This window comes from Pangasianodon hypophthalmus, chromosome 24, assembly GCF_027358585.1.
Source record: "Pangasianodon hypophthalmus isolate fPanHyp1 chromosome 24, fPanHyp1.pri, whole genome shotgun sequence".
NCBI classification, from domain to species: Eukaryota; Metazoa; Chordata; class Actinopteri; order Siluriformes; family Pangasiidae; genus Pangasianodon; species Pangasianodon hypophthalmus.
This window is the reverse complement of record NC_069733.1, coordinates 1,758,730-1,898,444: the sequence shown is the minus strand read 5'-3', so window position 1 is coordinate 1,898,444 and position 139,715 is coordinate 1,758,730. Positions and strand designations below refer to the sequence as shown.

At 40.4% G+C, this 139,715-nt stretch overlaps 13 protein-coding genes across 46 annotated transcripts in view; 4 read left to right on the top strand and 9 right to left on the bottom strand.

Annotated features, from left to right (window-relative positions):
* erap1b (endoplasmic reticulum aminopeptidase 1b) overlaps positions 1-7,216 on the top strand; it is an 18,070-nt gene extending 10,854 nt beyond the window's left edge. For all 9 annotated transcript variants that reach the window (XM_053228986.1, XM_053228991.1, XM_053228988.1 and 6 more), the window contains exons 11-18: positions 2,889-2,968; positions 3,546-3,729; positions 3,864-4,023; positions 4,123-4,307; positions 5,658-5,819; positions 5,917-6,057; positions 6,838-6,919; positions 6,999-7,216. In XM_053228986.1, the coding sequence (XP_053084961.1) occupies positions 2,889-2,968; positions 3,546-3,729; positions 3,864-4,023; positions 4,123-4,307; positions 5,658-5,819; positions 5,917-6,057; positions 6,838-6,919; positions 6,999-7,184 (1,180 nt within the window). In that variant the 3' untranslated portion in view covers positions 7,185-7,216. The remainder of the gene's footprint in view (positions 1-2,888; positions 2,969-3,545; positions 3,730-3,863; positions 4,024-4,122; positions 4,308-5,657; positions 5,820-5,916; positions 6,058-6,837; positions 6,920-6,998) is intronic.
* A 13,043-nt stretch (positions 7,217-20,259) lies between these two features.
* gtf2h2 (general transcription factor IIH, polypeptide 2) lies at positions 20,260-30,042 on the bottom strand. 2 transcript variants are annotated; one of them, XM_026939579.3, is made up of 16 exons: positions 29,898-30,042; positions 29,731-29,816; positions 28,925-29,002; positions 28,800-28,836; positions 28,598-28,684; positions 28,449-28,499; positions 28,302-28,356; positions 27,588-27,693; positions 24,197-24,287; positions 24,011-24,098; positions 23,653-23,760; positions 23,090-23,153; positions 22,662-22,768; positions 22,434-22,536; positions 21,945-21,984; positions 20,260-21,623 (listed from the first exon to the last, which is right to left on the bottom strand). In XM_026939579.3, exons 2-16 carry the CDS (start codon positions 29,784-29,786, stop codon positions 21,513-21,515), a joined length of 1,182 nt encoding a protein of 393 aa, XP_026795380.1. In that variant the 5' UTR covers positions 29,787-29,816; positions 29,898-30,042; the 3' UTR covers positions 20,260-21,512. The 2 variants fall into 2 exon arrangements, with proteins under 2 accessions (XP_026795380.1, XP_053085175.1); XM_053229200.1 differs by having other exon boundaries at positions 29,731-30,042.
* Positions 30,043-30,085: 43 nt separating this feature from the next.
* Positions 30,086-42,187, bottom strand: oclnb (occludin b). 2 transcript variants are annotated; one of them, XM_034299257.2, is made up of 9 exons: positions 42,116-42,187; positions 41,027-41,094; positions 40,272-40,935; positions 40,014-40,178; positions 39,158-39,273; positions 35,384-35,488; positions 33,058-33,229; positions 32,608-32,649; positions 30,086-31,269 (listed from the first exon to the last, which is right to left on the bottom strand). In XM_034299257.2, the coding sequence occupies exons 1-9, from the start codon at positions 42,170-42,172 to the stop codon at positions 31,171-31,173; spliced, it is 1,488 nt and encodes a 495-aa protein (XP_034155148.1). In that variant the 5' UTR covers positions 42,173-42,187; the 3' UTR covers positions 30,086-31,170. The 2 variants fall into 2 exon arrangements, with proteins under 2 accessions (XP_034155148.1, XP_034155149.1); XM_034299258.2 differs by lacking the exon at positions 42,116-42,187 and adding an exon at positions 41,237-41,542.
* A 3,649-nt stretch (positions 42,188-45,836) lies between these two features.
* On the bottom strand, positions 45,837-51,490 carry marveld2b (MARVEL domain containing 2b). The gene is made up of 7 exons (XM_026939598.3): positions 51,040-51,490; positions 49,501-50,706; positions 49,241-49,273; positions 48,975-49,150; positions 47,862-48,033; positions 46,894-46,944; positions 45,837-46,458 (listed from the first exon to the last, which is right to left on the bottom strand). Exons 2-7 carry the CDS (start codon positions 50,677-50,679, stop codon positions 46,330-46,332), a joined length of 1,740 nt encoding a protein of 579 aa, XP_026795399.1. The 5' UTR covers positions 50,680-50,706; positions 51,040-51,490; the 3' UTR covers positions 45,837-46,329.
* A 135-nt stretch (positions 51,491-51,625) lies between these two features.
* ak6 (adenylate kinase 6) lies at positions 51,626-55,516 on the bottom strand. Its single transcript, XM_026939932.3, has 6 exons — positions 55,406-55,516; positions 55,224-55,269; positions 54,381-54,473; positions 54,222-54,280; positions 53,952-54,097; positions 51,626-53,431 (listed from the first exon to the last, which is right to left on the bottom strand). The coding sequence occupies exons 2-6, from the start codon at positions 55,258-55,260 to the stop codon at positions 53,242-53,244; spliced, it is 525 nt and encodes a 174-aa protein (XP_026795733.1). The 5' UTR covers positions 55,261-55,269; positions 55,406-55,516; the 3' UTR covers positions 51,626-53,241.
* Positions 55,517-55,711: 195 nt separating this feature from the next.
* On the top strand, positions 55,712-62,301 carry rad17 (RAD17 checkpoint clamp loader component). The gene is made up of 17 exons (XM_053229198.1): positions 55,712-55,856; positions 56,384-56,469; positions 57,179-57,439; positions 57,520-57,603; positions 57,692-57,851; positions 57,928-58,064; positions 58,458-58,510; positions 58,593-58,718; positions 58,975-59,044; positions 59,134-59,245; positions 59,394-59,591; positions 59,673-59,758; positions 59,946-60,092; positions 60,400-60,546; positions 60,641-60,761; positions 61,017-61,074; positions 61,658-62,301. Exons 2-17 carry the CDS (start codon positions 56,428-56,430, stop codon positions 61,908-61,910), a joined length of 2,055 nt encoding a protein of 684 aa, XP_053085173.1. The 5' UTR covers positions 55,712-55,856; positions 56,384-56,427; the 3' UTR covers positions 61,911-62,301.
* A 902-nt stretch (positions 62,302-63,203) lies between these two features.
* Positions 63,204-71,126, top strand: ccdc125 (coiled-coil domain containing 125). Of its 2 annotated transcripts, XM_026939612.3 has the most exons (12): positions 63,204-63,688; positions 64,869-65,169; positions 65,706-65,764; positions 66,865-66,951; positions 67,077-67,154; positions 67,332-67,417; positions 67,560-67,642; positions 67,769-67,881; positions 68,743-68,850; positions 68,927-69,065; positions 69,769-69,881; positions 70,117-71,126. In XM_026939612.3, the coding sequence occupies exons 2-12, from the start codon at positions 64,881-64,883 to the stop codon at positions 70,393-70,395; spliced, it is 1,434 nt and encodes a 477-aa protein (XP_026795413.3). In that variant the 5' UTR covers positions 63,204-63,688; positions 64,869-64,880; the 3' UTR covers positions 70,396-71,126. The 2 variants fall into 2 exon arrangements, with proteins under 2 accessions (XP_026795413.3, XP_034155151.1); XM_034299260.2 differs by lacking the exons at positions 63,204-63,688; positions 65,706-65,764 and having other exon boundaries at positions 64,926-65,169.
* Positions 71,127-71,282: 156 nt separating this feature from the next.
* Positions 71,283-76,711, top strand: fam151b (family with sequence similarity 151 member B). Of its 4 annotated transcripts, none has more exons than XM_026939782.3 (6): positions 71,283-71,472; positions 71,712-71,846; positions 72,659-72,818; positions 74,425-74,636; positions 74,969-75,104; positions 76,132-76,711. In XM_026939782.3, the coding sequence occupies exons 1-6, from the start codon at positions 71,358-71,360 to the stop codon at positions 76,289-76,291; spliced, it is 918 nt and encodes a 305-aa protein (XP_026795583.2). In that variant the 5' UTR covers positions 71,283-71,357; the 3' UTR covers positions 76,292-76,711. The 4 variants fall into 4 exon arrangements, with proteins under 4 accessions (XP_026795583.2, XP_026795582.2, XP_034155181.2 ...); XM_026939781.3 differs by having other exon boundaries at positions 71,700-71,846; XM_034299290.2 differs by having other exon boundaries at positions 71,700-71,846; positions 74,969-75,126.
* On the bottom strand, positions 76,564-88,479 carry ankrd34bb (ankyrin repeat domain 34Bb). 7 transcript variants are annotated; one of them, XM_034299251.2, is made up of 8 exons: positions 88,232-88,479; positions 87,497-87,546; positions 87,257-87,362; positions 87,007-87,133; positions 84,650-84,765; positions 82,921-82,965; positions 80,771-80,830; positions 76,564-78,280 (listed from the first exon to the last, which is right to left on the bottom strand). In XM_034299251.2, exons 1-8 carry the CDS (start codon positions 88,321-88,323, stop codon positions 76,777-76,779), a joined length of 2,100 nt encoding a protein of 699 aa, XP_034155142.2. In that variant the 5' UTR covers positions 88,324-88,479; the 3' UTR covers positions 76,564-76,776. The 7 variants fall into 7 exon arrangements, with proteins under 7 accessions (XP_034155142.2, XP_053085172.1, XP_026795577.3 ...); XM_026939780.3 differs by having other exon boundaries at positions 78,224-78,988; positions 88,232-88,476; XM_034299253.2 differs by lacking the exon at positions 76,564-78,280 and adding an exon at positions 78,939-80,271 and having other exon boundaries at positions 88,232-88,476.
* A 1,023-nt stretch (positions 88,480-89,502) lies between these two features.
* Positions 89,503-90,776, bottom strand: LOC128317321 (uncharacterized). Its single transcript, XM_053229081.1, has 2 exons — positions 90,700-90,776; positions 89,503-90,018 (listed from the first exon to the last, which is right to left on the bottom strand). The coding sequence occupies exon 2, from the start codon at positions 90,008-90,010 to the stop codon at positions 89,603-89,605; it is 408 nt and encodes a 135-aa protein (XP_053085056.1). The 5' UTR covers positions 90,011-90,018; positions 90,700-90,776; the 3' UTR covers positions 89,503-89,602.
* A 1,513-nt stretch (positions 90,777-92,289) lies between these two features.
* On the bottom strand, positions 92,290-92,946 carry LOC113542379 (uncharacterized). The gene has a single exon (XM_034299306.2). It carries the CDS (start codon positions 92,771-92,773, stop codon positions 92,372-92,374), a length of 402 nt encoding a protein of 133 aa, XP_034155197.2. The 5' UTR covers positions 92,774-92,946; the 3' UTR covers positions 92,290-92,371.
* A 1,325-nt stretch (positions 92,947-94,271) lies between these two features.
* si:ch211-214j8.12 (uncharacterized protein LOC100000539 homolog) lies at positions 94,272-119,360 on the bottom strand. Of its 14 annotated transcripts, none has more exons than XR_008300845.1 (8): positions 116,979-117,897; positions 114,059-114,316; positions 107,420-107,695; positions 106,275-106,556; positions 106,072-106,194; positions 105,833-105,859; positions 105,648-105,733; positions 104,971-105,536 (listed from the first exon to the last, which is right to left on the bottom strand). XR_008300845.1 is itself a non-coding variant. In XM_053229112.1 (8 exons), exons 1-7 carry the CDS (start codon positions 117,088-117,090, stop codon positions 105,668-105,670), a joined length of 1,167 nt encoding a protein of 388 aa, XP_053085087.1. In that variant the 5' UTR covers positions 117,091-117,899; the 3' UTR covers positions 104,971-105,536; positions 105,648-105,667. The 14 variants fall into 14 exon arrangements, 12 of the variants coding, with proteins under 12 accessions (XP_053085082.1, XP_053085083.1, XP_053085084.1 ...); XM_053229112.1 differs by having other exon boundaries at positions 106,049-106,194; positions 116,979-117,899; XM_053229116.1 differs by adding an exon at positions 114,533-114,657 and having other exon boundaries at positions 104,971-105,733; positions 106,049-106,194; positions 116,979-117,077.
* A 9,337-nt stretch (positions 119,361-128,697) lies between these two features.
* Positions 128,698-135,778, bottom strand: LOC117595959 (uncharacterized). The gene is made up of 6 exons (XM_053229132.1): positions 135,688-135,778; positions 134,986-135,327; positions 134,863-134,904; positions 134,646-134,759; positions 134,551-134,573; positions 128,698-133,221 (listed from the first exon to the last, which is right to left on the bottom strand). Exons 1-6 carry the CDS (start codon positions 135,728-135,730, stop codon positions 133,084-133,086), a joined length of 702 nt encoding a protein of 233 aa, XP_053085107.1. The 5' UTR covers positions 135,731-135,778; the 3' UTR covers positions 128,698-133,083.
* Between the last annotated feature and the right edge of the window lie 3,937 nt (positions 135,779-139,715).

Sequence of the window (139,715 nt, the reverse complement as noted above, 5' to 3'; positions counted from 1 at the left end):
TCCTCGTTTCTCCACATCACTGGTTACCTTCAGAAGTAATTCTACTGGTGCGTGGTCTGTAATAGATATCGTCTTTATGACACAATTAGCTACCTGAGCAGTCAAAGGGGTCGATACTAAAAAAAAAAAAAAAAATCGATCCTTGAATACATTTTATGACTGTAGGAGAAAAAAGTGTAGTCCCTATTCTTTGGATTGGATTGCCTCCATATATCTGTAAGGCCCAAATCACAACTCAACATATGCAATGCTTCTCTTCCCTTTGTCAACAAATGAGTCTGACGTGAACTTTTATCAAGGAGTGGATCCATTACTTCATTAAAATCTCCAGCTAGAATTATTTGACCCTCAGAATTTCCCAACATGTGATTAAGCTCGTGAAAGAAAGATGGGTCACTCTTGTTAGGTGCATATATATTGCACAACACCATTCGTGTACCTTCTACCCTGGCCTCAAGACACAAAATCCGGCCCTCGGAATCTTTACTTTGTTTTAACAGAACAAAACTTATATTCTTATGGATAAGAATTATCACTCCATTACGTTTACTGGAGTATAAACTATGAAAAACATGACCTATCCACCCCACTTTAAATTTTTTTGCCTCTTTGCCCTTCAAATGAGATTCCTGAATAAATACAATATCCGCTTGATTGTTTTTCAAGTACGTCAACACCTTTTTTGTTTTCACTGGATTTCCACACCCATTAATGTTCCATGAGATAAATTTAACGAGTCTCCCGGACATTGTTAACTGATAGTCTGTTCTCTTAAGTCTGTGCCCACCATTAACAGCTTATCCTGTATTAATAACCTCAAACACTTAAACCCCTGCATATGAACACTTGCCGTTACCCAAAACCTTCCTGATTTTGATCTTTGAAAACTTAATATTACAATCATTCTGAACTTTGAAACATGTGAACCAGAACAAATGCAAAAAATCAAAAGTAAAATAAAAAATAAAATAAGTCCGACTACTCCCCGTCCCTCTTTTACAGGCATCCAAACTTTCTCACCGTGGAGGAAGGGGAAGGAGGGAAAAAAGAAATAGAAAATAAATAAATAAATAAAAACAGAAAACCTTCGGCCCATAGGTTTATCGCAGCCCCTGTGCACGCTGTCTTACTGGCCGTTTCTGTCTAAGCCACTCGGGAGTTTTTCATTCAGTTTCTACATACCTACACCTGAATATAAATGTTTATAATAACGGGCCCACCTTAATTTACTATACATGCTTCTCAGTGACAATGTTCATTGATAAATCTTTCAGCTGCCTCCGCATTTGTGAAGCTCTCGTTCTTCCCGTTCCACTTGAAACGCAGAGTCGCTGGAAAGGTAAGTGAATATCTTACGTCGAGTTCCCGGAGTTTCCGTTTCGCCGAGGTGAATGTCTTCCTCAGAACAGCGAGTTCTTTCGACATATCTGGAAACAAGGAGAGGCGACAATCCTCCCAGACAATTCCCCGCTTCTCTTTCACCACGTTAATCACCTTATCTCTCGCGGACTGTCTTAAGAAGCGGATCAAAACCGGTCTCGGGGGCTGGTCAGGATTCGGCATGGGAGTCAATTGCCGATGCACTCTCAATCTCGAACTATCCGCGTATGTCTATATCGAGGCCCTCATTCAGGATTTTCTGAACGCAAGTTAGCAGAGTCCCATTAGTACCAAAAGTCTCTTTAAGGCCCACCAGCCTCACGTTATTTCGTCTGCTCTGGTTTTCAAGAGCTTGTACTCGGTTCCACAGCGCATCAACTTGTTTGTTTCTTGCACTACTGTCATTCACCAGTCGCTCCGAAGAATCTTCCAGATGAGCGATGAGCTCCTCTGCTTCCTCCAATCTCTCCTGAATAGCCGTCACTGTTGCTTTCAATTCTGCCGTGGTTTGTTTAATAGTTGAAACATCGGTCGCGACGGTCGACAGTGTAGACTTCATTTTAGTAATTTACACAAACAGTTTCTCGAAACTTTCGTTCGAATTTTTAGGGCTGCGGGGCGTATCTGAGGTATCGTCCTCAGTTTCGTGTGCTGGAGCTTTCCGTGAAGACTGGCGGCTTGAAGCTTTAAAATATTTTGATGTAGCCATATCTTTCTGTGTGCTTTCTCGGAATTCTGAATGCCCCAGTTTCTTAACAAACTGCGGTGAGCGTACAATCACCTAAATTCGTAGGATTGCCAGTAATTAGTGTAAATTAACTCTTGAGCGGCAAGGAGATCTCTAACTTGCGGCCATTTTGGTTGCTGCCCCCACGTGACTCAATTATCAGCATTCTTAAAAAGTAAAGTGGATAAATGCACTGAGTCTAACAAAGTGGAGACACTAGTAGAGCAGCTCAGTCCTCCAGAACATTTCAAGCTCCTTAATATTCTTACAGGTTGAAAAAATGTGCTGAGCAGACACGTCACTGCAGCTGTGGTAATAGTTTTAAATAATGTGTCATGTAATTAGCATGATATGGACATTTAAAATATGACATCTGTTTGATTTGTAGCTGGCATCAAAGGTGAGTTAGAGAGTTTTAACATTTCAGGAGCGTTAATTAATTATCTCCTCTGAGGAGAAACTCTGCTGTCTGTAGCACCCCAGACTCTAAACAGGAGTCAAAACGTGACATGGATCACCACCATCCAGCCAGTGAGGATAAGGAGGCATCACTGCTTACCTGTAAATTAAGAAAGCTCCACCTCATACAGGTTCCTCACTGGTTCTTTGGATCGTTTTGGTAGGGTTCTTCTAGAACTTCTGCGATGGGGGAAACAATGTGCGCTTTTGGGTGTGGCTTTGGAAGAAACCCCTTCAGCTCATATGTACACATCACTAACTACAGCCTCAGGCTTGTGGTGTCTCTACTCCTGTTTACTGAGTGCTTCTGTTTTGGAAACAGATTTCTGTGGCACGTTCCTCTGACGTACGTCACCAGCAGCTCGAGCACAGTGCATCGCTTCCTGCTGAAGACTAAGACAGGTGTGTATACACACACCCAAACATAAAACTGAACAGTAACGAGGTATCATTATACTGCATTAATTATTTCACCATATTACAGTGAAGCTACTGAGGGGGATGTGGATGAGAGTATATATAAAGTTAATTGCTGTATAAGGAATAAAACACTGTGTGTCTTACTGTTATAGAAAAACAGCACATACCAATTTGTTTTATATGTAGCCGATCATCCATCAAGTCATGTTTACAGTCCAACATTTCCTATTTTCATATAGCGCTGGAGGTATGAGGTTAATAAGGGCCATGACCTAAATAATCATAAATGTACAATACAAGTAATTCTCATGATATAAGTTCAGCATCTAGACTTATTCTGCTCTTTAAATTAACTGTTTATTTACAGATGTCACTGAGCCAAACAAGGTCACTTGAGAAACATTTAGTCATTTACACATGTAGCTTTGTGCAAAGCTAAACTTCACACACCAAACATCATTTGTCTGATTGACTACATTTGGGGTAAAAGAGGGGAAATTGTGTACATTTTTTAAAAGTTTATTCCTTTAATAATAAATCTCTGAAATCCTTTTGACAGATGTGCTGTACCTGCCCGAGGAAGTGGACTGGATCAAGTTTAACGTGGACATGAGCGGATATTACATTGTCCATTACGAGGGCTCGGGCTGGGACGACCTCATCACTTTGCTCAATCACAACCACACGGCTCTGAGCAGCAATGATCGGGCCAGCCTCATCAATAATGCCTTCCAGTTGGTCAGGTTAGCGGCCTGTCTGGTTATCTGTGTTCTGATTGGTCAATTGTTCTTAGACGCAATCTACACTATATGACTGGTATATACAGGTTATATGTACCATGTTACATTGTCGAGTAAACCTTCACTCTGTTGGACAGCGTGGGTAAGCTGCCACTGGACAAAGCCCTGGACCTGTCGCTATATCTGAGTCGGGAGACTGAGATCATGCCTGTGACGCAGGGCTTCAGTGAGCTCGTGCCACTTTACAAGTTGATGGAGAAGAGGGACACACTGGAGGTGCTGGAGAACCAGATGAAGGTTAGTCATGGATCATACATAATTCTGAAGGCATCAAGATACTTACTTGTGTCTATCTTGGAGATTTTTCATCTCAAATGTACGCTGGTTCTCACACAGAGCTACATCGTGCAACTGTTCCGCAAGCTCATTGATCAGCAGGTGTGGAGTGATGATGGATCGGTGTCTCAGAGAATGCTGCGCAGTTATCTGCTCCTGTTTGCGTGTGTGAGGGATCACCCGCCCTGCGTCTCGACCGCCAGCGAGCTCTTCAACAAGTGGAAGGAGTCTGATGGCAAAATGAGGTCAGAGGTCATCTAGATATATAGGTAGATGGGTGTAAATGCATAATCAGTCTCTCTATCTTGGTTATCTCAGCTGCATGACTAGTTCTTCAAAAAAGTCGACCAGTAATTCAAAAAAGTCAAAGTCAATTAGTTGTCTTTTCCATTGTTAATGCAAAAAACTGATTGCCTATGTAACTGAGGTGGTGAGAATCACTTGGATATCTCCTTGAGAATGTGAGCATGGAGATTGAGTCCTTCAACAAAGTGACAATCACGTATGACGGGTTTCCTGGAAACTTCTTGCCAAATTCCCCCCAGGTCTGCTGTTAACCAGTAGTAGTTTTCCCAAAACTGGGATACTACTTCTGGGTGCAAACACCATTCTCCTGTACATATGTAAGACCTCGACAGCACTACCCATTTAGAGATCACAATGCTGTGATCCCTAAATGGCCGGTGATTGGGGTGTGACACATGGCCATTTGGCTGTGTTGGTTCCTAGTTTCTGAGACCTGGCCCGTCTCTTCAGGGCTCCTCTGGCCCCAGGCCCAAAGAGCAACCCTGACACCAATGGTAGGTTTCACAGGACACTTGCGTGTGTCCAGCGCCACAGACTGGCAGAGAGCCACCCTGGCATCAGTCTCTCCTCGTCTCCACCACAGGGGAGTCGGTTGTTCCAATTCAAGTAGCGAAATGGCGAATTGCCCGAGTGTGCCAAGCATGTGCCAGTGTCGTAAGTGTGTCTGCTTTTGGTGCTAGTGCACACCTAGAAAGAGAGCTAGATCGTTTTCTTGGTTTCTTACTCTGCTTCTCAGTCGACTTTAGGCATGGATATTTAGGCTGATGCACTTGGGTCAGATTTGACACTGAACCAGAGCCTAAATCTCCCAGCCTTATTGGCACTGGCATCGCTGTACCCTCAGCAAAGGGGATGCCCAAACCAGAGTCTGCTTCTCTAAGACAGTCAGTGCTGCAGCAGACACATAGTTGGTGTTCCTCTTTGGCTTCCAGGAGCCTTAGTAGCATGCCTCTTTAGCCTCTCCGAACAGGATCTGGGTACAGTGGAAGCCTTGCGGAGTGCACAAGATGAGGAAACTGAGGAATGAACCCCAAGGGAGCAAAAGATTTGCCCACTTTGGAATCTTGAATACACTGAAACAGTTCCTTAAAGGGTTTTTGGATGTTTGGTGCTTTTAGCTTTCAGTAGGAGGTTCTACATTTTTTGTGAAACGGCTCTTTCACAGAACATTTCCCCCCAGAGGGACAAGCTCAAGGGTGCTTCAGGATATTAGTTCGTTTTTTTTTAAATAATTAGTGTGGCACCTTTACTTAATTGTACATTTGAGATGATTTTTCCTTTTGTTGCAGTCTTCCTAACGATGTGAGTCTGGCAGTATTTGCGGTCGGGGCTCGCACCGAGGAAGGATGGAACTTCCTGTTTGAGAAGTACCGTGAAACAATCTACACTTCTCTGAAGAGCCGGATCAAGTCGGCCCTCTCCATCACTCCTCTCGCTCACAAACTGAAATGGTGAGATTTTACAATTAGGAGATAAAAGTGTCACAGTACGTCCTAATCTTTAGCATTATGTCCAAAACTCACATGTATTTAATAATAATCTCTTTAGGATGATGGAGCAGAGTTTGGAGGGATCGGTGATGAAGACACAGGACCTGCCGTATGTCGTGGTGGCCATCAGTAGGAACCCTAAAGGTTATAAACACACCTGGGACTTCCTGAGGGCAAACTGGGACTCGCTGGTGAAGAAGTGAGTAGAACATATTGCAGCTCTTTAAACATCGAAAGAGCTGTTTAATTTCGGAGCGTGGCTGTGAGGATTTGTGTTCATTCGGCCCCAAGAGCATTAGTGAGGTCAGGCGCTGATGTTGGTGAGGAGGTCTGGGGTGCAGTCGGTGTTCCAGTTCATCCCAAAGGTGTTCAGTGGGGTTGAGGTCAGGGCTCTGTGCAGGACACTCAAGTTCTTCTACTTCTACCTTGACAAACCATGATTTCATGGAACTCGCTTTGTGCACAGGGGCATCGTCATGCTGGAACAGGTTTGGGCCTCTTGGTTCCAGTGAAGGGACATTGTAATGCTGCAGCAGTCTGGGGAAGAATCACAAATGGATGTGATGGTCAGGTCTCCACATACTTTTGGCCGTATAATGTGCAGCATTGAGTATTTCAGAAACTACTCATCTGCTGCTCTAGCGACACAACAGCCTCTAGAGTTTACACAGAATGGTGGGAAAAACACCTTGTGTGGGGAGGATCTGCAGGCTGAAAGACCTTGTTGAGGAGATCTCGCTCTCTCTCCAACAAGGCATTTCCACCCACTGTGGGTTTTTTTTTTTTTTTTGGGTTTCCACACCGCTCTGTGTAAACTCTAGAGACTGTTGTGTGTGAAAACAGGGAAGTGGTAGCTCAGTGGTTAAGCTGTTGGACTCCTGAGCAGAAGGTTGAGGGTTCGAATCCCAGCACTGCCAGCGTATTTGTAGTGCTCATTTTATACAAGGTAAAATATGGCATAATCTTTTTAATCTTTTAGGTTCGACCTCGGGTCCCACTCCATAGCGCACATGGTGACAGGCGTGACCAGCCAGTACTCCACCAGAGAGAAGCTGGAGGAGGTATGTGTGTGAGCGTGTATCCCAGTACTGCTATGTTAGGTGCTACATGAGCTCACCTCGGGACTCTCTGCTCCATCAGATTCGCAGCTTCTTCGGTTCTCTGAGTGCCGAGACGGGCGCTGAGCTGAGGTGCATCCAGCAGGCGCTGGAGAATGTGGAGGAGAACATCCGATGGATGGACAAGAACCTGCCCCTGCTGCAGGCCTGGCTGGATAAGAACCATCTGGAGCCACAGAAGCGCTATGACTTGCACACTGACCTGTGAAGATCCAAAATCAGCCAGTGCCTCGTCACCTGCCTGATCAAGGTCCTGAAACATAAACAGAAAATAGTGAGGGGGGGCTGTGTGTGTGTGTGTGTGTGTGTGTGAGTGATTTACAGGACACACACTGTGAAGTAAAATACAGACATGTCTTTGGAGAAGGTTCACATGGAACACTTGAATCATTTTTAATTTCTAAACATTTAGTGTTTTGTTAGCCCCTATTTTTTGTTCAAAGAAACCACTGTTGGGATTCTGAGCCCTATTTTTTTGTCTTTGTTCCATTTATTTTGACACAGCTCTTATTTCCGTCATGGATTTTGTAAACTGACTACAAATTTGGGAAGCTGGTCTATAAATATAAAAATTATTTTTACTGAATGCTGGATTTAAAGGCAATAAAAAGCACCTGTTTCTGAAGAAGTGAAAAAGTACAGACTATTTCTCTCTGTCAGCAAAGAGGAAACATCCACCTTAATTTAGCATAAATACAAAATAAGAGCTTTTTGCAGCACACCAAATGTACCATTACTACTTTCACCTTTTTTGTTCAGATAAGGCACTGTAAAAGACATCCTGTTTTTGGGCAACTACTGTTCTACTGGTTTGTGTTGTACAGAACTCTGTGAAGTGTTTTTCTGGACTAGATATAAATTTTGAAATAAAACTAACCTTTTAAAATAGACTCCATCTCCATACTTCATGCTACTGAGATGTTTGATCTCTATGCTGACGTCATCCAGCCAATGAACACACACGGCTACAAAAAACAAAAACAAACAAAATAAAAAACACATTAATTACATTGTACAGGTTCCTGGACAAAACCTCTTTTGAGAAAGTGAACTTCATGTCTACAACAGGTTTAAACTCATTTTATTAATCACCAATCTGCAAAAAATGCATTTCTATAAGTGGCTGACCGTTATTCACATTATGTGCAGTGTTTTCACCCCGCCATTTTTCATTTTGGCCATGTTGGTGTTGCCGTTTGATGGAACACTTCATGACGTACTTCCTCTGGAAGACGCCCTACACTAAAGAATCCCTCTGTAGGGGTTGAAAGTAGCATTTGGGATGCATTTGAACATTTTTCAAAGCCCGAGCGCATGTTTTATTGTTGCAGCATCATGGACACTGATCTAGACATACAATAAAGAACGGATGGAGTAAACACTGAAAACTTCATGCTGCCTCGTGAAAGATCTACAAGCTGCTGCTCATTCTTTCTGATTTTTGGAGGTAAACAAACACATAAGGTGCGAGTTATAAAAACATCAATCTTACATCTGAGAGATTTGATTTTTTTTAACCGCAGCACAACTTTCAGCTGGTTTATTCATTTAGTTAAAATTTTAGATTATTACACAGAATGTTTCATACTGGAACTTGACCTACATTTAAATTCACCTGCTGCTACTGATGAGCATAAAAACAGAGTAAGGTTTTTTGGTTATTTCCTTTGAGAAGTTTTTAACAGCAGACAGACTCCCAGAGAGAGAGAGAGAGAGAGAGAGAGAGAGAGAGAGAGACTAGAATCAACAATAATAATAAAAAAAAATAATAATCAGAACACACTCGACTTTCCCATTACAATCCAAGAACCTGAACAAAAACGCAAAAGCCTGAATAACAGAAAAGCCTATGAAGATGACGGCATAAACACAGCAGCTACAAACTCCAACTGGCCATCATCAAACTCTTCAGCCTCGTCCTACAGCTACCCTGCAAGCTGGAACAGAGCTCTAATTACCCCAATACACACACACAGAGACAGATTCCACCCTGAGATCCACAGAGGGATCTGTATAAACCATAACCTCGTTTTTGTGTGGTATACTTAATAACAAACTACTAACTTCCCTAACGGAACACAGCATCCTGTCCAAAAGTCAAACTGGCTTCTTACCCCAACACTTAACAACAGACCACATTTACACAACACACACCTTCATACAGAAAGACGTACACCAAACATCCAGAGGAAAAATCGTTCCTTGCTTCGTAGACTTAAAGAAAGCTTTTGACTCTGTCCTTTTTTAAATATACACTCACTGAGCACTTTATTAGGAACACTATACTAATACTGAGTAGAGCCTCAATTTGCTCTCAAAACAGCCTCAGTCCTTCGTGGCATGGATTACACAAGCAGTTGGAAACATTTCTTTGAGATTCTGGTCCATGTTGAGATGATTGCATCACACAATTCCTGCAGATTTTTAGGTGCACTTTCAAAGCTCCCGTTCTACCATATCCCAAAGGTGTTCTACTAGATTCAGAACCATTGACTGGGAAGACCACTGAAGACCACTGATCATCTTTGTTTTCTGGCCTGACACAAGTGAAACCCGACGTGGTCTTCTGCTGTTGTAGCCCATCTGCCTCAAGGTTTGATGTGTTGCGCATTCTGAGATGCCTTTCTGCTCACCACAGTTGTACAGAGTGAGTAGGTGTACGGTTGTTCCTAATAAAGTGTTCAGTGAGTGTATAACCTCCAAAACACAACTCCAGCTGATCGAGATTGCACACCAACAAACACACCAACACACACCAACATGCACTCAAACAACACAAATAACTGGACTAATGAAATTTCCACTATCAATAAAATCAAAATTAGAGTGCTACAGATCATTAAACAGACAATACTGTTGATTAAAAAATACGCTGATTAAAAAACAAAAACACAACAACACTCATCAACACACTCTACACACTCATCAACACACTCTACACACTCAGTGCTCACAGCTTAGAGACAGAAACAGAACGGTATCAGAGACAGAAACCTTGAGAGGAGAGAATCTGTAATCAGTGCAGCACAGGACAGATAGAAACTGAACAACACTTTCTTTTATCCTGCACTAAATACACAACTATCAGACAAGATTTCCTCAACACACTAAACACACCACTACCCACACACCAAACCAGAGAAAACAAGGATATACTGTGGATATATCCAGGAGAAACACCAGAGTTCATCAAATTTTCAGCAAATTATGTAAATAACCGTCACAGTCTCAGAGAGAAAACAGAAACTAATCCCATTAATATAAAGATGTTACAGAACAATAAAATGTGTAAATATGTGTAACGCACATGAATTTATACACCTTTGTTCATTTGTTTACTTACTTATTCACTTTTAATTTATCTATCTATCTAAATATTAACTTATTGCACTATTGGTATTTTTATATATATTCCATTATCAGCATTGTTATATTGTCCTTACTCAATGTTTTAGCAAGAGCTGTTAACTACAGGACGTGCCAATAAAGCTGTTGTTGAATTTGAAAGAAAAAAATTAACTTGACAGAGCGAGAGATAGACAGTGTGAGAGACAGAGAGACACATTCAATTCAAGAAATTCTTCAATTTGTCTCTTTCTCACTCTCTGTGTAAAGAGACAGCGTGTAAAGTGTGTGTAAAGTGTGTGTAGAGTGTGTGTAGAGTGTAACGCCTGTAAAGCGCGTAGTGTAAAGTGTGTGCAGTGTGTAAAGCATGTAAAGTGTGTGCAGTATGTAAAGCGTGTAGAGTGTGTAGAGTGTATAGAGCGTGTACAGTGTGTAGAGTGTGTGCAGTGTGACAGTAAGTAAAGTGTGTAGAGTGTGTGCAGTGTGTGCAGTGTGACAGTAAGTAAAGTGTGTAGAGTGTGTGCAGTGTGACAGTAAGTAGAGTGTGTAGAGTGTGTGCAGTGTGACAGTAAGTAAAGTGTGTAGAGTGTGTGCAGTGTGACAGTAAGTAGAGTGTGTAGAGTGTGTGCAGTGTGACAGTAAGTAAAGTGTGTAGAGTGTGTAGAGTGTGTGCAGTGTGACAGTAAGTAAAGTGTGTAGAGTGTGTGCAGTGTGACAATAAGTAAAGTGTGTAGAGTGTGTGCAGTGTGACAGTAAGTAAAGTGTGTAGAGTGTGTGCAGTGTGACAGTAAGTAAAGTGTGTAGAGTGTGTGCAGTGTGACAGTAAGTAAAGTGTGTAGAGTGTGTAGAGTGTGTGCAGTGTGACAATAAGTAAAGTGTGTAGAGTGTGTGCAGTGTGACAGTAAGTAAAGTGTGTAGAGTGTGTAGAGTGTGTGCAGTGTGACAGTAAGTAAAGTGTGTAGAGTGTGTAGAGTGTGTGCAGTGTGACAATAAGTAAAGTGTGTAGAGTGTGTAGAGTGTGTGCAGTGTGACAGTAAGTAAAGTGTGTAGAGTGGGTAGAGTGTGTGCAGTGTGACAGTAAGTAAAGTGTGTAGAGTGGGTAGAGTGTGTGCAGTGTGACAGTAAGTAAAGTGTGTAGAGTGGGTAGAGTGTGTGCAGTGTGACAATAAGTAAAGTGTGTAGAGTGTGTGCAGTGTGACAGTAAGTAAAGTGTGTAGAGTGTGTAGAGTGTGTGCAGTGTGACAGTAAGTAAAGTGTGTAGAGTGTGTGCAGTGTGACAGTAAGTAAAGTGTGTAGAGTGTGTGCAGTGTGACAGTAAGTAAAGTGTGTAGAGTGTGTAGAGTGTGTGCAGTGTGACAATAAGTAAAGTGTGTAGAGTGTGTGCAGTGTGACAGTAAGTAAAGTGTGTAGAGTGTGTAGAGTGTGTGCAGTGTGACAGTAAGTAAAGTGTGTAGAGTGTGTGCAGTGTGACAATAAGTAAAGTGTGTAGAGTGTGTGCAGTGTGACAGTAAGTAAAGTGTGTAGAGTGTGTAGAGTGTGTGCAGTGTGACAGTAAGTAAAGTGTGTAGAGTGTGTAGAGTGTGTGCAGTGTGACAGTAAGTAAAGTGTGTAGAGTGTGTAGAGTGTGTGCAGTGTGACAGTAAGTAAAGTGTGTAGAGTGGGTAGAGTGTGTGCAGTGTGACAATAAGTAAAGTGTGTAGAGTGTGTGCAGTGTGACAGTAAGTAAAGTGTGTAGAGTGTGTAGAGTGTGTGCAGTGTGACAGTAAGTAGAGGGTGTAGAGTGTGTAGAGTGTGTGCAGTGTGACAGTAAGTAGAGTGTGTAGAGTGTGTGCAGTGTGACAGTAAGTAGAGTGTGTAGAGTGTGTAGAGTGTGTGCAGTGTGACAGTAAGTAGAGGGTGTAGAGTGTGTAGAGTGTGTGCAGTGTGACAGTAAGTAGAGGGTGTAGAGTGTGTAGAGTGTGTGCAGTGTGACAGTAAGTAAAGTGTGTAGAGTGTGTGCAGTGTGACAGTAAGTAAAGTGTGTAGAGTGTGTGCAGTGTGACAGTAAGTAAAGTGTGTAGAGTGTGTAGAGTGTGTGCAGTGTGACAATAAGTAAAGTGTGTAGAGTGTGTGCAGTGTGACAGTAAGTAAAGTGTGTAGAGTGTGTGCAGTGTGACAGTAAGTAAAGTGTGTAGAGTGTGTAGAGTGTGTGCAGTGTGACAGTAAGTAAAGTGTGTAGAGTGTGTGCAGTGTGACAGTAAGTAAAGTGTGTAGAGTGTGTGCAGTGTGACAGTAAGTAAAGTGTGTAGAGTGTGTAGAGTGTGTGCAGTGTGACAATAAGTAAAGTGTGTAGAGTGTGTGCAGTGTGACAGTAAGTAAAGTGTGTAGAGTGTGTAGAGTGTGTGCAGTGTGACAGTAAGTAAAGTGTGTAGAGTGTGTGCAGTGTGACAATAAGTAAAGTGTGTAGAGTGTGTGCAGTGTGACAGTAAGTAAAGTGTGTAGAGTGTGTAGAGTGTGTGCAGTGTGACAGTAAGTAAAGTGTGTAGAGTGTGTAGAGTGTGTGCAGTGTGACAGTAAGTAAAGTGTGTAGAGTGTGTAGAGTGTGTGCAGTGTGACAGTAAGTAAAGTGTGTAGAGTGGGTAGAGTGTGTGCAGTGTGACAATAAGTAAAGTGTGTAGAGTGTGTGCAGTGTGACAGTAAGTAAAGTGTGTAGAGTGTGTAGAGTGTGTGCAGTGTGACAATAAGTAAAGTGTGTAGAGTGTGTGCAGTGTGACAGTAAGTAAAGTGTGTAGAGTGTGTAGAGTGTGTGCAGTGTGACAGTAAGTAGAGGGTGTAGAGTGTGTAGAGTGTGTGCAGTGTGACAGTAAGTAGAGTGTGTAGAGTGTGTGCAGTGTGACAGTAAGTAGAGTGTGTAGAGTGTGTAGAGTGTGTGCAGTGTGACAGTAAGTAGAGGGTGTAGAGTGTGTAGAGTGTGTGCAGTGTGACAGTAAGTAGAGGGTGTAGAGTGTGTAGAGTGTGTGCAGTGTGACAGTAAGTAGAGTGTGTAGAGTGTGTGCAGTGTGACAGTAAGTAAAGTGTGTAGAGTGTGTAGAGTGTGTGCAGTGTGACAATAAGTAAAGTGTGTAGAGTGTGTGCAGTGTGACAGTAAGTAAAGTGTGTAGAGTGTGTGCAGTGTGACAGTAAGTAAAGTGTGTAGAGTGTGTAGAGTGTGTGCAGTGTGACAATAAGTAAAGTGTGTAGAGTGTGTGCAGTGTGACAGTAAGTAAAGTGTGTAGAGTGTGTAGAGTGTGTGCAGTGTGACAGTAAGTAAAGTGTGTAGAGTGTGTAGAGTGTGTGCAGTGTGACAGTAAGTAAAGTGTGTAGAGTGTGTAGAGTGTGTGCAGTGTGACAGTAAGTAAAGTGTGTAGAGTGTGTAGAGTGTGTGCAGTGTGACAGTAAGTAAAGTGTGTAGAGTGTGTGCAGTGTGACAGTAAGTAAAGTGTGTAGAGTGTGTGCAGTGTGACAGTAAGTAAAGTGTGTAGAGTGTGTGCAGTGTGACAGTAAGTAGAGGGTGTAGAGTGTGTAGAGTGTGTGCAGTGTGACAGTAAGTAGAGTGTGTAGAGTGTGTAGAGTGTGTGCAGTGTGACAGTAAGTAAAGTGTGTAGAGTGTGTAGAGTGTGTGCAGTGTGACAGTAAGTAAAGTGTGTAGAGTGTGTGCAGTGTGTGCAGTGTGACAGTAAGTAAAGTGTGTAGAGTGTGTAGAGTGTGTGCAGTGTGACAGTAAGTAGAGTGTGTAGAGTGTGTGCAGTGTGACAGTAAGTAAAGTGTGTAGAGTGTGTAGAGTGTGTGCAGTGTGACAGTAAGTAAAGTGTGTAGAGTGGGTAGAGTGTGTGCAGTGTGACAATAAGTAAAGTGTGTAGAGTGTGTGCAGTGTGACAGTAAGTAGAGTGTGTAGAGTGTGTAGAGTGTGTGCAGTGTGACAATAAGTAGAGGGTGTAGAGTGTGTAGAGTGTGTGCAGTGTGACAGTAAGTAGAGTGTGTAGAGTGTGTGCAGTGTGACAATAAGTAAAGTGTGTAGAGTGTGTAGAGTGTGTGCAGTGTGACAATAAGTAAAGTGTGTAGAGTGTGTGCAGTGTGACAGTAAGTAAAGTGTGTAGAGTGTGTAGAGTGTGTGCAGTGTGACAGTAAGTAAAGTGTGTAGAGTGTGTGCAGTGTGACAGTAAGTAAAGTGTGTAGAGTGTGTAGAGTGTGTGCAGTGTGACAATAAGTAAAGTGTGTAGAGTGTGTGCAGTGTGACAGTAAGTAAAGTGTGTAGAGTGTGTGCAGTGTGACAGTAAGTAAAGTGTGTAGAGTGTGTAGAGTGTGTGCAGTGTGACAATAAGTAAAGTGTGTAGAGTGTGTGCAGTGTGACAGTAAGTAGAGTGTGTAGAGTGTGTGCAGTGTGACAATAAGTAAAGTGTGTAGAGTGTGTAGAGTGTGTGCAGTGTGACAATAAGTAAAGTGTGTAGAGTGTGTGCAGTGTGACAGTAAGTAAAGTGTGTAGAGTGTGTAGAGTGTGTGCAGTGTGACAGTAAGTAAAGTGTGTAGAGTGTGTAGAGTGTGTGCAGTGTGACAGTAAGTAAAGTGTGTAGAGTGTGTAGAGTGTGTGCAGTGTGACAGTAAGTAAAGTGTGTAGAGTGTGTAGAGTGTGTGCAGTGTGACAGTAAGTAAAGTGTGTAGAGTGTGTAGAGTGTGTGCAGTGTGTGCAGTGTGACAGTAAGTAAAGTGTGTAGAGTGTGTGCAGTGTGACAGTAAGTAAAGTGTGTAGAGTGTGTGCAGTGTGACAGTAAGTAGAGGGTGTAGAGTGTGTAGAGTGTGTGCAGTGTGACAGTAAGTAGAGTGTGTAGAGTGTGTGCAGTGTGACAGTAAGTAGAGTGTGTAGAGTGTGTGCAGTGTGACAGTAAGTAGAGTGTGTAGAGTGTGTGCAGTGTTACAGTAAGTAAAGTGTGTAGAGTGGGTAGAGTGTGTGCAGTGTGACAATAAGTAAAGTGTGTAGAGTGTGTGCAGTGTGACAGTAAGTAGAGTGTGTAGAGTGTGTGCAGTGTGACAATAAGTAAAGTGTGTAGAGTGTGTAGAGTGTGTGCAGTGTGACAATAAGTAGAGGGTGTAGAGTGTGTAGAGTGTGTGCAGTGTGACAGTAAGTAGAGTGTGTAGAGTGTGTGCAGTGTGACAATAAGTAAAGTGTGTAGAGTGTGTAGAGTGTGTGCAGTGTGACAATAAGTAAAGTGTGTAGAGTGTGTGCAGTGTGACAGTAAGTAAAGTGTGTAGAGTGTGTAGAGTGTGTGCAGTGTGACAGTAAGTAAAGTGTGTAGAGTGTGTGCAGTGTGACAGTAAGTAAAGTGTGTAGAGTGTGTAGAGTGTGTGCAGTGTGACAATAAGTAAAGTGTGTAGAGTGTGTGCAGTGTGACAGTAAGTAAAGTGTGTAGAGTGTGTGCAGTGTGACAGTAAGTAAAGTGTGTAGAGTGTGTGCAGTGTGACAATAAGTAAAGTGTGTAGAGTGTGTGCAGTGTGACAGTAAGTAGAGTGTGTAGAGTGTGTGCAGTGTGACAATAAGTAAAGTGTGTAGAGTGTGTAGAGTGTGTGCAGTGTGACAATAAGTAAAGTGTGTAGAGTGTGTGCAGTGTGACAGTAAGTAAAGTGTGTAGAGTGTGTAGAGTGTGTGCAGTGTGACAGTAAGTAAAGTGTGTAGAGTGTGTAGAGTGTGTGCAGTGTGACAGTAAGTAAAGTGTGTAGAGTGTGTAGAGTGTGTGCAGTGTGACAGTAAGTAAAGTGTGTAGAGTGTGTGCAGTGTGACAGTAAGTAAAGTGTGTAGAGTGTGTGCAGTGTGACAGTAAGTAAAGTGTGTAGAGTGTGTGCAGTGTGACAGTAAGTAAAGTGTGTAGAGTGTGTAGAGTGTGTGCAGTGTGACAGTAAGTAGAGTGTGTAGAGTGTGTAGAGTGTGTGCAGTGTGACAGTAAGTAGAGTGTGTAGAGTGTGTGCAGTGTGACAGTAAGTAGAGTGTGTAGAGTGTGTGCAGTGTGACAATAAGTAAAGTGTGTAGAGTGTGTGCAGTGTGACAGTAAGTAAAGTGTGTAGAGTGTGTGCAGTGTGACAGTAAGTAGAGTGTGTAGAGTGTGTGCAGTGTGACAGTAAGTAAAGTGTGTAGAGTGTGTAGAGTGTGTGCAGTGTGACAGTAAGTAAAGTGTGTAGAGTGTGTAGAGTGTGTGCAGTGTGACAATAAGTAGAGTGTGTAGAGTGTGTGCAGTGTGACAGTAAGTAGAGTGTGTAGAGTGTGTAGAGTGTGTGCAGTGTGACAGTAAGTAGAGTGTGTAGAGTGTGTGCAGTGTGACAGTAAGTAGAGTGTGTAGAGTGTGTGCAGTGTGACAGTAAGTAAAGTGTGTAGAGTGTGTAGAGTGTGTGCAGTGTGACAGTAAGTAAAGTGTGTAGAGTGTGTGCAGTGTGACAGTAAGTAAAGTGTGTAGAGTGTGTAGAGTGTGTGCAGTGTGACAATAAGTAAAGTGTGTAGAGTGTGTGCAGTGTGACAGTAAGTAAAGTGTGTAGAGTGTGTAGAGTGTGTGCAGTGTGACAGTAAGTAAAGTGTGTAGAGTGTGTGCAGTGTGACAGTAAGTAAAGTGTGTAGAGTGTGTAGAGTGTGTGCAGTGTGACAGTAAGTAAAGTGTGTAGAGTGTGTGCAGTGTGACAGTAAGTAGAGTGTGTAGAGTGTGTGCAGTGTGACAGTAAGTAAAGTGTGTAGAGTGGGTAGAGTGTGTGCAGTGTGACAGTAAGTAAAGTGTGTAGAGTGTGTGCAGTGTGACAGTAAGTAAAGTGTGTAGAGTGTGTGCAGTGTGACAGTAAGTAAAGTGTGTAGAGTGTGTGCAGTGTGACAGTAAGTAAAGTGTGTAGAGTGGGTAGAGTGTGTGCAGTGTGACAGTAAGTAGAGTGTGTAGAGTGTGTGCAGTGTGACAGTAAGTAAAGTGTGTAGAGTGGGTAGAGTGTGTGCAGTGTGACAGTAAGTAGAGTGTGTAGAGTGTGTGCAGTGTGACAGTAAGTAAAGTGTGTAGAGTGGGTAGAGTGTGTGCAGTGTGACAGTAAGTAGAGTGTGTAGAGTGTGTGCAGTGTGACAGTAAGTAAAGTGTGTAGAGTGTGTAGAGTGTGTGCAGTGTGACAGTAAGTAAAGTGTGTAGAGTGTGTAGAGTGTGTGCAGTGTGACAGTAAGTAAAGTGTGTAGAGTGTGTGCAGTGTGACAGTAAGTAAAGTGTGTAGAGTGTGTGCAGTGTGACAGTAAGTAGAGTGTGTAGAGTGTGTGCAGTGTGACAGTAAGTAGAGTGTGTAGAGTGTGTAGAGTGTGTGCAGTGTGTGCAGTGTGACAGTAAGTAGAGTGTGTAGAGTGTGTGCAGTGTGACAGTAAGTAGAGTGTGTAGAGTGTGTGCAGTGTGACAGTAAGTAGAGTGTGTAGAGTGTGTGCAGTGTAACAGTAAGTAAAGTGTGTAGAGTGTGTGCAGTGTGACAGTAAGTAAAGTGTGTAGAGTGTGTGCAGTGTGACAGTAAGTAGAGTGTGTAGAGTGTGTGCAGTGTGACAGTAAGTAGAGTGTGTAGAGTGTGTAGAGTGTGTGCAGTGTGTGCAGTGTGACAGTAAGTAGAGTGTGTGCAGTGTGTGCAGTGTGACAGTAAGTAGAGTGTGTAGAGTGTGTAGAGTGTGTGCAGTGTGTGCAGTGTGACAGTAAGTAGAGTGTGTAGAGTGTGTGCAGTGTGACAGTAAGTAGAGTGTGTAGAGTGTGTGCAGTGTGACAGTAAGTAGAGTGTGTAGAGTGTGTGCAGTGTAACAGTAAGTAAAGTGTTTTTTACAGTACAGCAGAATCAGACCAGTTTAATGCTAGAAATGAAATGATAAACTGCTGTTCATAAACACACACAGAAACACACAAACAAAAAACAAACACAAACACACAGGAAATGCAGCTGCATATACACGACTCCATTAGCATTTTCTATTTAGCACCTGAACTTGACTAAAGTGTTAATGAGCTCCATCAGTCACCTGACCGTCATTACAGGTGTTAGCACAGTTAGCACAGTTAGCTCGCGTTACGTGTGCAGAGCATTAGCTCACCTGTCCGCAGCAACAGCGCTGAAATCTTCGTCCAGCTTCATCTCAGGCTTCTTCAGGTTATCTCCTTCTCCATTCCGGAAAAGCGCTAATGTTTATTGTTTGCTGTTTATTGTCTTTACTACTTTTCTTCTTACGGTGTTTTGAAAGAAGCGCGTGCTGCTGTTTGTTCTTCTTCTCCGGTTTTCTCCGACGGAAATGTGTTCTATCGCCACCTGCTGGTCTGGAGGGGGAGCAGCGGCGCTGAAGACTCACTTCCGCTCTGACTTCCGCTTTATTCCGTTCACCACAGTGTAACCTGTAAAAAGTGTGCTATCATTTTCTGTCTCCTTTTTTAATACACTCTGTAAATTCACATCTTTTATACAGATTTTGTCTAAGACTCTGATCTGACCTTTACAGAATACTGATTAAAATGACTTTACTCACTTTACTCAGCCAAAAATAAAACTCCTCTGAGATCCTGTTTACACTTTTGCTGTCAATCAAACACTGTGGGCGGGGTTTTGTGGTGTTTTGGTTTAAATCACATTGATCGCGTTGAAAATCACTCTCTCTCTCTCACACACACCCTCTCTCTCACTCTCTGTTTCTCACTGCCTCTCTCTCTCACCGTCTGTCTCTCTCTCTCACTGTCTCTCTCTCTCACAGTCTGTCTTTCTCTCTCACTGCCTCTCTCTCTCTCTCTCACTCTTTCTGTCTCTCTCTCTCACTCTTTCTCACTGTCTCTCTCTCACTGCCTCTCTCTCTCACTCTCTTTCTCACTGCCTCTCTCTCTCTCACCGTCTCTCTCTCTCTCTCACAGTCACACTCTCACTTGGGGGTAGTCGTGGCCTAATGGATAGCGAGTCGGACGTGCAACCCGAAGGTGAACCTGAAGGTCGTGGGTTCGAGTCTCAGGTCTGGCAGGGATTGTAGGTGGGGGGAGTGAATGACCAGCGCAATACCACGACTGAGGTGAGACCCTTGAGCAAGGCACCAAACCCCCAACTGCTCCCCGGGCGGTACAGCAAAAAAAGGCTCTGGGTGGGTGTGTGTGTGCACTTGGATGGGTTAAATGCAGAGCACAAATTCCGAGTATGGGTCACCATACTTGGCCACAAGTCACTTCACTTTCTCTCTCTGATTTTACAACGACAGCATGATATTGACAGTGGGATTTTTTGGAAATGTCTCTCTAGAGCTCTATTCTGACAGGATTAGTTTCACATGTGGAGATGAGGTATACTGTATATCCGAGATTTTAGTCCAAATCAGTCACGTCAGTATTTTTATTTATTTTTTTCCAGAGTGCATGTGCTGCATCTAGAAAGACAATGCGTTTTTTTTTTTTTTACCTTCTGTAAAATGAGCAGTATAAATAACCCGAGATAATATACACTATTGTACAGTACAGGAAGGAGTGACGGACACATACACATCCATGCTGTCTTACTCTCAGACACACACACACCTCTGAGCATGATTCACAACTTTAAAGTGTGACAGTAAGTACAAACAAACAAAACAAACAAAAAAAAATTTTAATTGCTGGCAAATTGCTGTGGTGTAAGAGGAATAAAACACTTCGGGACATGCTGTAATGGGAAACTAATCATCTTCAGTGTGATAACACTATTTTCAAATTGTTTTGGATTCAGAATTCATTAAGAGGTTCATTACAGCCAGGTGAATTAAAAAATCAGTGGTGGTGTTCCAGCTTATTAACACTTCTGCTATTAAAAACTCTTTTCTACCAAACGGGAGAAAAACTCACACAGATTTAATGGTTAAAAAAAAAACAAAAAGGTGGATAAAAGTTAAACCCCAGTGGCCCTCAGTCACATGACTGCAAAAAGACAAACAGCCACAAACATAAACCAAAATCCATTTAATCACATCTGCAGCACTGAAGCTACACAGGAGTGACAGTTGGGTTTCCTGTACACATACACTGTTAGAAAAAAAAAAAAAAAAAAAGTTTCCTCAGGAGTCTTTTGGATGGTTAACAGGTCTAGCTTTCTGAAACACTCTTATTTAGAACATTTTCTGAAATCTAAACGCTCTGTAGTCTTACAGACCCGAAGTCAGTTTTCCAAACAGCTTTTCTCAGCGACTTAATAGATTTGTGCTAAGGCCACGGCACATTTTTAAAACATGTTCTTCATATTGTCCAGGTTATTTGAACAAGTAACAAATTTTTAAAAAAAATTGATTACTGCATCTTTTCACAAATTATCTGCCCTGGATCCAAGAACTACGACTCAATTCCTTACTGCTGAGATCGAGACGAAAGCCAATGGGTGTATGATCGTGCTTTCACACACACACACACACACACACACACACACACACACACACACACACACACACACACACACACACACACACACACCTTTGTTTCAGGACTGTAGGTCATCTGTGATTGGTGCATTGCTCACATCTGTTTTAATTTGGGCTTTGTCAACATGTGCTTCCTGGGAGAAAAGCGCTATCCACCCTCTTCCACATACACGAGCTCACAGACACTGACAATTATCTATTTTTGCTGTGATTGACAGGAGAGAGAAAGTATGCCCCTCCCACTCAGAAAGCACGGCCAGGTTTGCCCCTATGGCGACTCAGGGACTCCCACTGCTCATGTTCATGAAGGTTCTTGGAGCTGCAGCTGGTAAACACACACTTGTGGCAGGAAAATAACTCCATACACCCTGTTTTCAATAGCTGTTTATTACCCAACACACCTAATCCAGCTGATCAGGATCTCTCGGAGTGTGTGATGTTACGAGGTAGGTGTGTGTGATGTTTTGGTTGGAACCAGTGGAGACGCCTGGCCTTGCTTCATGATGCAGTTTAGTTTACACACATTTCACACCCATTTGAGGTGCATGTAGAAATCATGTGCTGGTTGATGTAACTAATACACACCCTGCGCGCGCACACACACACACACACACACACACACACACACACACACACACACGCGCACACACAAAATGGTGAATTAGCTTCTTCACTGAAAGCTATAATCTGACACTGACTCCAAAAGGATCCAGTACAAGCAGCAGAAGGTTCTACAGTGTAGCTGAGGAACGCGGGTTCTCCGAGTGTGTTATTTAAACTCGGTCCTCAGGACGCTCCCTGTCTCTGTATACAGCACGGACAACAGTGCAGCGTGTCGTGAATAAACACGTCACACTCCACACAGAACACACTCGCGCACACCGAACACGTGAACACCTGCAGAGAGACAAGCGGGAGGGAGCCGGGGAATGGGAAGGAAGAGAGACAGAGAGAGATAGAGAGAGAGACAGAGAAGGATAGAGAGACACAAAGAGAGACGAGGGAGAGATAGAGAGAGATAAGCAAAGACAGAGAAATGCAGAGAGACAGAGAAAGAGACAGAGAAAGAGACATAAAAAGAGAGAGAAGAGAGAACCAAAGGGAGAGAGAAAGATGATTTAAGAGAAGAACAGTAACCCATAATATAAAATGTGAAAAATTACACATTTTTTAAAAATAAAATGTGTCACTAGCTGCACATAAAGATGTGAAACTCACACTTTTGTCCTTCAGCTCTCCTTGACAGGCTTGACAGAACCTGAGTGACGAGAAAAGTGTGAAGTGTGTTACTGTGCATATCATGTGTTTAAAAGAAAAAAAAAAAAACAAAAATAGACCAGAACAGGACCACAACTAAGCAGATATTATTTTGTTGGTGGATCACTGATGTGGTAACTATCACTACTAGCATGAACACATCATCATCATCATCATCATCTCTCATTCTGTCCCTCACTGATCTGTAGTTATCAGACATTTAACTTTAGAAAGCATGAATGTTCAGTGTGTGTATGAAAACAGAAATTGCTTCTATTGCTTGTTGTAACAGGAAGTCCAGCCCCAAACCTTTCCATCTACCCAGACAGTCCGTCCCTAGAGCTAGCAGTGTTATGTGGCTCGCTGAGTATTTGGCATGACTTTAATTACAACGCTGATGAACGCACCGTATAAACTGTATGTAACACACACACACACACACACACACACCTGTCTCCTGTGTGCTCCTCTAGGGGACGCTCCTGAAATGCTTCCAGGGGAAAGAGGTGGTGGAAGGAGCGAGCGAGGTGAGGGGCAGAGACCAGCGTCAAACCTGAGGATCACACACACACACACACACACACACACAGTTAACTGCACATACATATACCATCAGAGCTATGTGAGCACAGAATGTGTGAGAGGAACATTAAATCTCAGCTTCACGTCAGGACGTACCACACACTTTACACTCGACAGGCAGCTCAGTGTATTTGGCTCTGCACTGGGGACAGTAATAACCACCGAGACTGAGTCCTGGTCCTCCATCGGAGCTCTCCAAGTGCCTGAGTGCGCACACACGCACACACACACACACACACACACACACACACACACACACACACACACACACACACACACACACTATGTTCACTTGCCAAATGTTGGTTTAGGCTACTCCTCTGGCACACACACATGCATGCGTACACATACACACACACACACACCTCTGTCCTCCTAACAGGCTGTTAAACAGATTGTTATACGAATTTCTATAACGCCCAACTCTGTGTGTAGGTAGACACTTGGGAGTGTGTCTTCTACAGTCATTATTACTCAGGACGTTTCTCATTGGTTCAGAACGTGGTCATGTGATCAGTGCTTACGACATGCTGAAGGAAGGCTTGGCGTCCTGATCAGAAGCAGAAGCGATGACGTGCTGAGGGAAGCCTGGAAAGAAGAAAGAAATACATCATATTCAAAGTTCATTTTGGCTGATTAAAGTCACAGTAAAGGAGGCGTGTCCTCAGTGTGTCAGTCCCAGTAAAGGGGGCGTGTCCTCAGTGTGTCAGTCCCAGTAAAGGGGGCGTGTCCTCAGTGTGTCAGTCACAGTAAAGGGGGCGTGTCCTCAGTGTGTCAGTCACAGTAAAGGAGGCGTGTCCTCTCACTCCTCAAGCGTCATATATATTTTCATCCACCAGATTTTAGCCATTATGTGATTATTATTACAGGATTGTACACAAATTTTACTTTCAAGTCAAAATTCATAATTTTCATTTTTGCTTTATCTTTACAGTGAAACTCACATCTGATCAGAGAGTGCTCGGATCTACAAGCTCAGATCTACACACCGTCCATGATCATGACTCAGTGTGTAATGGTGTTTAATGCATTTGGAAATGAATCTCGTTCTCTGTGCTGTGTGAAAGCTGACTTTCTGTTGTGTTACCCATGCGGATGAGCGAGCACTCGGAGGTGGAGCTGGCAGGAGGAGGCTTCACGTGGAACGTCAGCAGCTCCTTAAAGTGGCTCTCGTCCAGGATCACGTTGTAGCTTCCTGGTAAAGCACACGACACGTTTAGGTTCCATCGGTCTGATCTAATCCGATCTGCCGTTAATACATCATCCGCAAATTTAACAAGCAATTAAAGCCCAACCCTGTTCTCAGAGCTCCTCCGTTAATCCTGGCTTTATTACACCACACCAAGGTGTGTTTACGTGTGTTTCACCAGCACTCAAACTGGGTCATGAGGAGGAGAAGCAGGTCATGAGAGAAGAACCACACACACACACACACACACACACACCTCCTGTTTCTCTGGTGAGAACGGTACACACCCGAACCTCAGCAGACAGTCCGATCACAGACACTCGGATTTTAAGCGACTTCAGCGTCTGTTTCCAAGAAAAGACATTTAATCAGACAGATCAGTGTTTGATTCTAGAAAATACTGTGTCTCTTTTTGGTTAAAAAAACATTCCTGCTGTTTTACCTTGATGAGGTCGTAGATGTTGGCTGGATCACAGGTGGTCAGACTGCTAAAGATGACCAGAATCTCTCGGCTGGTGTGTCCTGGCATGTGTCTACACACACACACACACACACACACACACACACACACACACACACACACACACACACACACACACAATAATATCAGCATGACATGTAGACATCCATCTTCACTCACTCTTCAGTGAGTCAGATCATTTGATTCAGCTCACAAATAAGAGTTGACTCTTTTAGCTTCAAAATGACTCACTGCCCTTTTTTTTTTTCGTAAACTGGACAAAGTTTGTGAGATTTTGACCAGTTGATTATTCTTCTTTGTCTAACAATGTTTGAAATGTTAAGTGAAATGAAAAGTCTTACTCTGATTTATAATTAACAAAATAACATTATCTTGCACTGTATTTTACAAAAATATTTTAATTATTAAATTAGCAAGGCAACATTAATGTGGATCACTGCATGAATATTCTAGTGCTGTTGAGTCTGTGATTTATAAAAAGATTCGTTTCCAGTGCGGGGTCGTCCTTGTCACACTGAATCACTTCACACAGCTCAGAGTCAAACACACAACTCAGCATTCACACCAATAAACAGCCTTCAAGTTTCCATGCAAGTGTTTTGAATAAATTACACTGCAAAAGTAATGACATTGTCTACATCTTCAAAAATATATACGAGTCAGCATTCGTCTAAAAGAGTTGATTCAAAAAGTTGATTCAAAGAGTCAACTCCTTCACAAACAAAACTGGCATGAGACACTCGTGATGTGATAAATAAACAATGTTGCATCTCTAACATGCCTGCACACTGAGGTTGATGTGAAACTGATACTGTGAGGCAGTGGCCTGTGAGGCAGTAATCTGTGAGGCAGTAATCTGTATTAGTGTAATCTGTGAGGCAGTAATCTTTATTAGTGTAATCTGTGAGGCAGTAATCTGTATTAGTGTAATCTGTGAGGCAGTAATCTGTATTAGTGTAATCTGTGAGGCAGTAATCTGTGAGGCAGTAATCTGTATTAGTGTAATCTGTGAGGCAGTAATCTGTGAGGCAGTAATCTGTATTAGTGTAATCTGTGAGGCAGTAATCTTTATTAGTGTAATCTGTGAGGCAGTAATCTGTATTAGTGTAATCTGTGAGGCAGTAATCTGTATTAGTGTAATCTGTGAGGCAGTAATCTGTGAGGCAGTAATCTGTATTAGTGTAATCTCTGAGGCAGTAATCTGTATTAGTGTAATCTGTGAGGCAGTAATCTGTGAGGCAGTAATCTGTATTAGTGTAATCAGTGAGGCAGTAATCTGTGAGGCAGTAATCTGTATTAGTGTAATCTGTGAGGCAGTAATCTGTGAGGCTGTAATCTGTGAGGCAGTAATCTGTATTAGTGTAATCTGTGAGGCAGTAATCTGTGAGGCAGTAATATGTATTAGTGTAATCTGTGAGGCAGTAATCTGTATTAGGTAATCTGTCAGGCAGTAATCTGTGAGGCAGTAATCTGTATTAGTGTAATCTGTGAGGCAGTAATCTGTATTAGTGTAATCAGTAATCTGTGAGGCAGTAATCTGTATTAGTGTAATCTGTGAGGCAGTAATCTGTGAGGCAGTAATATTTATTAGTGTAATCTGTGAGGCAGTAATCTGTGAGGCAGTAATCTGTGAGGCAGTAATCTGTAAGGCAGTAATCTGTATTAGTGTAATCTGTGAGGCAGTAATCTGTATTAGTGTAATCTGTGAGGCAGTAATCTGTGAGGCAGTAATCTGTATTAGTGTAATCAGTGAGGCAGTAATCTGTGAGGCAGTAATCTGTATTAGTGTAATCTGTGAGGCAGTAATCTGTATTAGTGTAATCTGTGAGGCAGTAATCTGTGAGGCAGTAATCTGTATTAGTGTAATCTGTGAGGCAGTAATCTTTATTAGTGTAATCTGTGAGGCAGTAATCTGTATTAGTGTAATCTGTGAGGCAGTAATCTGTATTAGTGTAATCTGTGAGGCAGTAATCTGTGAGGCAGTAATCTGTATTAGTGTAATCTCTGAGGCAGTAATCTGTATTAGTGTAATCTGTGAGGCAGTAATCTGTGAGGCAGTAATCTGTATTAGTGTAATCAGTGAGGCAGTAATCTGTGAGGCAGTAATCTGTATTAGTGTAATCTGTGAGGCAGTAATCTGTGAGGCTGTAATCTGTGAGGCAGTAATCTGTATTAGTGTAATCTGTGAGGCAGTAATCTGTGAGGCAGTAATCTGTATTAGTGTAATCTGTGAGGCAGTAATCTGTATTAGTGTAATCAGTAATCTGTGAGGCAGTAATCTGTATTAGTGTAATCTGTGAGGCAGTAATCTGTGAGGCAGTAATATTTATTAGTGTAATCTGTGAGGCAGTAATCTGTGAGGCAGTAATCTGTGAGGCAGTAATCTGTAAGGCAGTAATCTGTAAGGCAGTAATCTGTGAGGCAGTAATCTGTATTAGTGTAATCTGTGAGGCAGTAATCTGTGAGGCAGTAATCTGTATTAGTGTAATCAGTGAGGCAGTAATCTGTGAGGCAGTAATCTGTATTAGTGTAATCTGTGAGGCAGTAATCTGTATTAGTGTAATCTGTGAGGCAGTAATCTGTATTAGTGTAATCTGTGAGGCAGTAATCTGTATTAGGGTAATCTGTGAGGCAGTAATCTGTGAGGCAGTAATCTGTGAGGCAGTAATCTGTGAGGCAGTAATCTGTGAGGCAGTAATCTGTATTAGTGTAATCTGTGAGGCAGTAATCTGTATTAGTGTAATCAGTAATCTGTGAGGCAGTAATCTGTGAGGCAGTAATATGTATTAGTGTAATCTGTGAGGCAGTAATCTGTATTAGGGTAATCTGTGAGGCAGTAATCTGTGAGGCAGTAATCTGTGAGGCAGTAATCTGTGAGGCAGTAATCTGTATTAGTGTAATCTGTGAGGCAGTAATCTTTATTAGTGTAATCTGTGAGGCAGTAATCTGTATTAGTGTAATCAGTAATCTGTGACGCAGTAATCTGTATTAGTGTAATCTGTGAGGCAGTAATCTGTGAGGCAGTAATCTGTATTAGTGTAATCTGTGAGGCAGTAATCTGTATTAGTGTAATCTGTGAGGCAGTAATCTGTGAGGCAGTAATCTGTGAGGCAGTAATCTGTGAGGCAGTAATCTGTATTAGTGTAATCTGTGAGGCTGTAATCTGTGAGGCAGTAATCTGTGAGGCAGTAATCTGTATTAGTGTAATCTGTGAGGCAGTAATCTGTATTAGTGCAATCTGTGAGGCAGTAATCTGTATTAGTGTAATCTGTGAGGCAGTAATCTGTGAGGCAGTAATCTGTGAGGCAGTAATCTGTGAGGCAGTAATCTGTCATGTAAATTCTCCACCCACTTGAGCGTCTGCATGGCGATGCTGAGGGCGTTGTACAGCGACGGCTCGCCCACACACCCCGAGTCCACAGCTTTCTTCAACGCTGTTATGTGCTTCTTAGGGTTTCCTGGTTCATGAAATAAGAAGATTTATTTATTTATTTATTTATTTTAAACAAACACAGAAAATGAAATACAACTATTTTATTTGCTTATTTTATGATTACGTTTATTAATATTTATTGATAGAACTTTTAATGGTTTTTCCTGAGCTACAATTCCCTTCCTCACCCAATTTATTATTTTTATTTATTTATTTAATATATATTTATTATTCATTTATTTTATGGCTAATTTGATTTATTTTAGAATGATTTCTTATTTCTAGTACATTGTAAAGCACTTCAAACTGCATTTTTATATACAAAAACTGCTACATAAATAAAAATTATTATTATTACTAGTAACAGTAGTAGCAATAATAGAAGCAGTAGTATAATCTTCATTATTATTGTTGTAATAAAAATTATAATTACTGTTATTATTGCAATAATAATAATAATAATAATAATAATAATAATAAGGAGTGAGTGTTTTTACAGCAGGCTTGTTCCTCCAGCACGTCTCATCAGCTGCGCTTCATGTATCTTTAATTCTCTTTAATTCTCTTTATCCTGCTTTAAGATAAAGAGTGATCTGTGTGTATAAGCGATAAATCTCAGTGTCTGTTATTCACCTGCAAGGTCAGTGAGTTTCTCGGCTCTTTTGTTCTTGGTGGTGATGATTCCGATCTGCAGAAGAGGAACGGAACTCATTAACGATCACAAACTCTAACAGCATGAGCAAATATCATATCTATAGCGATAAAAAATCTACAAGTTACCTGACTGATGGGGTTCTGGTCAAAGTATTCTTCGACAAAATACTCCATGAGCTGAGGAGGGAACGAGACCATGAGTGTGTGAGTGTGTGTGTGAGTGTGTGTGTGCGCGTGTGTGTGTGTATTCTGGGTGTGAGGAAGTCAGCTCTCACCTTCAGCGTGGATGCGAGTCTGTTCGGCTTCAGGTCCTGGTCCTCCATTGTCCGAGACGAGTCGATCACCACGTACAGGTGACGCATCTGCACGCAGATCACAGCAGGTTAATTACAAAACACTGTAAACCTTTTTTTATTAAAAAGTGAGATGATGATGATGATGATGATATTAATAATATTAATAAGTAGCAGTGCTCACCATTCCCAGTCGAACCTGCCCATGACTCTCGAACACCCTACAACACAAAGTGTTGAACATCAGCACACGCAGATACATGCAGTTTAGTATAACACACATAACACACACACTTCTCTCACTCTCACCTCTTCCGTTTAGCCTCGAAGAGAATGTCCTCTACGGTGGCTTTCAGGGACCCGGACTCGTCTTCCTTCAACACCTCCCTGAGGACATGGACATTTAAAAAAAAAAAAAATTAAAAAAAAAAAAAAATCATGGATTCAGGAAGAGCTTTTTTCCAGGTCAGGGTCACAGCAGATCCCGGGAACGCTGGATGTGAGGCGGGAATCCAGCTTGGATGGGATGGGAAGGCAGTACATCCCAGTACACCATGAACACACACATTTACAGCTAGGGGCAATTTAACATATCCAATCTACCTACTGGTGTGTTTGTGGGAGGAAACCAGAGAACCCAGAGTTAAACCAAACAGACAGTAACTCAAGCTGTGAAGCTCTGCGTTAAAAACCACTGTATTAGATTTATTCCAAAGAAAAAATTCTTAAGCTCTTAAATCCAGTGTCATAGCACTTATACAGTTATATAGCTACTAATGACCAGAAGGTTATGGGTTCAGATCTCAGGACTGACTTCCACAATTTGGACTCTGTCTCACTTGCTTTAGATCACCAAAATGAATAAATGTTTGTATGATAAAGACTAGATTCTCAGTAAGCTTTATTCAAGCCTACTGGGTTTAATTTAATGTTTAATATTTCTACACACAGCGATTAATTCAGTCCCATGATAAAGCGGAACTCTATTCGACTCTAAAGTTAGTCAGGAACATGCCGGAATCTATTGCCCCGCCCACCACCTTTTTTTTTTTTTTTTTTTTTTTTTAACAAAAATATATATTTATATATAAAAGAAGTGGTTAATATTCACTCACCATGTTCGTTCATAACCTCCTTCCCAACGCTTTGCTCTCTCTGGTTCCTCGTCCATTTTTTTTTTTATTTTTTATTAAGAACTCAACTAAAAGAAAAAAAACACAGAAAATAAACCAGTGTGCAGCTTTTAGCTAGTTTTGCTAACAAACTTAAATAATTCGCTTACGAGCTCATGTGCGGGGTTTATTTTCCAAAAAACGAAACAATAACTCTAGTTTATGATATTTCATATAAACGCACACATTTATAAATATCAATAAATAGTTCCAGCAAACAAGTAGCTAGCGCCTTCATTCGAGCGCACGCGTGTGCAACACTATAATCATTCCCCTCGGAAATAAACCACGCAGAATATTCGGTTCCGGGTTTGTGTCCATCATATTCTTTATTCAGCTCATTAAACTTTTTTTTTTTTCCTTTTTTTAATACACTTCATTATAGAACAAAAATGACAAAATACAAGCTCCAACCTTCATAACGTGTGAAAAAAAAGAAAATAATACATTAGTAATAATTCGTTCAATACAGAATGCACATGCAAAAGAATTGTCTAAAGACTGAGGCAGAATACAGAACAAAAAAAAAATGCATAATACCAAACTTGTCACAAACCTGCATTAAAAAATAAATGAAGTAAAATTACACTTGCCCACAAATGCTGTAGGAAAAGTATGTATTAAATGAGAAAACAGAATAATATAATATTATATAATAATTCAATATTACAGCATATCAATAATATAATCAAAAAGAAAAGAGACATCATTTACAATCAAGAACTCAAATAAAATACAATTTAAAAAAAACATCTTCAGGGTTTTAAATGTCAGAAGATTTTATTCCTTTCCATATATACAGATATGAGATACTTCGTATTTGTAGATGATTAAATTGGTCATAATTTTAAAGTGCTTCCTGGGTTTAATGTCCTAGTTACAGGAAAGGCTGGAATTTTCTGCACATTTATTCTTCTGGTCCTTGAATGGTCACGCTGGACAGTGGGGTTCAGTGCTGCAGCTCTCGACCTGAGTGTGATCCCAAAAATTAATTCATATTTATTTAAAAACAAAGTATACAGAAGAGGCACAGTACACATGTCCTGATAAAACAGCAGGATGCTGAACTTTAAGGCAAAGGACAATCTGCATCCTGCTTTGGTTTCACATTTATCCCATTACGGGTTATCATACAGCAGAGAGCCACCAAAATAAAATTTAAAAAAAAAAAAAAAAAAGAGCAAATGTTACAACAGAAGTACAAAATATGTATGATAAAACCAGATGAGCAAAAAAAAAAAAAAAAAAAAAAAAAAAAGCTTATTGTGTTTGTAATGGCTCAAAAGCAACAATGTCAAAATAAGCTGAGAAGCCCAAACAGGGACGACACGCAAAGCATGGAAAGCTACACAAGGAAATAAAATCGCAAGGTGTCCGAGTTGCTCATGGTCTCCGGTCATAATCGTTCACCCTCCTCTTGAGCAGCGCGAGTTTGGCTTTCAGCTGTTTGCTTCTCTTCTTCTTCATTTGGTATTCTGACGACTGGAAGAGACACAATGTGAGAAATCATGAGACAACAATTAAAGACAACTATGGAACTATAATTTTTAATTAATTAAAAAATGTCCAGCTACATAAAATTCCTCACTTACAAATGTACGGATAAGCGACAAACATGACTGAATTTTAACGCTTAACCATTAACGATGACTTTATGCTGACAAATAAAACAATTCAAAGTGAAGTGATAGTGAGAATAAACACACATTTCTCTGTTCAATCATCTTGAAACTTTCTGTTTTTGTCATCAACTTTTTTTTTTTTTTTAAACAAGCCATATCTCCAGTTCTCTAATCAGACAAGAGAAACTAAATAAAAGTAGTCATCTGTGGAAAAATCTTCCCTTTCTAAGCTAATGTCTGTAGTCCTTCAGCTAGTCTCTGCTACAGAAGCTGTGAAGATTCATGTTTAAAAAACTAGACTAGACTGAACTACAGCCTGTTTTTTCATGGCAGTATTTTTCATGTACTCGGGTCGGTCCATGCTGAAATGCTTTGCCGGGCCAACATCTGGGCCGAGCTCCATCACTGGACGAGAGTTGACAAGTCTCAGGATTGATGGAACAAAATAACCTCAGAGGAAGACTTCCTGAATCAGATCTGCAGATGAGATCATGCAAAATAACATGCACTAGACTCTTCCTGAAGGAAAGGTTTCACATAGAACCCAGTAACATTGAGGGTCCCTATTAGAAAGGGTACTAAGCTTGAACCATTAATTATTCAAAGAACTCTTAAAGAACCCTTGAAGAACGAGGTGAATGGGTATGTTTGTAGTATAAGCTAAAAAATGATTGGACATTGTAATTGTAGACAACTATTGTCAGGCGTTTAACATTTAGCTGAACTGTCTTGGTACTTGTAGACGCACCTGTTAGACGTTTAATGGTGCTCCCTTTCTAACAGAATTATGTCCACAACACCTTTTCAAAGATTATAAGGATGTTATTATGTGCAAGATATGACGTTCTAAGCATGTTTTCCTGCTACTGCAGAAACATAAGACCAACACAGCACCAAATATCTACACTGCTGAATGCCCTGGCAATGTTGCAATGTGACATCATTTATAACATACAGGACCAGACTGTGACAAGGTTACCAGAACATCCTTCTGCTCAACGTTATCCAGCACACCAAAAAATGACATCTGCCCAGTCCATGGGGACGTCCCTTACCTTTTTTCAGGTAAATATTTGAACACAAAATCTGCCTGTAGTTGAGCGAATGCAAAATTGACGCTCACTCTATTAAAACACACAACAGCAACGCTATCATCTTGTATTATCTTGTATTAAAAATATGGATGAGTGTTTCTTACCCTTTTCAAGTTCTTCAGTCGTGAGTATTCCTCCATGGCATCCTGATTGACAGATTAAAAAAAATGTAATGATTGAACAAATGAAGCTGGTTGAAACATCCAGTGACCACAAAGACATTTAAAAGACGTGATAATGACATCTTCATTGATGTGAAAGGTGAAAGTTTTAAATATATCTTTTAAAATACGACTTTGCATTCAGGTGGTCAAATTTAGCATGAATTACAAAAAAACATGTACGTTTAGTGACCATGACAAGCAAAATTGTCTTTTGTCAGCCGGTTTAAGTCTCTAGTGAGACTAGAGCCAGTCGTTGTATTGGTTAATTAATATGCTTTAATTAAATAGTATTGAAATGATCTGTGTGTATTCAGTAGTGACACACTGTTACTATGCAGTCAGAACTACTGATTTATAATTTTTTGAGCTGTATTTCTAGTTTCCACTCACCAGGAATTGTGGGCTTCCCTCTTGAAGGCCGTCGAGCTCTCTGTCCACTTCAGCCAGGCCCGTGTTGATGTCGTCGAGCTCGGCCTGCAGACGCTTGTACTCCATGAGGTCGCGGTCAAACTCGCGCTTGTATTCCACTCTCTCGCTTTCTTTCACGATCGGAGGGAACTCACTGTGATAGAGAGAGAGAGAGAGAGAGAATCACACAATGATGTCAATGTAGAAGTCATTAGACTCGCTGCAGTGTCGCCGCAGAGAATCTTCAGAGTTATGAGTCAGATTTATGAGGTAATTAAAACCTCCCGGCCAATCAGATTCGAGAATCCAACAGTGCCGTGGTTTCCAAACTTTTCCCAACGAACTCTAGCTCCAAACCAGCACTGATCTATTAGTAAAGCAGCATACACAATTTATCTAATACAGTCCCTTATTTAGTGTATAAACTGTGCACACAGCAAAGTGCTGAAGTCATGGAGATGTTGATTTGATAAGGATACGCCCTGCTTCGGTTCCTGTGCTATCTATAGCACCTCTAATTTAAAGACTGTATTCAGACAACAGCATAAAAACCTTCATTATGTGATTGTTTAATGTCTAATGTGATGAGAGCCATCATACGTTTATAAATTCAACACGGATGATATATCAAGAGATCATGAAAATAAGTGTTGCTTGATTTTGGGCTGCGTAAACAATGTTTTTGGAAAGGTTTTAAAAAAAAATTTAATTAAAGGGTTAAAAATATTAATAAAAAATGATATCTAAATGTATCTACTAATTCCATTTACTCCTTTTTGTAATCAAGTGCTTGATTATGCTTTTTTTTGCTACTATCTTTGCATTGTGTTTTATTGTTGTCATTGTGCTGATTTCTCCAAGGCGTGTTCTGATTCGTCGCTTCTGAGTTTCTTACAAGGTGTCTGTGGCTAAACTAGGATTAAAATAAGTCTCTGCACTGCCTGAAGAGTATTGTTCCCATCTCACAAAAAAAAATAATAATAATAATAAACAATTAACAGCGGTGCGGGTGCCTGCATGGTCCTGACTTTAAATCCAGGTTTGGATGTGAAAACATGGAACTATCCCACACTACATCAAGAACAAGACTAACAGCTACAGCAGCACGGCCTGCTATAAACAGCATCGCATCGGGGAACTATTGTATTACACACACAAACACAGACTTCACCGAGAACTGTTTATGTTTCCTCACTCAGCAATTCCGTCTAGTTCTGGTTCTCAAACACGATTACGACATCGCTCGGCCTAAAACTGCTCGTCCTTACTGACTGATAGGGTGCCGTTTGAATCTCACGTGACAAATAAAAGCCACGTTCATTAACATGAATCACTCATTCACCTTCAAGTGCTTGATCAGGGTCACTTTAATTTAAGCTTTAATTTCTAGTTTATATTCTATATTTTTACACTAGACAATTGTAAAAGAATTCCTGTTACTGGCATCCAATTTAGTGCCACTGCGGACAGATGACAAAGACAGATGACGGTAAAGTTCTGGCATTATCGTTAAAGTTTTTATTAAAATCTTATTGTGAGCTCTGGTATGTTTTAGACTTATATCTACCGAATTGTGTCATAATGTGTGTTCTCCACGTCCGATTACGATGAAGAGCCTCTAACGATAGACCCGCGATTAAAGAAAACGACTATGTTCTGCTTACATCATCATCAATCAGCGTGATTCGGAAATGGTGCAGAAAACAGGATCTCATGAGCTTTGTTTTCTGCCCATTAGCACGTTTCGTTCACGTTTACACCATCTCTGTAGCTGTCCCGAGTGTTTGGCGTCATCCTATTGGTGGCTTTTAAATGAGTATCGTAGCAGCTCTCACACTCTGATGTTTTAATAAAAAATTTCTTTAATAAAAAACTTTGTCGTCAGCCGTCTTTGGTCACGGTGGCACCAAATCAGTCGCCGCTTAATTGCCACCAATCAGCCGCAGAAAGAAAACAGTTCTCTTATGCAGGTGATCGCTCGCGATTAATCGATTTGGTGACAAGCAATTTTTTATCTCTGACAGTCAGATCGGAATGAAAATCGCACCATGGAAACCCGACTTCAAAAGCCACCAATACTCTTGTTTACGCTTTGCGGTTTCTCTGTAACATGATAAGCTGAGCTTTTGTCTAACTTCAGGAGAGTCTGGTGAGGGAACGACTGTTTATAGCTGCTATGACGTAAGTGAGAACAAGCAGTTAAATATAAATTATAACCAGATCGTACGAATTCTCGTTCTTAGAACTGGCACATGAAGAAGTTTCAGCTTTTTTTCATTAATGTAAAGTTCATTTTATAGCTTCTTGCCTGTCGTAGTCAGTATCGTCCAGCTCATCCGCCGATTCTGCTCCTGTGTCATAGTCTCTCGTTCGGCTTTTCAACACGATCGTCGTGCTGGTCGTATCGGAGTCACTGTCAACAAAGAACACGGAAATGTTAAAAAACATACATAAAACATTCACACAAACAGACTGAGATCACAAATAGACGAGGTCAGAGAAACAAAAATGCCAAGTATTTTCAAATGACACAAAAAAAATTTTTTCTTGCAAATACACAACTAATGACTGGCAGCTAGTCACATGATTGATCAGGAATACGCCTCTGTTTCCCAGAGGAAAAAAGAAAAATAAAATCCAAAAACAACAATTTTGTGATTTTCACTCATCTGCCTGGTTTATTTACAGCTTGTTGAACCGGTTAGGAATATGAATATTCAATTTTTAAAAAAAATACTTCTTGCTGTTTGCTAGTCACATGACCGAGCACACAGGCTAGAAAGAGGAAGTCAAGATGGCATTTTTCAAATTAAACAAATAAGGGGAAAAAAACAATTTTGTTTGTAATAAATGAAAAAATATGACATATGGTCTATTAATTCTTCTAGAAGTTTTGTTGTCAAATGTTATTGGATGGCCATCTTGAGTTTTACCAATAAGGACAACGTTTTTAGCATCCTGACACTCCAATTTCCTAGAACTCAGGAATTTTAAATAGTGATTCTTTAATGCTAAATTAATCGAGACATTTGGTTTTAATTCAGAATAGAGACTAAAATGTAATGTATGAGCACTTTTAAGTTAATTTGACGTGAGGGTGACTAAAGTGTTTGTTTCTACTCGTCGTGTAACATTCTTATATTTGTATTTTTCCTTCAGAGTCTATAAGAAGATCCTGTGCGGCTGAGTAACTTTAATTAGCATCTGATTCATCTGAGTCATAATCCACTTACGATGACTATAATCACGTATCAGCTCACATTTAAGAGAACAGTGATGGATTTTTACTCACAACCTTCTTTAACATTAACCACAGCGCTGTTGAATTCTGGATGCTGATTGGTCAGAAGATGTTGATTCATTTTCTATAACAGCAGCTCTGAAGGTTGTGCAGCTGCAAATCACAGGTTTATATTTTCTGTTTATCGTTTCTATAGTAACAGCTCATTCACTTGTAGGGCGGATGCTCCACATAATCGAAGACTAATTTGATCTGAGACTAAACAGATTTTTAAATAATGTGCTGTTATTTAACAGAGAAGAATGTATAATCGTTGATATAGTGAGGTTTTCTGTAAGGAGATGTTTATTTTAGTTTAGGTTCAAGTTTATTGGTCATGTGCACAAAATGTCAGTGACAATTGTACAGTGAAATGATTGCTGTGAGGCTCGGGTAGTCTACAGCTGTGCAAAAAAATAGAAATCCGAAGATAACGGGGGAGGAGCGAGGAAAGGGGGAAAGAGATTATTTAGAAATACAGTATATATACAAAATATGCAGAATTTATTAGTAGTTAGTATGTAGTAGTAGTATATATTAGCCTAGTTAGTATGTAAGTATAGTGCGGATCCTAACTATAGTGCAGTCGTAGTACACAGGAGTGCAAAACGTAGTAAAATAAATAGTAGCTGTGTGCAGCTGTAGTACAATGTGAAGAGATTGTCCATGAGTGCCCTTGAGCTATCAGTGTGGACACCAGTGTGTGGGAGGTAGTGGAGGCTTGAGTGACAGAGAGGAAGAAGGAGTAATGTCTGGATTAGAGTTTATTCAGGATCCTGATGGCCTGCAGGTAGAAACTGTCCTTCAGCCAGCTGGTTCTGGACTGAATGCGGAGATACCTTCTGCCTGATGGCAGTCTGGTAAACAGTCCGTGTGCTGGGTGATTACTTCCTCAGACATTTTACATGGAAGATGTCCTGTAAGGCTGGGAGTTTGTTGCCAATAATGAGTTCAGCTCCAAATCAGACAGTCATGCACCCAGTCAGGATGCTCTCTATGGTCCATTTGTAGAAGTTCGTCAGGAAGTTTGGGAAGGAGACCAAACTTTCTGAGCCTCCGCAGGAAGTAGAGTCGCTGACGAGCAGATTTCACCACTGTCTCAGTGTGAAGGGAGAAGGTCAGGTCGTTGGTGAGGTGCACACCGAGGAAACTGATACTCCTAAGTCTTTCTACAGCAGCCCCACTGATATATAATCATCTCATCTCCATCCATGGATGGTATCAGCAGACCTGAAAATGATATTGGAGCTGTGCTTGGCGACACAGTCATGAGTGAACAGGGAGTACAGGAGGAGGCAGAGATTGCATCCCTGTGGAGCTCCTGGGTTCAGAGATGCGGTCACTGTCACCACTTAGGGTCTGCTCGTCAGAAAGTCCAAAATCCAATTGCACAGATGAGTGCTCGATTGAGTCCTTGTTCAATCCTAAATTAAGTCAATCCCTTGTTCAATCCCAAGTTATCTAACATTTACGGAAGGAGTCTCCAGTGTCAGCGCTTTGTAAGAGACAGTAGGTTTTCCACCGCAGTAAAGTCTTCAGAACAGATGTGTTTACACTTTACGGTTTCTCGCTAACATGATGACCTGCGCTTTTTGTCTCATTAACTTTAAGAGAGACAAAAATAATTAAATAGCTTAAACCTTTAATTAAGATTTGAAACACCAGTTTCTATTGGGTCACCGAGCTCGCTTCCTGTGGAGCAGGATATACAAGTTTTAAGAATGAACAAAAGCTCTGAACGCTCTCAATATTCCACTGCTTCCCTCAGGCCCATTGTTAACAGATCCAAATCCTCCGAGGCATGCAGACAGTTACTTTTTGGTGGATTACCTTTTTAAGGATAAATGAATCACGTTTGTGTATCTATTCAAAATTCTGGTCAGTGTCATGTTTTAGAGCAGCTTAAAAACATGTAACGATTAAAAGTGCAAAGTTTGATGACTGAAACATTGTGAAATGATTAAATATATAATTATACATAGTTGGGACCCCTGGATCCGTGTGTTTGTACATTAGTTCATTAGCTTTTCGTTTTGTATTTTTACTGGGCTCCTGAGTGGCCCGGAGTCCAGCGAAATTGTCTGTGCTCTCAGGGTGGGAGGGGCATATTCTCTCTCCCCTGTCAATCACAGTGACACAAGCCAATCGTGAGCATCTGTGAGGTCGTTCTTTTTTAAAATAACTAGAGAGGGACAGTAAAAGAGGACAACATGGTGGTGCTGCAATTTAAGAATATTTTAATTACCCAAAATGTATTTCTGCACATCTCAATTCCATTTTTATCATATTTTTATTTCTCAGAATAGAATAAGGATCCAGAGTATGCATCTTAACCTGAGAATAGTCTGTAGAATAGTACTTGTATTTCCAGGTTGACGTTGACATTTACTGCAGTGGCATTTTTTCAGATTTGGATTCATGAGTGTTGATTTCTGGACTAGAAACAATTAAAAACGAGTCAATGTTTTAATTTTTAAAAATGATTTTATGGATTTTTTTTTTTTTTTTTCATTTCGAAATGAAAAAAAGAATGAATGCAATGTCCCCAGACCCCCCTCAATGCTTCTTTCCCTGGTTAGGTAAGATCTCGCTCCAAAAGTGGTAATTAGTAAATGCTATTTTTATGTTTAAATATTGTTCAAGAATATTGCACCCAAGCTAGCTAGTGGGTGGGAACTGGCAAGAACTTGGGGAGAAAATGGAGGAAACTCGTATCTTTTTTACGCTTTTTCAGCTCGCTCCTCCACCAATCCTCTACCTAAACTCGGGGCTATGTTCAGTCTAATGGGCGTGCACACTCACCCGGGCAGATAGAGCGGTTTCCCCGTGTCCATGGTCTGGTCAAGATAATTCCGCGAACTGATATGATCGTTGTGGCCGTTCACGTAGGCCTCTGGCTCCCCGGACACGTCAGTCACCTGAGAACAGAGATTAAACAGATTACAACCCTCCCACACCCCTGGCTCCGAGTGCCCAGTGACCCGGGTTTAGTCTGTTTACTAAACAGGGTCCGGTTAGCAGAAAGAACGGAGGATATTTCATTTTAGGGAATAGCCTTCAGATACTATCAAAACATCCTTCAAGCAAGCTGATTATTTTCAACATCAGCACAACAACTAAATATGTAACACCCGTTCCTGTTCTTAAGATATCATGTCATGTGCTGCTTTGAAGCACTGTTGATTTTTTTCTTTGTTTTCATCAGCTCTCTCTCTCTCTCTCTTTCTGGACGGTAAACAATATGAAGGAACACTAAGCTCTAGTAGAACCAGTTCCTCCGGTTACTATCTGCAGATACCAGGACACAAAAAGAGGACGAAACTGCCACAGCTTTCACTAACATGAAAATTCTCTCAGGCCAAGTCCTGCCTCTGTCTAATGTAAATATGAGAAGAATTTAAAAGAAGAAGGAAGTCAGAGGACCACCTTCTCTCGGTGCAATGGGTTTACTGTTTAACAAGGTTACGTCATTTTAACTTTACTTTCTTCAGACAATAGCTGCTTTCACAGATTGTAAGTTAAGATACAGTAAGCAAGTCATTAGTTTTCTTGGACACACCCAGAAATGTACCCATGATGCCTTTTCTTTAATCTGATTTGGTACAGCTATTAAGTGCGAAAGATCAAATGCGCGGCAAACCCATTGCGTTCCACTCACCCATTTTTCGACGCCATGAGAAAAGCCGTCGTTCAAAGAACGGGGTTCTTCCCAGAGCACGCGGTGTCTCCCATAGCGGTTCATCTGGGAACGGGTTCTGATGGCAAACACCATCAGAATGATGAGCCCTATGCCCACCAGGAATCCCAAAACGATAGCAATGGCCTGGAAGAAGCAAGAAAGTAGACACAAAGTGAATAATATGCCTTTAATCATGACTTATAGTATGCGTTTTTCCCCCGAAAGTCAACTGCTCACCTCCTGAGGTTCCACCACACAATAGCGGTACATGTACTGGTTGATAAAGAGGCCTGATGTCTGTGGTTGGTTCTGGTACTGGGCACACAGCTGCCAGATCATGTTGTACATCATGGATCCACTGCCCTGTGCCATGGGGTTGACGGCCACCAGGTACACCACGCTGGCGATGAGCATGAGCAAGGCCAGGATCGCACAGATGATGATAGTCGCCAGGTAGAACCTGGAAGACTTGGTTGTGTTCTGCCTTGAAACCACAAGGATAAAGATGACGAGCACGGTGAAGAAGGTGATGGCAGAGATGGCGATGATGAAGCCCTTGCCCGTCGTAGGGTCCATGTAGTAGCCGCCGTAGCCCCCATTGTAGCCCCCTCCGTAGCCATACGACCCGCTTCCGATGCCGCCTCCATACATGTTCGACCCGTAGTTGTACCCTGTTCCGTAGGAGCCTCCCATGCCCATACCGAGGCTCCCGAGTCCCATGCCATCCATGTCGTAGTCCCACGCCAGCGTGGACGCCACGCACGCAAACACCGCCACGCACATGATGATGATAATGATGCTGAGGATCTTCATCACGCCGGGCGGAGACGTCCAGCGGTAGAAGTGGAGCAGTTGTTCGTCGGGGTAGTGTGAGAACGTGTGGTGTGACATTCGATGAGGACTAAAGAATTAGAAAACGAATCACTTATATGAATCAAGTCTCCTACCTATATGATTCCTGAATCACAAATCTATTTATATATTCAACTTACGTCCGCTTACTGCTGCTGCTGTGTTTATGTGAAGGCATGATGGTGTCTTCTGGTGGATGTTTGTAACTCTGTTACAAAAAAAACAACTTTTTTTTTATTTCAGGCAACAAACAAAACAACACCCAAGTTTACCTTTAACACTATTTGAACCTGAGGCTACAATTAAGACCGGAAGTGATGTATTTAGCAAGGACACTGCCCTTGACAGACCTTTACGTTCCCAACCGCAGAGTTTTGCATAGATGTTGATGGTGATTTCAGTCTTGCGACATGGTGTAGAGAATGCGGATGCTGCTTTAATGGTGTTTAAGGGAATAAGATCACGAAAGAAACGACTAATTCATGTGCTCAGGTGCTCAGAAACAGACTTTGGGGAAGAGAAGATGAGAAAAATAAGGAGACGAAGAGCAATCGCGTGCCTTAATATAGGTATAGTAGAAATAAAGACGCACGAGACGCATCTATTTATTCATCACGCGCCTCATGTACAATTTACATTTACATTACATCTTATCTACAATTTAGAGAAAAAATGTGTAATTACTTTAGATTAATCAGAAAGTCAAGCCAGAGCAACACAAAGCGATTACTCACCTGCTCACCTGCGCTCCAGACGCTGTGTGTATGTGTGTGTGTATATACATATATATATGTGTGTGTGTGTGTGTGTGTGTGTCTCTCTCTCTCTCTCTCTCTCTCTCGTGCCTGCTGTGAGACAGGTGAGCAGTGTGCAACAGGTACACAGCTCAGGCCACGCCCTTTAGTATCAGCCGCATCTCTCCTCAAAGCCCCGAGGGCACAAATGTACTACTGCGCATGCGCATTTCGTTAGTAACCCCCCCCCCCCCCCCCAACACCCAGTCCCCCAATTTTTTTTTACACATGAATACACTTAACCTAATTTTATAAACTTACAAAAAACACACATATGATGCCTATTTTTCCACACATTTTAAGTTATTTTCTCATGTATTGGTCTAATTTTCAGGTCCGTATCTGTAAACATGTCAGGATTAACACTGAAATGATTTATTTTTTCTTTTCTGAAAGTGTAATACATTCTAGTGTGAATAATTACTAATTTAAAACCTTTTTATGCAGAGGATCCTGAGCTCGAGTTTCTGTCTGTGTGGGTTTCCTCTGCATTCTCTGGTTTCCTCCCACAGTCAAAAAACATGCCCACTGCTATGCTAAATTGCCCCTAGATGTGCGCGCGTGTGTGTGTGTGTGTGTGTGTGTGTGTACACTGCGACAGCCTGGCGTCTCAATTCCGCACAGTATTCCTGTCTCACCCCCAGTATTCCCAGGATTGGATCTGCTTTCTCCTCAACCCTGACCAGGACAAAGTGCTTAGAAAAAATGGATAAATGTAATTTATAAATATAATAAATGTAATTTAATTAGGAAGTGTGCAGTGAAATGGTCACCTAAGGTGGAATTTTCCAGGCACCGGACGTCATGGTCAAAATGGCAGTGAACACTAAGCATTACTTCCTTGGTGTCATTTTTTATCCTTTTTTTTCTACATCATGATCTGTTGTTTTCTATCATGTAAATGTGTTGTGACAATACTTTTAATTTCCATGTATAAGATTATTTGGGTCATTTGTGCTTAATGATAGAAGACACAAGCCCTTTTTTACGGCCTGTCCGGTGTTTTTTCAGGTATCTGATGTTCCAGGTGGTAGATATTGTCAGATAGGCCTCTTGCTTACGGTGTAACTAATGCAGTAACTAATGCACTTTCTCTTATTTTCATGACCATTTGCCACACACCCATACCCACACCCACACCCACACACACACACACACACACACACACATTTCCCCTGTACTCTTCCTTGTCTTTGAGTAGGCAGACCTTTTGTACACTTAGTGTGGTCATATACCTTTAAAGCTCTAATAGGTAAGGTAATTAGTAAGTCTAATGATATTCAGTACATGCACTACGTCCACATTTCCAGGTGAAAGATACATATTTAAGGTACCGCTCCAGCTACAAGGAACGAAACAGTTTAGTAATCTTTAGTTTAGTGCAGGTCTGTGTTTTAATTTGATCAGGACACAATGTGGTTATATCATCAGACCACAGATATATCATCAGACAAGACCACAGTTTCATTTCTGATCAACACTGAGAGTACAAACTCAAAATCATTCTAAAACTGCTAAATTAGGTATCAGGAGCACTGTATGCTGGGAGCTACTCTCTCTCCTTGAAACTTGCTAGAGGTAGTAAGGTGAAACTGGCGTCTACAAACCCGTCAGACCAGTCAACACTCACATCTCGAATTCCTTCATCACAACTATGGCATTCCCCATACATCACAACACATCATGCACTGAAAGCATGAGTGTGCTGCTGAAAAAAATGAAGGCATGTTGTTTTAAGGGAAATTATAAGGCAAGTGATAAGGGAAAATGATAGCTGCATATGAAATGAACCCTTTCATGCAGAGTGGCCACTCTGTTTTTAGGAAAATATGAAAAATAAAACTCCTCCAAATCACTTGAGACCATTTAACATTTTAACATTTAATATTTTTCTGATTTCTGTTGCCTTTCTAGATTATTTGTCATTCTCAGTGTCTCTGCTATATCCTTACACACCATTCTACACAAAATCCCAAATTAAATGCATATATAACCAACTATAGGCTTTTAAAATGATAGATTTATTTACTTATTTATTTTAATCTTGGAAATCAGCTGTATCATGCAGTAATCCCACAGATATTGTCAGAACATTGCTATATTTTATCATTCTGATCACCAAAGTTAAATCTTTTAGACCTGAATGTTAACAAATGATTTTTTTCCCCCACATATAATGTTTTTTTTATCTCTTTTTATTGATAACTTCGGCACATTGCCTTCCTAAACATCCAAATTTATATGACATGCAATTTTGAGTTGAAATAGTCTGGATTTTTAAAAAATAATTTATGCATGAAAGAGTTCATTTTTAAAAACTGCTGAACAAATGGATTAAGTGTGTAACGCTACACAATGTACAAAATAATACACTGTAAAAGAAATTAAATCCATTACTTCTATCAGGTGATTGGAGGATCAGGGTGCCATTTGTGTCCCTCTTATATCACATTCACTAATATATACATAAATTAAAGGTAAAAGACATTTTTCTTTCAAAGCATGTGCAGATTTGAGATAAATCACTTAAAACCTTGAAAGATAATCATGGAAATATTTTATTGTATTTGTATTATTAATAATTGTTTTTTTTTTCACTAATCCATTTAACACCTCATGCTTGAAACTTCCTTTCCCACGAGTCATCTGTTACATCTTATGAAAAAATATTCACCCCTATTAAAACTTCTGTTAACATGCTTTTCTTCTTCCCATGAAGAAAAGAAAAGGATTTCTTCAAGAAATTTGCATGATGCAGCTTCCAAAGCAGGAAGCTGCATCTTGCAAATTTCCTGTGTGTTGCCCGAGATTAATAGTTAAATGTGTGTTTTTCTTAGAGTTAAAGTTGAACCACTAAAAGAATAATAATAATAAGTTTCATTTTAAGCACTACAAGGGAACATTTTCACATCATCTCCATAGAAACTTGGCTTAATGCATTAAAGAAAAATCTCAGTTTATTGATCATAACTATTGAAAATTTGTTTCCAGGTAAAACTGTGTTTTATATTTAGTTATTGGGATTATTCTTTTAATAGTAGACAGTAGTTATGATGATTAAAGTGTGAGAGAAATGAGTTTGATCTAGGCTGCTGTTAAACATTAAACCGTGTTGAGTTGTTTCTTATAGTGCTGAAAATGACCTCTATTTTGTCCTTTAGACAGTGGATATTGTTCACGACAAGGTAAGTGTGTGAGACATTTGGTGGCACTTGGTCATGGTTTTGGTACATTAAGCTTTTTTTTATAATGTCCTCCAGGAGAGATTACAGCAATGGCTCTCATTCTTGCCGTTTAGGTTTGTTAGGAATTGAGATCGTTGAATCATCTGATGCTAAAATGTTACCGTACAAAATGCTGTGATGTTTGAAAATGTCCTGAGGAGAAAGTAGTTTCTTTTGAAATGTAGGAAGTCAAAGTCCAAAGTATGAGGTGAAATAAAAACTCATGTATAGACAACAACAACAACAATAATAATAATAATAATAATAATAATAATAATAATAATAATAATACGTAAGACTTAGGTACGATAACAAAGTAACATACAATTAAAAAAAAAAAAAGACAACACATCAACGCGAATTCTCTTTTTTACTCTCCTGATATAAAAGTGTACAAAACATTTTTTTTTTTGCTAAACCTCTAATCACCTCAGTGCGAACACGTTACATTATGGTAAAAAAAAAAAAAATCACAGATGGTGCAGCCAGCTTGGGAAAAAAAAAAAAAATTCCTGTGCATTTTGGCTCATCTAAAATAATCTACATACAGTCTATTTCATAAAGCAATAACATGCAGCAGTGCATACGCAGTTATTCTGTAGAAACATTGGCTATGACTTTAAAACTGAGTTTAAAACATCTTCACACATTGCACAGATCTTCTGTTAAACACAAACAATTACAAGAGTTCACATTTTAATAACCGGTATCTAACAAAAAACACAATCTCACACAAATTTCCTAAACGTTCTAACAAGGCACAGTGAATTTGATGAATTTTATATAAATGCAGATGAGAGAAAAGTTGACACTAAGCCACGCCCATCACAGTAACCATACACTTTTAAGAAAAAAATTTTGAGGATTTTTATTTTTTTCTCAAAGTGTAAGGTTAGTGTATAAGTTGTTTTTTTTTTTTTTTCCCTGGCAGGTGGGGATCACGTGAAATGATATAAAAACATGGAAAAAAATATCAAATGTGAAAATAACATTAACAATAACAAATATCACATCTTTTTTACGTGTGAAAGTTTAAAAATCCTTCCTGTAAGTGGAGCTAGTTGAAGTTATAATTTTGCTTATGTGAACGAGCAGGAACGCTGTTGCTGTGGACACATTTAAATATCCTTTTCCACTCCGGGAGGCTGCCTACGAAGTCAGAACAAGGACAGTCTTTTTGGCACATGTCTAGTTACATATAATAAAAATGATTTATAATTGAACCACTTTTTCCTTCAAACAAAAAACTTTTTCATCCGTCTCTTCATAAAGCAATATGGCATTATAGATAACTTCATAAACAGCACTAGTGTTTATTTTACAGAGAAGTGAAGCATCAGATATCAGACTTAAACCTCGTATCACACACATTAACGCTGTCAGCACTTTGGGTTAGTGATGAGGTCAGACAGCAGAGTGATGATGTCACGCGTTTGAACTGTAGCCGTCGTTCCAGTCCATCACTTTGTCATATTCTTGGATCTTCTGCTTGATGTGTGAGAGTTTGCTCTTCAGGTACTCGCATCGCTCCTTCTTCTCTAGGAACGTGGGGTCCTGTAAGTGCGCACACACACACACACACACACACACGTACGTAAAATGAGTAATACATATCTAGAGACATCATTACAAAAATTGTTTTGTGGAACAAGTAGTCAAATTCCGGGTTTCTATGCACCGTGTGAGTTCCTGATACTTGGCGCCAGTTTTCCAAAATAGATAGAATGGAAAATTTAATCCTGACTGTAATCCGAGCCAAATTCAGACTGAATACAAGTGGTAATAATCAGACAGGGTTCAGAGTGTAAAGCATAACAAAACCCAGTAGCTAAAGTAGTGAGATCTCCATAGCCTAAAGCTTATGTTTCTTCTAATAATTCAAAATATTACTCTACCTATAACAGTCACACGGGCATCTGAACACACCCCACTCTGAATATTCTCTCAAACAGTAACTGTAAAAATTAGGAAGGCTGAAGCCTCACTTACGTTCTTTTTCCTCTGGTACTCCTGCATGATTTGGGCGATCCGCTCTTGTTCCTGTAGGATTTAAAGAAAGGTCACTAAATTAAGCACACGCAGACATTAAGCACGACCTGACTAGCGCTCAAGCTAAAAAATCTCTCATGCAGATCAAGGAAGTGCTTGTTGTTTATGAAAAACAGTGGCCCATATTTATAAGGGCACTCGATGACCTGAGATCAGTTTGTTTGCCTTTGAGGTCATGAATGAATGTGATGTTCACAGCCTGTGGCTGATCTCAGATCAGATCAGGGGTCTCTTTCTCTGCCTTGATAACCACAAACCAGGCAGAGAGCTGCTACAGGAAAATAAAATTACTCTTACCACACTGAAGTTGACTGTTTCTATAACTGCAACCTGCCAACGATTACAATTTTTCTATTTATTAAAGAAAATCACAGCTTGTCACGTTACAGAGAAAACGCAAAAAAAAGCATAAACTCCTCTGTCCTGAAGATTTTGGAAAACATACAGCTTTACCTCCGAATCTGACATTGGAGACTCCTTACATAAATGTTGAATAAAGTCGCCATACAGAAAACATCACCATATTAACAGTTACACCATTTTTTAAAAATCTGTTTATAAGCAGCATCTGCTGTACAAGTCCCTGTAACCATAGAAACAAGTGCACTGATATAAACCTGTGATTTGCAGCTGTACTACTTGCAGAGCTGCTGTTATAGAAAATTAATCAACACCTTCTGACCAATCAGAATCCAGAATTCAACAGAATCCAACATAGACTTTTTGAAATTTGGTTGAGGTTAATAATCTATGACCATAACAGGAATAGGGTATCGTAGACTTGAGCCTAAACTAATAACCAACAATTTTAAACCATGTTTCGATCCATGCTGCCACTAATCAATCCAAGCACTAATCAAAGTCTTAGGATCTAAGGGTTTTTTTTTCAGTTAATTCAAAGACATTACCATTTGACTGGACGGCTGAGACGGCAGGCTCTTGATCAGATTGTCCATCTCTTCAAACTTCTTGGCCAGCACCTGAACCTCAGCGTGGAGCTCCTTATACTCTGCGTATTGATCGTTAAACACAGCCCTGTACTGGTCCCTCTCCTCATCGGTGCGGATGGTGGGGTACTTCCTGCAGGAAAAGTCACATCAACATGCATGGTGAAACGATCTCCAATTCTACACACTCACTTGGAGGAGATCTGAGACAAGATCATAAAAGTGCAACATGTAATAATTAGGAATGAATCCATATCCATGCTAGTACTAGGTATCAGGTTCAACACATTCATCAGTACTTGTAAAAAGGGCTCCAATTTGACCAACTTTTGATGATGCTATATGACATAAGCCTAGTTAATGAACAGATGGCCTAAGATGCTACAGTAGCTACCAATGCTGCAGCAAACACTGGCTAGGTGTGAATAAATGTCTACAGACAAGGCTAGGTGAGTGAAAATAACAGCCCTTACCCAGTAAGTTGTTCTTGACAATCAACTGGTACTGATCATTGACAACAATGCAATGAAAAAAAAATGTACCTTACTTACAGCTATACAGAAGAACTTTTCTGAAGTGGAACAAAACCCACTCTTCTCCACTGCAAGCCAAGTAGTATAGCTAGCTAATACACTTCATTTCAATTCAACTCGCTAACATTCTAAAGACTGAGACTAGTAGCCTATGTGCATGAATACACACTTTTTAAACTGGCCACTATTTAAACCATGGAAACATAAACAGAGCTATATGTTCCGTGATGTCACGTAATTTCGGTATCAGTATCGGTATCAACAAGTATGAAAACCGCATCCTTAGTAATAAGTACTGTCATTTCTTTCAGAGGGAATCTTCATCTATCCATCCATCATCAGTCCATCCTCAATACATCAACTCATGCATTCATCAACAACAAATACCTCCATCCATCATCAAAACCTCCATCTATTTACCCACTCATAACCAACATTCATCAATATATTCATCATTAATACATCCATCCATATATCTATCCATTCATCTTTCTACAAGTCATTTGTCCATATGGTATTTAGGTTTTGCGAATGAACTCACGCCACATAATCTGCAATGACCACCGGTTTAGGGATGTGTCCCGCCGGTATGTGCCCCCTCAGGTACTCCGGCTCCATCATAGCCGGTGGAACAGTTGCAGTATCATCCACACTGTCAGGAGAAGCCATTTTTTGAGGTTTATAAATCGGTCCTGATACACTGGATCCGGGTCCAATCTGGGGATAAGGTTGATTAGTGCCATTAAGACCAGCCGTTTTAATTATAAATGTGAATCCAAACAACTTCTAGGTCATGAAAGTATTTACCATGGTCAGCGGTGACGATGCGACAGTCTTCATCTAAACAGAAGAAGATAAACAAATCATGAAATATCAGATGACTTCTTAAATTCATCCATCACCTGAATAATGCTTGAGAAGCTCATTTGACACAACTGGGTAAATTTCCCTGGGTTTTATTTGGGATACACCAATATTCGATTAAAGTATTAGAATTATACACAGCGAGCCCGGAAGGTTCCTAAATATACTCTATTTACGTTAAGGTATTTCCCCACACGGCTTACCTCTTGTGCCAGGGCCTCTCGTCGTAGTCTTGCCTTTTCGTGCCTCCACAGTTTGAGACACACTCCAGCCCCCACCAGGTACAGCAGCATGGTGAGGAAAAGGAAGATGATGGCGGCCGTCTGTCCAGCTTCAGTGCGACAAAAGGCAGCACTGGGGCCGCTGTTGAAAAACGGGGAGTAGCAGAGGCCACCGCGTACCGTATCATTCACGTATACTATAGCTGCTGACAAATAAAGCACCCCTAGCACTACGTTTATTATACACTCCGTCACTGGCCACCAGCTGGAGTCCAGCAAGATGGTGCGGTAGTACATGGTCATCCCCAGGACGAGCAGGATAACTGTGACAATCCAGGCCAATCCGGCCACCACCAGGATGAAAGGTGTCTTGGGTCCCCTGTAGTTGTAACCGTAGTTGCCGTACATCCCCCCCATGGCTCCTGCATAACTGCCTCCAATGCCGGTCTGCTGACTGTAGCCAAACATGTTATACCACTCGTTATCCTTGTGCACGTAGGCACAGACACACGCAAAGACAGCAGCACCCAAGAGGAGTTCGGCGCAGCCAAGGATGCGCAACAAGCCCGCCCATGACTTCATATAGGCGTAGCGCATGTGGTACTCCTCCACTTTCTCGCTGTACGTCATGGCCGTGCGAGCTGACTGGCCTGATACCGATTCGATCGGCTCACCAAGCAGTGCTGCCTGCTCCTTACGTGAGGTGTAGCTGCCTCCGGAGCCTCCGTACGGGTCATTGAAGGAGCTGGGGGCGTTGGGTGAAGGTGGCCGAGAATGCGGAGGAGAGCATGGCACCCCCTCGGTAGTGCTGTTCACGATTTCAGATGGAGGTGGCGGAAATGACTGGGTTTTGCTGCTCCGGAAACTGCCTCCACGGAAGAAGTTCTTCACAGAGTCAGGGATGAAACGGCGCACCGGTTTGATGTCCATGGCTTCGTCCGGTTGGTCCTCGGCATCGTTCGGGTAGGAGTCTGGACCCACTGGCGGGTCGAACGGAAGAGGGGGAGGTGGTAAGGGATCGGCGCTGATGGCCGGCACCACACCACCAAGGGGGTATGGGAAGTCCTGTTCCCGAGGTAGGGACCCAAATGGCACCTGGTCATAGTGCGGGACGTCTCGGATATGATCAAAACGCGCCGCTGACCTGTACGCTGATGACATGAGTTCTGCTTTTTTAGTCTTGGATCCCTGAACAAAGGAAAAGGACAAAGTACATGATTTAAGAGTGCAGACAGAACCCCTGATTTGAGTGGCTTCTGTAGTACAGAAGTGTTTTTCTGCTTAGGTATTATCGACTAAAAAGGAAATAATAGCTTAAGTCACGACATTTCTGTGTCTTGTAGCGAATGTGAAACTACCGGGAAAGCAACAGTGTGACAAAATCCGTCAGAGAAAAGATTACAGACGATAATATATATCTCTGGATGTCAACCATCTCCTCACTGCTTACATTTAAACCGAGAACGCTGTGTTTATTAACAACAACAACAACAACAACTACAACAAAAACAAAGCACTTACCTTTACGGCTAAACACACCTGCTTGCTACTACCTGCTCTTCAGGTGAACGGTCGCGTCACGTGACCCGTCCTTCCGAAACTGGTGATGTCATTGGCTGTGTTCAAAACCGCAAAATTACCACAGGCTACAGACGCCGCCATTTCGCGGATGAGCAGTAAACAGTTTAGGATTTGGGACACGTCATGTCGCTGTACTTACTCTACGTCCATAACTTCACTAAACAACCTACTGTAACTGTTAATTAAAACTATAAACTAGTTATTAGGGAAGTAAGTGATTTGGGACGCGGCCACTTCTGTCACACTGGATTATTCCAGATGTTTTATTATGATCGAGCTAATAAAAAATGTACTTTGTATCCAAGGAATCCTTTAACTGTAAAATCAAACATGATAGAAATGTGTACAGTAGTATTGTGTCTATTTATTAGAGATATTCAGTTTTGGCATTATTTATAGGAGAATATATTTTTTAATTGAGGTTTTGATTAAACCTGGTTTTTAATCCACTCAGTTAAAACATCATGGACCCTCTGGCTGTGTCACAATCCTTCAGGTTATTCAGTAAAACTCAGACACTATCGAATACATCAATCTAGTTTAATTCTCGTGTCAAAACTGCACATCATTTCCAGAAACATTCGATTTGGAAAACATTTTGAAATGAACCCGTGTGTTGATCATGTGAGGGTTGAGAGATGGTTGTGGTGAAGGGGCTTGTGTACGTCAGGACTATGTTTCTGGAAGCGTAATGCTCCTGGTAGAGCCAGTCTTAGATGATGAATCTAAACCCGGATTAGGGATACAGGGAGCCATCCCTGGAGTCAGGGTCCACAAGTGCACATCTGGTGACCAGGCCACCCACGTATCTCCAGTTGAGCTCAGCCAAAATGCCAACATGGAGCCATTCTGTTGGTTCACCTCTTCTGCCAGTAAGACAGCAGGCATGCGATGGAGAGACGGACAAGACTCTTGGAACAGAAACTGGCTTAGAAAGCCCTTGCGTTCTGTTCGCTGCTTAGCAATGGATGTTCCCTTCATGTGTCATGTTGACTCTGATAAGCCGAGACAGAAAACAATTTCTGAACATAGTAAAGTTACACAAAACCACCTCTCATGCCTGGAGGTGTGTGTTACCAGCAGGTGTGTGTAATCAGGCATGAGTTCAAATAAAATATGGAGGTAATGTAACAGAGTGAATTCATTCAGTGAGTCTGTAAAAATAAAGTGTGGCTATAGCAGATGCATGAAAAATTAAATTTGTCCTTTATCGTGTTCAGTAGAGAAAATGAACCCATCACATATAGTTTCATGTCATGTTTTTTAGTATGGCTCCATTTTAATTAAATAATTTTAAATGGGTTCTTTATCTGAAGGGTTAAAGAATGCATTCACAAAGCAGCTATAAAACATAACTAATTCATGACTGATGAATTTTAAAAAAAAAAGTATGAATGTCACACCATTTCAATTCAAAATGCAAAGGAAGAATCATACAGTTGAGTGCATAAGTTTGTACACCCAGAAATTGGTACCGAGACATTTTACTGTGTTAGTTTTCACAAAACTTCATTTTCACAAGTAACAAAAATGGTCAAATGAAAAGAAAAATAAAAAGCAAGATATTAATAAAAAAGAAAGAAAAACTCTAAATGACATCTGAATGTCATATAAACATTCTCTAACCCTAAAAGCACACTCTTTTATATCCTCAGAACGGCGTTCCGATACTGTTAATTGTAACATCGCAGGATACACACTTCATAATTTCTTCCTGGAATTGATTTATTTTGTAGATATATCTGTAAACTAGTGGTACTGTATTTCTGGTTATATGGATCACACACACTCTAGAACCCTGTTAGGTTCTTCAGCATGTCTTTCAAGGAGGGAAGCCTTGAAGTTTCTACGGAGAACCGTACAACAGTGTTTTTCTAAGACTAGAACCCTTAGCTATACTTTGGAAAGCCATTTTTCTCCCTAAGAGTGAACTGTGTCTCACTACAGAATGCTTCGTTTCAATTCATCTCAGCACACCTCAGTGTTGTTCCTCCTCTTGCATGATGTCTTTAGCCGTTTTGGGTGAATTGGAGCTCTGAGAAACTTTTGGATAATTCTGTATTAGTGCGTGAAGGTGTGCGTGTGTCCCATCAGTGTGTATGTGTGTATATATATAGGTGTGTGGTGAGGAGTGTTTATGTGTCAGTTATTGTCCTTCATCCACTGCTCGATCCACTGTGATATCTGCTCCAGGTTCCTCTCCAGGTCATCGGGGTCGTTGCTGGGCAGCTGGTGCACGATCTCCTCTTTGTACGCCTCCATGGCCTCCTCGTAGATGGTCTGGAAGATCTCACACTGAACGTTGTCCTGAAGCTTCTTGCCTGTGTAGCCCCTACACAACAGAGATGGCAGAATAACAACACTTTATTCATGTGTGATAGACATATCACTATGAAAAATCTGAAATATTAAAAAGAAGTATGCAAAATGATCCAAATTCTGATAAAGCTGCATTCCTAACTGCTTTGAGACTCTCCCTTCCTTAAGGACAGCTTAGACCACAGTGCTGTTGTATTCTCAATTCTGATTGGTCAAAAGGTGTTGATTCATTTTCTATAACAGCAGCTCTGACTGTAGTGCAGGTTTATATTATAATACGTTATCGTGTCTATAGTAACAGCTCATTCACAGGGACTTGTACAGCAAACGCTCCATGTAAACAGATCAAAAACCTGTGTACTTGTTGATATGAAGACTTTTCTGTAAGGAGATGTTTATTTAACATTTATGGAAGGAGTCTCCAGTGTTAGCGCTTTGTAACAGTCAGAGGTAAAGCTATAACTACATTTCCTGACATTATTAAGTCTTCACTGATGCTCAGAGCCTGTAAAGCACTGTTCTGTGTTTCTGACCTGCTCTCGAGTCGGTTATAGAGGTTGGTGTTATCCGTGCGAAGGACAAACACGATGTGAAACCAGCGCTCTGGGAAGAAGTCACAGCCGTGGTAGTCTACAATCATGCCTCCTTCCATCATCTTGTCCTCCAGTTCATCCACAACCTGGTGGAAAAAAGACCAGAGTTAAAGGCTGCACAAGTAACCCGAAGCTCTGTGTTTCACTAATAATGACTGCTTCTTACTTCTTCTCCACTGGACGTGTGTGTGTGTGTGTGTGCGAGCTCACCCTGTCTTCATCCAGAATGGGGCACTGGTACTCATCATCGAAGCCGTCAAACAGCTGACCTGAGATCATAAAACACAAAATAATCATCACCATGCATGTTCTTCTTCCTCTTCACCTCAATCGTTTATATTCGGCTGTTCACGTCAAGCTGCACCTCACCTTCCTTTGCCAGATCTCCAATGTTGATGTACGTCAGTCCGGTCCTCTGAGCCAGTTCCTTCCCAAGTGTCGTCTTCCCTACGCCTGGGGTCCCTGAATACATGCATTAATTTCCAGCAATATATCAATTCTAGGTCTGTAGGGATATAAAGCTCTAAATCTAAAATAGCTGTGACACTGTAATGCTGTGTATGAGGCATGTGACCTAATTTATGTAAGAAATAAAGCACTCTGTTTTGTGTAGTTTAGCAAAATAATCAACAGGGTGGTGTGATGAAGCAGAGTCACTTTACCATGCAGAAGCTGAATTCTTTCCTATAAAAGCACCTGTGATGTCATATCCTGATGTTTTATTCCACTTATACTACAGCAAACTGCTGACGATTACTATTTATTTATTTATTTATTAAAGAACAACAAGTCACATCTTAAATCTTATTAACTGGCCATTTTCAGACTCTAATGAAGGCTTTATTAAAGATTCTCTAGAAGAGTTAATTATTTATCCTACTCAGTAAAACTCATAGACAGTGCTAGGGTCAACTGTAAGGAGTGAATGCTGTGTCACAAGCGTCTAACTAAAGTGATCAGAGTCTAGGCCTGTTCCAACTGTATTGATTTCCAATAAAATAAAAAAATTAAAAAAGACATTTCTTTATTCACTTAAAACTATTCCATCCTTAGATTTCCTACTTTTAGATGATTAAAAAGATCAGTTGAGTCTGTGACTAATAGTGAAGCAAATCTACATGATGTAATGCAGCTCTATGATCCATACACGACATTAAATTTATAAATACGTATACAGAAATGAAAGCACAGGTAGTAGATCTGCCACCTCACCTGTGAGGAGGATGTTTGGTCTCTTCATGATCCTCATCGCAGGATTCTACTTTACCAAAGGATTTTAAGGTTCTGTTAAATTCCACACTAAACAGAGCTTTAAAAAAAGTTCTAACAAAGTGCAATCATGAGAACTTGTGTATCAATAATATATTTCAAGTGTTAAAGATGTCACATCATACCCTGCTCCTGGATCAAAACAGAAACGTGCGCCTCAACGTGCAAGAGCAGTTGGCTCGACGACGTCATCAATCCGCGACAAGAAGTGCGCAAGAAGTGTTACTTTTTATTTTCTTTGTTATAGTTAATTGTTTATTTTCTTTGTTATTATTACATGTTGGCGAACAAAAACATGCGGATAAAATATAAATAATGGAAGACTGTCTGATTTAAAAGGTGAACGTTATATTTAAAAACAGAACTTTTTTTGTGCTAGCCAATCGCAGCGCAGGAGGCTGGGCTATGTTAGCCAATCGCAGCGCAGGAGGCGGGACTTGCAGTGAAAAAAGTACCTGCGGAGAGGCGGACCGTTGGAACTTTAAAGGGATACAGAGCTCTTAGCTATATTTCAGCTAATGACCTACATGAGCGTAAAAGCATTAGGGCTTTTATATAGCGTCAGAAATGACTGAGGTAAGTTCGTGTTTAGCGTGAATGTAGCGTTTGTCAGATAACACGATGACGTTGCATTAGCTAACTTTGCTAACCAGCATGCTAATTTAGCCAAGCTAACGGTTAACAGCAGAGTTTACGCAGCTGGCTGGCTAAAGTCAAAATGTTCTCTAACCCTGAAAAAAATGCCACAAAATCAATCGCAGAACACGTTATAAGTTAAAATACGTGTTCAAAATACTTATATTTGTACACATGTAGCTAGCGTTTGTTAATTTACCTAGTAATTAAAGCGAACACTGTGGCTGTGTCCCAAATTTCCCTTTACTCCCTATATAAGTGCACTACAGAGTGAACACAACACTGACTTGTACACTCGCTCTAGTCCACTAGATGTTTATCAGGGCGCTATTTAGTATTCAGCCCACTGACATTCAGTGTGTGATGTTTATACAGAATCCCTATACAGAGTTGTCTTAGAACTCCAGAAAGTTCGTTATGAGGAAATGAAATGTTTTTATTTTTTATACTTTTATATTTTTTTGCAGTGTCAGACTGATTAATCCGGCTGTGTGAATGGGAAGAGCTGATAATGTCAAAACTTTCTCTAGGAGGAAAGACGTCCTCTGGTAAAGTGAGTTGTGCTGATGAATTTCTTCTCATTAATCCATCATCATACACATGTCATGTTTTTAAAATGGCCCTGAAATCAAAATTGGTGTTTCTTAGATTTTTGTACCTGTCCGTTAATGTTGTAGATATAAAAAGTAGTTTTGGAGATGGTTTAATTTTTTTTAATAGTCCATCACTTTTGGGAAAACGAAAAAACTTTTTTGATGACACATCCTGTACTAGTGTTCTGGTCATCCAATGAAATGCTCATTAGAACTTATATGTCCCGCCCCCGGGGGCGTGTTTGAGTAACTCATTAGCAGTAAACGCCGCTCGTTGGTGATTTTATTTTTTCGACTACCTTCACACTATTTCCTTTTCCTATCATCATGATGGAGAATTTTATCAAGTAGACTGACGACCCTGTGGGTCTCCTTCACGATCTGCACTGCTGACTCTCAGCCTCGGCTCAAACGTACGGCAGAACTCCAGAAACTCCTGACGTCTCGTGTTTAGCTAGTTCACTTAGCTGCTGTCAAGTTTGTTTAGATTGGGCAGGGGGTGTGGTTATGGCGTATCTTGAATGCTGTTGGCTGTTGTGTAAATCACTCAATCCCTTTAATGTGGCAAACATCAGTCTGACTTCCTTTTTAAAAAAAAGATAAAAAAATATTTCATGACAACTTGATCAGACCTCCTGATTTGATATTGTTGCATTGGCTTTACTTTAGTTAAGCAGCTGGGTACAACCATCCTTTGTTGATTTTTTCGGCGGCTCGGGGTTGAACACCCTCCCCTCGACAAAGGGACTTTCCGGAGAAAGCAAGTCCAAAGCACGATCCTCGAGTGCGGATGTCGGCGGAAAGAAGCCGAAGAAGAGAAAGGGAGAGCCTCAGATTTCTAAACTCGAGCCTGCTGTCTTCTCGAGCAGACGAGGATCAGAGGAGAACCAGGATGAACCCTGGGTGGATGTTCATGCGCCTCAGACACAAGTAAGGAGAACATACGAGCACAAATACGCGTCACATCTACATCTACACGTGTCACTGAGGCTTCTCTCTCTCTGACTCAGGCCGAGCTGGCAGTCCACAAGAAGAAAGTTGAGGAAGTCGAGAGTTGGCTGAGGGTTCATTTGGACTTAAAGAGCACTAATAAGGTGTGCATCGTTTCTTATTCTTTATACATCTCGAATGCTTAGTATCTGAAAAATAGAACACCCGCGATGACTCTGTGGATCTCCACAGGGCGGCGCTGTTCTGTTACTGACCGGCCCGTCCGGCTGCGGAAAGACAGCCACCGTTCGCGTCCTGGCTAAACATGCGTGCTGTCACATCCAGGAGTGGACGAACCCGACCACCGCGGAGTACAGGACGGACGACTCCTTCAGGGAGAGCTTCGATCCAGGTGTGGGAAAGTTTCTCAGAGCATCGCAGCTTTTACCTGCTTTCACGATTATCACGTGTTATTTGTTCGGTTTCAGCCTCCAGGTTTAACAGTTTCCACAGCAGCTCACAGACGGCAGCTTTCCAGGAGTTTCTGCTCCGAGCAAACAAATACAACCGGCTGCAGATGAGCGGAGACGACGGGGCTCAGGAAAGGAAGATCATCCTCGTAGAGGTACGATGGAACAATACACAACATGCTAACAAGCAAGGCAGTATCTAATAAACATAATAAACACTTGCGTTTCGTTAAGCGACAGTTGAGTGCAAAAGTTTACATCCCCTTAAGACCAGCTATAATAAACATAATTACGTAATAAAATGATCAAATATTTTTGTTTAGAATTTTATTCCTCTTTTATTATCTTTTGGATCCTGCCAGAGAATCAGGGCTTAAATTCTTTTAGTTTTTATCAGACTATTTTCCTGTTATCTTTTTTTGTTAAATAGTAAAATAGAGGTACTACATTCGCATTCATGAATATAACTGTAACAATAAGTGACGTAACTGATGTCATTTTGGTTTGAACACACTTACCACTTCTCTCGTCAATTTGGGTCCCTGTAGGATTTTCCAAATCAGTTCTACAGACAGCCAGGATGCTTGCATGACATCCTCAGGTGAGACACAAAGAGGTAATTTTATTACAGGATTGCAATCTAAGAAGGAACCAGGAAATGAGGCTGTGTGTGTTTCCTGCAGGCGTTTCGTGCGGACAGGGAGGTTCCCGCTGGTCTTTATCGTGTCTGACAGCCTGAGCGGAGACACCAGTTCCAGACTCCTCTTTCCTAAAGACATACAGGAGGAGCTGAGCATCCACAACGTCAGGTTTGTATTTCAGTACGTTAAACTCTCTGGGTGGAGCTGAATGAAGAACGAAGACAAACATCAGCCTGTTGTTTGTCTATCTATCTATCGATCGATCGATCTATCTATCTATCTATCTATCTATCTATCTATCTATCTATCTATCTATCTCCCTTACTCACACATTGTACATTTAAACAGGTCATCTCTGGGTCCTCACTATTTTTCTCTCGTGTTTATTCATGCATCTCTTTAACCCTTCTGCTCTTTCCTTCAGTTTTAACCCCGTAGCCCCTACCAGCATGATGAAGGTGCTGAGTAGGATTGCGACTGTCGAAGCGAGCAAGGTAACAGTTGATAAACACTTCGTTGACTCATTTCAACACCTTCTGGCCCACTTTCGTGTCTGCTTTTACTCACGAGGTTTCGTTTTCAGAGTGCTGGGAGGATCTCCGTGCCTGATAAGGCAGCACTGGAGCAGCTGTGCTCCGGAAGTTCAGGTGACATTCGGAGTGCCATCAACAGCCTGCAGTTCTCCTCTTTCACTGGTGGGTTCTCATGCAGCTTCTAGTCTGAGAAGTTTGTTTTTTGTTTAGTTAACGCTATAGGGTGTGATGTTGGTCCTTGGTAGAATTCATCTTGAGTTTTGATTTATAAGACTCTGAGAATCTTCTTTGTTCCAACTTTCATCTCCAGACTTCTCTCTGGAAAAAAGCCTCTGGGCTTCTAAGAAGGGAAAATCATCCACATCTGCAGCAAAACCCTCAGCGAGACCCAAAGGCAGGGGTCGGTCCACTAAATCCACCGAGGTGCTGGAGGAGAGTCCTGCTATTGGAGGAAAAGACGCATCCCTCTTCCTCTTCAGAGCGCTCGGAAAAATCCTCTACTGCAAGCGTCAGTCTGGATTACAGTTTAAACTCTTTCATTTGTATCGAGTCATAAAGTACATTAGAGTGACGCTGGTTATAATTTCAGGAGAAAGCTATGAAGCTGGTGATATTCCTAAGCTACCAGCGCATCTTTCAGAGCATCAGAGGGATAAACTGCTGGTTGACCCCGAGGTAAACACACACACACACACACACACACACACACAAGTGATACTAACACAAGTCTGCTCTCACAAATGGAGATGATGGTGTGATTCTTATAAGAATTGTTTAGGCTACTGTATAAATAATGTATAAATAATAAAACTCACACTCTCTCTCTCTCTCTCTCTCTCTCTCTCTCTCTTTCTCTCATCAGCTTGTTATTGAGCGTTCTCACATGTCAGGCGAGTTCTTTAACCTCTACCTGCACCAGAACTACATGGACTTTTTCTCAGACGTGGAGGACGTGGCGCGGGCCAGCAAGTACCTCTCAGACGCTGACTTCCTGACAGCTGAATGGACTGTGAGTTCATATCAGAAAATTCACCAGTGACACGCAGTTAGTAGCTAAATGTAAAGATTTTCAAAGTGGGCCATATCTGGAGCTAACGCTACACTGCAGCTGGATGCTGTCCTTAACACCTGTTTCAGTACTGTTTTTATCATGCACTTGTCCATGTTCACACTCCTTTGGCTAAATCTCCCCCATCTGATGAGTCGCTACATTAGTTTGACTGTGTTTAAAATGGCACTATCCATTAGGCAAAATCTTTTGTGGACACGGTTCTCAGAAATATCTGTTAGACTGCTTGATTCTGCTACCTGTACAGTCCAGGTCCACCATGTTGGAGTATGGATCTTCAGTAGCCACTAGAGGGCTCATCCACTCTAACAGCGCCCGCGCTCAGGCTGCTCACCAGTCGTCAGTCGGCTTTAAGCCACTTCACAAGCCCCACTGGCTGCATATTAACAAGACGGTAATGAGAAAATACACAAGGCTTGTTGTCTGTTCAGTAATGAATGTCATGCAACTCATTATTCTGACTGTGTTGTTTTGCCTTCTGGTTAAAGTACCGAGAGAATTATCTGACGGCTCAGTCGCTCTTCATCAGCTTCTGTCTGACACCTGTAAGCCTTGTGACTGAGCTAGTGCCTTACCTGGCCAAGCTCAGCAACCCTATGAGGAATCAAGGTAACACACACACACACTTGTATTATAACCAAGATGCCACTGTGATAATCACACTTGGTACACCACGTGTTTATAACATGCTAGTCTCCATGCCTATTATCATAAAACAGCCTAAAAACAAGTTTCGTTATTGTTTCTGAGAGAAAAAAGCACATTCATATACAATTACTGACAGTTTAGGAAGTACAGGAAGACTAGGAAAGACAGGAAGTACACTGTGTGTGTGTGTGTGTGTGTGTTTGTTTTCCCTTTTAGCTCAGATAACCTTCATCCAAGATATCGGCCATCTGTCGCTCAGGAGATTTCCTGGCAGGTAAGTGAGCAGAATGACTGCGAATACTTCTCTATAAGCAGCGTGTAGTTTAAGTATGCTTTCAAAAAATATTCAAGCTGCAATCACTGGAATGGGGATAGCTTTCAGGATCCTCAGATGGGAGTATTAATAATTTGTTTATTAATACTGTGATTACAATAGTTGTAACCATAATCTATTGTTGTTCATTTTAGAGTAGATGGAGATAGGGACAGGGTTGGGTCAGAAATGGGGCCTGTGGGGATGAATTGGAGATGAGGATGAGGTGTACAGCCATGGGAGATAAAGATAGGATCAGTCCTGGAAAGATGGGGTGGAGAAGGGGGGTGGCGCCTGGGGGAATGGATTGGAGAGAGGGATGGAGTTGAGGCTTGCAAAGATGACATGGAGATTGAAATAAGCGGTTGGCTTTGATGGTGTCTGCGAGGATAGGGCTGATGGGGATGAGGCCAGCGTAGATGGAGTGGAGATGGAAACAGGGATGGGGCCTGCAGGGATATTGTTAGGTATTCTGGGGATTAGCACAGAATTCCATGTAGCTCTCTGGAATTTAACAGACTAATCCATGTCTGAATTCTTTCAGATTAAAACTTGAAGCACTTGGTGATAAAGACCCTGGCCTGCTGGACCTGGACAGTGATCATGAAGAGACAGGAACCCAGAGCACTGAGCCTGGCACTCAGACCACTCTGCCAGGAGATACCACTGCTGTGCCCACCCTCCCAAACAGCCAGGAGCCAGGGGGAGACCTCCCCGCTAGCCAGCCTCAGCCAACCACTGCCGAGGCCTTGCTGGACGAGGAGGACCTTCTAATTGAGGAGTATGACAGTGACTGACAAATCACACGCTCCTGTTTCCTATATATCCTATGCCATTGTTGCCTTGAGGAGACCCGGTTCTTACGTTAATGTTTCTGCATCACTGTGTTTTTGCATATGGTTTTATAATGTGAATAATGAGCAGGTTTAATATTTATTCGGTTCAACACAAACAGTAGACTGTCTTTGTGTCGTGTGTGTGTACATGTTGGTGTTATGGTGTTCCTATCGGACTCGGTCATAGGGACCTACAGAATGTGAGTGTTTATATATGATCTTTAAAAAAAAAAAAAAAAAGTGTTTGGACATTTCTATAATGCTCTTTGGTGTCCAGAATAATATAATTCTGACATGTTGGTCCTTTAATACGTGCCACACTTGAGTAGGCAATAAAATTTATGTTTTGCAACTTCTGTGTCTGTCTTTGGGGTGTAAACTGAAGCGCTGCACAAAATTCTGAGGTATGAAACGGGGTGATTTGAGTGATTGGATTTAAGTTTTTTTTTTTTTTTAACTTTGGTGCATTTACATTTTAAATTTAATATGGATAATCCCTATAGAAATGTAATTCCTATAAACATGAATGTATGAAATGATCAGGTCACATCTGACAGGAATTTCGTCAGACCATGCCACGTGTGCAGGGTCCGAATGCTGGTGTGCTGCTGTATAAACACTGGATTTATCACTGAAAGTATAAAACTCACTCATAATTCACACAACAACATGAACAGGGGATGTCACTTTGCTGATTTTGTTACAATTTGCCCTTGTGCAAGATCATTTTCTACTACAATAGATTCCTGTTGCATAGTGGTAGGAATTATGGCTCTTTTCAGTGAGTCAGATCATTTGGCTCAGCTCACCAATGAGTCGACTCTTCTAGCTCCCAAACAGCTCATTGCCATTTATTTCTAACTCGGACAACAAAGCTGGTTTTACAGTGTGTGATTTCAGCAGTCTTTTAATATTATTCTCGTACGTCATGCTGTATGAGAACGTGGGATAATGTTCTCCACATCAGATTATAGGATGAAGATCCTCTAACGATAGACCTGTGTTTAAAGAACATTACTATGTTCCGTTTACGTCATCAATCATCTTGAACAGGAATTAAGATTTTTTTCTGTCCATTTGTATATTTCAGCTACACTTTTGTCATCACCAATACAGTATTTTGTAGCTGTCCTGTGAGTTTTGCATTATCCTCTGCCGTCTTCTTATTGGCGGCTTTTAGATGAACATCACAGCTTTTCTACAATGTGTGATTTTTGTTTGAGACAGAAACCAGATTACATTAACAGATGGAAAAACAACCTGGTTCAAATACAGTATGTGAGTCGGCTCTCAAAGTTCACATAAAAGATCCGAATCAAAGAGCCGACTCTATCAAGAACGACACATCACTACAGTTTTTGTAGTGATAGTTTTTTTTTGTGATGGTGATAGTGTCTGGAGTTGTTTGAATCTTCAGGAACATGGATATCTTACACAAAAGCACCAGAATAGTGTTATTACACTTTACTCGGTGTAGGTCGTGTATCCTCTGAGGAGAAAATGTTGTAATCCCCCTTTAAAACACATGCAGGAAGGAAAAACCCTGCAGCTCCATTAGATCCGCTTTAGAAGTCGGGCTGGAAGTGTGTGACACACCCGTGTGTGCTGTGTGATCGCCGTGCTGTGGATATGTACAGCCTGTAACCTTCCCAGAATAACAACTTAATCCTTCTGATAGATGCTTTATTTCCGCCATCGTTCCTTTTGCTCTGCTGCTCAGACAGGTGCTCAGGTTACAGGTGAGTTCTGCGCTTTCTTCCCATGTTTCCGAAACCTAATGCGAATTTTCAAGCCGAATTTAAATACTTAACCCTAGACATCTACAGATGTTTTGCTTTGGCATCGACCTCTGTGCGCTTTTCTAAGCAGATGGCGCTTTAAAGCAGCAGATCAGTCGCCATTCTCCTCCACACACTTCACCTGCATACACCTAACAGCAAACTCCAACACCTCAGAAATAGTCTGGAGCTCCACAGAGTTTCGACATAAAATTCATTATTTTTACATTAATATTTGTGCTTCCAAATTAAAACAAATAGATGGGGGAAAAAACCAACCTCAAGTTCAGTGTACAGTTCTTCAGTTTGTCCCTCTGGAGGAACCTTTAAGGGTTCTATATGTAGATTCTTTTCAAAAAAAGATTACATGGAGAACCCTTTTAGAAAGCTTGAACTATTAACCAGCTGAAGAACCCATTAAGGAATCGTTTTTCTAAGAATTTAGGGCATTTGGGTTAATAATAAAACATCACGTCCTGAAGATCTTGTGAATCATTAATATAAGGAATAAAACACTCAGTGTTGTGCTATTTTAGATAAATAATCAGCGACAGTGTGGTGTGATGAAGCGGAGTCACAGTTACCACAACGAAGCTCATTATTTTCCTTTAACAGCACATTCCTCTTAAACCACGGCTATTTTCCAACAATTACAGTATTTTACATTTATTAAGGAATGACATACTTTTTTTATCCATTTATAGTTACATTTAAAAACAAACTACTCTGCAAAGTTAATTCCTGTCCTGACTTACGTTATAGCAGTCGTTTCTCTACCGGCCTCTCTTTGTTCTCTCTTTTGAAGTTAATAAAACAACAACAACAATAAAAAAACACAGCTTGTCATGTTACTGAGAAACCATAAAGCGTAAACTCCTCTGTCCTGAAGACTTTCCCCTGCCAGTTACAGCTTATTACAAAGCGCTGACACTGGAGACTCCTTCCATAAGTGTCAAATACGTCTCCTTACAGAAAACTTAAACATATCAGCAATTATTCGCTTTTCTTTGCTCCGTAAAAGCATGTTGTTAATACTTTATTCTTAGTCATTTTTGGACTTTAGGCATGTGGGAAAATGTAAAGCAAAAGTGTGGGATTTTAGAAAAAACACTGAAATTGTTCTTTACGGCACTGACTCCAGGTCAAGCTGGAAATGATGCACGCAGGCCGAGAACAAGAGAGTACCACGGATCAGCCCTCAGAAGACGACATGGCGGAGGGAGATCTCGGGGACGGCACCCGGTCCGTAGGAGGGACCCGTCGGTCACGGAACAGGAGCAAAGGGGACTATTTGGATCTGCTGCCGCAGGCGAAACCCTCCAAATGGGGCAGTGAGGATGGGGGTGGATCTTTCTCCTGGACATCATGCAGTGCAATGTACACCGCTTTTAGAAAGGAGCTGGAGGCAGAGAGGATCTCTCAGTGGAGGATCAGAGACTCAGGTCAGTCTAGATAACCTGGAAACAGCTAGAATGCCATCTTTATTAGACTGTATCTGTGAAATATGGATCAGCGCTTAGAGCACAAGTGATTTGACGTGTTTATATTTGCTGTATGTTTGTCCTACAATGCAGTTGACATATAACTGACCGATCGCAAACAAAGGTTTCTTGCTCCATTCTTTGGAGTTGTCCTCAATCTGTTGACTTAAGTGTCTCTAAAACGGGTCTCTCATGGTGAGCTAAAATGTAAATGTAAACGTTTGCTCATGATGGTGTCCTCAGGCAATTATCCCATTACTTAATCATAAACTAAAATGAGAGACAGACGGACTGAGAGACTGTGTCCTGTTCTGAGCTACTGGAACTTGTTGACTTTGGTGTGTTTGTGCCACGACAAAAGGCCCTTTGTGAGCACGTGGTGTTTTACAGCTTTGACAAAGCACCGGAACCTTCAGCAAAACAAACCTGGAACTAAAACTTTTCCATAGTTATAATGAACATATTGTAATTATTAGTTAATTATTATTTTCTGGCAGAGAGCAGCGCCGGTGAGTCCAGTGAGGCATTGCAGAGGAGACTGCAGGAAGTAACAGAGGTACAACGACACTATCACACTGCGAGTGTTTACATCGAGTGTTTACAGCTCTTTACATTTTATTCATTCAGGAGTCCAAAGTGAAGCAGAATCTAATCCAAGCCCTGAGCAGAGTGATGAGTGGCTCACTTCTGGGAACCTTCTAATTAGTAGAAGAGAACATTAATGGCTGAGCTATCACAAATTGCTCTGGTTATTTTTTGCAGCAGTTTTCAGCTGAATCATTGCTGAAGTATATTGAAATGTTGACTTTAATATGGTAAGATGAGAACAGAGGTCTTATGAACTGCTTTAGGAGTCCCTTTAATTTTGGAATATGTATACACTGAGAGTGCATTTGTTAGTGCACAGTGTTTTTTTTTTTTCCCACAGCTCAGGGTCATCTTTTTAGCTTTTATTTAGTTGGAACACATGCACTTTATATTATCTTCAACTCCGTTATTAGCAGGTGTATTTATGGACATGGACAAACAACCTGCTGAGTATTGAGTGTGTGTTCAGGTGGGAGTGAAGATAAGCGATGGAGGAAATCATTCGGACAGCACTGATTTTTACTCTGTCCCAAATGCCAGGATTGGGAAATGTCCCAAATGGCAGGGGCCAGGGGATCCTGTTTATTACCTAAAATGCCCTGCATGCACTCTTGTTTCACGACATCCAAATAATGGTAATAACATACAGAGTAACATTAGCTGTACTCACAGCTAGATGTGGTAACTCGAAACAAGGAAATACAAGGAAACCAGGATACAAATGCACAAAGGTTTGAACAAGAGATTGAAAGTGCAATACAGAGCTAAGAATATTAATGTATACGAAGTATCTTGACTGGTGAAAAGCATGAACCACACGAGAAGCAAGAAACAAGACCTGAGAAACTAGAAACATGAACATTCATTGACCAGGGACATAAACAAAAACTCAGTAACAGTTTTGTTGTCAACGGTTCTGGTCTTCAGCATAGTGTAACAAGACACAAACTGATGGATGGATGGATGGATGGATGGATGGATAGATAGATAGATAGATAGATAGATACTCTTCTTACAAGCATTAGAGTTTGTACAACACATCATATAGTGTGTTGTTCTGCTCTGTAGGAAGTGGCGCTGCTGAGGACAGAACTGGAAGTGACGCATCGACATCTTGAAGGCAAACATGAAGCTCTGAGAATCCTGCAAGGCCAAGTAATAAGCACACAGACGCTCCATTCTTCAATATATAGTGTATTATGACTATAATATATGCTTTTTTTTTTTATTTAAATGTCCACTTGGGGCAGGTTATTGAGCTGTAATTTTTTGCCCAAAAGGCCATATTAGATAAAGCCACCAGTCACACCAAGATCTTGCTGCAGAAGAGTGAAGAGCGGACCAAAGCTCTGGAAAAGGTGACTTACACATTTATTACTGATTTTTTAATAGATCTGGACTTTGTTAACTTTTGGTTATAGTGGGACAGTTTCGTTTTTGCTGTTGTGCAGGTAGAGCGTGCAGAATGCCTCTGGTGTGAATTATTAGTGTAACTAATATCTGATCACAATGTTCTCTGAACTCTCCACGTGCAGGAAGTGAACGCTTTGCAGTGGGAGATCACCTTTAACCAGGTGCAGTTTAAGAACATAGAGCACGCGTGGGAGCTGAAATACGACAGGTAAGATTTTACACAGCATGAGAATAAATTTTAAAACATTATTAAGAGTTGATGGCTTTGTGGTTCAAAATCTATTTTGCTTTCATAACACTGGGACCAAGGTACATTGAAAAATGAAAAATAAAATACAAGTGTGGAATAGAGTGTGTGCAGAGAACCAGGCCTTGAGCAAAGCTCTTGATGAGAGACTGGAACAGTTCCAGGAGCTGCGCAGAGAGAACACGTGTAAGTGTAGAGAAACTCTGAAGCTGATGTTGCTGCAAATGATCTGAATATAATCAAGTTTGTTGCTGTGTGTGTGTGTGTGCGTGTGTGTGTGTGTGTGTGTGTGTGTGTGTGTGTGTGTCGTAGCATTGAGTCAGCAGTGTCTGGAGCTCCTGGGCTTACTGAGCGCTCGGGAGAGAAGAGACTTCCAGAAGACCCAGCCACCATGCAGTCAAAGCAGAGAGGGATCTGCACTGGAGGTACCATGGATGGAGGGATGAGTGGAAAGATAGAGAGGAACCTTGATGGATGGATGGATGGATGGATAGAAGGATTTCAAGATGGAGAGTTGGTTGGATAGAAACCTGGTGGATGAAAGATGGATGGATGAATAGCTAGAATTATGGATGTTGGATAGGCTGGTGAAAACCTAGAAGGATCATAATGGCCAGATTTCAATATGGAGAGATGTTGAAGTATGTTTAAACTGGTAGATAGATTCAATATGACAAATTTGTTGAATAGACAGAAAGAGAGTGAGTGATAATTAGATGATGATGAAAAATAATTAGGGATAGAAGCTGGATTTCAAAGTTATAGGTTGGTGGATAGACAAAGTAGCTGGATGACTAGCCATAGATGGATAGTTAGAAGTATAAATGATGGATAGGCATAAATAGATAGATTTCAAGAATATATGATGAATTAGTGGAAAGATGGATAGATAAGTGAATAGATGTATACAGATAGCAACGATGGGTAGTTAAAAGAATGACTGAATTCTAAGTAGGGTGGATGGAAGGATGGCTGGATGGGTTTATAGACAGATGTAGATATAGACAGTTTAAGGAACGGGTACAAAAAAGATGTGATGAATGCATGGATAGATAGATTGTATAAGATGGATGCAGGTGGATAGTTAGATGGTTGTTTATCCACCATCCATAATTCTAGCTATCCATCTATGCCCATCCATCTTCCTGCTGATTTGTCTATCCATTGATTTATCCAGATTTCTTATCCTTGCACTCATCCCTCTATCCAGAGGACAGATGGATATTTAGACAGCTAGACAGAGGGAAAGTAATAAAAGTGTTAAAGGCGTATGGTGTGTTTCCCAGCTGGCTGTGTATGGGGCATGTAAGTGCAGCTCCAACGCAGGAGAGCCGTGTTCCTGTGCGAAGAGCGCAGCTGCAAGCCGCAAACAAGTCCTTCAGCTTAAACAAGAGGTGTGTATAAGTGAGTCCATTTTTTTTTTCATGTCTTTCTGCACATACTAAAGTGTGTGTGTGTCTGTGTGTGTAGCTGGAGCTGCAGAGGAGGAGGAAGGACGAAGCGTACGTGATGGTGGATGCGTTCCGGATCGCATTCGAGCAGCAGCTGAGGAGAGGGAGCGAGAAAGTGCTGCAGCTGGCAGAAAGCGACACACACACAGCAGACAGAGGTGCAGTAACTAAAACACACACACATATTGCTGTACTGAAGAATGGTATTAAAGAAAACCATGTTCACCACTATGTTTTTAAAAATTCATATTCTGATTGGTCAGAAGGCGTTGATTACTTTTCTATAACAGCCACTCTGACAATAGTGCTGACAGCTGGAAGTCACAAAAGCTTTGGTGTAGTTTTCTGTAAGGAGATGTTTATGTAACATTTATGGAAGGAGTCTCCAGTGTCAGCGCTTTGTAACAGTCAGAGGTAAAGCTGTAACTTTAAGTTTTCAGACATCTTCAGGAAAGAGGAGTTTACACGTTGTGGTTTTCTTGGTCGAGAGGAAAAAAGAGAGGCTGGTGAAGGAACAAATGTTTATAGCTGCTATAACATAAACAGTAACAGGAACTAAGGTGTTTCCTGGATATTCCACAACAGTGAATGTAACTATAAATGGATAAAAGGTGTAATGTCCCATTTTTAAATAAATAGGACATTTGTAATCATTGGCATAAAACACTTCAGGATGTGCTTTTATAGGAAAACAAAACTTTCAGGTGGTAACTCTACCTCCACTTCATCACACCACACTGTCATTGATTTACTATAACTGCAAAACACTGAGTGTTTTACTCCTTACTTAATATTAACTATATACACATTTCCAGTGTTCTTCAGATATCGCAGTCATACTAATGTGTCATCACATCACAGGGAAGCAGGGCTCTGCTGGTGTGACTCAGACGCTGAAGAGATTTCTGCCGTCTCTCAGAGAAGGAAAAGTCCCGAGCAACCCGAAAGAAACCCTGCAGCTGCTGCTCGATCTGGTGTGTATTCCATTCATAACATGCCACCAAGCTGTCCAACTATAACACACTCTATATTTGATCTTCTTCTACATTATTATCTGGGATATTTACAGACACAACGCTTGCTGAGTATTAAGTATGTGTTCAGGTGGGAGTGGAGATAAGAGATGGAGGAAAATCATTTAGCATTGAGAGAAACCCAAACACAAACTAGGAGATTAAATGCAAGAGCAATGTTTATCATCTGTTTCAGTTGAGCGATAAAGAGGAGGCCTTGGCCCATCAGAGGAAGGTCAGCTACATGTTAGCACGGAGCTATGAGGACCTGGAGAAACGTCTTCAGGCACAGCTCAAGGAGCTGGACATCTCACACAATGGGGCTGAATTTAAACAGGAAGCGGACAGATCCAAATGCATAGTGGACTCTAAAGCTGATCATCCGTCACGTTCACGTGAAAATACACCGGTGGTCATGGACGACCATGAAGAGAAGACGAGAATGGTGGGTTCACAAAATGAGGGCGAGGGGTAAACAGGAGGAGTAACGAGATCTTGAGACCTTAAGAAAAGAGTGTAATGAACATTCTGAATGTTGAAATGTTATAAGACAATCACAGGACTGATATTTGAGTTATTATGTAATAAATGCCTACTACTGTTTACAAGGCGTTGTAGATGATTTAGATATGGTTTGTTTTGCACATTTGTTCATCTTTATTTCAAATCTGCTTAAGTTGAAATGATTTTTTTGTGTCAAATAAGCCTGCTGACAGGGGGTGGAAAAGTACTGAGAAATTATACTTGAAAGTAAATCTTACTAAACTAAAAGTATCCAACCAAAAATATACTTTTAAATGTAATCATGTATTAACAAGTAATATGGAAATGTTTTTAACAGATGATTGGATGGTTTTAAACTAAAATGTAAATCAAATACAAATAAAATGTATCTGTTCTGATGTATAGTGTATAGTCAATTACTAGATGAGAAGTGAAGAGATCTTTGAGATTTTATATGAGAACTTTGTAGGTCTAAATAATGTAAAGAGTAAATATATGTTTGTCCCCCTTGGAATATAGATAGGTAAGAGTATTCAATTTAATTAAAAAATACTCAGGGAAATTATAAATAACCCAAAACTAATGCTTAATTATATTAGCAATGTACAATTACTCAAGTATAATTCCACTCCTGTCTGCTGAACCATGAAGCACAGAATTGAAATCTGCCTTTTTAATCATTTTATGTACTTTGATACACAAAATAAAATTTTTTTAAATATGTTTTTTTTTTTTTTTTTTTAAAGTTTAAAAGAGAACGCCAGTGGTGGGAATCATTCAAAAGAAATAAAGAAAGAACCCAAAGCGTTTACAATTATTGTACTTAATTTCCCAGTATGCAACAAACCGGAAGTGTGCGCGCTTAATTCTGTCCGTGTGGAAATGTGGAGCAAATGTTTTGCTCGTGTTTAGTCCTGTGTTTTGCTAAAGCCTATGGGATTAAAGAAACTCGGTTTGCGGCGTTATTGTGTCTTAGCCCTGGTTGTAGTTGCAGTTGTGACATGGATCAGCTGTTTTATGAACTCTGAAGCGCCATCCAGTGCCACAAGTTAGTTTATTTATCTAACTAAAACTTGTTTTCCGGGATCTCAGAAACTGCTTTGTTGTGAAATTTACTTTTGCAGTACAAAGCGTCTGTATTTAATTGTTGATGTAATGAGGACAGAGTCAGTACACATAGCCTCTTTACTAAACAGGGGTTGTTTTTGTTAGACCGGTACTGAGTGCACTGTTTTCCTTGTCGCATACTGAGTTTTGCTGTAAACAAACCAACAGCAACTTTTTCAGCAGCTGCGGGATCAATGCCTGACCAAACTCTGGACTACTTCCTCAAGAAAGGCACTTTAAAGGACCACAATGCAGCAGATATCCAGTGGTATCATGCAGCCAACAGCAAGGACAAGATCACTGAAGCACTCCAAGGTCAGAGTGTAAATCATACACATCAAAACAACTTATTTATTAAAATGTTCTCACTCAGGGCTGTAGATCTGATCTGAATATCAGAGTACATAATAATAGGTTAGAACTTATTTCTTGTAGAAAGAAATATAATTTCTTCGATCTTGGGTCACAGCACCACAAACTAATTACATATTCTCAAAACCGTTAAACCAACTACGTTTTCAGAAAATATTATAATTTCAAGTGCAGGACAGTCACTAGTGTGGATAAGTAGAATCTAGATTTGTTGCTCAAAGGGGTCTAAAACGTCACCAAATCTAGTTACAAAGACTGCTCAAAAAGTTACAGCTGTGATCTGAGCTGGAGAGCTGTATTGAGGGCAGGAAAGTTGCTAATATCTGCTCAAAAAGCCACGAGATTTGCCGCTAGGCTCTTTTCTTAAATAATGTCTCTAAAGGGTTCTTAGAAGTCTCCAAAATCTGGTGACAAAGTCTCTACTCTGGGAACACTGAGATAAAACAATAGTTATAATGGTCTCACTCAGGGCTGTGGCTTTATATTATATTCTTTTTGAATAGATGACTAATCCAGTCATCAATATCACTGAATAGATCCCATTCTTGATTTAAAAAAAGGCATAATTTGCTCATAAATTACCGATCCTTCGAACTTCATATATTTATTCTTAACTAGCTTTGATTTGGCAACATGGGGAGTGTAAATCAAGGGAATTTGAACAAACCAACTGCTGCGGAAAAACTGAAGGAAAGTGAAATGACATTGTTGGATTAGGACCTGAATTGTGCTCTTTCTTATCATTTGTATGTTAGATAGCACACAGATGATTGAAGCCGATGTACTTCTACGGGGTCGTGACCCAAAGGAACCCATAATGGCACATCCACCAGATAATGACAGTGACATCACACTGCGAGACTGGCTGAAAATGGTGGCGAACTCAGACAAAGGCATCAAACTGGACTTTAAAAGGTTGGATAATACTGCTGTAAATACAGTTGGTTGCAACCTTTTATGTCTCCTGTTGGTATTTTAATGTGAAAAGGAAATTTTATCTTTATTTTAGACTAGTGATGGGAATTAGGGCTCCTTTCATTGAGTCAGATAATTTGGCTCAGCTCACCAATGAGTCAACTCTTTTGGCTCCCAAACAGCTCATTGCCATTTATTTCTAACCCGGACAACAAAGTTTGTGATTTTTTTTGACCTCTGACTACAGCTGGTTTTACTCTGTGTGATTTCAGCAGTCTTTTAAGATTATTCTCATACGTCATGCTGTATGAGAATGTAGGATAATGTTCAGACTATAGGATGAAGATCCTCTAACGATAGACCTGTGTTTGATGACGTTCTGTTAAAGTCATCAATCAGCATGAACAGGAAATAAGATTTTTTTCTCTCCATTTGTTTGTTTAAGTTACAGTTTGCCATCACCAATACAGTATCGGTAGCTGTCCTGTGCGTTATCCTATGCCGTCCTCCTATTGGCAGCTTTTAGATGAACATCCTAGCTTTTCTTTTACATTGTGCGATTTGTGTGCGACAGAAAAATCAGTACACTACATTACATTAACAGATGGAAAAACAACCTGGTTGAGTTGGCTCTCAAAGTTCACATAAAAGATCTGACTCAAAGAAAGTGAAGTGACCTGTGGCCAAGTATGGTGACTCGTACTCAGAATTTGTGCTCTGCATTTAACCCATCCAAGTGCACACACACAGTAGTGAACACACACCCGGAGCAGTGGGCAGCCTTTTTTGCTGCAGCACCCGGGGAGCAGTTGGGGGTTCGGTGCCTTGCTCAAAGGTCTCACCTCAGTCGTGGTATTGAGGGTGGAAGAGAGCGCTGGTCATTTACTCTCCCCACCTACAATCCCTGCCGGACCTGAGACTCGAACCCATGACCTTCGGCCATGACTGCCCCCAAGAACCAACTCGTTCAAGAATGACACATCACTGTTTTAGTTTCCCTCAAAAATACAATTCTAAGGTGTATCCTGCATCACTTTTTTTTGTTGCCAGACCTCAGTCTGATCTGAAAAATTACAGGTTCATAATTTACTTGCTCAAAGGTGCCTGAAGAAATTTCTGAAATTGTAGCTTGCGACGGACACTGATGGAAAACGCTGTCAAAATCTCAATTTAGACATATTCAATCTGTTACTTTCTCAGACTGGTATCTAAACCACAGCAGCTTAATAAAAATAAAATCTAAACCATTGTCAATCAGTGTTAGAATTGTGGATTTAAATGCTAGTTACATGGCAGTGCTTTGATACAAAAGCCACTCATACTGCTGAATACAGACGAGCTGAAACACTTTCAGTGAGAATTTACTTGGTTTATAATTAATCATGCAAGATTTATTTTTTCCAGTACTTTTAAAAACAAAATGAACACTGTTTTTATTATTTCTCCTATTTATTATATGAAACTTTTCTTCACTGTGTAAATAAGTAAATTCTGGTGTGGTTCACAAGTATAGATCGGTCTTGATTCAACACTGTGAGTCCAACTGGTGCTGGACTCAGACCCTTCAGAGCTTGATTATCCATCCCAGTTTCTTTGTTCTCTGTAGCCTAGAAGCAGTGGTGGAGTCGATGGCACTTCTGGACAAGGTTCGAGATCAGCTGAAGGGGCCTGTGTGGATCAATGCAGACATCCTGCCAGGGCCTGGAGGCACAGCCACACCTTTAGATGCCCAGGCCTTTTTACAAGCAGTGGCTATGAAGGGAGACGTGCTTTCTTTGGGCTGGACCACTGGATGGTCTCCGAATACAGACAACCCAGGTAAAACATGCCTTTTTTTCTGGGTGGCAGTTCTTCTTGCATAGACATCAATATGCATTGACTTGGTGCATATCATATATAAAATCTACAATTATGATGTAAAAATATTGTGTTTGAAGATCTATTGGATGAAATCTTCCTTTTAATATTAGTTGGAAAGTGACCCATTTAACTTAGTGTGGTGTTCCCATATCCTGTTTTCTGATTAATACCATAATTAGAGGAGGAATCTTGGGGTGGCCAAAGGAGTTCTTGATTGACTTCATTTTTAATACCACTTTATGTTGCACTTGACCATGATCCTGTTTTTTATATCCTATATGGGGTCTAAGGTTACAGTTGGGAGATGGTTCAGCAGATGGAGGCAGTGTGCAAGAACCTGACGCAGCCTGTGACAGTCCCAGTGCGAGCAGCTCTTTTGCCCCAGTCCTTCGTTCAATTCCAGTGGCTCTTGCAGCAGTCGAACAGGTGGAACTTTTCATTTCAACATGTCAGTCTCTGCAGCACATCAGTATTCAGCATACCAAAGACAATTAAGGCTGTTTTGCACCCTGTTTGCTTCTTAAGTGCTTGCTAGCACTGAACTATTGATTGCCTGCTTGATTGGATTCGTGTTGTGTAACAAAAACAGTTCATCAGAATGCCCTTGCCACACGATTGGTGTAATTTGGTGCCTGCCCCCCAGGTATACTTGTTTGTCACCAGAATAGAAGCACTCAACTGAGCTGAAAGGTGCATTGAAAGACTGGGGAGGGGGATCTCTTAGAGAGGGAGGCTTGTTCTTATCTCCCTTTTCTAGGTCTAGTGCACTTCAGAGGGCTGGTTTCTCTCCTTGAGTTGTGCTCTAACAGTGACTGCGCAACCTAATGCCATCCTTCACTGCAGCAGCACATGAACTATTTGTCAGCTCAATTGTCAGCTTACTTTATTAGCAAGTGGACACACTGATGTGTTTATCAAAGTCTTGTCAGGGGGATTTTCTTGTTAGCAAGTCTGGCACCTCTGAATGTCTGTACATAAATTTTGCCAACTTTTGAACGGTAAGGAAAATGCGGACTCATTTCCTCTCAACACTTTTACACGTCTTGTAGAAACCAGACTCTGAAACACCAAAGGATGACCCCTAAGATGAATGTGCCCTCAAAATAATGAGAGAAGAATAAAATCTGGACTTCAATCTTTTGGCAAATTTATAATGAAACCTTCTGGGTGCTCAGAATTTGATTAATTTGGTACCAAATCAAGAACACCTTGACTGTTGGGGCATTGTGTGGTTGTTTTAGTCTGCAACTGACTAAGGAGGCAAACGCGCTATGGTTTGAAATTAAATAAAAGACGTGGTTGCCTTAGTTACAGTACTTATCCATATCCAGTATTCTAACAATGATGTTTCGATGCCTCTGACCCCAGTATGCACTCCACTGGGTTTGAGGTACTAATTTATGCTTCATCTTGCTAAAACATTTTCCACTTGTTGTCCAACTCTCTCTTTCAGATACACTCTGACCATATGGACAGGCCAGAGTGATGTGCTGAATGTGGAGGATCTGTTACCCTACAGGCAAAACTTCAGCAAGTCCAGAATCTACTACGATCTCTTAGAGAATCAGATTTCAAAGTTTAAAAGCTTACCTGGGTACACCATATCACAATAAGAACAGAGCTAGGAGTTACTCTCCATTAAATTGGGTACAGGAAGTGAGGAATATGTGTTGGAGACAAAATCATGCCTCTGTGCTATGATGATGTGTCTACAAAAAGTGGCTATAGTATAGACACTATTACATAGACCATGTATTGTCAATAGATTAATGCAAGTCACAGGATGTTGATTTTTAACTTTGAATGCAACATACAATGATGCACCATACAGTGACCTACAAGACATACTTGAGCTGTAAAGTGTAGTAAACAGTAACTCAGTATATACATTTTATTAGCTGTTTTTATTTTCAGTGTCAGAGAGTTTCTTTAATTTTTGGCTGCTCTTTTCCTCCTTTATGATGTTTAACAGTGAACACAGAACAAATACTTTGTCCAGTATCTGATTAATCAGAATAAATATTCACACACTATTTCCTTCATGTGAGCATTGACTTGATATCTGATACAACACTGTGCAAAGGTACATTAGTGCACTTTATTGTCCAAAAATCTCCCCAAAGTTGGCCAGGCGCTTAATCTGCTCCGTTTGCATGGAGTGTCTTCTCAGAAGAGTCTTTTTGGTCTTCTGGTCTCGGGGAAGGCTAGGAGCACAGGGCACAAAATGCCTTTGACCAGGAGCGACAGGTATGGTTACAGTTCCAGCTGCAGTGGCAGGACCAGGTTTGGTTCCCCGATCAACGCAAGTGCTGGTGATGTTAACTTTGATATCTGGAATGGGCGCGTGTGGGTTTAGTGGTGGCAGGTAGCCTGGCCGAGTCTGTGCGATATGATCCAGCAGAAGAGCCCCAGATCCTCTGCGCTCCATCATCGCTGGGCTTCTCCTTTGGACTATGCTTTCCAGAGACTCCCTTGAGCCAGACAGGGTGGAAGATCGGCTGTAAACTAGCTTACGCTTTTCTGTTCCCCCTCCTCCCACTGTGCCGGCTTTGCCAAGCTCATCTGAGTGCTGACTCCCAAACTGAGGTAGTTGGGAGTCTGAGCTGTAGTGGTCCATCCCAATGTTGCGGCGGCGCACGACATCCTGGAGGCTGGACACAGCCAGGTTGGGAAGGCAGTCTGGGTCTTTATCCATAGGAATGGTCTCGCCGCCTGAGGCTTCTTTAAGGAGGTTCTGGTGTGAAGCTGAATGTGGCAGAGAAACACCATCATAGGACATTTTCCTGCTTAGCCACTTCACCTCTTTCTTTTGTTCTTTCTCTGCTTCTGTTGCTTTGTCCAAGGCTCTGAGCAGACCAGTGGCATCCATGCTTTGATGACGAGCAACTGGTGGTGCTCTGTGAGACAAACGACGATGGCTGTTAAAGCCAAAAGAGAGCTCTTCTTCTGGGGTGATATCGAGGAGCTCCTCTGTGAAGGATGAGGCCTTGCTTTGCTGCAGTAACAGGGATGGTGGGATCTTTAGCCATGGCTCTGAGTGTAGCCTTTGAAGGTGAAGAAGTTTGGCTACGCCGGCTGCTCGCAATGGACTTGGGTCCCTTGTAGGTGACCCTGCCCTTGAATTAGCAGTGGTTGCAGAGGCAGAACCCATTGCTTGGTTTTCTGCCAGGTGTAAAAGGGCATTTTGTGACTGACTTGAATGTGAGGAGACATGAGAAGGAGAGAGTTTAATTTCAGAAGGTGACATGCAGACGGTAGTAACACAATGCAACCGATCCTCCAAATCTGGCGGTGGAGGGACATTCAGATACTGTTTGGTCATTTGTCTGCCAGAGGGGAGTTTATCTGTGGTAATAATAATGACCTCCTTGCCTTTGGCCTTACAGGCATCTAGTAACACTCGCAGCGCTTCCTTGTCGCCAGCATTAACAGCATACACTAGTGCAGAGGAACCAGAGTGGTCCTCTAAACTCAAGTCAGCTCCACTGGACAGCAGCTGAGACAAGACCTCCTGCCCAGCTCGCTCCACACAGGCATGCATGAGAGCAGTCTTACCAGATTTGTCCTGGATATTTGGGTCGGCACCATTCTCCAGCAGATACCTGTGGAAACGTCGGAATTACAATTTGATTACGGCAAGTCCTAAATGCCAAAGAATTAATTTTCAATATCTAGTCTTTGAGTAAGCTACCCGACTCATTGGACAGTTATTAAACCCTGCTGTAAAGTACATCTAACCTGGTATTAAGCTGACAACTGAATGCTGGGACAACTGGGATATCACCAAACCATGCTGTAGGTAGGATAGTAGTTAGGTAGCTTCCTCAGTTGTTACGAGACTCAAACACGCTATTTATTTGGCCTTTCAATATAGGCCTTCAATCAGCAATGATGCAACCCTAATATATGTATATATTAGTATGGCCCCAGTAATGTTGAACTCTGGGTCTGATGGTGGTCAGTTCGGTGGTCTTTGCAAATGACAAATCATGTCATACAGTCAGAGACTTGAGCAGTGTATACCTGACTATCTTGTGTTTGGGCACACTCTGAGCATCAGTATGATGAGTCTTGCAGGCAATCATCAGTGGTGTCTCTCCACGCTCATTGCTCTCATTAATATAAGCCCCACCTTCCAGGAGCAGACGTGTCAGCCGCAAACGGCAAAGATAAACAGCCTTTAGAAGGGAGTTGCCGTCGGTCCACACCTCTGTGGAATCCTCCATCACTTCTTGCTGTTTCAGACAGGCAGATGGCTCTATCATTTAAGGACTCATGGACAAGTTGGAGGGTGCCTGAGCTTTGGAGAGCTGCCAGTGAAAGACAGTTCAGATAGTCAGGCATGTACTAATATTTATGACGTATGATAGTATGTACATGACTATTATGCTATTAAACCATGTAAAATAGATTACAGTTTTCATTTATTGTTAGATACGTCATTGTTCTGTATTGTCATTTTCCTTAAATCAGCATGCTAGCTGTTTCTCCATAGCTTGCTCCTCCTAAATGAGTACTAATTACAAACATGTTTCAATAACTGTGGTGCCACATCAAAATAGTATGTCATAATAAAGACGCAAGCTCTCTCAGTTATCTAACCCCTTTGCAAGTCTGTAAATTACGCCACTGACCCAAGGTTGCCATTTTTTTCTCCTCAATGTGAGAACTGAAATCAGGATGTGAAAAAGTTCTGCCTTGAAAAACACAGAAGGAATGAAAAATCGGTGGGCAGAATGCAAGTAAGGCCCTGATCTATCCTGCACCATTTTAGATTGTGCCAGGCATGATCAGACTGCATTTGCTACGAGCAAAAGGGGGGAAGAAACCATGCTGAGTTGTACAAAAGATTAAACTTCTCCTTTGGTTCACTGATGGAGTCTATTGTGTTTATGACTTTGTCCTCAAATCTAAAAGTGCTAAATCTAAAACTCCAAAGTCTGTCACATTTCATTTTGCATAAAATGAGAAATGCATTTTTGCTGACGAGGCAGAACGTACAAGCTTTTAAAAGTAAGCTCAACAGGATTCTCAGCACACAGTATGTACAGACAGATAAGTAGTTTTTTCTTTTTAAAAAGAGGCACAGACACTAAACTGCTTTGAGGTAAATGGCTAGACATTTTGCTGAAGCTTGATATTTAGGAGCATGAGATATTTAATTAGTTAACTGGATTTTATAACCAAATCAGCAATTTCAGCTGAGCGAAATTTCAGCTGTACTTATACTATATGATGGTTTACTCAGTGTTTTCATTTGTGTGAATAGCCTTGATACATCTATCTAAGTCTTGTACATTTAATCACAGATTATTTTGGACCTTATATGGAAACTAATTACACCATGACCAAATTTATCAGCATGGTGTATATGAAATAAAAATATGCAGGCAGTAAATGGCATGTGCAACCCTCTTGATTGGAGTACACACACTCCACTGGTAGGACACCTAAGCTCTGGCTCCTAATGCTGTGCACCCCTGGGATGGCATTTATAGCCCCGGCGTGCTTTGTGCGCTCTTCTCTGGGCCTTCAATCGGTCTCCCGAACAGAGAGAATCCTTAATGACTCCTCTCTCTCTGTCTGCCAGGCGCTGAAGAGCGCGGAACAAACAAGCATCACTAGGCAGATCAGGGCTTGAGATTGAAACACAAGTGGAACACCAAACAGGCCACTTGACGCACATGTGCAGAGTGGTGATTCATGCTAGATATCGCAATAGGCTACATAGAGCAGCCTGTAATTCTTTTGTGGCTATTAGTCAGGGCTTTATAAATTACAATGTGCAAAGGTCAGTTCTATGTATATAAAGCTACTTTAATGCTTTTAAATCTGACCAGAACTGGATTGGATTTGATATCTGGAATGGGTGCATATTCCACTTCAAATGAAACTATAAGACAGTATATTTTTACTTTCTCTATTTGTATCTGCAAACACCTTCATATTTTGCACTAATACACTAGTTTAACAGCAGCTAAACTTAGTCATTACAGATTCAATATCTAATTAGCTAAATAGTGCAAGTTTCCCTGCACATAGGAGAAATAAACTGTGATATATAAGATATCCATACTCTTCACTGAGCTTACCTCTCGTTTCCTGCAGATCTTCTCAGTCCTCGAACAGGTTTGGTTGAAGGGGGTCTCTCACTATAGCGAAAAGGCCGAGTGTTATCCAATACACCAGATAAAAAGAACTGAAGAGTCAACAAGTGGTGGACAAATGAGCCCGAGAGTGTATGAATGTGTGCGCGAGAGAAAGGGAGCGTGAACGAGGGAGCAAGAGAGAGAACAGGTGTGTGAGCTCTCAGGTCTGTATGCAGGCAGTACCTTACAGTAGAGCGTGTGCATGAGAGAGAGAGACAGGAACAACGCAGTGACGGTGGCTTTCGCATATCGAGCGTCAACGCAGGATCGTGTTATTATTCTGACGTGAATGAAGTGGCTGAGCTTGGAGGTATTCCGCCCCCACAACCAACACAGTTCCACTGTCACTGCATCCCTGCATCCCTGACCTAAAGGCCACAGCAGTGTGCTGGCATCACCATGACGCTGTTTTTTTCTTTCCTCCCATGATGTGGTGATGCTAGCACGGTGGCATTGACTGTGCTGACGACTAAAAGCAGTTGGTGTACTTTGTCCAGAACAGAAGCAAACAATTAAAGATGGGGTGAAAAAAGGGAGAAAAATATCAATAGTATTGTTTGCATCACTATTAAGAATTTCACATTGACAAAAATCTTCTCTTTACTGAGAATCCAGTACAACATCCACTATCATTCTACTGTCTCAGTTCATCTCCACAGTGAACACACAAAAATGACGGCACAGAAAGTTTCCCTTCGATTATAGTTAATTAATGTTAACTATATACTTGTTTCACATTAGTTAAAGTCTAACATACATTGATTTTATTTCACATTAATGAAGGGGCAGGGCTTCCAGTGGTGTTTTTATGTCTGTTTTGTTCATTTCAAAACTCAAAGAATGTAAAACATTACGAGGCATGAATAATTTTGTAAGCACCAAAGAATTAAAAATAAAAGGGAGACCAAATCCCTTAAGTTAAAAAAAATAAAAAACAACAACAAAAAAAAACTCATATAAAATTAAACACATTCTGATTAATTTTCATTCTGATTAACACACTAATCTTGGCTATTTGTCTGAGGAAAATATCAGGATGTTTAGTCATTTCCTGCTTTGTTTTATTTATTTAATTTTTCATTGACTCCATATGAAAGTATGAATGTAGTTGATGAGCAACATACCAGAAAAAAAAAATCCCCATCTAAATTTCACTGCACTTCATTTATGTCTCTGTGGGTCCGTGTCCCTTTTAGAGCTTTATATTCATAGCTGATAAACAAAACAAGAGAATGTGCTGGTACAATATAATGCACACTATATTTAACACCATCTCACACTGGGTATATATTTCTGCAACTGATGTTACTGCTGGTAGCAAAAGAAGGAACCTGGCTTATCTAATGATTCCGTCTGAAATTAAGTCTAAGTGTCTTGTAAGGAGCGAGGAAGGGGAGACGGAGGGTGGTGGCTTCGGGGGGTAACTGGGCTGCCGATCAGACTAATTTCCAGCTTAGTGTTAGCCTCCTGCTGGGACCTGAAACCAATCAGCCTCAAAGGTTAGAGAGGATTGCAGCCTTTGGTTTTTGTTAAACAGGGCTGTTTAAAGGGCTGGGGCATTAATGCAGGGAGAAAATGTGTGTGTATTTGTGTGTGTGATCCATAAAGGTTTTTATTCAACCTAAGCATATGAGAACTTTTGTCAATAATTAGCTCTCGAGACGAAAGACAGAATGCATATTTATGAGAGGAGCGAGGACGGGCCATGTGGGTTGAGCTAAACAACAGCCATTTCTCTCTCACACACACACACACACACACACACACACACACACACACACACACACACAAAATGGAGATGAGCTCTGAGTGCAGGGACACAACAAGGCAAGGATGAAATGCAGAGATGAAGGGGCTTTAACTGGTTCAAACTAGTACCTATTAACAGCTGGAACAACATTTAAATCTTTTGATTTTAGGTTTCAGAGAATTACCAAGATGTGATTTGGGATTTGACGTTACTTGGCTACAGAAATAGTGCCTATGAGCAAATGCTGTCATGTCACACACAGATCTCAGTAATAAGCAGGTGTGTAAGGTCTTTCAGCACCACTCATCACTGTTCCACACTCTCATACACTTCAAATACATACTGCAGCCCGTTTTCCTCCTGCAACCCTGCCGGCACTCCGGGGAACCTGCGTGAAGAAGCGGCAAGAGAAACAAGAAACACGTGAAACTCTGGGTTCTTACGGGTAGAAGAAAAAGCAATCATGACCAATGAAAAGCTTCTTGTATTCTGCCTCACTTCTAAGACACTTTGGATAAAAGTGGCTGCCATGAAGTTCAGGGCTTAGAGATAGTTTACACAGGATTATATCACCGTGCTGTTCCGACTGGTCAGAAGGAGAAGTTGTTGATTAATTTTCTATAACAGCAGCTCTGACAGTAGTGCAGCTGCAAATCACAGCTTAATGCTAATGTTCTTGTTTCTATAGTAACAGCTCATTCAAAGGGACTTGTATGGTGGATGCAGCATGCGCATTATAAACGCGTGCGGAAACGTTGCTTTGGTGAAGTTTTCTGTGAGGAGATGTTTATTTAGCTTTTATGGAAGGAGTCTCCAGTGTCAGCACTTTGTAACAGTCAGAGGTAAAGCTGTAACTGACAGTTACACAGGAAAGCGAACTTTAACGTAACAGTAACGTAACAAGCTGCGTTCTTGTCGTGTTAACTTCAAGAGAAAGGGGGGAAAAAAGGAGCTGGTGAGGGAACAACCGTTTATGGCAGTGGTTTAATGGGGTTTTTGTGAATAGAGGGCAATCTTGAAGAAATGAAGTGGGTGATTTAATGAATGATTGTAGACCTGTGTGCTCTATTTTTACCCTGTGTATGTTATAGTGAGGTGTAAAGCCAAGCTGAGGGACACAGGGCCTTGGAGCAAAGCGATCTCACCTGACAGTGTTCTTCTGAGCTTGTATGAGTGTGCAGGAGTGTGAAAGACTTTTGCATTTTGTTTGAGTTAACTGCTGTGCTGAGAAGCTGAATGAGGAAGAACCCCAAAAATAAAAATACAGTAATAACAATTCCACAAGATCCTAGTGGGGAAAGTGAATTCTTTAGAGAAACTGATGATCTGCAGCTGGCTGATGTGATTCAGTTTGAGCTAAGTATCTACAAATCTAGCAGTGCAACTAAACTGCTTATACGAACACCTGCGCGCACGTGCACACACACACACACACACACACACAGGGTGCACATCTGTTCAATGAGATAATAATAATCATAATGGCATGTCATCCTCCCAGTGTTCCTCTGAGTGCCACTCCAAACGGGCGTCTGAGTGGAAGAACTTGACGTTAATGCCTCAGGCCACTTTCATGTTACGTAAGAGCCTTTTAGGGCTTTTCTAGAGCCTCTGTCGACTGTTTCGGACTAACTTTGGTGTGCTGAACACAAACGACACGCGTGTGTGCGAGCCAACAAATCCATTTGCACCATTGTAATGGAAAAACAGTGTTGTGGAGCACATCAAGCCAGTGTGGCCATCACGCTATGGAAGGTCCCAGAGAACCAGATCAAGCTTTAGGTTTTGGAGAGGAGAAGCACAAATTGAGACCTTTTGTGCGATTTCAAATAAAACCTGAAAATAATAGATTCCAAAGACATGACGTTCTCCTCTTTGGTTATTAAGCACTATTAAACTAGCTTTTGGGACGTCTCCTGCTGTCCCGATGATGTACAGAGTGACAATTCTGACATATTTTTAATCCTTTGGCTCTGATATGTTGCATCACAGCGAATCAGAAAGATGCAACTTCCTCTGACAGATAAAAATAAATAAATGATACTAGAAAAATTGACTAATGTTTCACTCACTCAGGAAGGAGCCTGAACTTGTCTAGATCGATGTTAGGAATGAACGTGTCGCAATCAAACTGCTTCAGGATCCTCGTTACAAACAGACGCCGGCGTTCCGAGCTCTCCATTGCCTCCTGCCAGAAACGAGACATTTCACAAATATGAGAAACTCTCAAGAAGTGTTCACAAATATCAACAGGCCCCTTATTCTCCCTCTGAATACAATGTACATAAACTTATTGTTATTAATGCTGTTGTTGGAAATAGCGCTGGGCAATATGACAGTATAATGTCAATACTGTGATAAAGTGTGTCACAATAAACAATCGTAAATGTCATTTCATAACATTTAGTTTTTTAGTTATGTAAAACGTAGTTGTTTTTTTAAAATAACAATTACAATTTCTGATTGTAAGCAGCTGATTTTTATTTTATTTACAATTTTAAAGATACAGTACAACGTTGTATTTTCTCTCCTTTACACTGTGAAATAATCATATGTTTAAAGAAACAGATCACATCTAAGATGTACCTTTATTGATCCCCTGTACAGGAAATTCAAGAAATCTGGTAGTTTCTTAGAATCTATGTTTAACATACAGTGAATTAAGTACATTATGTATCATAGAAATGTCTGAGTATTGTGAGATGATATTTTAGTCATCTTCCCCCCCCACTCACTGTGAATATCATTCATAACTAAACAAAGGATGTTGATGTTCCTCAGGAGCAGCAGTGAATACCGTCAGCTCAAAAACATTCTACAAGAAGCGTCTCGGAGATAAAGAGAGGCCGAGGGAGGAGAAAGAGAAACGTGAAACAGTACCATGGAGAAAGAAGGAGGCTTTTGTAAAAAGCGTCCTTGAGCATCACTGTTGCCATGCCAACCAAATGGAGACTGCAAGAAACATGTGGCACGGTGTGTGTGTGTGTGTGTGTTTTTACAGTTAGAAACTTAAGTGCCATACAATATACTGAAAACCACCGACACTGGAGACGGAAACTTTTTATTTTCCCCCTTAGCTCATCTCAAGTGTCTTTATGAAATAAAATTAGTTAGAATTACTTTCAGTCTGCGGTTAATCTTAAGCGCTGTTCACACACCCGACATAAAATATCTTATAGGCTATTAAAAGAGAGTTTAGAAAGTAGAATTACTTAAAACGTAATTAAGTAGTGTTCAAAATAAGCACAACTAACCATTTAAAGATTGTGGTTTGGGACACAGCCACACAGGAGTGATGTTTATACGACCTACACAGTGACTAGGATGTTATTTGGGACGCGTCCACAGTGAGCAGATGGTTTGTGATGGTGTTTGTTATATCTTCTGTAATAAATAAAGGGTGTGGTTTGGGACATGTCCACAGTAATCACATATCGGGGAGGTGTTTTCAGTGATGTTAATGTGATCTATATAGTGAAGAGGGTGTGGTTTTGGACACAAACATGGGAGACTGATGATAAAGAGACGTTTGTGATGGTGTACATCCACTGTAATGAAAAGTGTGTGTGGTGTGAGACACGTCCACAGTGGACTAATGAGTTGTTTGTGACTGCGACTACACCTACTGTAGCGATTAGGGTGTGTTAAATGGGACGTGTCTCCATCAGTTTTCATCAGTGCTCATGTTTGTGATCTATTTAGTGACCAGGAAGTGGTCTGAGACCTCTGCAGTGATCAGATGTTTATAACAGTTTACACATCAGTAGTGAGAAGTGTGTTCAGTTTGGGACACATCCAAGGTGAACTGACGATGGAGAGAGTTTTGTGATGTTTATTTGACCTACACAGTGCCTAGGATGTGGTTTGTGACACGTCCACAGTGGACTAATGGAGAGATGTCTGTGGTGTTCATGTGACCCACTCAGTGACCAGGGTGTGGTTTGGGACACGTCCACTGTGGTCAGATGTTTGTGATAATTATCTGCTGTAGTCAATAGGGTGTGTAATTTGAGAAACATCTACAGTGGACCTCTGCATCTTTCATGGTAAACAGGGTGTGTGGTTTAAGACACGTCCACAGAATACTGATATCATTTTTGTGATGATGTACATCTTCTGTAGTGCAAAGTGCGTGTGGTTTAAGACACATCTACAGTGGAATGATGAATGTGATGCTTACATGGCCTATATAGTGCACTGTACAGTGGACTGATGATGGAGAGATGCTTTTATCAATGCTCATGTGGCCTACATAGTGACCAGGGTGTGGTTTGGGACACGTCCACAATGGAATTGGTGAGGCGTTGGTCTTCTGTAATCTTCTGTAGGGAATCGGTGTGTGGTTTGGGACACGCCCACTGATGATATATGTGAGAAAAAATGAATAGCTGACGGTATGTGTGTTGTGTGGTGTGTGTGTGTGTGAGACCTTGTACAGCGAGCTCCCACCGATGATCCACACTTGATCAGCTTGAGCCTTGAGCTCTGGATTCTCCAGCATTTGAAGCGCTGAGCTAAAGTCAGATGCTAGGTAGTGTGCTCCTTCAGGAGGCGTCCTACATCAAATAAAAACACTGTTAACCAAAAGTCATTGATTTCGGATCAACAGGGAATGATCTCACACAAACTGCAGTTAGCTGCATTTAGTGCTGAACCGAGTGCATTCGAAACGTTCTTACTTGAGTTCTCGGCTCAGGACTATGTTGATTCTGTTCTTGAGAGGCCGGTTCTGTGCCGGTATCGAGAACCAGGTCTTCCTGCCCATGATGACTACGTTCTTTTTACCTGCCACACCATGAACACACACACACACACACACACACACTCTCTGTTTACAGCCAGTGTGTACAGTAATACAGAACAAATGTACATTTGGTAAACTTAAAGATGTGAAGAAGGCGGTTGAGGGTTTGGTTTACCTTCTACAGCAGGAGTCATGGTCATCTTCTGAAAGTGCTTGAACTCATTACTGCAAACACAAAGCAAAAAACTATACAGTTAAATGTTAAGCGGATTAAAAAAAAAACTATACGCTCAGAAAAAGAAAATCATGAGTTCAGTTCCAACACTTTTGCCATTAAAAAAAAGACAAAACAATGCTAAAGCTTAAAAGAAAGATTCTGGATGTTACTCCAAAATGATCATCAAACACACACACACACACACACACACACACACAGCAAGCAAAAACATTAAACACAAGCAGGAATCCTGAGGTAATCCAGTCACAGCACAGTCTCGCGCCGTTGCTAATCTTTAGGCTAATCCTGAAGCTATAAACAACATCATAAAACTTAGCTCTTATAAAACGAAACCGTTTAAAAAACAATTTCAAAAAGGACGTAAACTATAACACAACTTCTGATTTAAAAGTTACAATTAATGTCGAAAAACTGAGAAGTCAGAATAAACATTATTGTTATTATTATTACTGTTTTATATTACACAGAATACACAATGTTAGCTATAGCTAGATAAAGAGAACTGAACCGTTTGCTCCTGCACCTATCTCAGTAACCTGTGGGCCGTATCCCAAATCACGCGCTGCTTCCTACCTAAGCGCACTACGTAGGGAGTGCAACCGCGGCGTTCTATTGCCTATGTAGTTCACTGTGTTTCTAAAACGGAGCCGTTTGGGATGCGGCCAGCTTTACCTCAGTCTTATCGGGTGCCAGGGCAGATTTCCGTTTCTCCCGATGCCCATATCCGGACAAACCGCTACGATACAGTTCAGCACACGACTCATGACTAACGGCTTTTGTTTGTTTGTTTGCTTGTTTGTTTGTTTGTTTGCCAAGGCTACCGGTTCAACAGTTAAACAAACACCTCAGAGTGAACTAAGTAGGTCACGCGGACATGATTTCCCGCCAGAGTTTACACCAAACGGAAATGACGTTGTTATGAACGACCAATAAACTACAACAGGATATAAATAAAGCTCACAGCGCCACCTACAGACAGACTCCTATAATAACACGCGTTAAACATTATGTTCAGTTATTTCACTTTTAAGTACTGTTTCTTTCTAGTATAAAACATAATCATATTCATATTACAAACATTATCTTTAGGCCAGTTTGACAAATAAAGAGTTAAATGACTGGAAAATTGTTGCTATGGTAAAATGGGGGTCGTGTGTTTACAGTAATTTCATTTTAAAAAATCCCTTCTGTATTTTCAAACTTTACAAGTAGGTTTTTTTTTGATAGCTGATATTCCCAACAGTTTTATTTCATTTCCACTCACTTTTTTTTAACCTTGATATTGTTCATATAAAGCTAAAAATGCTTCAGAGACACGTTTGCTGTATTGGCCTTGAGACCAAATCCAAACACAGAGTCGAACAGTTGCAGCTGAAGGATCTGACAGAGCTTCTCCATCAGTGCTGAGACTTGAACCCACAACCTTCTGTGATTTTATGCACTCATCAGGATGTGCTGGTGGAATATGAGCCTGATTTGGGCAAACACAGCCCTTATGATAACATTATCAACTTTAATTCAACACTAACGTGTGTGTGTGTGTGTTTCCGGGTGAGTGATGGATTTTCAAACAAGAAAATTTCCAGTGGTGAGTAATTTAGACTGTCAAGTAATCTTAAGCACATTTTTGCCCATAAAATAATGTGAGTCTGAGTTCACATTGCTGGTATTTATTCTTATTCTTATTCTTATTCTTATTCTTATTCTTATTATTACACAGTGAAGCTGTAAACCTTTTCCCAGACCTACAGGAGTGTGCTTCAGAGTTTTAAATGAATGGAAACTTTACCCTGAGTTTATTTCTCAGCAATGAATCATGCCAGACTGCTCTCTGCTTGACTCAACCCCATTTTAAAGAAGATCAATAGGTGACATTTGTCTCATGTATTTCAGGAAAAGTGTATCATTTGGCAGAAGCATAAAACAAACAGAAGAGAAAAAGAGAAGGTTCTAATACTTTGTTTTATTTACGTGAACATGTTAAACTTCAATTAAAGATACAGTGAGGAACTGCAGAAAACATCAGATCGATGATTCAGGTCTTCAGTTGAACTCGTACGAATAGATCAGGTAGCCTCCTTTGCTCAAAGTGCACTGATAGCTGTAACTGCCACGCTTCACCTGGGTATAACACACTCCCAAAAGGTCATCCTTCTGAATATCCTCGTCCCAAACCTGCAGCTTCAGCTCATTGTTGATTTGAGCCGTATTAGAGGTCAGGGTAGAGCTCCATATGGGGTTAGAGCTACTCTTAATCACAGAGGTTCGGGTCACAAATATGTTTCTGACATACATCTTCACATAGGGGTCAGGAGCATTTCCCAAAGCGTCACCTTTCAGCCCTTTGCCATGCATGCGGTACACCCGCAGGGCAGCATCGCTAGGAAGTGCCAGACACACTAATATGAACACGGTGAGGTACACCAGCCGGGGACTGGAGGAGAACGTCATGGTTTTATCTGTGTGACAAAAAATTAAGCAAAAAAAAAAAAAAAATGGATTCAGTGATTGGGGCACCATTAGTGTCCCACTGAAATTACATTTACAGATATGTATGTAAAAGTAAAAGACATTTTAAATGCACATGTAAATGTATATATTTCTATTAAAATAACTTGAAACATTAATTAAAAAGCACTTAAAAACAGCATTTTGCCCACTAACCACACTTTACCTTGACATATAATCCTTAAAGTTTTTTTTTTTTTTTTTGGATTAATGTGGGAATCCATGCTAGGTTATGAAAATGCACATTTTAGTTCATTTACTCAACACTTTTCTTTACACATACACCTCTATAAAATAATCAGCATAAAGTTGCATCATATGAATTTCTTGAAGAACAAAAGTACATTCTCTCATTATTATTATTTTTATTTTCTTTATGATGTGATATGAATTGATAAAGTCAAAAAATTGAAAGTAAATTATTTATGTAAAAATGGATTTGTTAATCTTATGCTACATTGTTACTTTCAACATTAGCCTTAGTCATTTAAGAGCAAATAAAAAAAAAAAAACATAAAAACATGCTGGTTGCCTGGGATGGGTTAACACATTTTTTTGATAACTAAATAACTATGTATAAGTAAATAACTACAATCCCTTGCTTTGTGTAAGAGCTGTTTAACAGTTCTCACCTGCTTTTGTGAAATATTGTGTACAGCAGCCAAAATGTTCAAACTCTCTCTCTCTCTCTCTCTCTCTCTCTCTCTTTCTCCCCCCAACTTCAACGTCAATTTAAAGGCAATATAATCAGGACATTATCCTTGACATTATCAGCTGCGGATGTTTTTTTTAATGTTTGAGATCTATTTTTAAGGCCTTGACACGTAGCATCAATTTCAGAGCACGTATTTTACCACCTGAGCTTCAGCACGTCAGCATTAAACAGCGATAAGAACTTTAGCACCTGGTGCAGTGAGAAGAAACATATGGGATGGAAATGGCTGACGTTTCACCTATAAACTATTGGGTGCCTTATAGAATTAATCGAAAAGGGAATCATTCATGAGCTGGTCATTTTCTTTCATATGTCATTTAGTTTAAATTCTCACAAGAGACTTTACTGACACTCGAATGACACTACATGTATGAAAAAGGATCCTGCATCCTGGTAGAAGAAAATGGATGACATTGCAGTGCTGAAGGAAGAACAGCCAACAATTTTGAACATTGAGAGAAATTTCAGCAGTCAGTCGACTCCTTTAATGCAAACGTTTCCATGATTCTAGAGTTGTAACTACGTTGTGGAGCAAATCATTATTACAGCAGATGAATGCTGCTGAAACATTTGAATGTTAAAGCCGACCCTGCTTAGCATGTGTTGAATAAATTCTATTATATGACAGCAACACTGAATTCTGGATTCTGATTAGTCAGAAGGTGTTGATTGATTTCCTATAACAGCAGGTCTGACAGTAGTGCAGCTGCACATTACAGGTTTATATTAATGCACTCCTTCTAATATGTTATCGTTTCTATAGTAACAGTTCATTGATGAATTTGTACAGCAGACGCTCCACATAAACAGATTAAAAAACTCAAGTGTCAGTGCTTTGTAACAGTCAGAGGTAAAGCTGTAAGTAAGTTACCTAGACAGAGAAAGCTGTGGTTTCTTGGTAAAAGCTGTGTTTTTTGTCTTATTAACTTCAAGAGAGAAAAGGGGAGAAATAATATGGGCTGGTGAGGAAATTACATTATAGCTCCTATAATGTAAATGATAACAGAAACTAACTTGTCTTGTGATGTCATTCACATGTCATTCTTTAATAAATAAAAAATGTATTTGTTCTCATTTGTATTTGATCTTTTTGCAAGCTACAACTAGTACATGTAAAGCAAAATAAATGGAGTACATTCACTATATTGCCAAAGTTTTGTGGGCATCTGTGTATTAATACTGAGTTAGCTGTTGGTATTGGTGTAAATTAGATTAAATTAATCTTAATTTCACAGGTTCAGATATCTTCAAAAAGCCTTTAAATGTCACACTGCCTTTTAATATCAATAAAACAATTACTTGATGATCCTAGTGGTTCTCTCAGAGGGAACAGACACCAAATGTTTCAAGTTTTCAATCTGAAAAAGTTGTTCTGGATCACATGTGTTAACTGTTGCCAAACATTAAACACATTTGAAAAGTCATTTCACACTTTTCAATCTGAGAGTGAGTTTTATGTAGTTGGTAGCAAAGGGATTGGTGAAGAAACCTCAATGACACAAATGAGTTTTTGTTAATAGCCTGCAATTTTATTGAACACAGTTACATCCATGTGGTCACATGATGAACACAGAATACAGATATCTTTGTTAGACATTATATCTGTAGTAAAACGTGCCTTTCTTCAAGGAGGTACACGTAAGTTCTTTACCAGTTCCACTCGTAGTTGACACTCTATGGGTACAAACACCCAAATAGTCGTCATATTTAATGTCTTTGTCCCACACCTCCATCTTCAGAGTTGCCCCAGTCTTGCAGCTTAAAGAAAACCCTTTGTTCCACGTGGGGTTGTGTGTGCCGGTAATGACCTCAGTTTTGCCGCCGATGAGCCCATCACACCACACCGTCACATATGGGTCGGGACGATTGCCTAACGCATCGCCGGGCAGGCCGACAGCTCGAAGACCCCACAGACGGAGAGCGTTGGTCAGCATCACATGAGATGACAAGACCAGGATGAGAAGGGACATAAGACGAGGAGAGGATGCCATGGTGATGTTTTTGCCTATGAAAAATAATAGCACAAAACAAGAACAGTTGGTATCCGCTGCATATTGTGTACCAGTATTAGAACGTGTTACTCTACTCAGAGTAAAGTGTGTTCTATAAAAATAAAAAAATTAAACTTAAAAGCTAGATATAGGGCTTCGTAGTTCTGTCTGAATGGAAGTATTACCCTGTTTGCAAAAAAACTCAACTGCTGTCTGCTTGGCTCAGCCTCATTTAAAGAGGATCAAATCTATACAGTAACCTTGAGCTTATCAACAGGTGATGTTGTCTCACATATTTCTGCCAAAAGTAGAAATTCATCTGCAGAAACACAAATAAAGTAGGTGGATTGTTGGCAGATTCCCAACTCCCTGGAGGTCATACTTTAGAACATCAGTGTCCCCCTCTTACAACTTCAGCTGGTCCCAGTGAAGTGCTCTATCTGGAGGTTAGAAACATTTTAATTGTGTAAATTCAGTATCAGACAAACATCTTCATGCAGGAAGGAAGCATTTCCCAAAGCATTGCCTACCATCTCTTTAGAGCCAGCAGCAGAGGATCCAGGTTGACCACAGTGAGGTACGCCAGGCGCTGACCTCAACCCAACTGAACACCTTTGGGATGAATTGGAACACTAACTGCACTCCAAGCCTCCTAGCCTGACCTCACTAATGCTCTTGTGGATGCATGGGCAGACATTCCCACTGCAACTTCCCAAAATCTAGTGGAAAGCCTTCCCAGAAGTGTGGGACTAAATCTGGAATGGAATGTTCAGCAAGCACATATGGATGTGATGGTCAGGTGTCCACATACATTTGGCCACAGAGTGTATAACAGTCTGAATTTCTGAAAAGGAAACTATCCACAATCATGTAACCTTTCATTTTATTTCAGCTCCAAGTGTTCAGCTGGATAAGCACCAACTTGTGAACCTTTCTGAAACTGGACATTGTTGCTGTGAATGTTTTCTCCACTCCACTGAGAGAAGCCTTCAAAGCAAATGTCTCCAGTTATGCTTTAACTCACTGTGTCAAAACACCATAAAAGAATACCATACCCCTGGTGAAGCATGGTGGTGGCAGCATCGTGCTTTAGGGCTGCTTTTCTTCAGCCAAAACTGGGGCTTTTATCAAGGTGGAGGGAATCATGAATAGCTGCAAATACCAGTCGATTTTAGTGCAAAACCTTCAGGTGTCTGCTAGTAAGCTGGAGATGAAAAGGAATTTCACCTTTCAGCATGACAATGACCCAATGCATACATCCAAATAAACAAAGGAACGGCCTAACCAAAAGAAGATCATGGCCTAGCCAGAGCCCAGAACTGAATCCAAGCTGTGGGGTGACCTGAAGCGGGCTACGCAATAAATCAAAAGGTGCTTCAACAAAGTATTAGTTTAGGGGTGTGCACACTTACACAACTAGGTTATTGTAAGTTTTTTTATTTTTCGCTTTATTTGTATACATTGCCATTTCATATTAAAGGCAGGCAAAGATCTGACATGATTTATCTTAGTTTTATTCTTTTACTTCACAAAAGCCAGCCATTTTAACAGGGGTGTGGAGACTTTTTATATCCACTGTATAGTTAGTGCTAATGATGCACAATGCTCCCGTCCCCCAACTCATACTCGGTACATATTTATCAAACTAAACGTATGGCAGATAATTACAGAAGTGTGATATCTGGTGATAGGAGAGGCAATAAGTTTATTTTCTTGGATTCTTGCCTCTTAAACACTAAAAATGCCAGGTTCATTCATGTGAATGTGGCCTCATTGAATAAAGTACAAAAATTAGGCCTCTGCTTTCTCAGTTTGATGCTCCCCTAGGCTACTTTCACACTTTTTCTAGCTAGCTCTACCTAGTAGTGGAAAACTAACTAATCTAACTCGTGTTCTATGTTAGATTTATTCATATCTGTAATGCAGACGAAATAAAGATTGGTATAACTCTGGTGACGGTTTTTACCTTCGCTGTAGCTTTGGAGGCTGAAAATCAAGAGATTTTCAATTGCTTTTCTGACTTGATTGTACACAGCCATAATTAAAGTGGGACCTCATGTAATGTACTGGTGAAGATCCCCAAAACAATGCAACAAGTCAAAAGAAAGTAAAAATGAAAACATTGGAATACTATCAATAAAATATAATCATAAATCTCCTCATATTCAATCACTAACAAGATAAAATTTTAACCAACACTCTGTCATCCAAGTTTTTCTCACTTGACGCTCAACATGCAACTTGTTTAGCGAGGAGGTGAAAAAGTGCTTGTCACTTGGTGCTTTTCTGAAAAACTTTGGAAAAAAGCGTGAAAGCAGTAAAAACAGAGGGAAAAAAAAAACACAAGAGACTCATCTTAAAATGAAAATCTTATCAATTCATGTTATATTAAAGTTAAAAGTGCACAGATATCCAGCATGGCTGACTGTAAACAGTTACACACACTGCATTTATACATCTGAGAAGAGATAAGAGATAGTGTTTTACTGCATGAATTAAATTTGTAGTGCCTGGTGTCTTTAAAAAGACAGACAACTCAATTCATTTTCAACAACAAACATTTAAACTCTCAAGGCCAAAGAACGGATCCTGAATTTATTGTTAAAACCTGATCGTTTGTTTACTTCCTCTCTGCCTCATGTCCATGTGATGTGGAGTTTACGGCATCTCCTCCTGACTCGGCTCTGTAATTTAGTGATGTTGCTCCGAGTCAGAGACCAGCAGCCGCTCACATCCAGAGAGGTCAGGTGACGGCAGGAGTCTACGAGTCGCGTCGTCGTCTCCATGGTGACATTGGAGCGCTGCAGACTGACGTGTCTGAGACGTTGCAGCGGTTCGGCGTGACGATCCAGGACCAGTCTGAACACTGGATCCAGGCGACATGGAGCAGCGACTAGAGACAGTGTGTGGAGCTGCACAGAGCCTCTCAGCAAGGACCACAGCACCCTCTTCAGGGACGTCCAGCACAGCACAGGCTTCAGCTGTCTCTCGTCCAAAGAGAAACTGGAAACAGTGTGAACAAAACAGTCAGTTAATATAATATAAAGATGTATATAGGATCCGAATACAGAGGGAAAAAAAAAAGAGAAAATACTGCCTGTAGTGATACAAATTTAATCTGTAACCCAGCTGACATTAATGTTAAAGTGCGGAGGTGTGGAAGACACGGTAAATCCCAGTCTTCTACGTCTTCGTCATCATCATCCTCTTCCTGGTTGGAACGTGGAGGGTCAACATGGAGGGTGAGGGCGGTGAGTTTAGGGCAAGCACGCAGGAGTGAAATGAGAGGCAGGTTCCCGTCAGCTTGGACCCCCTCCAGCGTAAGGGATAAGAGACCGGGACCGGAAACCTGCAGAGAAGGTACCAGCTCTGAGAGTGGGCCGGAGAACTGCAGGGAGAGGAAGTTCAGCTGACCTGACCACCGAGCCAAGCCCCGAGTCAAACGTATGCTCTGGGAGGAACCTTTATCATCATCATCGTCATGGCAGTTTAGAGATACAGAGAGAAGATCAGGGCACAAGTTGCTGACAGCATCCAGACCGTCAAGGTTCAGTCCCTGTACCTCTCGGAGACGTAATTTAAAACTTCCCCTTGGTGTGTCCATTCTTCTGCCTTCATCTAAACTCAAGGATCTGTCCATTTTCTCCTTCAAAGTGAGTCTATCCTCCTCATCCTCTCTCTGCTCTTTTTCCTGAACTCTTGCATCCCATAATTCCCCAAGAGAAGGCACGATCTCACGGGTGGTAAACCCATCAGTCACAGCAAAATCCCGATTCTGGATGATCACACAAGCGTGCCCGAGACTCTCTATCGCCAGCCGCAGCAGACCGGACAAGCCGAGCAGGAGGAAGGCAGCTGAAGTCGGTCCATCATCTTCGTGCTCTCCTAAACCAATGTCCAAAGCCAGAAGGCTGGTGAGACGTTTAGGTCCTTGCAGAGCCAGGGGCAGCAGGGCGCCCGGGGGCAGGTGGAGGCACCGGGAAACATCCAGGTGCTGAAGCAGGGAGCACCGCCGGGCCACAGTAGCAATCACGGCTCGGTCACACAGAGTTCCAGCCAGAGAGAGCGAGTGAAGGCAGGGCAGGTCACCGAGGAGGGAACACAGAGCGGCGGAGGAGACGTTCTGCGCTCCACTTAGATCTAAAGACTTCAGAGACTGAGGACAGGACAGAGAAACACCACAAGATAAACTGATTCTGCAGATATGTAACTTTCTAGATTCATTAAAATTATAATTTTTTTTTTTTTTGTTCTGTTGCTATAAAGATGGAGTCAGGAACCTTTTTTAAAGCACTCAGACAATGTTACACACACACACACACACACGCGCGCATTATGACAACATTATACATCATTCTGTATTCCGCAAACATGACAGTCAGGAATTTGGTTGCTAGAGTGTGTATGTGTGTGTTTGTGTGTGTGTGTGTGTTACCTGACAGCGCACAGTGATCAGGCTGCACAGGTTGGCGGTGACAAGGTTACAGGAGTGTGACAGTGAGAGTGTGTGTAGTTGTGGCAGCAGGAGGAGATGCAGAGCTGCACGAGAGAGCAGCTTCCTCTGAGACAGAACACACAGCAGCTCCTCGATCAGATCTCCTGCTGTAAACAACAACAACAACAACAACAACAACTACAACAACAACAACAGAGTTGCACACTTGCAGGAGACCGTCAGTGTTCTACAGCCTGAGTTCACTAAAAAACTGTAACACACACACACACACACACACACACACAGGTACGTACGCAGTAGGCTGAAGGGCCCCATGACGTATCGGAAAAAGTAGTGATCCATGTAGTTGTGAGCGTAGTCCTGCGTCCACACGTCCTTCATGTTCTCCGCCAGGCTGAAGACACACAGACGCCTCAGTGACGAAGGCTCATCCTCCTCTTCCTCATCACACTTATGATGACTCTTCCTCTTCATCCTCTCTCTCTCACTCTCTCCCTCCCTCTCTGGTCTGACCTCGGCCTGACGGAACAGAGGCATGGCTCACGTCTCACTCTGAGGACTCTGAAACAGCAAGGGGAAGTTACTAACACACTGAAGTATACAGGGTAAGGGCACTAATTCACTGAAGTGTACAGGGTAAGGGCACTAACACACTGAAGTGTACAGGGTAAGGGCACTAATTCACTGAAGTGTACAGGGTAAGGGCACTAATTCACTGAAGTGTACAGGGTAAGGGCACTAAATGCTGAAGTGTACAGGGTAAGGGCACTAAACACTGAAGTGTACACTAAAACAGTAAAACCAGTAAAAAAAACAAAAAACCCATTAAAACAGTAAAGTGCGGAGAGCGAGGGCGCTGTAAGTGTAAAGTGCGGAGAGCGAGGGCGCTGTAAGTGTAAAGTGCGGAGAGCGAGGGCGCTGTAAGTGTAAAGTGCGGAGAGCGAGGGCGCTGTAAGTGTAAAGTGTGGAGAGCGAGGGCGCTGTAAGTGTAAAGTGAGGAGAGTGAGGGCGCTGTAAGTGTAAAGTGAGGAGAGTGAGGGCGCTGTAAGTGTAAAGTGCGGAGAGTGAGGGCGCTGTAAGTGTAAAGTGCGGAGAGTGAGGGCGCTGTAAGTGTAAAGTGCGGAGAGTGAGGGCGCTGTAAGTGTAAAGTGCGGAGAGTGAGGGCGCTGTAAGTGTAAAGTGCGGAGAGTGAGGGCGCTGTAAGTGTAAAGTGCGGAGAGTGAGGGCGCTGTAAGTGTAAAGTGCGGAGAGTGTGGGCGCTGTAAGTGTAAAGTGCGGAGAGTGAGGGCGCTGTAAGTGTAAAGTGCGGAGAGTGAGGGCGCTGTAAGTGTAAAGTGCGGAGAGTGAGGGCGCTGTAAGTGTAAAGTGCGGAGAGTGAGGGCGCTGTAAGTGTAAAGTGCGGAGAGTGAGGGTGCTGTAAGTGTAAAGTGCGGAGAGTGAGGGCGCTGTAAGTGTAAAGTGCGGAGAGTGAGGGTGCTGTAAGTGTAAAGTGAGGAGAGTGAGGGTGCTGTAAGTGTAAAGTGTGGAGAGTGAGGGTGCTATAAGTGTAAACTGTTATTTCAATAGCCACAGCAGTGGAGTAAAATGAGGATCTCACCCGGTGTATGTTCAGTCTTCAGCAGCGTTATACAGAAGCGATGAGATTTATAATGACTCCTCCATGGTGAAATGAGACACAGCCCACTGTACATGTAAACATTAGCGCCTTTTCTACTAAAGCCAGTAAAACGTTAATAAACCGCTTTCAGACGAGTCTTACTTCTGAAATGTAACTTCCGGAACAGACTTCACGCCCTCTCAACTCTCACACAATACAGGAAGGACTTTGACAACCCATCCTGTCTGAATAAACGCCCCGTTTTCTTGTCCTACCCGTTTTCCGTAAATCCCGCCTCCTGCACAGTGATTGGCTAATCCTTAACTCTTATCGTCCAATCATCTCATTTTTTAATCAGTGTCCAATCACCGTGCGAGGAGATTTTATATATATATATATATATATATATATATATATATATATATATATATATATATATATATATATATAAAATATAAAATATAAAATATAATATAAAATTGCAATATAGGAAGCACTTTCTTTCATCATGGCCTCATATTATTACATATATAATCATAAATAAAAGAATATCTATAACAATGCACAAGGACATACAATACAGGACTACACAGGTCTACTTTTTATTTTATATGGATGTATCATAATTATGACGCTGTTACTAATGAATTCGTTAAATAATTTACTACTTTCTAAGTAAAACACAGCCAACAGACTTTAAATATTGTTTATGCCCTAGATGTCAGAACAGCTGAGTCACTGGCTGTCTTCAAACAACAACTAAACACCTAGCTCTTCAGGAAGTACTTCAGTTAGCACTTGGCATTAAAAAAAACAACAAAAAAATCTATGACTTGTATGTTTCTTCACACTACATCAACCTCTCGACTAGGCTTTCAGACAGGGTTCAGAGTGGAGAGAGAAACCACTTCTGCTCTGGATAAGGGCATCTACCACATGCCATCAGTGTAAATGTAAATGTAATGCCTTCACTAGATAAAAGTGTACCTGGTTGGGTTGATAAACACTGATATAGGGGTGGATTAAGTGATTTGTGGGCCCTTGGCAAACTATAGGAATGGGGCCCTCATTTCAGTGTTTTAACATCAATATTTAAAATTTTCAGTATATGTTAATTAGCATTAATAATGAAAAATATATATTATTTGTATTTTTAGGGGGCCCTTGGCTTCTGGGGGCCCAAAGCGGTTGCCTGCCTTTGCCTAGTGTTAAGTCTGTCCCAATATATCAGGAGGCATCAGAATACCTATATCATAAATAATTATCCTTTTCATTTTCCATGTTAAGGTAAACTTTGTCACAAAATTAAAATGAACTGTTTTGATGAGGAAATGGAATGGAGCTGTTCTGCTGTTGAGCTATGTTGTGTTGCTGCACTAGAATAACACAAAATATACTATAGTTCCTAATTTATATACTAAATAAAGGGAATTGTTGATTTATTAGAATTTTTGTTTCACAATTTCTAAAAGAGATGTTATGTGAGATTCAGACAGTGTTGTGTAGATTACTACAAATTACACACCCAAACTGCTGACCAAGTGTTATAGATTGTACTGATTGAATCAAAGAGTAAAAAAAAAACACACACACACACTTCTTTGTTATGCACTTTTTAAAATGAAATTAAAAAGTGCCCATAGTGTAATATTTATTTTCAGATTTATCAGGAAATTTACCAAAAAATATATTATATAAAAAAGTAGAAAGCATATTATTTGGTTAAAAAAAAAAAAAAAAAACGAAAAGTAGGTGATTTATTACAAGGTGATCAATGTCCAGTTGAGTGCACAAAATCAGATCAAATTGACTTTACACACAGATTTTCAGGTGACTGACCTGGTAAGAAAAGAACAAAAAAACCCAAAAAAAAAACCCATGTCCTCTAAACGCTATTATCGTTTCTGTAACGAATCCGGCCTCTGTGGTTCCCCCTGATCGTCACCAGAGGTCACCATCACCCGAGTATTGACTTTCCCCTCGAAACTACATTTCCCATCACCCCGCACCTAGCACTGATTACGAGCTCACCTGCAGCCTATTACCGGGACTACTTAAGCCTCCGCCTCTCGCTCACTCTTTGCGAAGTCTTGTTTTGCCCCGGCTGAGCGTTTGTATCTTCTTTGTTGGATATTATGAAATGCTTGTTTTGTCTTTTTTTTACTGTTTGTCTACATTTGTACCAGCACCCCCTCTCCCCCCCTCACTGCCATGTCAGTGTAATTACATACCTACAAACCTACAATACCTGATTAAAGGAACGGAACGATAGTTTATACCTATTTTTTTCAACCAATTTTACTGTCTCAGTCACTGCCCTTACACTTCCATTCTTTTCTCAGTAGAAGTGAAGATAGAAATTGACAGGTAATCACACATTCGCTGCTGATATAGTAAGAGAGATTTTTTCAACTTATATAATAAAAAGCTTGTACTTTTAGACCCAGTAATAAATCACCTACTATTGCAAAACTCAGGAAGTGCTGATAAACACTGAAAATCTGTATTACACTTTCTTCGTGGATAAGTATGAAATACGTCTGTAGTCACACCTCAGACTCCGCCTCCTGGATGTAACATTGGAACTGGACCACCTTCGCAGGAAATCATGCATCACTCCGGAGAGTCTGAAAGACAGATTACAGTCAGACAGTTATTAAAGAAACTGTTCTGTAACTGATCTTCTTCAGAAAAAAAAACCCAAAGTTCTACTAAATATAAATTCTGTGAGTTGAGAGCACTGGCAATACTGGGTTTCTTAATTAAACTGTAAAAATATTAAATGTAATATGAATATGAAATTATGTACATTTATTATATCTTTAAATGACTTCATTTACTTGATCTTCAGGCTTTTTTTTCTTCTTCCAGACGACAATTCCAGCAACAACGGCAATGAGAGCAATGAGAGCAACGACTACAGCAACGATGACACCAACTGGTGCTCCACCTGATCCTCCACCTGTTAAATCAGCACAGAGCCTTTATTATCTGCTGCAGCAATAAATCAGCTTTCACTGTAAATCTGTAGTTTTAGAGGAAAGTGTTTCTCCGACCTCTCACAGGCAGCACTAACTCCTTCTCCAAGCTGCTGTGCTGAATCACGCAGGTGTAGGTGTGTTTCTGCAGCTCCTCAGCTGGGACTGTCAGAATGCTTCTCTTCTGGAAGCTTCCATCCTGGTTGGGTAACGTCTCTCTGAGCTCCACGTCCTCCTGCACGTCCTCTCCGTCCTTCTGCCAGGTGATATTCAGTGCTTTGGGGAAGAAACCTGTAGCATGACACACCACCTCCGGAGGAGTCGAGTGTTTCTGGAACACTGACGCCTCGGGACGAACTGCAGAGACACAAAGTGACATAAATATTAAAACAGTGTCAGATTTATTCATTTATAATGTAAATGATACATAGCTTTATAGTTTCTTCATTATATGCTCATAGCTTTATAGTTTCTTTCTTTATTTTCTTTATATTTATGCTTCTCATTTCATAACCTTCTCTTCTCTCTTTTACTTTCTTATCTTACCTTACAATGTTTACCTTATTAATATTATTTTTATTTCTTGTATTTTACTGTTATTACTAAGCACCAGTACACCAAGATTAATTCCTTGTACATGTAAACCCACGGTACTTGGCAATAAAGGTGATTCTGATTCTGACACTAGTGTGTGTACGTGTGTGTTTGTGTGTGTTTGTGTTGCAGGGACAGAGTGTGTCACTACTGTGTACACTATCGCAGTGTGTGTACGTGTGTAGGAAAGTGATTCTAGTGTGCACACTGAGTGTGTGTAGTAGAGAAGGAGTGTGTTATTAGTGTGTACACTATGAGAGTGTCTGTGTGTTGAAGTGAAAGTGTGTTATTATTGTGTTCACTATCAAATTGTGTGTTGTACTGAAGGAGTGTGTTGTTAGTGTATGCACTATCAGAGCCTGTGTGTGTGTGAAATAGTGTTATTAGTGTGTACATTATCAAAGTGTGTGTCAGTAAAGGAGTGTGTTGGAGTGTGTACACAATCGGAGTGTGTGTGTTGTAATGAAGGAGAGTGTTATCCGTGTGTGCAATGTGTGTGTGTGTGGGTGGGTGTGTGTTTAACAGCTGCAGTTACAGTAACAGAGCAGATCACACACTTTACCTTTCCTCTCCAGAGTCTCTCTGGCGTAAGACACGTACTTCTTTAACCAATCGATACAGTCATTCTGCAGGAAGTCCTTCCAGTATTTAGCCTTTTCTCCTCTAGGATCCCAGTTGTTTATAAAGATCACAGCTTGACGTTTAGCTGCAGTCCAGGTTGCATTTTTCAGATTCAGACTGATGAAATCTTCTCCATCATAACCGTACTGATCGTATCCTCTAGTAGTGTTCTCACCATTACGCTCACAGCCGTACATCCTCTGTAGTGTATGAACTCCTGCAGTAACACACACACACACACACATTACACAAAGTGTATTCAGTTGAGTTCAGATGAGATTCTTTTCCTTTTACACTCTCAACTCAAACTGTTACACTGTTTTTCTACTCGTCCTTTTGCCCTCGGTCATTTTTCCATTTGGTCGTTTCTAGTAGAACAATGATATTGAAGACTATTTGCAAAAGAACATTTCATAACACCTGTGTTGTGAGCTTCTACACTGCATGGATTCACAGCTCTGTGTGTAAAGTCCAAACACATTCTGATCACTTAAGCTGCAGGAATTTTAAGACTAAAGGGGTACAGAGAAGCTATTTAGTGTGATAGTATGCAGTCTGGAATAAAGCCCGAGGGACTCTGAGGATATAATTATCTGCTGCTGTTTCCTCGATATTACAAAACCACTGCGTACTACTGAGAATACAAAACTTTATTTTGTGCATCTGTATTATTCTGTGCTTGTTTATGGATTCACAATAAATCATGAGGTGATGTCAGAAATGAAACTGTATTTACGTGTTACTTCAGCAGGTTTATTACACAGAGCTGTTTCACCAGCCATCAACACAACTGAACAGCCACACCTCTGTTTCACAGAGATCGTCTTTAACAGGTCATTTAAAGCAAAGATGTCGTCTCAGTAGGAGTTCAGCAGGTGAGTAACCACACTCCAGTGGTGTGCTGTGAGAAACAGGAAGTGTTTGTAAAAATCACCTCCACTGTCCTCCCTCAACAGCCACTTTACAATTCTTACTGAGTTTTCCCATTGTGTGTGTAAAATTCCTGTTATTTTTGGAGAAACTCATTAAACTGGCATTGCTGAATTGCAGGTCATCAGTAAACACTTCTGTTGTTACTCCACGTCTGGAAAAGATGGACCTCATGCATGTTTATTTGATGAAGAACATATAATTATGACGGACTTTTGATCACTGTAATTGTTATTTTGTTATCGTGGCTCTATTATGACTCTCTGCTGTAGCTGAATTTAACACACACACATCTGGGTATAGTGAGTTATAGTCAGAGATAATCCAGAAATTTCTGTTAGAGGTCACTTAAAATCAGTTTATCTGCTATTACACTTTTCTACCACTAGGCTCCTGCATGCACATGGTCAGGAGTGTGTGTGGAAATATACGCACATCACACATGAGCAAAACTTGATGAATCCCATTTAATGCCTAGAAACATGTGTACGCACAATTTATGCACAAAACTATATGAGCACACGGTTGATCACTCTGGTGTGGCAGTTTATAAGGACTGACTGTCACACATGCTTGTTTCTGCAGCAAAATCCAGCAGCCTTCATTCTGGTTTTTGTCTGAAAAGTGCTCTGTTACATTAATATGCTGCTTTCTTTACTGACATAAATGCATTTCTCTGTAAGATTTATTTTAGCTGGAAAAGTAATGATTAGAAATCTAAAATGTTTTGTACTGACTCAATGTTTTTGTACTAACTCAATAAGAAGTCATAAAATAAACAACTATAACAAAAATTTGTACTAAAATACAGGGTGCACTTTTGTAAAGTGCTGATCATCAGTGTGGACCTTCTGTATCCACTCTGTCTTTGGGATCAGCTTCTTGATGTTGCTGTCGTAGGACACAAACTGCTCTCCATCCACCAGACCTACAGCAGTGACATATCTTCGTGTTGGGAAGGCAGTGTAGAGGTACTGCATAGTGTGTGTGTGACTGTAAAAGTTGTTTTAGTAACTTAACAGGTGCTTAATATTAGTACATCATTAAAAAAAATGAAATGCTCTGAACAAAAACTATGCAAAAAGTATAGTGACAACAGTTGTCATCTCAAGGTGTGTGTGCTTCACAAAGTAGCAGAAGCACCTCTTTTCTACTGGATCCCAAACACACACTCCTTCCTGTACACAGTCATATTTCCACACATTATATGCCAAGTGGCAGAAACAAATAATGAATAATTCAGTCAGTGCTTTATGTAACAGAGCTCCGTGGAAATCTCACCGTCATCATCAGCGGCCGCAAGATGGCGCTGGTGCAGCAGGAAGTTTTAAATGCGGGGGATAGAATTGTGCATTAATCAGGTATTTCATCATCCAAACTTCATATCAAACAAAAGCTGTATGTCCTTCCACAATTGGTTTAATATGTAGACCTTTCTTTCTTTCTTTGCCATCTCTGCCACCGAAGCTGGTGCCCCTTGTGCTGGCATTTCTTGCGATGATGCCGTTACTGGGAATCTTTACTCATCTGTGTTCCTCATCTCCGTCTCCTCATCTCCGTCTCCTCCACTCCCTCTCCTCCTCTCTCCTAGAAAAACACACAGAAAGAAACAGGATCAGCTCTGAGCTGAGGTTTAATGTTAGCACAGGCTTTTCTGCTGGATTTTCGCTCCACACACAGATTTTTATTCCATATTACACTGTAAACATCATCATGTCTTAGTTCAGCAGGAAGACACACAGTCCCACTTTAAGAGTTGTTGGAGGAAGAATCTCCTTCAGAGGCTGTAAAACATTCAAATCCATCACAAAGTGAACTAAACACTGCAACTAAATAATGCACTGGATTTAAACATCATTTATGGATCATAAAGGGTCACTTCCAGGGTTTGGGTGGAACAGGATTGAAGCCTGAAACACAGATGATGGACAGACAGTTATTATAAAATCTGTGTACTGTGTTTGCTTTCACAAGACATTTAGTCAATATCAGCATATTGTCGTGTCTAATTTATCAATTAAACTTAAAAATTAGCAAAATATTCATCAAATCCCCTTTCAAGAATTAGAAAGTGTAAATCTGTTCTCTGAAAACTTCACATCTGCCTCCTTCCTCCTCTCACCAGAGTTCTTCTTCTTCCAGACCACAATTCCAGCAACAACGGCAACGAGAGCAACGAGAGCTGCGACTACAGCAACGATGACACCAATCGGTGCTCCATCTGATCCTCCATCTGATCCTCCACCTGTTAAATCAGCACAGAGTCTTTATTGCTGCAGCAGATAATAAATCAGCTTTCACTGTAAATCTGTAGTTTTACGGAACTTTTTGGTACTTCTAAGACTAACTCCTTCTCCAAGCTGCTGTGCTGAATCACGCAGGTGTAGGTGTGTTTCTGCAGCTCCTCAGCTGGAACTGTCAGAATGCTTCTCTTCTGGAAGCTTCCATCATGGTTGGGTAACGTCTCTCTGAGCTCCACGTTCTCATGCACCTCCTCTCCGTCCTTCTGCCAGGTGATATTCAGTGCTTTGGGGAAGAAACCTGTAGCATGACACACCACCTCCGGAGGAGTCGAGTGTTTCTGGAACACTGACGCCTCGGGACGAACTGCAGAGACACAAAGTGACATAAATATTAAAACACTCTGTCAGATTTATTCATTTATAATGTAAATGACACATAGCTTTATAGTTTCTTCATTATATGCTCATAGCTTTATAGTTTCTTTCTTTATTTTCTTTATATTTATGCTTCTCATTTCATAACCTTCTCTTCTCTCTTTTACTTTCTTATCTTACCTTACAATGTTTACCATATTAATATTATTTTTATTTCTTGTATTTTACTGTTATTACTAAGCACCAGTACACCAAGATTAATTCCTTGTACATGTAAACCCACGGTACTTGGCAATAAAGGTGATTCTGATTCTGACACTAGTGTGTGTACGTGTGTGTTTGTGTGTGTTTGTGTTGCAGGGACAGAGTGTGTCACTACTGTGTACACTATCGCAGTGTGTGTACGTGTGTAGGAAAGTGATTCTAGTGTGCACACTGAGTGTGTGTAGTAGAGAAGGAGTGTGTTATTAGTGTGTACACTATGAGAGTGTCTGTGTGTTGAAGTGAAAGTGTGTTATTATTGTGTTCACTATCAAATTGTGTGTTGTACTGAAGGAGTGTGTTGTTAGTGTGTGCACGTTTGTGTGTGGTTACTGTGTGTGTGTTGTACTGAAGGAGTGTGTAATTAGTGTATGCACTATCAGAGCCTGTGTGTGTGTGTGAAATAGTGTTATTAGTGTGTACATTATCAAAGTGTGTGTCAGTAAAGGAGTGTGTTGGAGTGTGTACACAATCGGAGTGTGTGTGTTGTAATGAAGGAGAGTGTTATCCGTGTGTGCAATGTGTGTGTGTGTGGGTGGGTGTGTGTTTAACAGCTGCAGTTACAGTAACAGAGCAGATCACACACTTTACCTTTCCTCTCCAGAGTCTCTCTGGCGTAAGACACGTACTTCTTTAACCAATCAATACAGTCATTCTGCAGGAAGTCCTTCCAGTATTTAGCCTTTTCTCCTCTAGGATCCCAGTTGTTTGTAAAGATCACAGCTTGACGTTTAGCTGCAGTCCAGGTTGCATTTTTCAGATTCAGACTGATAAAATCTTCTCCATCATAACCGTACTGATCGTATCCTCTAGTAGTGTTCTCACCATTACGCTCACAGCCGTACATCCTCTGTAGTGTATGAACTCCTGCAGTAACACACACACACACACACACACACACATTACACAAAGTGTATTCAGTTGAGTTCAGATGAGTTTCTTTTCCTTTTACACTCTCAACTCAAACTGTTACACTGTTTTTCTACTCGTCCTTTTGCCCTCGGTCATTTTTCCATTTTGTCGTTTCTAGTAGAACAATGATATTGAAGACTATTTGCAAAAGAACATTTCATAACACCTGTGTTGTGAGCTTCTACACTGCATGGATTCACAGCTCTGTGTGTAAAGTCCAAACACATTCTGATCACTTAAGCTGGAGGAATTTTAAGACTAAAGGGGTACAGAGAAGCTATTTAGTGTGATAGTATGCAGTCTGGAATAAAGCCCGAGGGACTCTGAGGATATAATTATCTGCTGCTGTTTCCTCGATATTACAAAACCACTGCGTACTACTGAGAATACAAAACTTTATTTTGTGCATCTGTATTATTCTGTGCTTGTTTATTTATCACAATAAATCATGAGGTGATGCCAGAAAGGAAACTGTATTTACGTGTTACTTCAGCAGGTTTATTACACAGAGCTGTTTCACCAGCCATCAACACAACTGAACAGCCACACCTCTGTTTCACAGAGATCGTCTTTAACAGGTCATTTAAAGCAAAGACGTCGTCTCAGTAGGAGTTCAGCAGGTGAGTAACCACACTCCAGTGGTGTGCTGTGAGAAACAGGAAGTGTTTATTAAAATCACCTCCACTGTCCTCCCTCAACAGCCACTTTACAATTTTTACTGAGTTTTCCCATTGTGTGTGTAAAATTCCTGTTATTTTTGGAGAAACTCATTAAACTGGCATTACTGAATTGCAGGTCATCAGTAAACACTTCTGTTGTTACTCCACGTCTGGAAAAGATGGACCTCATGCATGTTTATTGATGAAGAACATATGATTATGGTCTATGATGTAGTTTTTACTCTTTTTTTTGGATGGAATTCAGATCACTGTAATTGTTATTTTGTTATCGTGGCTCTATTATGACTCTCTGCTGTAGCTGAATTTAACACACACACATCTGGGTTTAGTGAGTTACAGTCAGAGATAATCCAGAAATTTCTGTTAGAGGTCAATAAGTCAGCCCCTACTTTACGATAAGGTCTCTATGGAACTGGATGTGGAATCAGTGGACTACTGGACTGGTATTTCAGATATACACTCACCATCCACTTTATTAGGAACACCTGTACACATTCATGCAGTTATCTAATCAGCAAATCATGTGGCAGCAGCACAATGACTAATATTTTGCAGATACAGGTCAAGAGTTTCAGTTAATGTTCACATCAAGCACCAGAATGGGGAAAAATGTGACCTCTGTGACTTTAACCGTGGCGTGGTTGTTTATACCAGATGGACTGGTTTGAGTATTTCAGAAACTGCTGATCTCCTCGGATTTTCACACACAACAGTCTCTAGAGTTTATGCAGAATGGTGCAAAAAACAAAAACTATCCTGTGTGCAGGAGACCACATCAGGTTCCACTGCTGTCAGCCAAGAACAAGAATGTAAGTCTACAATGGGCACCGACTCACTCAAACTGGAAGACTGGAAAAGACCAGGTAATTTTCCCCCTAATCTTCAACTGTCCAGTTTTGATGGGTCTGTGCCCATGATAGCCTCAGATTCCTGTTCTTGGCTGACAGCAGTGGAACCCAATGTGGTCTTCTGCTATTGTAGTATTGTCAACATTGGGATTTGAAAATAAGGGAAATCCAACAACCACACCCCCGTCCCCCCCACACACACCAAGATTTTTTTTTTTTTTTTTTTTAATTGACAATTGGATTTTAACAGTGAAAGAACAAACAACCTGTTGTGAGGGATTTAGAGTATTAACAAGTTAAACATAAAAAACTAAATGATAATACATAAACAGAAAAATACTAATAATAAAAAATAAAATATGTTTACTTTTCGTTTTGACTCAATTGGGGGGTTCACACACACCAAGATACCTGCAAAAAGTTTTCGCCTTTTTTGCAGGTACTCCAACGTCATCTCTCTCACGTTCCTCCATGCTGTTCTTCTTCTTCGACTGCTATTCTTCTTCTACTTGTTTTATTGGCAGGTGCCATTTGAGTGAGTTTTTTTTATTTTTTTTTATTCAATGCTTTGAGCAACACAGAAAGGCATTCATAACTAGGAGATTTACATATCACGACTGAGAATATACACAACTTTCCTTCACACTCTGTACACCATATCACAAAATAAATGTAAAATAAAATAAAATACAAAATATTAGGGAGAAAAAAAAAAAAATACAAACACAGAAAATGTAGGGGAATAAGAGGCTCTCACATTATGACGCCAAAATCCTCTAATAAAGTATACAAATACCTTGCTTTGGAACTTTCATCCTTCTTAACGTCTCCAAATATATTATAAATTCCTCTTTAAAAAACACTAATTGTGGGGTTAGGGTTAGTTTTGAAAAATTTATATTTATGAATGTAAAATTTCAGTAAAAGCAACAAATTATTTGTTACATAAGATGACTTTTTATCTTTAAATGACAAACCAAACTTAACAATTTCCCATGAGAGGATCAGTCTTACAGGTATCCTTTGTTGTATCCAGCTGAATGTTTCCAGAATGTTTGTACCAAGTTACACTGAAAAAACAAGTGTTCAACTGTTTCTATCTCCAATTTGCATAAGTGGCATATATTTGTGTCCCCAGTATATCTCAAGATTTCTTTTGCAGGGTAAATGTGATTAATAAATTTAAAATGCACCTCTTTACATTTAGGGTTGACAGGAAATGTAAGAAAATTAGTTCTAATTTCTGACACTCTTTCCTTATCATAATGACAAAATATATAAGATCTCTTTACAGGTCCTGGAAAACAACTTTGTGACAGACAATTCCTCAAAAATCTGTTAGAACATTTTTTATTAGCAAAGTTAATATTTTCTATCATAAGATCAGGTATTTTGGGATTTATCGTTGAATATTTTACCTTAACTAATTTAATCATCTGTAACGGTATACTCTTAATGATTTTATCATACATTTTACAGGAGCAACTTACATTGTATTTACCACAAATAGCATCATAACTCAATATACACCCTAAGTTGTCCATAATATGTGCTAGTGACCAGTGCCTTTCTTCCACCAATCATCAATAAACATAAATTTTCTATTCACCAAAATACACCTGTTATTCCAGATGGACATGTTATGTGGGCTAAAATTGTGTTTAAAGATCAGTTTCCAATAATAATAGTACTTGTTGATGAAAAGCAGAAAGTTTTATAGCTAGTTTGGAAATTTCAAAATCACACTGCAACAAAAAACTAATACCACCACATTTTTTGAATACTGTTGTAGGAATTTCAAACCAAAATCAAGACTCATTATTTATGAAAGACTGCAACCATTTAAGTTTGATGACCCCATTCATAATATCAAAGTCAATTGTTTTAAGACCACCTTCTTCATAATCTTTAATCATATCGATCTTACGTATATAATGACTTCTCATTTTCCATATGAAATCAAAATTTAACTTATTTATCGCCTTTATCCTTTTAGCAGGCACTGCTAAAGAAAAACATGGATAGATGAATCTAGAAAGACTTTGTACTTTCGATAATAAAATTCTACCAAATATCATTATGTCTCTCTGTAACCAATTGTTCATTATTAATCTACATTTCACTAGATTTTTATCAACATTTAAACTTTCTAAATGATCTATTTTCTTACACTTTACAATATGTATTTAGAAGTGTTATGGGGCGCAAGTTATCCAATAATCTCTTATCTTTACCTGGTTTTGGTATCAGAATTATAAGGCCTTGTTTCATAGTTGGTTATAATTCGTTATTCCTTATACAATCATGTAAAGCTTCCAACAAAATATATTTTAGGTCATCCCAAAAAAATTCATAAAAATCTATGGTTAATAACTTGAAAGAGTATCAGATCCTAGCCAATAATCGATTCTCGATTTTGAAGTGGCATTTGGTTTGAACCATGAAAAGTGTCTGGAAGTGGGGTTTACTTTTCTCCATATATCACTCAATGAATTTGATAAACAGAAGTCTTGAGTAATATAGTTCATATGAGAACTACTAAATTTAGAAGGATGTCTATCCATATATTCGTCTGGTGTCATGTTAAAATCACCACCAATTAAAACATATTCTGTAGGATATCTAGCTTTGAGGTCATTTATGATATTTGTTACTGTCTCCAGAAGATCCTTATTCTGGGTGCGGACATTATATCCGTACACATTAACCATAATGAAAAATATTTCATCTAATTGTAAGACTACTGCGAGCCAATGGCCATATACATCAGCCTTGTGAGTAATCCTTTTACCGCGACACCTGCAGACCGACTTGTCCCATGACTGAATAACATGTCATCCCCCCACTGCTTTTTCCAAAAGGCCGCATCTGCCGACTCTGAATGAGTTTCTTGTAAAAACAAACAGTGTGATTTTTGACTTTTGCAAAATAAAAAAAACCGCCTTTCTTTTAACAGAGTCATTTAAACCCCTACAATTCAAGGACGAAAACGAGATGTTAGATTTTAACGTGAACATGAACGATTAAACAGATAATAGAACTATAAATTGAAATTAACCAAAATAAGAGTGCAGTCTGACAGCAGCACAGACAAAAATGTAAAGTTTGTGGGCTAGAAAACAAAGTCCCGTTTCCTTTTCAGTCCACCTCACCTCATATCAACGAGAAACAGTTAATACCCTCTCAAGAAATACGTTTACCCTCGATGTACCCAAATGGGCCTCTAAAGCCAGCTGCTTTGCCTTCCTTTCTGGCTTGTTCGATTCTTGGCCATAACTCACGTCTTAAAAGGCTATCTTCTTTCGTCACATCCTCCGCAAAGCGGATGCCAGCTTCCTTGCATACCGAAGACGTCTTGGTTCTTTTCCATATTTCATCGCGGACCATCCTGCGGGCGAAGAGAATGATAACCTCTCTGGGACGGCTGGCCTCCTTCCTTCCCACCCGATGCACGACATCCACAGCCTCGGACATGTTAGCAGCAAACTCCGTTGTTATATTGCCAAGAAGTTGAATCACATCCTCTCTTATACGCTAACTGGAGTTCTCCTTGAGACCTTTTATGCGAAGACACCACCTTCTTTTATACCGTTCCTCTTCCAACACACAAACTTTCAGATCAATACTGACTTCAGTGAGTGTTTCAATTTGCTTCTCCATCATTTTGATTTTGTCTTTGCATTCTGTTAACTCCTGTGCATTTATTTGGACGGATTTGGCGAAGCTAGCACTATGTTGCTTCATTTGCATGCTTATTTCCTCATGCTGAACATCTACCTTGGTTCCAAGTGCTTTGATCGCATCCAGTATAACCGAATTGGACACTTCATTTTCCTCATTCTCTACCGGATTTTTGTTTTTTTTTCCTTTCTGGGGTTTACACGGTGTGGGTGGGTCAGAGTCAGCACCTCATTCCCTTTTGCTTGAACTTACGGTTATGTCCATTGCGTGACAATGTTCCTCCACATCAATCATGCCCTCAACAGCTTGGGGTATTGTTTAACTTAGGGAATTAGGTGAAGATGGAATATAACCTGTCAAACTGAACCAACTCGGGATTTGAATGTGAGAGCACGTAACAAATGTGACTTCTCAGTGCGCCATCTTGCCGGAAGACCGCCGTTTGAGTGAGTTCTATAGATATTACAGCTAATGTTCTGTATACTGCCACCTGCTTTACCGGAGGCGAATGTAGCAAACATACCAATTACACCCAGTGGAATTTTTTTTTTATAGAAAGATTAAAAATACGGGAGAAATACGGCAAAATATTTAAACGGGATGATAGCGGGATAGAATGGTTAAATACGGGAGAATCCCGGGGTTGACAAGTATGACTCTGGTACAGTGTGTGCAGTTTATAAGGAATTGAGCTGTAAGTTTTTTTTCTGAGCATGTTACAGAATCTACCACTTGTCTTCTGGAGACTCTGACTGTCACACATGCTTCTGTTTTTGCAGCAAAATCCAGCAGCCTTCATTCTGGTTTTCGTCTGAAAAGTGCTCTGTTACATTAATATGCTGCTTTCTTTACTGACATAAATGCATTTCTCTGTGAGATTTATTTTAGCTAGAAAAGTAATGATTAGAAATATAAAATGTTTCTGTACTGACTCAATGTTTTTGTACTAACTCAATAAGAAGTCATAAAATAAACATCTATAACAAAATTTGTACTAAAATATAGGGTGCACTTTTGCAAAGTGCTGTATTAGGCTGTATTTTTTTTCTGTGGTGTATTTAATAAATGTGTGTGCGTGTGTGTACAGACTGTGTGTATGTGTGCTTCACCTTCAGTTTGATTAAAGCTCTGCATTACTGTAGCCAGATTGTTTTGGAAAAACTCCTGCTGATCCTGTGCACGGTCAGTCTCTCTCTCCCAGTAACGTGGATCATCAGCTTCGACCTTCTTTATCCACTCTGTCTTTGGGATCAGCTTCTTGATGTTGCTGTCGTAGGACACAAACTGCTCTCCATCCACCAGACCTACAGCAGTGACATTTCTTCCTGTTGTGAGGGCAGTGTAGAGGTACTGCAGAGTGTGTATGCCTGTAAAAGTTGAAATTGTTTTAGCAACTTAACAGGTGTTTAATATTAGTACATTATTAAAAAAATTTTAGTGCTCTGAACAAAAACTATGCAAAAAATATAGTGAAAACAGTCGTCATCTCAAGGTGTGTGTGCGAGAGCGTGTGAGCGAAATTATATGGCCGAGTGCATTGTGCTTTTTGCTAACTGAGTTGTTCATCCTCCATATGTTCTTACTTTTCCTCTCACTGTGGAAGTGAATGCAGGCGCTGCTCCATTTCTGCATTGCTCACAAACACCGAAAAGCAAGTCTGATTGGATTTACTCGACACCTGGGCCACATTTCTACCAATCCAGTAGCGCTGCGGGACATTGGGCCAGACTTTTTTTTAATTCAATTTTTACAAAACATACAACATTATATAACAAAGAGACAACATACACACATTGAGGAACGTAATATAACATGTACGAGGGATGACAAGGCGGCATACAAGGAGAAAAAAAAAGCAACAGGACCATTTCTTCTTTGATATTGAATAAGTTAGTGAATGAAGTAAAAATAAGTAGTGAGGTCTAGAATGAGGTTTAATAGGGACAGCTAAAAAAAAAAAAAAATAGATGAGGCATTGATTCGTCTTCAGAGCCAGAGAAAGAACATTACAGTTGGATTTCCATAAATTAAGATAAGAATAAACTGCAAGGGTAAAAATTATGAAGGATTTTAGTATGAATCTCTTTAACCTTAGAGATGGATGGAGAGAGAGTATGGCATGGATAGAGAAATGGATAGAAAGAGTGGGTGGCATTGATGGAGAGATGATGGAGAGAAAGTGTGGCATGGATAGAGAGATGGAGAGAGAGTGTGTGGCACTGATGAAGAGATGGATGGAGAGAGAGTGCAGCATTGATGGAGAGATGGATGGAGAGAGAGTGTGTGGCATTGATGGAGAGATGGATGGAGAGAGAGTGCAGCATTGATGGAGAGATGGATGGAGAGAGAGTGCAGCATTGATGGAGAGATGGATGGAGAGAGATTGCAGCATTGATGGAGAGATGGATAGAGACAGTGCAGCATTGATGGGAGAGATGGATGGAGAGAGAGTGCAGCATTGATGGAGAGATGGATGGAGAGAGAGTGCAGCATTGATGGAGAGATGGATAGAGACAGTGCGGCATTGATGGAGAGATGGATAGAGAGAGAGTGCAGCATTGATGGAGAGATGGATAGAGACAGTGCGGCATTGATGGGAGAGATGGATGGAGAGAGAGTGCAGCATTGATGGAGAGATGGATAGAGACAGTGTGGCATTGATGGGAGAGATGGATGGAGAGAGAGTGCAGCACTGATGGAGAGATGGATAGAGACAGTGCGGCATTGATGGGAGAGATGGATGGAGAGAGAGTGCAGCATTGATGGAGAGATGGATAGAGACAGTGCGGCATTGATGGGAGAGATGGATGGAGAGAGAGTGCAGCACTGATGGAGAGATGGATAGAGACAGTGCGGCACTGATGGGAGAGATGGATAGAGAGAGAGTGCAGCATTGATGGAGAGATGGATGGAGAGAGAGTGTGTGGCATTGATGGAGAGATGGATGGAGAGAGAGTGCAGCATTGATGGGAGAGATGGATGGAGAGAGAGTGTGTGGCATTGATGGAGAGATGGATGGAGAGAGAGTGCAGCATTGATAGAGAGATGGATGGAGAGAGAGTGTGTGGCATGGATAGACTCTCTCTCCATCCATCTCTCTATCCATGCCACACACTCTCTCTCCATCCATCTCTCTATCAATGCTGCACTCTCTCTCCATCCATCTCTCTTTTTTAGTCTTTAGTGTTACAGGTACAGTGACAGATTGACCGAGTGAGAGAGAAGAGGAGCTTCAGGACGTGTGCACACAGCTGGGAGAGAGTTTGGACATTTGGAGTTTGAAATCCTGAACATTGCGTTAATGTAAGTGTGTGGGAGTTTGGTCAATAAAATACTGACATGATTGCCATTAAACCCTGTGAGCAATTAAACAGCATGAATAGAATTAGTTTTTAATTTCAGGTCTATAAAATCTGCAGTAATTAAAACTGAAATAAGTAGGTATAATATTACATTTTAATATTACATTTAAAAAGTACTTTGCAGTAAGTAAAGGGGTAAAATGTATTGCTAAGAATCTATTAGGTAGGATTTAGAGCATGCGCATTGCAGAGATCACGCCCTAAAACAGTGTAAACACTAACACACACAATGACTGCAACCGCTGCCTCTTTATTTGGGGAGTAAATTATATTTTTTGTATAGAAAAATGTTGTTTTTGGGGGGTAAATTCTTTTTTTTTCCTTTCTTTTTTATAGAATGTTACTTTTTGTAAAAACAAAAATAAAGTGTGTAAAAATTTATCGGGTAGATGGAGCTGTGAAATCGAAAGCTAAACGCCTTCTCCTTCAGTGTCACTCCGCCATTTTGTATCTGTTTAACTACAGTCATAAAATGTAAAAATAAACGTTACCTCGAACACAATCTTGCACTAATCAACTAAAATGTGTAACACGTTTAACATCAAACTTCCGTATTTCAGTAAATGTGAGCTGCGTCATTTATACTTATAGTCAACACACACACACACACATTTACACCACACAGCTTTCTAATGAACTGAGAGCTTCTACACATTTCTAAACTCACCTGCTGAAGAAAGATGAACAGAAAATGTGAGGAAAAGCAGAGCTTTTAATATAGTGCTGCTGGCCTCCATCTTACTCTTCTTCTTGGTTTTTAACCAGAGTAATAGGTGCATTACCACCACCTTCTGCTCCGGAGTGTGGAACAGACAGAGATTTAGATTCTATTTATCAGCCCCGTCTCCCTAATAAAACCAAAGAAAGCTTTACTATTAATTTCACTTGACCATTTTATTAAAACCTTAAAATTTAGTTGTTGAATTCCATTTTTCTTTATTTCTTCTATCATATTGTTCCTTTCTTGTTCATACTTAATACATTCAAGAATCACATGAGGTATTGTTTCTTCAACATGACATTGTTCACATAATCCGTTTGGATGTTTCCCTATAATTTTAAGTGTGCTATTTAAATTTGAATGACCTAACATTATTCTATTATAAATAACCTCTTCTTTCCTTGATTTACCTATACATTTTATCTTCTGACTTACTTTATTGATTAAGCTGTTAAAAAATCTTCCCTTTTTCCATTATTCCAAATTAAAACCTTAATCTCTGACTTACTTAACGGAACTTGAATCTCTATGATTCTCTCTGTAGTGCTTGTTTCGCTAATTTATCCACCTCTTCATTTCCCTTTATTCCTATGTGTGCAGGAACCCATATAAAACTGACTGAAATATTATTTTGAACAATTCTTGAGTGTATTTGTAATATACTAAAGAGAGTATCTTGGTGGCTAGATTTAAAGGATCTCAAACTCTTTAAGACTGATACTGAGTCAGAACAAATTAAAACATTCCCAGGTTTATGTTCCTCTACCCACTGCAATGCCAAAAGAATTGCTACCATTTCTGCAGTATAGACTGCCAAATGATTTGAAGTTCGCTTTATTCCCTTGATTCCACTGCCTGGAACTAAAAAAGCAGCCCCAGTTGTCTGATGCTCTGGATCTTTTGATCCATCTGTATATATTTGTATATACTGGGTATATTGGTTTCTAACATATACTGAAAATGCAGATGACAGGTCTATTTCTCTTTCTGCTTTTTTGACTTCCAACATATACAAATCTATTTGAGGTGTCACATAAACCCATGGTTCATATTCCGGAATTAAAACTGTTGGGCTTATCTTGATACTATTTACCTGCATTTCTTCTACATATATTTTACTCCTCCACCCAAAACTTATTCTACACCTTTTTTTTTGTTCCCAGCACTTCTGTAAGACCATTTTCGTAGGATGTTCTTCTTTATGCCCCTGGAGGTTAGCCCAGTAGTTGATCATTAACTGTTTCCTTCTAATTTCTAGTGGCATCTCTCCTAACAAGACTTGTAAAGCTGGAATGGGTGTCGTCTTTACTGCTCCACAACACAGTCTCATAGCTTGAGCTTGTATTTTATTGAGTTTTTCCAACAAGTTTTTTGATGCTGATTCATATACCACACTACCATAATCAAATACAGACCGGATCAGTGCTACATAAATAGTTTTTAATGAAGAAAACCTTGCCCCCCATTCCACCCCACTTAGACATCTCATGACATTTAACAACTTCTGACATTTCTCAACCATTTTGTTTATATGTTCAGCCCATGTAAGTTTCATATCAAAATAAACACCTAAAAATTTAAAACTCTTCACCCTCTCCAACGATCTCTCATACATCTTCAAACTCACTTCTGGGACAACCCTCTTCCTAGAAAAAATTATGGTCTTAGTTTTCTCCACTGAGAATTTAAATCCCCAATCATATGCCCATTCTTCTACCTTCCTAATTGCTTCTTGCATCTTCCTATTACCATATAAAATATTCCTTCCCCTTTTCCATAGTGCCCCGTCATCTGCAAAAAGAGATCTTCCTATACCTTGATTTACTTGATTAAAAACATTGTTGATCATTATAGAAAAAATTAATGGACTTATTACACTCCCTTGTGGAGTTCCATTTTCTGTCTGGTATATATTTGACACTTCATTCCCTATTCTTACCTGGATACTTCTGTTCGCTAAAAAGCCTTTCATCCAATTATATATTCTCCCACCTATATTCATCATTTTTAGTTTAATCAAAAGTCCCTCTCTCCACATCATATCATACGCCTTCTCGACATCGAAAAATACTGCTATTACTGATTCTTTATTTATCTGTGCTTTTCTAATTTCATTTTCCAAACATACAATAGGATCCATTGTTCCTCTTCCTTTTCTAAAACCACTTTGGTATTTAGATATTATTCCTTTCTTTTCCAGTAAATATGTCAACCTTTCTGTAATCATCCTTTCCATAATTTTACAAACATTCGATGTGAGGGCTATTGGTCTGTAATTAGAGGGTTTTGAAGGGTCTTTTCCCGGCTTTCTTATAGGAATTATTACAGCTTCTTTTGGTAGTCTTCCTTCCTCCCACACTCTATTATATAATTCTAAAATTTTTCCCACAGCCCCATCTTTAAGATGTCTCAGCATTATATACCCGATCTGATCCTTTCCTGGAGACGAACGTGTTTTATTTGAGTTACAAATTGCTCTTTTCAATTCATTTAAGGTTAATGGGAAGTTAATTGGCTGATCTTCCATTCCCCCACTCCTTTCCAACTTTCCTAGATTTTTCCTCTTTGTTATTTCTCTCCTCCTCCTTCCTTCCTCACTTAAGTTCCCTGACCCATGTATCTGTACAAATGTTTTTACCAACATTTCTGCTTTGTCCTTATCCGTTACAGCTATTTCTCCTTCTGACTCTAATACTGGATATTCGCACTCTTTCTTACTACCTTCCATTCTCTTTATCATACTCCACACATCACCTACTGGAGTTGTTCTTCCAATTTCATTACAAAATCCTTGCCAGCTTTCTCTTTTAGCTTGCCTAATAGTTCTCCTCACCACTGCTTGAGCTTTCTTGTATGATATTAAATGGTTAAAATTATGTGTTCTCTTGAGAAGTTTAAAAGCTTTATTTCTATCTCTCACAACTTTACTACACTTGTCTGTCCACCATGGAACGGCTCTCCTTGTCATTTTTCCTTTACTTTTTGGGATTGATTCGGACGCTGCTTCAAGTATTATGGCACAGACTTTTTCATTAAGGATGTCAATTTCTTGAGTTGACTCAATTGCTACCATTCTTTCCTCACAAATTTCTTCAAATTTAGCCCAGTTTGCTTTTTCAAATATCCACCTTCCTTTTCCTTGTGTTATCGTTCTATCTATCTCTACATCCAACGTTGTAACTATTGGGTAGTGATCACTCCCAATGCTAGATTCCCCCCATACTTCCCAATTACACTTACTAGCCAAATTGTTAGAAACTAGCGTCAAATCCAAAACAGACTCCATTCCCGTATGAACATCTATCCTTGTTCCCCTCCCATCATTTAAACAAACCAGCCCCCTTTCCTCTATTAATTCCTCTACCACTTGTCCATTTGCATTTATGTATCTCCCTCCCCATAGTGTATTATGTGCATTTAAGTCCCCACACCATATTATTCTATGACTATCTTGACCCTGTACTTCTTTTAACTTATCTAACTCCAATTCTTTTTACATGGGTTATAATAATTTATGATAACTATTTCCTGTCCTCTACCCCAAATCCCCACAACAATATATTCTTGATCTCTTCCTTTTCCCAGTATTCTATATGATATTTCTCTTTTAATAAATGTAGCACACCCTCCACCATTCCCTTCTTCCCTATCGTGACGTACTATAGTATACCCTTGTAGAACAAAATCTAAACAACATTTCATCCAAGTTTCTTGAACACATATTATGTCCGGTTTTACATTCAATTCTTCAATAAAATGCTTGAATTCCTGACCATTTGAGATCAGAGATCTTGCATTCCACTGAAGTATTGTTATCATATTTATGTATTATCCGCATGCTTCTTGACTTGATCTTATCTGAAGTTCATCCCTAACCTCTTCCCAAGTTAGGCCTGTCAATCCAAGATGATGTATTGCTGCTATAACTACTAACTGAGTCTTTTGAGTTTTAGATTCAATCCCAGCTGCACTATTAATAACTCCGGCAATGAATGTCACCAATTTTTTCTTTTCAACCATCATAAAAATTTCATTGTTTCCTTCAACTGGAACCCCTGACTGATCTCTTTGATCTTTAGTTTGTCCTCTAATCTGTTTTGCTGCCTCAGTATATGTTAGCTTCTTCTCTACTTTCCTTTTCTGAATCTCCATTTCCATTTTTAATACTTCACATCCTCTGTAGGCTGCACTGTGTGCCTCTCCACAATTACAACATTTGGGTTGTACTCCCTCCTCACATTTGCCATATTCATGGTTTCCTCCACAACGAGCACATCTACACTGTTCCTTGCATCTTGTAGCCACATGTCCAAACCTTTGGCAATTAAAACATCTCACTGGTCCTGGTATATACTCTCTTACGATGTAGCTCATCACCCCCAACATTACTCTTTTTGGAATTTCATCCCCTTGAAATTCTATTACTACGGTTTCAGTATCTCTCCTGTTTCCATTTATACCTGATTTTATCCTTTGAGCATTCACTATCTTCCCTCCCTTTAAATTACATTTAAACTCTTCCATGCTTATGTTAAGAGGAACACCAAAAATGATCCCTTTTCGGCCCCTACTTTTACTTTTTTCTCCAATTCTGTTTGTGCTGACAACTTTTATCCCTCCTAACTCTTTCAACTTGAGAGCTTTATTTGCTTGTTCTTCTTTATTACATCCAACTAGCAAATTTCCATCAGAAAGCACTTTAGCGAAGTCTATATTTCCTATATCTCTATTTATGAACTTTGTCAGTTTTAATGGATTAATTTTGCTTACTCCAAGCTGATCTCCAAACCTTACTATACACTTTATACTCTCCCTACTCTTTTCATCAGACTCCTCTATCTCACTCCTTTTCTTCCGTTTTTCTCCTCGCTTGCTCCTTACTTCTTTCCAGCCGTTTCCTAAAGATTTATCGTTCTCCTCTTCACTTCCTACATCCATACTTCCTTCACTATTCCCCCACTCAAACCTCTCTGTTCCATTCACAGAGCAGTTGTGCCTCGCCGCCGTTCCTTTCCGACTTCTTGCTGATGCTTCCGCCATCTCCCCCGAGCACCCTGGTGCAGAGCCTCAGCACACACCGAACCTTTCTAAGCCCTCAGGCTTTCACTTTTAACACCGAGGATTTTAAGCTTCTGGTGTTGTTGATCTGAAGACAAGATCACGTGACTTCTGACTATTAATACCACATAATGGTATTAATCTTATGCTAGTGCTCGGTGCTCGGTGCTCTTATGCTCGGTGCTAGTCTCCAGTTACTGCTCATCGCTGGTGGAGTTTGTGACTGTTAGATTCAGACCTTTTTATTTACCATGGGAATTCACTACCGTCCTCATAATCGGTGTATACATTCCCCCCAGTGCTAATGCTAAGGAGGCGCTCTGTGAACTGTATGGGGCTATTAGCGAGCTGCAGAACTCAAACCCTGACGAACTGTTTATTGTTGCCGGAGATTTCAACCATGCAAATCTCAAGTCAGTGCTCCCTAAATTCCATCAGCATGTGGACTTTGCAACGAGAGGGAAGAACGTGCTCGACCTTGTTTACACAAACATCCCCAGCGCGTACTGTGCAGAGCCCGCCCCCACCTCGGCTACTCAGACCACATCTCTGTTATGCTAATGCCAGCATACAGACCGCTAGTCAGACGCTCCAAACCGGTTCTGAAGCAGGTGAAAACCTGGCCAGCAGGAGCCATCTCTGCTGTTCAGGACTGTTTTGAACACACTGACTGGCACATGTTCAGGGAAGCGGCAACTGACGGTGACTTCACCGACTTGGAGGAATACGCGACATCAGTGACCTGCTATATCAGCAAGTGCATTGATGACGTCACTGTCTCCAAGACCATCACCTCACTCTCCAACCAGAAGCCGTGGATGACTGCAGAGTCAACTGCTACTGAGGACCCGGGACTCGGCTTTCAGAGCAGGCGACAAGGTGGCCCTACGAACAGCGAGGGCCAGATGCGCTGAACGACTTCTACGCTCGGTTCGAGGCACAGAACGACATGACGGCGAGGAAGACCACCCCTCCTCCCAATGACCAGGTGCTGTGTCTAACCACGGCCGACGTGAGGAAGACTCTACACAGAGTCAACCCACGAAAGGCTGCTGGACCAGACAATATTCCTGGCAGGGTGCTCAGGGGATATGCAGACCAGTTGGCAGATGTTTTCACGGACATCTTCAACACCTCCCTGTGCAGCACCGTTGTTCCGACGTGCTTCAAGGCCACCACCATCGTCCCCGTGCCAAAGAAGTCTTCAGTGTCCTGCCTCAATGACTACCGTCCCGTTGCACTTACACCCATCATCATGAAGTGCTTCGAGAGGCTCGTCATGAGGCACATCAAGACCCTGCTGCCTCCCTCACTGGACCCCCTGCAATTCGCTCACCGCCCCAACCGCTCAACAGATGACGCCATCACCACCGCCCTCCATCTGGCCCTCACCCACCTGGACAATAAAGACACTTATGTTAGAATGCTGTTCATAGACTTCAGTTCAGCATTCAACACAATCATTCCTCAGCACTTGATCGGAAAGCTGAACCTGCTGGGCCTGAACACCTCCCTCTGCAACTGGATCCTGGACTTCCTGACTGGGAGACCTCAGTCAGTCCGGATCGGGAACAGCATCTCCAACACCACCACACTGAGCACTGGAGCCCCACAGGGCTGTGTGCTCAGTCCATTGCTGTTCACTCTGCTGACTCACGACTGTGTAGCAATGCACAGCTCGAATCACATCATCAAGTTCGCCGATGACACGACCGTGGTGGGTCTCATCAACAAGAACGACGAGTCAGCATACAGAGAGGAGGTGCAGCGGCTAATGGACTGGTGCAAAGCCAACAACCTGTCTCTGAATGTGGACAAAACTAAAGAGATGGTTGTTGACTTCAGAAGAGCACAGAATGACCACTCCCCGCTGAACATCGACGGCTCCTCCGGGGAGATCGTCAAGAGCACCAAGTTTCTTGGTGTTCACCTGGTGGAGAACCTCACCTGGTCGCTCAACACCAGCTCCATAACAAAGAAAGCCCAGCAGCGCCTGTACTTTCTGCGAAGGCTGAGGAAAGAACATCTTCCACCCTCCATCCTCACCACGTTCTACAGAGGGACTATCGAGAGCATCCTGAGCAGCTGCATCACTGCCTGGTTTGGGAATTGCACCGTTTCGGATCGCAAGACCCTGCAGCGGATAGTGAGGACAGCTGAGAAGATCATCGGGGTCTCTCTTCCCCCCCATCACAGACATTTACACCTCTCGCTGCATCCGCAAAGCCACCAGCATTGTGGATGACCCCACATACCCCTCTCACACACTCTTCACCCTCCTGCCGTCTGGAAAACGGTACCGAAGCATTCGGGGCCTCACAACCAGACTGTGCAACAGTTTCTTCCCTCATGCCATCAGACTCCTAAATACCTAGAACTGGACTGAAGGAACACACACACACACACGCACACACACATACATATACACACACACACACACACACACACACACATATATACACACACAACTGATCTGGTCCAAAGGAACTCACGCATACATACATACATATATATACACACAACAGAACATCCTCTATGCACATGCACTGCACATGTTTTGCACATGTTTTATTATAGCTGCTACTACTATGTTTACACTGTTTACACTACCTCAGCTGTAATATTTGCACTACTGTCACTTTATCACTTTCAACAGGACTGTGTACTGGTCGGCGTCGTAGTTATGTACTGTCTGTTCTGTCTTGTGCTGTCTGCATATGTTTGCACTTGTGCACTTCACGTTTAATTTATGTAATTTATGTAGTCCCCGTAGTTCTGTGTTGTTCTGTGTTGTCTTATGTAGCACCTTGGTCCTGGAGAAACGTTGTTTCGTTTCACTGTGTACTTGTATATGGCTGAAATGACAATAAACTCCACTTGACTTGACTTGACTTGACTTGACTTGACTTGAGAACACAATGTCTGGTATGCCTTGCCTGGCAAAATGGGCTTTCAGCTTGTTAATCACTGTGGAAGACTTTGTGTCTGGCAAGTAATCAATCTCCCAGAAATTTGAAAAATAATCCACGGTGATCAGATAGTTACGACTGTTGAATACAAACAAATCTGTGCCCACCTTAGACCATGGTCGGTCAGGCAGTTCATGTGGGCAGAGTGATTCTCTCTGTTGTTTTATCTCCAGCGATCTACACTGGTCGCACTTCTCAATGAATCTTTTTATCTGGGCATTCATACCTGGCCAGTAGAGGCAGTCCCTTGCTCTTCTCAAGCATCCTTCTACGCCAAGGTGTGCAGAGTGAACTCGGTGTATCATGTCACTTCTGAGTGCATCTGGTATCACAACTCTTTCGCCTTTGAACACAATACCATCCTGCACGGTTAATTCATCCTGGAATGAGTAGTAGTGAACTATCTCGCTTGGTACATTTCTTTTGTTTGTTGGCCATCCTTCTCTGATTGTTTTTATCAGTGTCTGCAGTGTGTCATCTTTTGCTGTCTCTTCACTGATTACCTTTAGTCTCTCCTCAGATATTGGGAGGTACTGAATCATGTTGACACTCTCTATCTCTTTCTCTACCGATCCTTTCTGTGCAGTGTCCTCCAAGTACGCTCGACTCAGTGCATCTGCCAATAGCATCTCCTTTCCCGGAACATACGTAATGTCAAAGTCATATTTTTGGAGTCTCATAAGCATTCTTTGGAGTCTTTTGGGTGCATGCAGCAATGGTTTCCTTACAATATTCTCAAGAGGCTTATGGTCCAACTGTACGATCACTTTACGTCCATAAGTGTACTGATAAAATTTCTCCATACCATACACTATGGCTAGGCACTCTTTTTCAATTTGGGCATAACCTCGTTCAGTCAGTGATAATGCCCGACTACCAAAAGCTGTAGGTTCTCCACCCTGCAACAATGCTGCACCAAGCCCCGTCTCAGATGCGTCGCACTGCAGAACGACCTGTTCCTTGAGGCTGTAGTAGCGTAGTACCGGTGCCTTGGTTATGGTTTCTTTTATGTTCTGGAAAGCCTGTTCATGCACCTCAGACCAGTCCCATAAGCTGTCTTTGTGTGTCAGCTGTCTGAGCAGTTCACAGTGATCTGAGAGATGTCTGCAAAACTTAGACGAATAATTCACCATGCCTAGACGTCTCTGTACTCCCTTCACGTCAGTCAGTCTTGGCATCTCATTTATGGCCCGTACTTTCTCTGGATCTACTTTTAATTCTTCAGATGTTAGTAGATGTCCAATGTATGGCACTTCACTTTGTCTGAGTCTGAATTTGTCTGCGTTCAACTTAATGTTTCTATGTCTGCATCTGTCCAAAAACAATCTCAGTTTTCGATCATGATCCTTATTTGCCATTTCCACTGTTTCTCCTTCCCCTGTTATCAACATGTCGTCTGCAATTATGTGTATGCCCTGCAGTCCTTCCAATGCCTGGTTCAGCAGTCTCTGGAAGACCTCGGGTGCCGGGCTTATTCCCATAGGCATTCTCAACCACCTGTATCTCCCGTAAGGCGTTGCAAATGTGGCGAGATAACTTGACGGGTCATCCAGGTGCACATGTCAGAAACCATTCTTTACATCACAGACTGTAAATACTCTTGCTTTTGACAACTCTGGCAAGATGTCTTCGATTGTGGGGAGAGGGAAGTGACTCCTTTTTAAGGCTTTGTTCAGTGGTCTGGGATCTATGCAGATTCTTAACTTGCCACTGGGTTTCTTTACAACAACAAGACTGCTTATCAAGTCGGTGCTTTGTTCTACGGGCACGATTATACCTCGTTCTTGGAGATTGTTCAGCTCCTCCTTCAGCGGTCCCATCATCGCAACCGGTACTCTCCGCTTAGGCAGTTTCACTGGCTCCACCTCATGATCAATCTCCATCTTGTAGCGACCTGGCAGACAACCATCACCTGTGAAAACATCTGTAAATTCACTTCTTATTTGTTCCATTGTCCATCGTCCATCTGTTTCGTCTCTGTCTGTTTTAGTCACGACATTATCCACCACTAGGATATTCTCAGACTGCACACTAACCAGCTTCATGTCCTGGACTGCTCTGCTTCCTAGTAATGGTACTGCAGAGTGTACATCGATGACCATAAACTCCAGTCTGTACAGCTTTTTGTTATCTGGATTTCTCAGTTTCATCTGGCATTTGCCTATTGGTTTCAGTGTACTTTTGTTATACATCACAAGTACCTGGTCTGTTTCGTCTATTTGAATGTTTGGATTCACAAGATTTATGGGGATGATGTTACACGTTGCCCCACAATCCAACTGGAATTTGACCAAATTGTTTCCGAGCAGCAGTTTTACTGTTCTCTCTGGACAACTCAGTGGCTCTGCAAATCTGGACACACTTCTGTAGTGTCAAATTATCCTCTCTCAGCAATCTCTCTCTCAGGCTTGGACTATTCGTGCCGCACACAATCCTGTCACGTATTAGAGAGTTTTTTATGTCACCAAAATTACACGTGCTAGCAAGCATTTTCAGTTCAGTAACATATTTGTCAAATCCTTCATCAATCTCTTGATTTCTCACAAAGAAACGATATCTTTCAACAGTTCCATTTGGTTTAGGATTGCAGTGTTGATCAAAAGCGTCTAATAATTGCTGTACAGTCCTGTCCGCTGCTGATGAGCCTAATAAAGTTCCACACAACTCCCTACCGGTTTCTCCTACAAGATAGTAGAACAGTTTCACCTTCGTTCCTTCCGATGCCTCAGTCAGTGTAAGATCAAGATAGAGCTGAAATTCCTCCTTCCATGCCTTCCATGTCTTTGCCAAATTATTCGAATCCAGCATCAATGTTGGCGGAGGTTTCAATCCGAGTGCGCCGTCCATCTTATCCAGTGAGGCTTGTGCCGGTATAACAAGGCTCGCGTCTTTGCTAGCACGTTAGCTTTCCGTGGCGAACTGCGCGTTAATCACGCTGGTGCAGCAGGAAGTTTTAAATGCGGGGGATAGAATTGTGCATTAATCAGGTATTTACAAGTTATTAAGGTAAAACCAACAGCCAGCAACCGCACAGAATTATCATGCAGTTCCTGTCCTGATCTCACAGAGACATCATATGGAGAGATGGCAAAGGCCCCTCCCCCCATTTCTTTCATACAATCTTCACAAACAGATGGATACGAGAAGTAGACCATGCTTTACAACCGCATTATGTTACTTTGGGCAATAGGAAAAGAGTGATAATTTTATTATTAGGGGTGCACTGTGGCCTAGCGGTTAGCATGTTTGTCTTACATCTGTACGGTTGGGGGTTTGAATCCCACCTCCACCCTGTGTGCACAGAACCTGCATCCTCACCATGTGCCTCGGGTGCTTCCTCTAGATACTCTGGTTTCCTCCCCCAGTCCAAAGACATGCATTGTTTCCAAATTGTCCATAGTGGGTCCAGGGTCTCCCCTGCCCTGTGGCCCCTGGGGTAGGCTCCAGGGTCCCCACAGCCCCGTGCAGGATAATCAGTATTGAAAGTGGGTGGAATGAATGTGTTAAAAACAAGCTTCTTGGTGTTAATATTTCCTTTCGTGTACTTTCAGTATGTTTCTTAAAACTTCTTTGTCTGGACAAGAAAAGTATAATAGCATATATTTTATACTTGGGAACATTTTAATGACACAAAAATCACTACTTATTTATTTTCTGGCATTATAATAGGCAATATACATACACATACATCACTCTTCTAAAACCCCAGTCATATAACTATCGTGATAACCTATATCTAACATAACCTTCAGCTAAAGAAAGCTTAGGTTACCATTTTCACAATTCAATTCAGTTTTTCCTTCCCTGCATAAACACTCAGCTCAGTAAAAAATCAATAGTAATTTCACATCACACCAACTTGTAGTTAATTATCTTCCCATAAGATATTTATCTATTACATAGTATACATAGGGTTAATATTGGTAAACTGGGAGAAAGGTTAAAGTGGGACACTTGAATCCTCTACTGTAACGTGTCTATACTTTATGGATTTTAATTCCTTACTGAGTTCATCCTTGGGAAGTAAAGGGTCACAGGGAATTATTGGTAAAGTGGGACAGCCAATCAAGTCATTTAAAGAGGGTTTTTAGGTGTATGATCTTTTTACATATGAAATGTGAAATGATTGAGACTAGATTTGCATTTCCTTAAATACACATTGTTTAAAAAGCACTGAAAGTTAGCTTAAAAGAAAGTTTATGAAAGATAAAATTAGTAAAGACTGTAAAGAATTAGAAAGTGGGGCCATGAAATTCCCAGCATGGTGGGGTTCTTGGCACGAGGCTCTATTTTTGTGTTAGGGGCAAATCGTGTGGGGGCAGGGGTGTATTTGGGTTTGTAGCCATTAAAGGTCATAGGATTTTTTTATTTTTGTGTTTGGGGCAAATAAAATTCAAGAAGTTTGACCTCTAAATATAGCTTCAAGCAGCAATCTGCAGGGTCCAAGCACCCACAGTGGCCAGTTCTTGCCAAGATACATAGACTAACATACTTATCAAGTTTTGTGATAATAGCTCAATGTTAGTTGTGCAAAATGCCTGCTGAAAGCTGATTGGCTGAATTCAGACATGTTTTTAAAGTAATTAAATAATGCTGAAAAATCCAGTTACAAATTAGAGGAACGATGCAGCACACCAAATTTCAGCCCAAACAGACTTTTGGCTCCTGAGAAACAGCTATTTGAACCTAACACACATTTAAATTGAATCTAAATCACAAAATTGATTTACGGTTCCTGATCAGATGTATGGTTCCTGATGATTTACAGTTTCTGAGAAACAGTTAACTGACTTTAGCTCTGCCCCTCTGTATGACCACCCCTGAAATCTGCGTATGACCTCAGAATCTTGTTCTGTATAAACCTTTCAATTTTGTTACAGCTTTGAGTTACAGCTACACTATATTACCAAAAGTATTCGGTCACCCATCCAAATGATCAGAATCAGGTGTCCTAATCACTTGGCCTGGCCACAGGTGTATAAAATCAAGCACTTAGGCATGCAGACTGTTTTTACAAACATTTGTGAAAGAATGGGCCGCTCTCAGGAGCTCAGTGAATTCCAGCGTGGAACTGTCATAGGATGCCACCTGTGCAACAAATACAGTCGTGAAATTTCCTCGCTCCTAAATATTCCACAGTCAACTGTCAGCTTTATCATAACAAAATGGAAGAGTTTGGGAACAACAGCAACTCAGCCACAAAGTGGTAGGCCACGTAAACTGACGGAGAGGGGTCAGCGGATGCTGAAGCGCATAGTGCAAAGAGGTCGTCGACTTTCTTCACAGTCAATTGCTACAGAGCTCCAAACTTCATGTGACCTTCAGATTAGCCCAAGTACAGTATGCAGAGAGCTTCATGGAATGGGTTTCCATGGCCGAGCAGCTGCATCCAAGCCACACATCACCAAGTGCAATGCAAAGCGTCGAATGCAGTGGTGTAAAGCACGCCGCCGCTGGACTCTAGAGCAGTGGAGATGCGTTCTCTGGAGTGATGAATCACGCTTTTCCATCTGGCAATCTGATGGACGAGTCTGGGTTTGGAGGTTGCCAGGAGAACGGTACATTTCGGACTGCATTGTGCCAAGTGTGAAATTTGGTGGAGGAGGAATTATGGTGTGGGGTTGTTTTTCAGGAGTTGGGCTTGGCCCCTTAGTTCCAGTGAAAGGAACTTTGAATGCTTCAGGATACCAAAACATTTTGGACAATTCCATGCTCCCAACCTTGTGGGAACAGTTTGGAGCGGGCCCCTTCCTCTTCCAACATGACTGTGCACCAGTGCACAAAGCAAGGTCCATAAAGACATGGATGACAGAGTCTGGTGTGGATGAACTTGACTGGCCTGCACCCGATAGAGTCCTGACCTGAACCCGATAGAACACCTTTGGGATGAATTAGAGCGGAGACTGAGAGCCAAGCCTTCTCGACCAACATCAGTGTGTGACCTCACCAATGCGCTTTTGGAAGAATGGTCAAAAATTCCTATAAACACACTCCTCAACCTTGTGGACAGCCTTCCCAGAAGAGTTGAAGCTGTAATAACTGCAAAAGGTGGACCGACATCATATTGAACCCTATGGGTTAGGAATGGGATGGCACTTAAGTTCATATGTGAGTCAAGGCAGGTGACCGAATACTTTTGGTAATATAGTGTATTTGAGTAAATGAGGCTCCACCTCATTAAGGTTGCTTGATATGTTGCAGCCATATTGTTTAAAAATATCAATATGTTTTTGATAATTATTGATGTTCACATTATCCAGAGTAGTTTGACACCAAATTTGTAAAGATAGGTAAAGATCCAATGACTAGTTCTCACAGTTCATGTGATATGGACCAAAACATAAAACCCAGTGCTCTAGCACTACCATTGGGCCGATCGGGCCTATCTCACTTGCCTGGGTACTGGGAGGAAGTGTTACCTGTTGACCAAGTTTCTTGGCTCTATGACTTACAGTTGGGTATATATGTTATGTTCTAATGCAGAAGACGAAAGAACAAAAGAAAGAAAGAAAGAAAGAAAGAAAGAAAAATCCTAACAATTACAATAGGGTTCAAGCACCATTGGTGCTTGGACCCGTAAGGATCCAACGAAGAATGAGGAATAATTCAATGCTTTTCAAGCTCTGTAATAATGATTAATTAGCACACACTACTAATGGATATATTCTCCTTATTGTAATAATGCATAACACTTTAAATGTATTTCAGAATCAAATGGTAAAATGAAGAAAGAGAGGGGGGAAGATGAGAAAAAGACAGATAATGAAAGAGCAGTGAGTTAGAGAAGTTTAGATCAGTGAAGTGAGGAGAAGAGGAGTAGAGCTGTAGGAGGCAGCAGGAGGAGAGACGAATAACATCTTAGGATGATGGCGAAGACATGGAATATCCAAAAAGCAGCCTACAGAGGAGGGCCAAGGGCCGTAATACATATATATTCACACCTGTGTTACAAAAAAAAAAGATTTTCATGAATGTTACAAGCAAAACAGATGATAAAAAACATGTACATCTGTCCTGGTTAAAGAGAGAGTAAAGTGTCCCACTTGAACAGTAACACAGGAAAACGCAGAGAATCTGATAAACAAAGATTGTAAGAAGGGCCGTTTTACCTGTTTTAAGTATTTCTTGATGTTCGCTTTTGAATAGTGTTAGGGAGATTTTAAGCTTTTTTATAAAGATATCTTGTTAGATGATATGACACTGGGATGATGGTAAAAATTGACAGAAAAAGTCACCTTTTCAAAAGTGTCCCACTTGAACAATATTCACCATAATAACTTACACATTAACGACTCAGTTTCACTGAAAAAGAACCAAATCCAGAAATGAAATAAACCATTTCAGACTCCTGAGATTCCACTTGGAAAAGCTGGAATAGCAAATATTTCTATTTCACTGACAAGATGACTAGATGAACTTCACTTTATGGGACATAAAGTGCGTTCCAGACTTTGGGCTGTAATTGACTGCAAAGGATTTGCAACCAAGTATTAAAAAGTGAAAGTTTGATTTATGATTATTATTCTGTCCCATTACTTTTGGTCCCTTAACAAGTGGGAGGCACATATGCAAACTGTTGTAATTCCTACACCGTTCACCTGATTTGGATGTAAATACCCTCAAATTAAAACTGACAGTCTGCAGTTAAAGCACATCTTGTTCATTTCATTTGAAATCCATTGTGGTGGTGTATAGAGCCAAAAATGTTAGAATTGTGTCGATGTCCCAAAATTTATGGACCTGACTGTATTTACCCTTGAATATTTTATGACACTGGATATAAACTGAGAGACCTGATACAAGGTTTAGAGTAAAAATTAAATGTGCAGAATCCTGAAGCTATTATATCATTTTATATTATTTTATATTATTTTATATTATATTATATTATATTATATTATATTATATTATATTATATTATATTATATTTTGTAAATGTGATGTTACAAATGATATATTTCTTCCAAACATGGACCATCAGAAACATCTGCTTCATATTAAGTAAACAGTAATGATATTTGACATTACGTACACACATTACTCTGTTCGACTGAAGAATATACCACATGTTGATCCACCTTTTCATCATGTCTCATGATTCTATTGGTTTTATTCTTAGAGAAGTGAAGTGCAGCGTAATGCACCGAGTCCGAGTCAGCAACCTGCAGAACAACAAAGATACACAGAGATGATAAAATATAAATATAAATAAAAAAATAAATCAAGTACACCTAACAGATTTTCTCCAGATGTTCTTATTGAGCTGAAGTGAAGTTTCACAGAGATCATAAAGCCCTCATAGTGGAGAATCTTCAGAGCCTCTTTTTCTGAGAACCTTGAGGACTTCCTCCTCGACCATATGAAAGCATGTGTAGTTTCATTGTTCCTATATTTATTTATTATATTTATTACTTTTATTACTATTATATTAATTATTATAACTATTAGCTATAATTCAAGTGTTTTGTCATTTGAATTAAAAAATTTAATCCAAACCTGAATAACTTAAAAACAAGTAATCTATAAATAATATCAACATGATACCAACCTAATATTCTGTCAGTGAAATTATTAATGAGGAAAATCTCTATGACTAATAAACAGAGAAAATGTACTTGTATTTAAATAATGAGCCTAATATTTTAATAGCTGGATTATACAGTATTCATTAATTAAAAAATATATATTTATGTGAAAAATGTTTCAGAACCCCTGCTTTTTATTGATTTATTTTTTAAAATTGATCTAAAAACTGTTTTAAATAATGAAAATATTTACTATATATATTATATATTATACTATATATTTTTGCGGACTGTACGTTTTGCTTAATTGTTTTGAGTTGCATGCTCAAATATTTTGGATATATAATTTCTTTAGAAATGATTAGAATTAAGATCATCTTGTGCTTTTTGTTTTAATACACATCTGGAACACACCAACAAATATTCATCAGGCTTTCATGGATTAAAAAAAAAGTTGGCACCCTCTGTGGTTTTTGAATGAAAAGGGAAAGGGTACCTCTATATTATAATATATATCTACAAAAAATGATCAGAATGTTAAAAACATAACGTGGCTCTAAGAAGAGAAGAGAAAAATATCTGGAAAAAACTTTTTGTCATGAGCCTCTCAACTTCCAGTCTTTACTTGAAGAAGGCAGCGTCTGGTTAAAGCAGAAACGATGAGAACAAGAGGAAACTAGTGGCTCATGTATAGATGCCAAATATTACACCTGAGAAGTTCCAAGAGCTGCTTAGAAGATATGAGCATTATTATTATATTTCATTATTAATATCTTAGAATTTATCTAATTCACTAAATGTTCAATTTATTTGTCATTTGTATTCAAATAAAAGTTTTTTTACTGAGAAGTTAAAAAAAATTCTTCATCACAAAAAACCCCAAATGCATCGATTTCTGTTACAAAGTAAATCAGAGTTAATTATTCTGGAGGTCGGTGTGTGTGTTTAAATTAGTCTCAAATTTACCTCATTAGCTTCTGCTTCAGCACCTAAAGCAACACAAAGCAAAGATTATTATTATTATTATTATTATTATTATTATTACAGGAGTAATATTTTACCTCTCTGAGCTTTTCTGTGCTTCAGTATGATGAAGATCAGGACACTGAGAAGAATCACAATCACGGCACCAAACACCACAGTCAGCATGAAGAACACAGCAGAAGAGTTTGAACCTCGGAGAAAAATATTAAAGAAAACATTTTGATCCCTAAACCTGCATCATATTTTAATTTAAAAATGTACAGAAGCCTTCATGAGAACAAAAAAATAATAAACCTGTTGTTTTTTCCAAGTTTTCAGAAAATGTTTTATTTACACCTGAAAAAGGAAACATTAATTTTACAACCTTAGTCATCTCAATCAACTTTTACTGCAGTTATTCACGTTGTATAAATTTACCTTTCACTTGTAAAGACGTCGAGTTGCTAAAGATCATTTTATCACTGAAGCTGCAGTAATAGAGTCCTGTATCAGAGACATTTACTGCAGTGATTGTGAGAGACGTGTTCTTGCCATGAACAGACATCACTATTCTCTCACTTTCAGTAAAGAAGTAACACGATTGTAATGGAGCTGATGTCCTAAACTTTTTGCACCCAAGAAGAAGTGGAACTGAATCACACGTGTGTTTAAACCAGTAGATGGAATCTGTAGCAGTCAGGTTATGTTGGCACCAAATAGTGACATTATCTCCAGCTTCTGCCTCCAAAGTTAAAGAGCACAGAGTCTCAGAGAGCAAACCTGCAACCCATAAAACACACACCTCATTTATAACATCCCAGATTTTATAGTTATTTATATATATTTTTTAAAGTTATAAATAACTTCAATGCATACAGCTAAGACATGATTTTTTTTTTATTTAAAAATGCATATGATCCTCTGTGTTTCATTTTTAACTTGGGAAAAAAATTCTCTAAAAATCTCATAGCTGGACAGAATTTTTTTTAATTTATTTTTATTTTTATTTTATTTTTTTGAATTTGCAGCTTTCTGAATAATTATATTTTTCAGTTACACAACCACGTAATTAAAAATGTATATATATTACAAATACAATAAGAATTTAGTAAAGCAGTAAATGAGATTATTAACACTTACCCATGGCACAGAGAAACACATGCAGAGTTAAAAACTGAACCATTGTGTATCAGCCGAGAGACAAAGAGGAAACAATCTGTTGAGCAAATCATATGCTGCTTTATCTGTGTGTAGGGGGTGTGGATCTTTTCACACACACACACACACACCTCACATTTCAGTAGAAGGTCAGCTGACTTAATGATGTTCATTCCAATGAACTGCCATTCCAATGAACCTTAGTTTATTTTTTATATGATAGCATCTGTAAGAACCTCATATTCTATATTCCAGTTATTATTTTAATTTTATATGTAGTAGGAATTATTTCAGATTGCTAAATACTCAGCGAGAGCATGATGGTACAGCAGGAAGTGTTGCTGCCTCACAGCTCCAGGGTCCGGGGTTTGATCCAGGATAAAGTGCTTAATGAAGATGAATGAATGAATGAATGAATGATTAATTTTATAGTAACCAACACAGCTTTTCACTTCTGGCTTTATCAAAGACTTTTATTCAGAAAATTCCTTTTGCAGCCCTGTGCTCTCACTCTAATGTATTATGGGGGAAAAGCCTTTTGCTCAGTGTTTATTGCAGCACCTTACAGTGACCTCTTTTTATTTACTTTTACAAACTAATATAACTAATATAGCCATTTTAACATGCCTGATCTGGATAATCAGAGGGGTCAAAAGCAAGACTTTTTTTTTTTTTAGTTTTTTGTCTGTTTATATGATAATCAGTAGTGTGAACTGCTCTATAAATATTGACAACATTCAGACTTCATTTTAACAAAATAATTTTTTTTTTTTCGCAAACGCAATAGTTGAAAAAAAGTGTATGAAAGCGGCTGGTGGTCAGAAGCAGATGAGCCACAGGTGAAACTGTCAGTTTTCACAGTTCAAGTGTTATGCATTCAAATGTACCAAGTGTCAGGTCTGTGGTTGGAAAACATTCAAAAGATAAAAATGGACAGTTGCTGCATATGTTTGAGCTAAGACCTGTGGTTTAAGAGATGGCTTCACATGCAAGAAACTTGAAATGACTAAAGTTGAAAGAAAAATGTAGCTGGCAAAAATATATGTACAATGGGTTTGGAAAGTAAGTATTCAGATCTCATTCACTTTTTAAATTACTTGCTATAGATTTATAACTTGTTACAAATTAAATTAAAAGCTGTTTTTTTGTCCATTAGTAGCTACAAAATATGCCATAATGACAAAGTTTTAAAAAAAATGCAATTTCTTTTGCAGATTTATTAAAATTCTAAATCTAAAATCTTTTTTAGCTAATTATTCAGACCCTTCATTCAGTACTTTGTAGAAGCACCTTTAGAAGCAGTTACAGCTTCTGCACACATGGATTTTTGTGTCATCTTTCCCATTCCTCCTGGCAGATCATCTTGAGCTCATTCAGTTCACTGTTAACTGACATCTTCAGCTCTTTCTACACAAGTTCTCCAGGGTTCAAAGCTGGGTTTTGGCTCAACCACTCAAGGACATTCAGAGACTTGCCCTAAAGCCAGCACAAGCACAAAATAGAACACATGTCTCTATTTGTACAAAATCCCTGCAGATTCATTAAATTCTAAATTTAGCAGCCTGAAATTGTAAGGCATTTGTTTGTGATAGTAAGATGCATTTGCAACATTTATCAAGTTCATGGATAGTTGTGCATGCATTGTTCAATAATTTTGACACAAATTTCTTGCCTCATCAGGGGCTAATGGGGGGGGGGGGGGGGGGGGGGGGGGGCGTATAATGTTTGCAAAGAACAATTTTTATGCAATAGATCTACTTTATTAATAAACACAAAGTAACACAAAATAATTCTATGTAACTATCATATTCATATACGTTCATATTAATAAATATTCATATTTACTGCATTACGAGATGAGAAGGTAAACATTAAATACAAGGACAGTGGTGCAGTACTGAGATGAAATATACTGAAAATATTTAGGGATTGAGGAGGCATTACATATCTCTTAATTTGTTTACTTTCTCATCTCGTAATACAGTAAATATGAATATATATTAATATGAACATATATGAATAATAATTGGAATGCAGAATACAAGGTACTTACAGATGCTATCATATAAAAATAAACTAGGGTAACAAGGTAACAAGGTAAACCAGGCAGTTTATTGGAATGAACATCATTAAGTCAGCTGACCTTCTACTGAAATGTGAGGTGTGTGTGTGTGTGTGAAAAGATCCACACCCGCTACACACAGATAAAGCAGCATATGATTTGCTCAACAGATCGTTTCCTCTTTGTCTCTTGGCTGCTACACAATGGTTCAGTTTTTAACTCTGCATGTGTTTCTCTGTGCCATGGGTAAGTGTTAATAATCTCATTTATCGCTTTACTAAATTCTTATTGTAGTTGTAATATATATACATTTTTAATTACAAAGCTGCAAATAAAAAAAAAACTATTCTGTCCAGCTATGAGATTTTTAGAGAATTTTTTTTCCCAAATTCAAAATGAAACACAGAGGATCACATGCATTTTTAAATTAAAAAAACTCATGTCTTAGCTGTATGCATTGAAGTTATTTATAACTTTAAAAAATATATATAAATAACTATAAAATCTGGGATGTTATAAATGAGGTGTGTGTTTTATGGGTTGCAGGTTTGCTCTCAGAGACTCTGTGCTCTTTAACTTTGGAGGCAGAAGCTGGAGATAATGTCACTATTTGGTGCCAACATTACCTGACTGATCCAGGTTACATCTACTGGTTTAAACACACGAGTGATTCAGTTCCACTTCTTCTTGGGTGCAAAAAGTTTAGGACATCAGCTCCATCACAACTGTGTTACTTCTTTACTGAAAGTGAGAGAATAGTGATGTCTGTTCATGGCAAGAACACGTCTCTCACAATCACTGCAGTAAATGTCTCTGATACAGGACTCTATTACTGCAGCTTCAGTGATAAAATGATCTTTAGCAACTCGACTTCTTTACAAGTGAAAGGTAAATTTATACAAAGTGAATAACTGCAGTAAAAGTTGATTGAGATGACTGAGGTTGTAAAATTTCTTTTTTTCAGGTGTAAATAAAACATTTTCTGAGAAATTGGACAGAGCAACGGGTTTGTTGTTTTTGTTCTCCCAAAGGCTTCTGTACATTTTTAAATTAAAATATGATGCAGGTTTTCAACAAACCATTTTCTTTAATATTTTTCTCCAAGGTTGTGTCTCTTCTGCTGTGTTCTTCATGCTGAATGTGGTGTTTGGTGCCTTGACTGTGATTCTTCTTCTCAGTGGCCCAATCTTCCTCATCATACTGAAGCACAGATAAACTCAGAGAGGTAAAATATTACTCTTGTAATTATAATAATAATAATAATAATAATAATAATAATAATCTTTGCTTTGTGTTGCTTTAGGTGCTGAAGCTGAAGCCTGATTTACTTTGTAATAGAAATCAATACATTCAGGTTTTTTTTTTTTTTTTTTTTGTGTGATGAAGAATTTTTTTAACTTCTCAGTAAAAAACTTTTATTTGAATACAAACGACAAATAAATTACATCAACTGGACGTTTAGTGTATTGGGTAAATTTTAAGATCTTCTAAGCAGCTCTTGGAACTTCTCAGGTGTAATATTTGGCATCTATACATGAGCCACTAGTTTCCTCTTGTTAACCAGACGCTGCCTTCTTCAAGTAAAGACTGGAAGTTGAGAGGCTCATGACAAAAAGTTTTTTCCAGATATTTTTCTGTTCTCTTCTTAGAGCCACGTTATGTTTTTAACATTCTGATCATTTTTTGTAGATATGTATTTTAAAATAGAGGTACCCTTTCCCTTTTCATTCAAAAACCACAGAGGGTGCCAACTTTTTTTAATCCATGAAAGCCTGATGAATATTTATTGGTGTGTTCCAGATGTGTATTAAAACAAAAAGCACAAGATGATCTTAATTCTAGTCATTTCTAAAGAAATTATATATCCCAATGTTAAGCATGCAAAGAAAATCATTAAGCAAAAAGTAAAATCAGCAAAAAATAATTCAATTTTTAAAAATCAATTTTC

Bases quoted from the DNA above. Each gene is read 5' to 3' on its own strand.
- gtf2h2 (XM_053229200.1), bottom strand. From the start codon at position 29,786: ATGGACGAGGAACCAGAGAGAGCAAAGCGTTGGGAAGGAGGTTATGAA. The intron at 29,003-29,730 runs GTGAGTGAATAT...CCATGTCCTCAG, and splicing joins GGAGGTTATGAACGAACATG to GGAGGTGTTGAAGGAAGACG. The intron at 23,761-24,010 runs GTGTGTGTGTGT...GTGCTTTACCAG, and splicing joins TCTCACCAGAGAAACAGGAG to GAAGCTACAACGTGATCCTG.
- oclnb (XM_034299257.2), bottom strand. From the start codon at position 42,172: ATGCAGAGGAAACCCACACAGACAGAAACTCGAGCTCAGGATCCTCTG. The intron at 32,650-33,057 runs GTGAGTGGAAAC...TCTGTCAATCAG, and splicing joins AGGGAAGCCCACAATTCCTG to GATGCCATGGAGGAATACTC. The intron at 31,270-32,607 runs GTAAGAAACACT...TGTCTCTTCCAG, and splicing joins GACTGAAGAACTTGAAAAGG to TCGTCAGAATACCAAATGAA.
- marveld2b (XM_026939598.3), bottom strand. From the start codon at position 50,679: ATGTCATCAGCGTACAGGTCAGCGGCGCGTTTTGATCATATCCGAGAC. The intron at 49,274-49,500 runs GTAAGCCGTGTG...TCTTCTGTTTAG, and splicing joins GAGAGGCCCTGGCACAAGAG to ATGAAGACTGTCGCATCGTC. The intron at 48,034-48,974 runs GTGAGTTCATTC...CTTTTCCTGCAG, and splicing joins GTCATTGCAGATTATGTGGC to GAAGTACCCCACCATCCGCA.
- ak6 (XM_026939932.3), bottom strand. From the start codon at position 55,260: ATGAGGATCATGAAGAGACCAAACATCCTCCTCACAG. The intron at 54,281-54,380 runs GTGAGGTGCAGC...TTATGATCTCAG, and splicing joins TGGAGATCTGGCAAAGGAAG to GTCAGCTGTTTGACGGCTTC. The intron at 53,432-53,951 runs GTCAGAAACACA...TCTGTTGTGTAG, and splicing joins TATAACCGACTCGAGAGCAG to GGGCTACACAGGCAAGAAGC.
- rad17 (XM_053229198.1), top strand. From the start codon at position 56,428: ATGTCAAAACTTTCTCTAGGAGGAAAGACGTCCTCTGGTAAA. The intron at 57,852-57,927 runs GTGTGGGAAAGT...GTTCGGTTTCAG, and splicing joins CAGGGAGAGCTTCGATCCAG to CCTCCAGGTTTAACAGTTTC. The intron at 58,719-58,974 runs GTTTGTATTTCA...TCTTTCCTTCAG, and splicing joins CTGAGCATCCACAACGTCAG to TTTTAACCCCGTAGCCCCTA.
- ccdc125 (XM_026939612.3), top strand. From the start codon at position 64,881: ATGATGCACGCAGGCCGAGAACAAGAGAGTACCACGGATCAGCCCTCA. The intron at 67,643-67,768 runs GTAAGTGTAGAG...TGTGTGTCGTAG, and splicing joins GCTGCGCAGAGAGAACACGT to CATTGAGTCAGCAGTGTCTG. The intron at 68,851-68,926 runs GTGTGTATAAGT...CTGTGTGTGTAG, and splicing joins TCCTTCAGCTTAAACAAGAG to CTGGAGCTGCAGAGGAGGAG.
- fam151b (XM_026939781.3), top strand. From the start codon at position 71,358: ATGGGATTAAAGAAACTCGGTTTGCGGCGTTATTGTGTCTTAGCCCTG. The intron at 71,847-72,658 runs GTCAGAGTGTAA...TTTGTATGTTAG, and splicing joins GATCACTGAAGCACTCCAAG to ATAGCACACAGATGATTGAA. The intron at 74,637-74,968 runs GTAAAACATGCC...ATGGGGTCTAAG, and splicing joins TCCGAATACAGACAACCCAG to GTTACAGTTGGGAGATGGTT.
- ankrd34bb (XM_034299251.2), bottom strand. From the start codon at position 88,323: ATGAGTCGTGTGCTGAACTGTATCGTAGCGGTTTGTCCGGATATGGGC. The intron at 87,547-88,231 runs GTAAAGCTGGCC...TTGTGTTTGCAG, and splicing joins TGGCACCCGATAAGACTGAG to TAATGAGTTCAAGCACTTTC. The intron at 87,363-87,496 runs GTAAACCAAACC...ATGGTGTGGCAG, and splicing joins CATGACTCCTGCTGTAGAAG to GTAAAAAGAACGTAGTCATC.
- LOC128317321 (XM_053229081.1), bottom strand. From the start codon at position 90,010: ATGACGTTCTCCTCCAGTCCCCGGCTGGTGTACCTCACCGTGTTCATA.
- LOC113542379 (XM_034299306.2), bottom strand. From the start codon at position 92,773: ATGGCATCCTCTCCTCGTCTTATGTCCCTTCTCATCCTGGTCTTGTCA.
- si:ch211-214j8.12 (XM_053229107.1), bottom strand. From the start codon at position 97,766: ATGCCTCTGTTCCGTCAGGCCGAGGTCAGACCAGAGAGGGAGGGAGAG. The intron at 97,376-97,522 runs GTACGTACCTGT...TGTTGTTTACAG, and splicing joins GGGGCCCTTCAGCCTACTGC to CAGGAGATCTGATCGAGGAG. The intron at 95,777-95,907 runs GTCAGCTGGGTT...CACTGTTTCCAG, and splicing joins CTCCGCACTTTAACATTAAT to TTTCTCTTTGGACGAGAGAC.
- LOC117595959 (XM_053229132.1), bottom strand. From the start codon at position 135,730: ATGGTTCAGTTTTTAACTCTGCATGTGTTTCTCTGTGCCATGG. The intron at 135,328-135,687 runs GTAAGTGTTAAT...TATGGGTTGCAG, and splicing joins TGTGTTTCTCTGTGCCATGG to GTTTGCTCTCTGAGACTCTG. The intron at 134,574-134,645 runs GTAAAATATTAC...GTGTTGCTTTAG, and splicing joins GCACAGAAAAGCTCAGAGAG to GTGCTGAAGCAGAAGCTAAT.